This window comes from Durio zibethinus, chromosome 23 (genome assembly GCF_047325235.1).
Source record: "Durio zibethinus cultivar Kanyao isolate XHJ-2024 chromosome 23, ASM4732523v1, whole genome shotgun sequence".
NCBI classification, from domain to species: Eukaryota; Viridiplantae; Streptophyta; class Magnoliopsida; order Malvales; family Malvaceae; genus Durio; species Durio zibethinus.
The window spans coordinates 17,972,104-18,116,282 of NC_143184.1; the positions used below are offsets into that span (position 1 = coordinate 17,972,104).

At 29.9% G+C, this 144,179-nt stretch overlaps 4 protein-coding genes, 2 long non-coding RNA genes and 1 pseudogene across 10 annotated transcripts in view; 4 read left to right on the forward strand and 3 right to left on the reverse strand.

Moving 5' to 3' along the window:
* Nucleotides 1-254: 254 nt before the first annotated feature.
* LOC111313641 (uncharacterized) lies at nt 255-2,152 on the forward strand. Of its 2 annotated transcripts, XR_016332635.1 has the most exons (4): nt 255-853; nt 1,309-1,411; nt 1,517-1,601; nt 1,687-2,152. It is a non-coding gene; the product is annotated as an uncharacterized LOC111313641 (long non-coding RNA). The 2 variants fall into 2 exon arrangements; XR_002693022.2 differs by having other exon boundaries at nt 255-1,411.
* A 15,153-nt stretch (nt 2,153-17,305) lies between these two features.
* LOC111313235 (uncharacterized) lies at nt 17,306-23,917 on the reverse strand. Of its 2 annotated transcripts, XM_089752924.1 has the most exons (5): nt 23,319-23,917; nt 22,965-23,023; nt 21,927-22,070; nt 17,977-19,821; nt 17,306-17,900 (listed from the first exon to the last, which is right to left on the reverse strand). In XM_089752924.1, the coding sequence occupies exons 1-5, from the start codon at nt 23,870-23,872 to the stop codon at nt 17,545-17,547; spliced, it is 2,958 nt and encodes a 985-aa protein (XP_089609050.1). In that variant the 5' UTR covers nt 23,873-23,917; the 3' UTR covers nt 17,306-17,544. The 2 variants fall into 2 exon arrangements, with proteins under 2 accessions (XP_089609050.1, XP_089609049.1); XM_089752923.1 differs by lacking the exon at nt 22,965-23,023 and having other exon boundaries at nt 21,927-22,019; nt 23,185-23,917.
* Nucleotides 23,918-27,305: 3,388 nt separating this feature from the next.
* On the reverse strand, nt 27,306-29,261 carry LOC111313639 (uncharacterized). The gene is made up of 5 exons (XM_022914311.2): nt 28,955-29,261; nt 28,768-28,871; nt 28,499-28,670; nt 28,295-28,408; nt 27,306-28,200 (listed from the first exon to the last, which is right to left on the reverse strand). The coding sequence occupies exons 1-5, from the start codon at nt 29,138-29,140 to the stop codon at nt 27,925-27,927; spliced, it is 852 nt and encodes a 283-aa protein (XP_022770046.2). The 5' UTR covers nt 29,141-29,261; the 3' UTR covers nt 27,306-27,924.
* Nucleotides 29,262-40,057: 10,796 nt separating this feature from the next.
* Nucleotides 40,058-42,706, forward strand: LOC149512368 (uncharacterized). The gene is made up of 2 exons (XR_016332663.1): nt 40,058-40,711; nt 41,293-42,706. It is a non-coding gene; the product is annotated as an uncharacterized LOC149512368 (long non-coding RNA).
* A 4,695-nt stretch (nt 42,707-47,401) lies between these two features.
* LOC111313234 (uncharacterized) lies at nt 47,402-52,791 on the reverse strand. Of its 2 annotated transcripts, XM_089752786.1 has the most exons (7): nt 52,650-52,791; nt 52,426-52,577; nt 49,434-49,646; nt 49,236-49,339; nt 48,961-49,132; nt 48,746-48,868; nt 47,402-48,575 (listed from the first exon to the last, which is right to left on the reverse strand). In XM_089752786.1, exons 3-7 carry the CDS (start codon nt 49,617-49,619, stop codon nt 47,790-47,792), a joined length of 1,371 nt encoding a protein of 456 aa, XP_089608912.1. In that variant the 5' UTR covers nt 49,620-49,646; nt 52,426-52,577; nt 52,650-52,791; the 3' UTR covers nt 47,402-47,789. The 2 variants fall into 2 exon arrangements, with proteins under 2 accessions (XP_089608912.1, XP_089608913.1); XM_089752787.1 differs by lacking the exons at nt 52,426-52,577; nt 52,650-52,791 and having other exon boundaries at nt 49,434-49,700.
* Nucleotides 52,792-84,406: 31,615 nt separating this feature from the next.
* On the forward strand, nt 84,407-93,634 carry LOC111313233 (putative dolichyl pyrophosphate Man9GlcNAc2 alpha-1,3-glucosyltransferase; annotated as a pseudogene). The gene is made up of 6 exons (XR_016332512.1): nt 84,407-84,817; nt 84,912-85,098; nt 85,185-85,292; nt 91,811-91,972; nt 92,724-92,976; nt 93,065-93,634. The product of XR_016332512.1 is annotated as a putative dolichyl pyrophosphate Man9GlcNAc2 alpha-1,3-glucosyltransferase (transcript).
* Nucleotides 93,635-143,648: 50,014 nt separating this feature from the next.
* Nucleotides 143,649-144,179, forward strand: part of CYP735A2 (cytochrome P450, family 735, subfamily A, polypeptide 2) — a 3,329-nt gene continuing 2,798 nt past the window's right edge. The window contains exon 1 of the mRNA XM_022914308.2: nt 143,649-144,179. This exon is cut by the window's right edge and continues 141 nt beyond it. Coding sequence (XP_022770043.1) covers nt 144,035-144,179 — 145 coding nt within the window. The 5' untranslated portion in view covers nt 143,649-144,034.

Here is a 144,179-nt window from a genome sequence, read left to right on the forward strand (position 1 = left end):
GGTAATTTACTTGAAAATAAATAAATCAATAGATATATACATATTTATTTGAATTATTCCATAAATTTTTCTTTTTTTTTTCTTTTGAAATTTTACATGTTTCTATTGAAAAAGTTATAACTAACATATATCTATAAATATTATAAAAGCAATCCTTACCTCTATTTTATTATACACGTTTTTAAAGTCTTAAAAAAATTAAAGGTTAAATTTGGGTCATAAAAAATTATTTTACAACTGTTTGTCATCTTTGAAGTAATGTCTTGAGCTATTTGTTTAAAGGGTTTGAAAACCTTCAGTTTCAGGTTTTATCTCTTTTTCTCTCATTTTCTCCTCGACAGCATCTCTGCCCATTTTGTCAACTTCTTCCTTCTTCTGTTAGCGATGTTGCCACCTCTTTTTCCATTGTTATGGCTACTTTTACCAATGTTGCCATTCCCTTGACTCTTTTTTGCCAGTCATTGCTCGAAAAACCCATTTAAAAAACATATAGGAAAATACCTGAAAATCCCGATCAATCTATTTAGGGATTGAGGCCTTTAGTTGGATAGGGATATAACAATGCAAAAGAATCTGCGCTTTGTCTTTTACTTCTACCCAAAGCCTTCGACAAAGCAAAGCCACAGCAAAACGCAAAATAAGTTTGTTATACTACTTTATTTTGCACTCTTGTTTTTTAACTTTTTGGACTAAACCGTTCTTCAAATCTTCTTTCTCTTTCTCTCCCTTTGTTGGCTTTCATTATTGTCTCATTTCCCTGTCACCAACACTACTTTTCTTCTTCAAATACCAGATCTGATTACTTCTATAACTTGGGATTCCAGAAATGCTAGGACCAGTTTAACATTCTTATGTATGTGATATCCAAGTCTTTAGTTTTTTCCTATTCCTTTCTTACATTTTTTATTACTATTATCAATATCATATTAGTAATTGCTATTTGGTTTTCAAAAATAAACTTTAAAATCTAGTAAGCTGGCATTTAGGCTTTTTTTTTTTTTCTCTTTGCTAGCATTGATTTGCCAAGTTGGATTTTTATGTTGAAAAGTAAGTGGTTTAGACACCTTTCAATTTAAAAAGTTTATAAATCCTTCAATCCAAGGTGTTGAAATTTATATTTTCTGGGCTTTTCAAGGAATGCAGATAGTTAAGCTAAGTAATAAGGGTATTTATTGTGGAATCTAGCTTTAATCTCTGTATGGAAGTTGTACTACAAAATGGGCCAAAAAGGTGTCAAATTCATTCTTAAAATTAGGACATTTCCTTTTCAATTGTTAGAGTTGTGATTAACAAATTACTCTATTGTAGATTAGAACAATCTGTGAAAGAAATATCAAACTTTAATAGACCAAAAACTGTTCGCATCAATCCAGAAGAATATGGTGATCTGTCTTTTCTATCACTTTATAAGGTTAGCTTACTAGACCTTTGTGTCCTCAAGCTATTATTGGACATTTTTAAATCATTACTTTAGAATGTGTGATAATTCTTAGTAACTCATACAATTGTAAGATAGTGATTAAACCAGGGTAGAAGATCTATGCAAGATTGAAAGAAGGGCAAAAATGGAGTTAATAAGCTCTACCACAAGAGGTTTTGTTGTAAGTAAACCTTTTCCTTTTATCATGTCTATTTGCAAACATGTATTTCTTTGTGACTTTTGATTTTGTTACATCAATTTTACAGGTGTCATTTGGTTCTTTCATTGGATTTTTGCCTTAATGCAACCTAGCTGCTAAATGGAAGTTCTTAGCAAGCTCATGGTTGAGATAGAAAGGCTTAGAACCATCTGCTTATAAGTAAAATTTAGGATTCATTGAAGTTCTGATTTAGCTCCAACAATTTGAGGGAAAATATTTGTATGCTATCAACTAAACATTTGAGGGAAAATAACTCTTCTTGAGCTCTGGTTTAGCTCCAACATTCCTGGTATGATAGCTTTTGCATCAACTACATACAGTAGGCTAAAGTTGGTGAGGATTAAATAGAATAATTTACATCAAATGTATCTACTCATATTTTAATTTTGGTTGGAGAGTTTGTATTGATTTATTGATTATTAGTCATGCTTCATTAGTAAACATTTGTTTGAATGCTGTTCCTTTAACGCATGTCCATTTTTGTTGAAACTTGAGAAAACAATGAGCTCATATTCCTGCTAATATCCATTATATACATTCAATAATACCACATCTAATCTAATAATAATGTGTTGTTTTCTTCTTCCATGTTTGCCTTGATAGTTTGGATTGTAAATTCAAAAATAGCTTTATTTTTATTCTTTCTCCTCACTTGACAAATTACAAAACCACCATGACCCTTAAGTCTTCTTCCTAAGGGCCAGCTTAGATTTTTAGCTGCCAAAAAGCTTTCAATCTTTCAATGCCAGAATTTATTACCAACTTTTTAATAGAAGCCTCTGTTGATTCAAACTTTTGGATCAGTTGAACCCTCGAATTGCTGTTGAGGATAAATGAATTATTCACCTAATGGTTGTAATCTCTGTTGAAAAGCTGTGTAGCATAGAATAGGTTTGAAAAATAGGATGGAGAGAGAGAGAGAGAGAATTATGAATAACAGCACAATTATTATTTTGGGTAGGGAACCATATGATTCAAGTTACTATATTGCACAAGGAAATTTGAAAGTCAAAACATGTGGTGGTAATTGTGAAAATTTGACCTGCCTATGTTGTTTTGTTGATTTAGTTCTTTTGTTAGAGTGCTGCCAAAATATTTGAGATATTGAGATCTTATTTTTTTTCTTTCTAACACTACCTAATTATTTTTTATTGTTGCTTGGGCCAAATCCAACTCTAACTTTTGGATAAAAAAAGTATCTTCCAATCATCTAACATTTATGTATATTTTTTTTGAAAGAAAGAAATTTCTTTTCATTTACTCATAACTCATGTTTGCATGACATTAATAAAAATTAAAATGTATGAAATGGATTACTGCATACATTTTGTTGGTTGCCAATTGATGAAGAAAATTTTCCACCTTGGTCACTAGCGTGCTCATAAACCTACTGAATAATACCATACAATTTTTAACCCTTCATTGTAAGATTTTTTTATATTTAAAAAATTAAATATTTACTAAATATAATACCTAAGTTGGTGGAGCACCAAAATCATTTCTTGGAAATTGTTGTTGCACAAAATTCATAAGATGATCGAATTGATCATGTAACTGCTAAAATTTTGCACGCTCTTACTCCATTCTAGTATGTTCTTCATCAATTTTGGCACGCTCGTGTTCTCTTTCTACTTCCATTTGCTTAAAACATTATTGCATAGTTTGCAACTCCCTTTTCAATATTGAAATGTCTCGTGAAAATTGACTTGCTAAGAATGTAAATTGCTGAGAGCTATGTCCATAATAGGCAGATGGTGTTGGACCCAATCCAAGGCCTTGGACTTGTCCATGCCTTTCTTTTCCAGCAACTTCTATGAATATCCGATTTTTCATTTCTTGCATGTTGAGAGAACTATCAGATGCTACTTCAATCTCAACAACCATTTTTTCTTTTGCTTTCTCCTGTGAATTTGTCATATACAACTATCAAGTTTAATGATTAATTGATAATATGTTAAAAAGAGTAAACATTTACTTTCTATTAAAATAGATGATACAAATTACCACAATTTCTTATGTTTCGACATTCATGTAAGATTCATCTTTTTTTTGTGTTATACGAAAAAGTTTCATACGTCCAATTGTACTGCCCATCTCATTCTCCTATACAAAAACATATGTTATTTGATAGGATACATATCAATCGTAACTTATTCATGCATATCAAGCTTGTCAATCAAGTATTAAAATTTTGAATAATTTTAATCTCATGTATTTATATTTTGGCCTCGAACAACACTACAGTCTTAAACATATGCAAACAATAAAAGCATTTTGGGCTTTCACATATATCGATCATGGAAACTAAATTCAATTATTTTCTCCCAGTTTAATATCAAGGATTGAAGTCATTCAATATGTTGAAAGCCATCCAAAAGTTTAATTTGTTTATTTGCCTTTTATATGCAAAAATAGTCCCAAATAGACATAAACGACAATTTTTTCTCCCATATCAATCGTAAAAATCAAGTTCAATCAATCAGACAAGTTTAATATCAAGTATTCAAGCTATCCAAACTGTTAAAATACAACAATAACAACAAATTTGTATTTTTACCTAAACATATGTAAACAATAATTTTTTCATACATATCATTCATGTCAACTAAGTTCAAAACTTTCGATAAGTTTAATATCATGTATTGAAACTATCAAAACTATTAAAACAGAACAATAAATGTTAATTTACATATTTACCTTTTAATGACAGAAAAAGTTCATTCATTGGAATAAGTTTATTATCATAAACTTACTATTTCTTTTTGCTTTCTTGCAAAACTTTTTGATCCACTTGTGTGACTATATTTCTGTTGCTTCTGCCATCAATTCCAATCTGTTCTCTTTCCTATCATAAAAAATAATTGCGTATATGATAGAAATACAAATATTACTAACTTAAACTATAAAACACTTTCATCATTTCATTATACTATAAAAAGTTATAAACTAGTACCTCTCCTTTTCTTGAGAACCAAAATCTAACTAATTGTTCATATTGCCAATTAATCGCATTACGGGGTAGATTTTTCATCATTGCCTCTACAGTAGTATTTTGATCTAAATACTTATTCTTCAAACTATGCTTATAATCTTTCCATTTCTTTCCCAATGACTTAAGCACAAATGAAGTTGGTATTTCAAGTACAAATTTTAACTGTAAAAATACAATAAGAAAAGTTTGAATAAGTAAACAAAATGTAAAATAAAATTTTTTTTATATCTAATTAATTGTACTAATACCTCAATAAAGTTTAAAGTATCGGCTTTAACTTCTTCTGGAATTTTATGCCATGTTTCATAATGAATAAGCAATTTAATTCCATTACGGGCTATCATGCCTAGAAATTCAACCAACAGTTGAGCCTCTTCACCAATTGGTTGCCTATTAGAGTTTGCAGATATTACAATACGCTCTTTAAGAGGTAGTGCAAACAATTCCTTCAAAGTTGTCTGGCCTCTGATCTTTCGTTAACCATTATTATCAATTGCAATAAATAAAAAATAAATTTGTAAAATCATAATACTTTTATCATTATACTCGAATTTTAAAATTGGGGTATATCATATCTGCATTCAAATTTAAAGCATAATCAATTGATAGGATACTATCTAAACCTGAACTTCTCGTATTGCCAAATCCAATATCAGTTGAAGGGTTAGAAGTGACGAAGTTAGATCCGATAGTATATTCATTTCCCTCCAAAAGATTCAGTCCATAGCCAATATCTACAGGTGTTGTAGAGGATTTTGAACTAATATCTCTGATATGTTTTCCTTTAAACTTATTCTTTCGCATTGTAGTTTACCTACATCATAAAAATAAATATAGAAAAGATATTAGTTTAGAACATATATAAAGACATTAAGAAGTTAAGAAGTCAAAACCTACGATATATAAAGAACATATCGAGTTAATTAAATCAAAAGATAATGTATGATTTAGAATACAATAATTATACAATAGCGAATGTGACATTAATTACATACAATCATTTACTACATTATGTCTTAAACACTTGAATAACAAATTATAGATGCACCATTTCATAGTTCATAAATGTCTTTAATAACATCTTTGCAAACCCATTGAGCGTAGGTACTGGAGATATTTTCATCCAAGTTTTGTTCAGCAAAAGGATAACATTCAGTTTCATGTTCAACATCATCTCTGGTATCTAACCCCATATCAAATAAGTCTCTAGGTGTGTTTCGAATAACAACAAATCAATCCAATTCTTTGGGATCTTCAAAGTAAAATACTTATTTGACTTGAGATGAAAAAATATAAGGTTCATTAATGAGTTGTTGTCCAGTGTGAATTAATTGAGAAAAATTCACATGTAAATCCATACTGATCTTTTTTAATACCCCTTGCACTATTTATATTAGCCCAATCACACCGAAATAAGACAACTTTTCACTTGCCATAATAATCTAACTCAATGATGTCATTAATCATGCCATAATAGTCAATATTTCCCTCTAAAGGGTTTGTGTCCCTAGTACTAGTATAGCTAGTAGTTGGTGAAGTCACAACAACTCCTGAATTTTGTGTACTTCTAAATCTCTCACAGGATTTAGTGTGAAATCTAAATCCATTGATGATGAAACCTTTGTATCGTTTCACAATCCGATTTGGACCATGTGAAAGACACTTCACCTCTTCACTAACAAGCCTTCCACTCCAAACCTATAAAAGTAAAATAAATATATATACATTATTAATGTTAGTTATACCGTAAGCATTTTATGTAGATTTCTCATAATGAAAAGTATGGCATTACTTACAATTGCTCCTAACCATTCATGAAAATTTTTAGTGAATAACTTATCAAGCTCTCAAGGGTTTGATCATCGATAATGTGCAGGATCTCTCAAATTATTTTTATATTTACCATAAAGCATCATGATAAAGTATTAACAATAAAAAAATTAAATTATGCTTAATGTAATGAATAATTTCCTTGTTAAAAAACTTACGGGTGAAACAATTCAATTGAGTCATGATGAAAAAGAACATATCGATGTGTTTGTGCCTAAGATTTATCATCTAACTCTACAAATTTAGCTTTGCCTATTGGTTGTCCAAAGCTTTGAAAAAGATACTTGTAGGCAGAGTTTGTATGCTACATACCAACATTTCTTGATGGTATATTAAATCTCATTTCAACATCTTCCAAATAACAAGAACAAAATATCATACACTCTTCTGTTAAATATCCTTCAGTAATAGAACCTTCCGATAACGTTTGTTGCGACAATAAGACTTTAACCTGTTTAAAAACCTATAACATAAAACATTAGTTATATGTTATTTTAAGTAGAGTGGCTTGATCATAAATAAAAATGTAATCAATCTATTAACAAATAATAGCTTTCAATATGATACATCTATCGATAATAAATCAACCCACCAACTTTTGTTTCATATAGAAGGTGGATAACAAATGCATCATAATAATGAAGAAGTTTGGAGGAAAGATCTTCTCTAAATGGCATAAAATAATCATGGCTTGATCTTGAAGTTTGTCAAGCTCTTCCACATTCATACATTTCTGACATAGAGATTTAAATATGTTACTCAATTTAATTACCACAGAAGTGGCTTGCTTTGACATTGATGAACATAAAGCAATTGGAAGTAAGTCCTGCATCAAAATGTGATAATCATGTGACTTCAATGAAAAAAATTTTCACTCTTTCAGATTCACACATTTTGATATATTTGATGCATAGCCATTCGAAACTTTGACATTTTTCAAAACTTGCAAAACACATTTTTTTTAGCTTTAGAAATCCTAAAAAAAGTAACAGGCAATTGATATTTGCCATTAGGAAAAAACTTCAAATAAAGGTCTAGACGAATCCTCATATCAACTAGGTCAAGTCTTATTTTTAAGTCATCCTTGGATCTTTTATTCATATTGAAAATTGTCCTAATAAAATTTTCTCAAACATTCTTCTCTATATGCATCAAATCAAAGTTATGATGTAATAAATTATATTCCCAATAAGGCAACTAAAAAGAGTTTTTTTTTTTCACAACTCAGACTCATTGAGACCATCTGCTTCATCGTTCTCTTCATCACTTTGAACATAAAGATCACCAACTTCAGTATAAGTATCACCAACTTGTGTAATACAAGGCCAGACACCGTCAAATATGTCCCTTATTCTTTTCCTTAATGGAGTCATTTTTCTATAAGTGAAATTGATATCTTTTAACTTTGATAAAATATTAGACCCACTAATGGGTAAAGACGATCTCCTCAACTCTTCAGTTTCATAAACAGATATTTTTGGAATCTAAATCGATAATTATCATCTAACCATTGATGATGTCCCATATAATAAAACTTTCTACCATTAGGTAACCATGTCGAACATGTCTGTGCAGCACAACATGGACAAGCATAATGACCTTTTGTACTCTAACCAAATAAATTAGCATAAGTAAAAAAATCATTGATAATCCATAATAAAATAGCATGCATATTGAAGTTCTTTTATTTTTATCATCATAGGTCTTAACTCCTTCCCATAATTGCTTTAACTTTTTAATAAGATGTTGTAAGTAGATGCCTATATCATTATTTAAACTTTTTTCCTTGGGACTTATCATAGACAATATAAAAGACCGTTGCTTCATAGCAATCCATGGTGACAAATTGTAATGAATCAATAAAATTGGCCAAGTATTATAAGAAATACCCATCATTTTGAATGGGTTGAATCCATCAGATGCTAGTCTAAATATAACATTTTAAAGATCAGATGCAAAATTTGGAAATCTAGAATAAAATGATTTCTATGCCAAAAAAATCTGTAAGATGCATTAATGATCCATCATCCATCCATTTCTCATGATGCCACCTAATTGAATCTACAGTTTTGGATGACATGAAGAGTCATTAAAGTCTTGGTATTAATAAAAAATAGCGTAAAACCTTAACAGGCTTTTTTTTAACACATACATCGTCACCATCCTTATTCAATCTTTTATCGAAGTTTTTATCCACCTAACGAGAAGTACCACACAAATGACAAGATTCTTGATTTTTTCTATCCTTCCAATACAACATGCAATCATTGGGACTACTATGAATTTTCTCATATCCGATACCTAAATCATTGATCATCTTCTTTAATTCCTTACAAGATTCGAGGATTTTTGCAAAAAGAAACATTTTTTTCATAAACTCTAATAATAAAGTCAAAGAGTTTCCTATCCATTCACATAAGCATTTCAAGTGAAAAAGATGAATACAAAAAGATAACCTTGAATGTTTCGATCCCTCAAAAAGTTTTTCAATCATATCCTCAAGCAACCTATAAAACTTTGATGTTTCTCCTCTAAGTTGTTGGTCACGTACACCTATCCCGGGTTCACCAAATTCATGCATTTCAACATTGGACTGATTAAATCCTTCATTTTGGAGAGAAAGATTACGAAAATGTTGGTTATGAATATTAAAAGTATCTCGTAACATGCTTTCAATATCATCTACTATAAAAGGATCACGTTGGTGTTGGGGAGCCTTTGAAGTTGAAAAACCTCTAGTGAAAGACCTTTATGATACAGACTTTCCATGAAAATATCAATTAACATATCCCGAAAAAAATCCAATACAAATTAAATGTTCAAAAATAACTTGACACATTTGTCACTCGATATTAGCACACTTCACACATAGGCATAATATCATATTATCTTCACTTGTATTCTCAAATACAAAATTAAGAAAAATTTTCACTCCATTTATGTACTCTTGACTTAATCTTGACTTTTGCATCCAACTCTTATCCATTTAATACTTGCTACATTATCAGACTAAATGTATATAAATAATTTATATGAAAATGAACATGTACAATACTTAAGTTTACTTTGTTTTAAACAAAAGATAATAACAAGACCAGTACTTACACAAAACAAGAACTCATTATTGTGAAGTAATTTATCAGCTACTAGATATTATGAATGTTAAAACTCTACTACTAACGTAGATAGTACCTGAGAGTATTTGTAGTTGGGGTTCAAATAAGGTGAGTTTTGGAAAAAATTGTTTACACCAAAAAGAAAATCATGAATTGCAAAAGCTGAAGGAATAGTCAAATGAAGTAAAAGCTAAAGTAAATAAGTAATGAATAGTCAAAATAGGGTTATAAAAGACAATGCTTGAATACTAAAAACTGAAGGAAAGGAAAAGTAAATTGTACTTGGTCTGGAAAGAGAAATAGTATAATAATAAAAATGAAACTTGAAGTTGGTGATTGGATGCGCTAAATTTGAGAAGATTTTTATTGGACCGGATTATGGAAGGTGTTTACTAAGAAAAATGCCTACAATAATTCTCTCCTAAATATTTTTTGAATATATTATAGATGCCTTCAACAGAGTCATGGTAGAATTGTTTGAGATTATTAAAGGCGTTTACACTACAAAAACGTCTTCAGTAATTCCATCTAAATTTTTTGTGCATTTATTGAAGGTATTTTTTACGTAATACACCTTTAATAACTCTCTCATTTTTATCTTACAATATCAGTGAAGATGGTTTTCTACAAAAAAATAACTTCAATAATCTAATACTAAAAATTATTTAGAATTATTAAAGGTGTTTTCTGTTGAAAACGCCTTTAATATTACATAACTTAAATTTTAAGGGGTTATTGAAGGCTTTTATTCCAGAAAAATGCCTTGTCTAATTCGTTTTATTTTTTGAAGCAATTTATTGAAGGCATCTTCTAGTACAAAATGCCTTCAATATTTCACAGTTCAAATTTTAAAACAGATAGTGAAGGCGTTTATTGTAGAAAAATGCCTTTACTAAATGCTTTTATTTTATTTTAAATACAAACGCATTGAGTAATTTTCAATTAAAATTATTAGTATTATTAATGGCGTCTTCTAGTGAAAAATACCTTTAATAATCGAGAACTTAAAATTTTTTACAGTTAGTGAAGGTGTTTATTCTGAAAAATACCTTCACTAAGTATATTTCATTATGTACATAATTATTAAAGGTATTTTTTTTTATAACAAAAGCCTTCAATAAATTTATTTTAAAAATTTTAGGATTATTAAAGGCATCTTCTACTGAAAAATGCCTTCAATATACCACTACGATTATAGAAAACATTTATGCTAGAAAAATACCTTCAATAATTTTTCTCTAAAAATTTTGAGATTATTAAAGGTGTCTTCTACTGACAAATGCCTTCAATAATTTCTTTTAAATTATCTTCATAAATATTGAAGGCGTTTCTTGATAATAAATGCCTTAATAATTTTCTTTTAAAATTTGTTAGGTTTATTAAAATCATCTTTTACTGTAAAATACCTTCGATATACTGCAACACAAATTTTAACATAGTTATTGAAGGCGTATATTCAAGAAAAATACCTTTAATAATTCTTTTAAAATTTTATAGATAATTAGTGAAGGCATTTGCAGATAACAACCGCATTTAATAATTTACTTTAAAAAAATTTTGAGATTATTAAAGGCGTCTTCTACTAAAAAATACCTTCAATATACCACTACGTTATAGAAGGCATTTATTCCAGAAAAACATCTTTAATAATTCTTTTAAACTTAGTACATAATTACTTAAGGCATTTGTTAATAACAAACACCTTCAATAATTTTTCTCTAAAATATTTTAGAATTATTAAAGGCATCTTTTACTGACAAACACCTTCAATAATTCCTTTTAAATTATCTTCATAAATATTGAAGGTGTTTTTCGATAATAAACACCTTCAATAATTTCCTTCTAAAATTTGTTGGGATTATTAAATGCGTCTTCTACTGTAAAATACCTTCAATAAATCGTCACACAAATTTCAACACGGTTATTGAAGGTGTATATGTAAGAAAAATACCTTTAATAATTCTTTTAAAATTTTATAGATAATTAGTGAAGGCATTTGCAGATAACAACCGCCTTCAATAATTTTCTTTAAAAAATTTTTGGGATTATTAAAGGCGTCTTTTATTATAAAACGCCTTCAACAATTTATTATAAACTTTTGAAGTCCATAATTATTGAAGGTCTTTTCTACATAATGCGCCATCAATAATTCCATCTATCCTTATCACGGGGATATCAATAAAGGCGATTTTCTACTCGAAACGCCTTCAATAATTTTTAAGAATTATCAAAGGCATTTTTGAGGATAAATGTCTTTAATAATTTCGTTAGAAAATTATTTTTTGGATTACTAAAGGCATATTTTTATAAAAAATGCCATCAATAATCTCCAATAAAATTTTAAGGGGATTATCGAAGGCATTGTTTTCATAAAAACGCCTTTAATAATAATTTTTATATTCATTTTCCTGCCTTGAACATCGGAATCATAAACTGCTGTACACATAATGATTAAAAGTTGTGTTATTCAACCAAGCCAAACCTTTAAACACATTTCTATCAGACTATTGGTTTCTTTATCCCTATCGTCACTGTTAACCTTCAACAAATCAACAGTGTGCACCTTCTTTTTACCAGTAAGTTTTTTTTTTTAGTTTACTGTATTATTTATAATATTCGATAAAGATTTTTTTTCGGTTTCTTAATATTTACATATGCGTTTATATATTTTCATTAACTTCATCGTAAGCATAGTCGTCCAAGCACCTTTCATTGTATGTATGCTATTTCTATGCAGTACGCCTTAAATATTGTGGTTTGCTAAACCTTGTTATTTGATATTGTTTTGTCAAATGGTATTTTATGATATTGGGAGGCTGAATCATATGCTGAATGGTTTGCTGAACCTTGTTGTCTGATATTATTTTGCTGAATGGTTTTGTATGATATTAGGGGGCTAAATCATATGTTGAATGGTTTGCTAAATGACATTTCAGAGTGGTTTGCTGAAGGGTGTGTCTAAGCACATTACTGATTAGTGTGCTGAATGGTGTTTCTATGCGTAGTATGGTATTTGTTGTATTTAATTATGTACAGTGTTAAATTTAGACGATCATATTGTGTAATTCATATAATTATGATCAAGATTGTAGGTATTATGGACTCCGAACAACATTATTCTCCTTTAATGAACATGCACAAGACACACCTGTAGGCCAAAAAAAAAAAGAGAAGAGGCCTAACTAAACAAATTAAAATGAGAGATAAAAATTCATGTTGACTTCAATCGAAGTGGGTAGCCTGTGTCTGAAGAAGCTGCCAAGATGACTACTCATATTGGAGTCGTCGTCCATTGTAGGATTTCAATTACATACATCGATTGGCGATAAGTTCCTGATGATCTAAAGGATGAGATATGGCAATCGATTGTGGTATGTTTATTCAACTATTTCATAAAATTTGTTAAATGATCATTTAATTGAAATTCAATGTGTTCATACTAATTGTGTTAACTTATTTAGGAACGGTTTGACGTCCTAATTAACTGTAAAAAGATTGTGTTGCAATCTGCTGGGAAAGCATTCAGAAACTTTAAAAGCAGATTGACAACCCAATATATTTTACCACTAGCTGGTGAAGGTGATGTATTGGTTATTCCACCTACGGCATATGCATATGTCATAGTGTTGAAGATTTGAAAAATTTTGTTTAATATCGATATTCAGAAGATTTCTCAGTATGCAAACCTATTACCAAAAAAATTATTTATAAGTCTTTATGCAATATAGCTTTTGATCTTTATATGTGATTGACGTAATTTCTTTCTTTTGTAAAAAATCAAAGAATACCAACGGGACATCCGAGCCAAACAACAATATCACCATCGAATAGCGAGAAAAGGGATATGCAAATGTGAAGTATGAGCTTATATGTATTCGCACACTTATTTTATACTCATTAATGAATATTTATGAACATTCATTTCATACATTCTGATTCTTTAATTATAGTAATTTAATAAGAATTAATGAGTTTTGGCATAGAAGTTTTCATATGGGATGTCTGAAAACAAAGACATCTACGAAAAGATGGATCCTTTACAGATAAAGCAAGTGAGGAAATGGTAAAAAAAATTGTATGTATAACTACTTTTTTAATATAATGTATCATTAGCATTGTGGTTGTATGCATGAGTGTATACTAGCTTGTATAGATTTGTTGTTATAGCCCATCTTATTATTATTTTTCAGGATGATTATACTACCAAAGTCAAATCTGGTGAACTGGTAACCCAATATGGCGAAGATCTTTTGTCTTTAGCATTAGGCGCTAAAGAAAGGCCTAGTTGGGTTCATAGGTTGATAAATTTATCTTGCCATCAAAGTTTTTCGGTAATCAACAAAAAACTTCGTGAATGAGAAATGCATAATATAAAGCAATCATTGAGCAACAACAGCAATGAATTGAAAACCAAGAGCAACAGTAAAAACTTGCTGCTTTGGAGTCCATGTTGGCAACAATGCAGCATAACATGCCAGCAGGCAGGTCTGATAGTATTGTCCCTGTAGGAGAAGCTTCCATTATAAGTAAGGAAGCAAGCTCATCTTCTGCTACCACCCAAGAAGTATGATATTTTTTATAATTTCAATATTAATTTGTTTATTATATTGATTGATTTGGTTTTAATACTTATATTCCATTAAATATTGTAGTAGGATGTTCGGACTCACAGTATAACCCTTACTCAGGCTTTCATGGATGAGTTATCCAAATATTCGCTGAAGCATTTATCTGGAGAAAACTTCATAACCATTGAGTCTGAGGAAGGGTTATTTGATAAACCATCATTTTTTTTCATTCGTGTGAAAGAGATTAAAAAATTTTGTGAACTAAATGAATTATCAGCTGTTGATATAGTTGCTTATATGAGATTAGCTTATAAATACAAATATGCATATTCAATATGCAGTAATCTATATTAGGGTGTGATACTAACTAGTAGTGTTGATTGTTATCGCGCAGCTTCCTATATAGAGAGCTCAAAGGGAGATAGTTGACCACTAGCTTTAGATTCATTAACCCCAACTTCATTAGTGAGTAGAGTGGCACAATCATTTATCGTGCTAATCATGTAATCCAATGCATGAAAAGATCGGCTGATTATTATTTGCTCCCGTATAATGCACAGTAAGTTATATTCCAACCTTACCTAAATCAATCTGATGCGTAATTTGAGTATATCATTATTATTATTTTGTAGTCGTCATTGGGTGCTTATTGTGATTGACACCAAATCCTTAATGCCATACTTATTTAATTCGGTTAAACCAACGACGATGCCTAACCTGGATATTCAAACTTTTATAAAGAAGTATTACACTTTATTATATTATGTATCTTCTATTTCTTCATAAGTAACTTAATTTATGTATTAAGTAATTTTTTTCTTTTCAATTTAGGGTAATATCTGCATTCGATAAGAAAATAAAGAAACCAAAAAGGGTGTCATTACCGGTAAATGTGAAATATATTCTTTTATGCTGAGTTTATATAGATAAATGTTTCCTAAACCCACTCAATTTAATTTTCAAGTACATCGTCAACTCGGTAATACTGAATGTAAATATTATGTCCTTTGTTTTAGGCGGGAGATAGTGTTAGATGATTTTATGACCACACCATTCAAGGTTAGTATCAATTTCATAAACTTGTTATATTTTTTAAAAAATAAAAGGTACATTATGTTCTCATTTCTCAACATTTACTTCTGATAATTATTTTTTTTAATGGGAGAGTAAAAAAAGCTTCACGAAAGAAGAACTGGATGAAGTCCGTAAAGAATGGTGTAATTATGTATTATCATTTATCAATGTTGATAAACCTTCAGGTTAGACATTGTTGATTGAATGTAAATATATAAAGAAAAAATTGTTATAATGTTTTTAACATGCCATGTTGAATTGAAACTTTAAGTTTGTACATTAGGGTATTGGTTTAATATTATTGTTATACTTAATATGAATACACTATGTGTAGTTCATAAATTATTGAGTACGATTATTTCAAAAAAGTATATTAATATGGGAGCTTATTAGTTTTAATTTCACATGTGTGATCAATTTATTGAAAAACAACAATGTTCATTATGTAAATTTCAAAATGTAATTCGTAGTATCACATATATAAACCAAATGTTTTCTGGACATAAATATATAACTAACAGTAAACATTTTTTGGGCATAAACCTATAACTGACTTAACATATACAATCTCAAATATAATTTTTTGATGGGATTAATGAAGGCATTTTTAGCAAGAAAACACATTGAATCATCCCTAACAGAAAATTTTAAAGGCGTTTTTTTACCAAAATCACCTTCAATAATTCTTCCAAAAATTTATTGTGTGGAATATTAAAGGCGTTTTCGGCACAAAATGCCTTTAAGAATCTGTTTCAACTTTTTTGTTTGGATTATTAAAGGCATTTTAAAAAATCGCCTTCAATAATATCAACAAAAAATTAATCAAATTGATTATGAAGGGCATTTTCCTATGGGTAATACCTTGAATAATCCATAACAAAATGTTATTGAAGGCGTTTTTGGAAATAACTGCCTTCAATATTTCAATCATTTAAATTTATCGTCTGAAATATTAAAGGCGTTTTAAGCCAAACACCTTCAAGCATTCGTTTCAACTTTTGTTTATGGATTATTGAAGACGTTTTTCACAAAAACCACCTTTAATAATCACAACAAAAATTTATTGATTGGATTATAAAATGCGAGTTCGATCAAAAAGGCCTTTAAAAATCGGCTCTATATTTTTCCTATGGATTATTAAGAGCGTTTCTCTGCGAAAAACACGTTCAATATTCTCTGCAAAAATTTTTTAAGGTATTAGTGAAGGCGTTTTTGTCAAGAAAACACCTACAATAATCAATTACAAATAATCTCTGTAAAAACCTAAAAAAGGCTAAAGAGAGGGATTGAACCTACCACTTTATGGTTAACATCCGTACGATCAAAAAATTTTGATATGATATTTATTGAAGGCATTTTTTTTAACAAAAATGACTTCAATAAACCTGTGGAATTGTTTTATCCAACTATTGAAGGTGTTTCTTGTAAAAACGCCTTCAATAATCTCATATAATTTTTTATGAAGCAATTATTGAAGGCGTTGTCTGTCAAAAACACGCCTTCAGTAATTTCCTATCAATTTTTTTAACTAGATTATTCAAGGCATTTTCTACCAAAAACGTCTTTAGTATTCACTGAAAATTTTAAGGCATGATTATTCAAGGCTTTTTAGTCAAGAAACACCGCTAATATCAAGTCTTTAGTGGCGTTTATAAGTAACAACGCTGCTGTTTGAATATTTAATGGTGTTTTGATAATAAACGCTTTAAGTTTTATAAAAATACGAAAGCTAGCGGTGTTTGTAAGTGAAAGGCTGCTACCAAATTGCCATTAGTACGCTATTTTCTTGTAGTGTTTATACAATAAATTTCTAACCACAATTACATAAAAATGAAATTCAACGAGCTTTTCACATGCCTGTATTATGATCATAACTTCAATATTGAAAACCAGATACTTTGTGCATAGTTAACCAAAAAAGAAGAAATGATACACATTGAATTATATATGGAAGAAGTCAATCTGCCCATATGTAATAGGAATTCATAAACTTAGATGAGTAAAATACAAGCCAGAGTTGTCCATTCAAAAACTTAACATTGCAAAACAAGAGTCAAATTATTCAATGAAATTCAAAAACCTTGTTTTGTGAGATTCTACAGAAAATCTAGGATAGAAAAGTAATAGAGGTAACCATGATTATCAACGTAAAATTTGTATTATGTGGTTGTAGCCTTAAGTCTATAAAAAAAGTTTAACGCTTAAGGGAAAGTTGTCTTAGATGAAGTCAAATAACTTATACATTAGCATTTTCAACATTCTTCAACTATATCTATACATATATATATATATATATATTAATACCCATATATAAACCTTACATTTTAAGCTTGCCTAACATTGTTCAAAAACTTTGTTTTGATTTTTTGAAGAGCGGAAACAACATCCTTCATGTCTATTCGTTCTTCAGGCAACTCAACAACACAATCCAAAGCTAACTTCATAATAGATGATATGCAATTCGTCGTAGCCATAACATGTTCTTCTTCTGTCTGCAATAAGCTAGAATCCACAACATCAATTATATCATTAGATAGTGACTCTTTTACCCATAGGCTCAAGCTCATATTTCCAACAAAAAGTTCATTTGTGGGCTTCTTTCTTGTGAATGTTTCCATTAATAAAATACCATAACTGTAGACATCGCTTTTGATGGAAACAATTCCGGTTGATCCATATTCTGCATTTTAAGCGTAATTGAATTAATTCAACATATAAAAACAAAAACTTAACGAGAAACTAAAATTATACATTACCTGGTGCCATATATCCAATTGTAGCAAATGTCATGGTTTGTTTCACAGACTCTCCATCTCCCAACAATTTGGCAATGCCAAAATCTCCCACATGTGCTACCATGTCCTGATCTAGTAAGATATTGCTTGGTTTTAGATCACAGTGGATTACAGGGTTTGGATGTCCCAAATGGAGATACTCCAAAGCTGATGCAACATCGATCATTATGTTGATTCTTTGTAGGATATCTAGGAAATGATAGTGAGAATATAACCATTTCTCGAGACTTCCATTAGGCATGAATTCAAGCATTAAGGCTTTAAAATCAACACAAGAGCAATAACTAATGACCTTAACAAGATTGCGATGAAGTATATTTTGCATCACTTCACATTCAACATCAAAACTCTTAAATGCCCCTTCCAACTGCAAATTAAAAACTTTTATCGCAACATTCTTCCCATCAGAAAGTATTCCTTTGTATACCGTGCCAAAACTTCCAGAACCAAGCAAGTTGTCTTCACTGAAATTATTAGTAGCTTGAAGAAGTCTATTATACAAATTTGTACTCCGTACTTCAAGAGTTAAACCTTCATTAATTGAAATATTTGTACTTCCATTCCGGCATTGTTTAAAGATGATAATGAAGGTGACTATCACTATAATTGAAGCAATTATTGGCAAAACATACCTCAAAACATGGGTCGTTTTTGATAGTCGATGGGTGCTACTTTTGCAAGGAGGGACTTGTAATTTTGGTAAACCACAAAGTGCATAATTGTTGATGAATGATTCAGCTGTCAAGTTTTGGAAGCATCCTTCTGTAGGGATTTCTCCTTCCAATTTATTGAAAGCCACATTAAAGTATCTAAGATATGAAAGTCTTTCCAAAGACTTGGGAATGATTCCAGACAAATTATTATCAGACAAATCCAAAGTCACCAAACTTGTCAAGTCACCCAATGATTCTGGAATTGGACCTTGTAGTCTATTGCTAGATAAGGACAAAGTTTGTAGACCATTGAGACCTCCAATTGTAATTGGAATATCACTTGATAATAGATTCATTGACAAATTCAAATATGTTAGTACCATCAGATTTCCAATATCCAGTGAAAGTGAACCGCTAAGATAATTTGATGATAAGTCTACCCGCAAAAGATCTTTAAGACCCCAAAAGGTGGAGGGTATTGTAGAATGCAGTTTGTTGGAATACAAGTATAAACCTCTCAGAGAAGTCAAATCACCCAAACACGTGGGAATAGGTCCTTGAAGCATATTTCCATTCAATGCTAATTCACTTAATCTCTCCAATTGACAAATATTGTATGGGATAGAGCCCTGTAATTGATTATCATTAAGATACAAACCTTGGACATTTTGTAGCCCTCCTATTGTTGCTGGAATAGATCCACTCAGTTCATTTTGAGAAAGAGTTAAAACTATAATGTTGCTTAAGCGACCGATTTCCATAGGAATGCTACCTTTAATTTTGCAATCATGAACTTCAAATTCTTCAAGTGATGCAGAGAGATTCGAGATGGAAGCCGGAAGAATGCCATTCAAGGGATTTGATGATAGCTCTAAGAGTGTTAGATTCTTACAATTTGCCAATGAAGAAAGAAAGCTCCACTCATGGTTTGGAGGTTTGGTGGTCAAATGGTTTGACCAAAGGCGTAACTCCTCAAGGAAACTTAAATTGCCAAGTGCATCCGGAATAAAGCCAGAGAACGAGTTTAGATTCAAGCTTAGAATTCTAAGCTTTGAAGCATTGGAGATAGAGTCGGGAATATTTCCATTGAGATAATTACCCCATACGACAAGCGTCTCAAGATTTGAAACCAAGCTCATGGATGGTAATGTACCTTCAAAAAAAAAAAAAAAAAGGCAAATTTGAGTTACAAAAAAGAAAGGGATTGCCTTCCTTTTCAGTTTAACAGCATTCTGCAAATGAGCTTTGGCTTTTACATATGTTATGAGTAAGGAGAAACACAAACTCTTAACCACTGTAAGTCTCAGAACAATAATCTATACATATGTTATAAGTATATTGGGAGTAAGGAGAAACACAAACTCTTAACGACTGTAAGTCTGAAGACAATAATCTATACATATATAACCATGAAGTAAAAAACAAGTGAAATATGCATTTGGATATAACTAATTAAAGGAAAACAACATTTTAGATGAATTATATCAAATGTATAATTTTTTAGGTAACAAATACAAGATATATTTGTAAGTAAATCATTTTAGTGATTTCTCCACTTTAATTAAGTGTGATCTAATTTACATTAAAAAAAAAAAAAACTTTCAAGAAGCATAAAGCAACAAAAATAACAGCCAAATTCGGCCTTACATAATTAAAATTAAACTCATGCATTTATCTATTCTATGTAACTCTAATCTAAAACATTTCTTATTTTTTCTAGAAATGTGAACTACCGGGTTTGCTTTCCATGGTAAATTTGTGTGGTATGGTTAGAGATTACATAGGACTAAAATCTATATATTTTGCCTTGTTATAGTTGATGACTTGATGTGGAGGGTGCGTTTTTAAAACATTTGCAAAAGGGGTTTAAAATAATTGAGGGGTTTGCAAGTAAGGATGATTATGCTTGGTGGTCAACTTTGAAAGATATTTTACTGCTTTTGTAGTTACTCCAGCATGACTATTATGTATTGCTGGAAGCAGTTTTGTATTTGAAGGAGATCAGGGTGAAGGTTTTTATTCTGGCAAAGAAGTTTAATTGTTTTGGAGATGGAATAATGGGGTGATTTATTTAAAATTGTGATGCAGTTATGGATATACTTTTTCTGGCTTCTTACCAGTATAGAATTTTTATTAGCTTGGAGGACTTGAATGCTATCTATGGTGGCCTTGCAGTCCTTATCTGGGCATATTGGTTGGAAATTTATTTGTGTGGTGTGAGAATACTTGATGGTTAATGCATGAATGAATGAATTTAATTGTTTTGACACATCCTGAGATGTGTCATGGTATTTCAGGTTAATGGAGGAGAAAAATGCATGGAAAAGGGGTGTTGAATAAGGCTCCTTCTCAGTCACATCCTGAGAATATGTCTAATGTTTTTTGAGTTGTGAACTTTAAAAGTGTCCATGGAGCTGATTGGTTTAAGGGGATGTTGATGGATCATTGGGGATGGAGCAAACATTCTTTTATGAATTGAGAAGTGGATTGTAGAGAACAGCCCCTAAGAGTGGTCTTTCCTAGACTATTTTCATTGGCGGTGATGATGGTCTGCAAAGTGGCTGATGCTTTTAATCACAACTTAGGAGAATGGAATATCCTATTGAGAAGACAGCTTTTTGAATGGGAAGAAGAGCAATTGATGAATCTACAGGAAGTAATACATGAAGTCCCTTTGAAGGAAAACATGAAGGATGAGTTAATAGGGGAACCTGATATATAGAAGGGGTTTCTTCTGGTTCAAACAGCTCTTTAAAGTGGATAGATGACCTTGGATCAACAGGAGGATATTATCACTTTGCTCTCTAATTGCAGCTGATTAGTTCACAGAGTATAACAGAATGCGGCGTCATGGAGGCAACATTTGAAGGAATGAAAGCAGCAGCAACTTAAGAGAATCTGGGTATTCATGGAGTTTTTGTTTGAGAAGTATAAATAAGGTAGGTGAATTGTGTAGTTTATGTTGATCACAGCTGGCGTCAGGTTTTGTCTTTTTGTGAAATTTTATTTTCGATGGCTTGGCTTGCAGATGATGGTGTTTGCTGTTTGATATTGGCTAGTTTAGGAAATTGTGATTTTTTAGATTCCTTTTGTTTTCTCTAATTATATTCCGGATCTTGGTGAGACAAGGTTTATTCTCCTTTTTGCACCCCGAGTTATCTCTAACAAATCATTTGGCTTAGACCAAAAAAAAAAAAAAATCTAAAACATCTAAAACATTCTCCAAAGTCCAATGCTCTTGATTATTTGGAGCATTACCTGATAGACTATTGTTGTAGAGATAAAGTTCTTTGAGAGAAGAAATGTTGAAGATAGAAGCCGGAATTGAGCCATTGAGTCTCATATTGTTTGCTACAAAAATCTCCAAGACACGAAGATTACCGATTTCCAAAGGGATTTCACCTGCAATAGCAACACATGATGAGAGTCAAAATTACAAGACCTCTTCCACCAATCTAGCAACATTGCCATCGCCCCAATCATGTCTCTACTAGATTGCTTGTTAAGAAAACAGAGGCTATCGAAACCAGAATTTTACTTTTGGAGGGACCAAGAAAAAATCATATATGCTTAATCATAATTCGCAAATATAGAAATAATAAAGATTTGATAAAAAATAGTAAAATGTATTCAAAATTCAAATAAATAGTAATTAATTGCATAAAAAAAAGTATTAATTCTTTTTCTATTAAAAATATATATAAATTTGAAACATTGTAATTCCTATTGCATATGAAAGAACTAAACACAAATTGAAATCTAAAGAAAAGTTATCCTTAAAATTAATAAAACAAAAGTTGCAAAAAATTTTTTTAAAAACTAATTCAAAGGATGAAAAGAAAATAAAAGAAGGAAAATCTAATGAAAGTTGCATGTGTAATCAAAGAAAAATGAAAAAAAAAAAAAAAAAAACCATGATGCCAAAATGTCATGCATGCCTACTCACTAAAAATTACTGAAAGGCACATTACTACTTCTATCATGGGTTTGAAACCAAGCAAAACAACTTAAAAATAAAGATCAATTCTAATATATATATATATATATATATATATATATAACTTAAGATAGTATGGACTTCCAATAACTCATAAATATTGTGATTAATTTAATATTAATTCTTAAAGAAAATTGAAGCAGGTAAATTTGAGTCATGATAAGAATTAATATATATATATATATATATTTATATTTATATGAAAGCCTTGAAGCATGGATTTGAAATAAAAATTGGAAAATATTATGGAGAAGACTAAACCAAATATTTAAGCTGAAAAATTTACTGTAGAATCTTACCTTCCAAATTATTTTCACCCAAATATAGTCCTTTAAGTCTAGTTAAATTCCCAACACTTCTTGGAATGATCCCACTGAATCGATTTTTGTACAAAGTAAAAACTTGAAGCTCGCTGCATTCACCTATACTTGATGGAATAAAGCCAGAAATTCCAATCGTCGCAGTCAATATAAACTCCTCCAGCTCAGGGAGATGATAACACATCATCTGGTAAACTACCAGATAATGTATTATATGACAAAGAAATCGACTGCAACGAAGACAAGTTGAAGATGCTTGAAGGTACGGGGCCAAACAGTTGGTTGAATTGAACGAAAAATATCTTCAGCTTTTGAAGATCACCAATCTCATACGGAATGTTTCCATGGATCAAATTGCTACCCAAGTCCAAGGTCTCCAGGTTCGACATGTTGGCAAGAGTTTTAGGAATTGTACCTGTGAAGTTATTGTTACTGAGAACCAAGTATTCAACTTTATCTAAAGCTCCAAACCATAAAGGAATCTCCCCATTGAAAGTATTGTAACTCAAATCAATAAGTTTCAAGCGACGCAAATTGACCAATTCTTTGGGTAGATTGCCATGGAAATTGTTGCCGCTCAAGTTAAGTGAGACTAGGAAAGAGAGATTTCCTATGTTTGGATCGATAGTTCCATTAAGACCCATGTCTGAAAGATCCAAGACAGAGACTCTTCCATGGCGGACAGTGCATGAAACACCAATCCACTGGCAGACTGAGGTATTGGTGGACCAATTACTGGACAAGAAACTGTGAGGATCAAGGATATGGTCTTTGAAACTGAAAAGTGCAAACTGATCAGTGGTGAGATTACTCCCAATCACGGTCAAGCTAACCATTAAACATTGCAGTAGCAACACCGAAAGCAAACGGAAGCAGATGATATCCATTGACGCGGTATAATGTATATCAAGCAAAATGGTAAAAGGAAAGAAACTTAAATTGATGGAATGGTAGGATGATTAGAAAAAGAAGTTAAGCATTGTTTAAATAGGATTTCAACTTTTCATCAGAAAAAAATAAAAAAGGGATTTCAATTTTTACACGTAGAGGACCCATACGTTTGCTCATGGATGATGGATGACAACTCTATGCCCCGACTAATATTTATGGACGTTTTTTTTTTATATTTTGTCCGTTTCTCATTCTCTCATTTTGATGTGAAGTTTTTGTACTTCAAATTGTTTATGAAAGAAATTACGTAATTTAATTTCATTTATTACAAAATATAAAAAGAAAATTAGTACATAATAGTTCTGACGATAATATATCACTATGTTAATTTTATATAAATTAAAAATGTCTAATAAAAATAATGATATATATCAAATTCAACATAAACTTCAAATGATGTAAGACATAATGAAACAATTTCAACGTGATAAAACTTAAGTTTCAAATTTAAAATCAATTAATAAAAAGTGAATATATACGAGTTAATATAAAACAATAAAGAATTCAAAAGTTAACAGATATGTCATAATATAATTTTATAATCCCTTCATAAGTAAAACAAAAATAGAGAAGCTTATAACATGATAAACTCATAAAGAGGATAGTAAGTAAAAAAAAAAATAATACTTTAAATTTGATACTATGTTAAGTATTTAATATAAAATTAATTGTTAATAGATAAAAAAAATCCAACTTAAATATATAAAATTACAAAAAAATAAAAAACTAACAATATGAGATAACACCAATTAACAATAAATTTTAACTTTCTTAGTTGTAACATTAATATTCATATATAATTAGTCAAAGATTATTTATATACATGATACTAAAATTTTTAAAATTTACAAACAAAATTAAAAATTTGATACACGATCATTTAATATTTTATTTATTTATTTATCAATTATATATATTATAATAGAAACAGTGTCATGAGCTCTAGAAACTTGTGAAATATATAAATTTTATAGTTGGTTAAGCAAGATAGGGGGAGAGTGGGACAGGCACATACCAAAAGTCCAACCTGAGAAATAGAAGTAAGACTAAAATCAACCGGCCTTACCTGCTTTAGAAAAATAATAATTATCGGATTTTCGCATTATGCAATGCATCATCATATTGAATAGACCACCAAACGTCAGTCTTCCACCGGTAGCGGCCGAAAGAAAAATATATTAAAGGATAATTTTTTCTTTTTGACATGTGGCAAGTCCTTAACAGGCTTCCTTTTGAAATGTGTTTGGCGACTTGGTTTCCGGAAGAAGAGGAGGTATTAAGGTGGTCTGGGGTATCTTGGATGCGATCATTTTATATGCAATTAGTATGATGTCTTTGCTTCGCTATGCCTGTTTTGTTTTTGTTTTTTTTTTTATAAATTTTTTTAATAAATTATTAAACATAAAGAAATATAACAATTCAAGTATTAAAAAAATCCAAATAATTCGATTCAGCTATGTATCTAATTAATATTAATAATCTTGTCAAAATAGATGTTTTAAGACATAAGTTGTAAAAAGGTATTCATTTGGCATTAAGCATTTTTATTTTAAGACAAATGCAAGCCATATCTATTTAGGTTCTGCCAAAAATTAACCAAAAAAATTACATCATTACTAGCAACGTCTATTATACCTGTAGAACATCAAAGTAATAAATTAAAATAATCAGCTATAAAAGAAAATTCAACATAAACAACAAAAAATACAATCAATTTAATAAATATAAACCCTTAGTATTTTTTTAATAGATGATTCATAGAAGATTTTCCAACCCTAAACCTTATTAACCAAAACTCAAATAAATCCTATCGAAATAAACCAAAAACAATAACCCAAATATCTCAAATCCATCTTTTTTATCACTAAAATAGCTGCTACAAACATGATCCACTTGCTTACCCAAAACCCAACGAACCTAAAAAAGTTATACACATCACCGCTCTAATTGATAATTCTCTAATTTTATAGAATTATCATGGTGTTTTATGATTTATTTTTATACCCCTTGAGAGTTGTAGCAAGTCTTTTGCACATAAGAGGCTTATGGACTCCCTTTATTAATATGTTAGTTTTATAAAACTCAAAGTAGCCGAAAGGATCAGTGGTATCATCGTAAGTTTCAAGTGTAGGCATCTTGAACCCCTTTGGTAGTAGTGCTTGGTTGATGTTGGTAAATGGGGATGTTTTCAAGAACTTAAGCTCCTCATCAAAGGAGGAGACTTTGTTCTTAAGTTCCTTCTCCGTTGCCTCCATTCAAGCTCCTAAATCTTTGTTGGGTTGCAATTTCAAGGTGACCAATTTGGATTTTTGGGTGGTTTGTGTTCGGATGTTCATGGGATAATAGATTTTTGGGGTTTCATCCTCATCATGGATCAACGAGGCAGCACTAATATTGTAGGTTGGCACATTCTATGTTGGTGAGTTTCTTAGGGCTGTAGGGTTTGGTTCTTTCAAGGTCTTTGGAAGAGTTAGGTTCATGATTAGTTCTTTCAAGGATTGTAATTGTTGGGTGAGTGCTTCAAATTGTTCCATTGTTGGAGCTACTTGTGTAGGTTGATCAAAGTTTTATTGGCTCAGTTGGGTGTCAGTTCCAACTGTAGCGGCATTTTCTCTTTATTCAGTAACTTTCTTCCTAAGAGCCATGATTAACTCAACTAAATAAATAAAAGACCTTTACCTAGTGCACCAAAAATGTTGAGATCGAGCTGTCTGTCTTAATGAGGGTAAGAACATGAAATCACAAGGTTGAAAGTTGATTAGAAGCAAAGGCAGGAGGTTTCTTTGGCGTTTGTGTTCTAATGTTCAAGTTAGTGCTCGAGAAGAGAGAAAAGAAAAAAAATCTTAAAAAGAGAAAAGGAAAAATTGAATGAATCTACCTGATGTGTGAAGAGCTATTTATACTTATAGAGTGAGAATATCGGGTCTGAGTGACCCCAGCTTTGAGTAATAACTCTAAAATTGACATAACTTATCCGACTTGATAAGAAAGACAATAGTCTAATTAAGGGATGACAAGTCAATATTCTCATATACCTTTATGTGGGAAGTTGAGGTGGCTGAGCTAATATAAATCCTAAAATTTTAAAGTGACTCATATGTCAGTTCGATCCAAATGACAAAATTGCACTAAGTCATCCTCTAAAAATGAAGTCCATAATACCTTTATAGCATAAACCATCTGCATTAATAGGATATTCAATTGAAATATTTCAATTATGTAATATAAAAAAAACAAATAACGATTAATATCAATAAATTGGTAAAAAACAAATCACAGATAATTAAAAGAATAAGTGATTGACACAAAATACTACCTACTTCTTGTGAAATGAATAAATAATACTAATTTAACATAATTGTTTCATAGAGAAAAATTAAATCATTGCATGTGTTATCTATGATTGTTAAATTTTTTTAATATTTAAAAAAAAAAAAAAAAAAAACATTGTTCAGATCATTTATCCAAATCTTACTTTTTCTTTTTACTTTTGCTTATGAAGGTAAAAGGCATATAGGCATTTAAAAAAAGGCACAATAAGAACATAGATGCATCCGATTTCTTGGATGCTTATTTCATGTAATTAAATGAGAGCTCAAGTCATGGGATTTGGCCATAGTGTCTCCTCCTTTTCCTTCTCCCTATCAGCAATGTCAATAGATAATTCATCACCCAAATCTTTACTGTCTCAATAGGTCCAAAGACAGTTCCTTCTCAGCTGAAATGGATACATCAGAATCTGAACTCATCCGTAATTTCTGTTCGGTCTCTTCAATTTCATTCAGGTCAGGGTCATTGTTAGAATTTTCCCCATCTTCACCCTCTGATTCGGAACTAGATTGTCAAAAGGAAGGATCCTTTTCAAATCCTAATGCATTATTTGAATGCTCAATTCCCTTTGAAACTGCATGTCCCAGCAATGGAAAATTAACCAGGTATTATTGGATCAGGTATGGCTGGAGCCTCTCTTTTTATTACTCTAACGACTTTAATCATATGGATCAAAATCTTGAGGTTGAGTTCTAGAGAGTTCAACAGCTGCTCTTGCAGCTGCTGCTGCATAAGCTGCTGATTCAAAAGCCTCTTGAGCAGCTGCAGCTACATCTCTGTACTTTTTCCTTGCTTCTATTGACTCAGAGAAGTTTTCATTTAGGTTTATTTCTCTAGGCCAATCATAAGCAGTATCTTTATGCTCAGGATCATCCAATTTTGCAGATACACTAGCAACGGATTGATTCTGCTTCTCATTGACATCCAATTTCTCCTGCAGTCATCAAATATTGTCATTTCAGAATCAAAATTTTAACTTTTTGTTTGTTGGAGAAACTTTTTGTTTCTTTTGATTGCAAGTTTGTCACCTCTACAACCACTGCCTCCAAATGCAAGGTAATACCCCCCTCGGAGGCAATCTCCTTGAGCACTTTCAATTTGCTTTCCAAGCTTGGTTGTCGTGTTGAAAGCTTCTGTATTATCTGTCAGAACACGAAACCTGTAACTATAAGGACAAGTATATATTCTGATAAAGTTTTTTTAACTTCAGGCACTGATTGAACGATCCTTACCTTAGGATGTACACAGCAATTGTTCCGTAATTCAACAGCACGAGCAACAAATTCTTTCCCAAAAGTTGATGATAAAATCCCACGAATGTGAAGAAGCTCTGGGAATTCTGCACATCTTGATGATGCAAATATCAAGCTTGATGTTGCCTCCTTAAGCTCATCAGGACATTCCCTATTGCAGAAACAGGCACATTTAGTGCTTGAAAATATATCAATTAAGTGTTACAGCCCAAGAGCATTTACTATGAGCATGACAAAATTAACCTCACCTGTTCTTTTGAATGAGCATGACTCTCTCTATCAAGAGATGACAATAGCTTTCCATTATGGTGAATACATCCACCATATTCTGTTCTTTGATCACATGCTCTACCTGTTCAGAAATGCCCCATCAGATTGCCAAAGAAATTAAGAGAACAACCCAACAAAAGGGAAAGAAAGAGGTGAAAATTTTACCCGAAGAAGGGCTTGTTCTTGGTGACCAAGGTTGAGGAGTTCAATTACATCAGACCTGGCATGGGAATACTTGACTTGATGCTGGTTCTTCAGGATACCAGTCCTTGAGGTAGCAAGTTTAGCAAGAGTTCTGAACTTGGAGGTCTTGAAGTTTCTTCCAAGCAAAGCATCCAATTTTCTACCCATGTTTCTGCCCTTCCCTGCTTTCTGTTTCTTCCAAATATTCCTGAACAACCTCACAATAAGGAAGTTGGAAGCAGAAAATTTGCTTATAAATGAGAACTTGGTGGATTGCTATGATGTCTTGCAATAAATGTCGGCCAAGCAAGTATTGGACTTAGCATACAACTTTAATTTCAATTTCTATGTTTTGAATGAGCCAAACGAGTTTGGTCAATTTGTGGGGCTTCATTTTTTTTTTTCTTTTTTTTCTTTTCTCCAGAAAACTCCGGGAAGATTTGATAAGTTCTTCCCCATAGGTATGTGTAAAATAGTATTCTAGGAGCTGGAAATAATCAACATCGCAAGAAAGTACAACACGGAATATTCGTGACTTTTTCTAGTAAAAACTTTTTTACAATTTCCAACACCCAACTTGGCAAAATCGTCTCTGGTTGTAAAATCAATATTTATTTTTAACTTTGCTTGATTAGGATTTAGGAAGAGAAACTAGATTCGTGAGGACCGCACAAAACTTTTACTTCCAAATTTGTTCATTACAATATATTATTATATGTATAAAAAAATTATCTCATTTATAGTTAATGAAATTCAAAATTTTCATCAATGACAATTAAAAATTATGATGTAATTCATCATGACATTATTTTTAAAAAAATTAGTTTATATTAGTATAAAATTAAAAAATTTTATATTTTTTTAATCATAATAAATCTAAGAGATGAGAAAGATTAGTTAAAAAATTAATTTAATCTTATCAAATGAATCTATTGAAATCAATAGTTAAAAAATTATAAAATTAAAAAATTTTATACTGATATAAATTGATCATTACTCTATTTAAAATAAAATTTATATTTGATGTAATGATAGTTTGTAAATATTGTACACTGTCAATGAATCATGTTATGATACTTAATTAAAAAATTAATTTTAAAATCCTAACAACAAATATACTTAATCTAAAAAATATAATTAAAATTATTTTTTTTACAATATATCAAATATAAATCTATTAAAATAATATATAAATGTCTCATCCAAAATTATATATAGATGTCTCATCTATGGCTTGTGCCCTCGTTATATAAGTCTTTAGCATTACAATTTGATGTTTTCTATGGTTTGGACATTACATTTTGTTTTTCAAAAGGCAACAATCACAAACTTTAATAGCGTTTGCTATTATTTTTAAAATTAACGTGTTAATTTAATTATTACGATAATGAGATCACTCAAATAATTTGATCATTAGTGATTTTAGATTATGATATTTGATATAATATTATAAATCTTTGATTTTTAAAATCATTATGTTTGGTATTATGTGAAAAATAAGTCATATAATACAAAATATCTAAAATAATCTTGCAAAAATAAAAATATTTAATATTTATTAAATCAGTAATTTATAAAATAATTAAATGTTATTTTATAAAAAACTATAAAATATAAATTAATTTTGATAAAAATAATTTCTAAAAAATTATTAAATAAATTCATTATCTTTTTTCTAATCAATATAAATTTATAACATAAAACTTTTTAAGAATAAGTAATTAAAAAACTAATATTTTAAATTTTTTAGTAACCAACTTCTTGGGTAATGTTAACTATATTTTTCCTTTAAGTAAATTAGTCAAAAAATAATATTAAAAATACATTTCTCATGGTGATAAAATTTTTTTATTATTTTGGTTAAGAATCAAATCACTATCTAAAATAGTGATTTTATCACTTAAGTAATTTAAGATCACTATCACATAAGATTTTAAAATTGTTACCAAAATAATATAATTACTAAATGTAAATCACTATAATTTTTAAATGAATCATCTCATATCAAATACTCTTAAACACTGATACTGAACAAAAAGAATCTGACAAAGACCTTTATATCAGCTCAATTTCTTTCATTTTTTAAAAATTTGACATGCATGTTAAAAGCATAATTTCTATCAGTCAATTTTTTTTTTTAAATTAGAACAACAAAGGTAATGTAAAAAATTCCTTTAATATTTAATTGTAAACTTTTTTTTTTTCAAATATACCCACCTAATAAAGCAAGATAAAATCTCAACTAATAGCAGACAGATTTCACATTTTTAAACAGCCTCAGCTATAGTCTTCAAAAATGTTCCAAAATTTGTTTGTTCTCATGACTGATGCATTTATATTATATAAATTAAAAGGTGATTCTCATATAGAATATAAAAAAATAATAATAATTAAAGATTTTGTGGCATTAAAAGTTGAAAATTATTAAAGTTTAGATGCTTGATTTCAATCTTTAGTCTTTTAAAATGTCTCTGTTTGATTTGAATAGAACATAGAAAAAGTCCAAGCCCAGAAGAAATTGTAAGGGCCACAACTGTCCTTGGAGTTGGTAGGGTATAGAGACTGCAATGGCTGGTGGTCCTGTTCTCAGCGTCGACAACCCGTTCAGTCGGGAAGTGGCTGTCCCAATCCACATTGATTAAAATAATAAAAAAGTTCTTAAATTTTATAATTTTATTTAAATAAAATTTTAAAATTTTATTATATTTAAATAAATGTTTAAATTTTAATTTAACCAAAATAAAATGTTAATTTTTAATCTATATTTAAATAAATATTTAGGCTTTTAATTTATACTTAAGTAAATCTCTAATATAAATCATTATTTATTTAAAATAAAATTTTATTTAAATATAAATTAAAATATAAAATTTTATTTGAATAAAAATAAAAATAAAAATATTTATTTAAATACAATTAAAATATAAAAATTTATTTAAAAAAAAAACAAAATAGTTCAAAGGCGGTTTCAATATTTTAACTCTCGGCAATTGGTGAATCACTTTAACCGAACACAGTTGGACCGCTTAAACACTTGGTTGAATCGGATTGGATGTGTATTGAATCGATTTTGATCATTACTTTTAATGCTTCCGCTACATCGGGTTGATCAATTTTTTTAATATTTATTATTTTAATATAAAATAATAAAAAATTTTAAATACATGTGAAATATTATAAATTTGTAAAAATTTTAAAAATTTTAAAAATATTATTTAATATGTTAGATTATTTATATTTAAATAAAATTTTAAATTTTAATTTAAACCTAAATAAATTTTTAATTTTTAATTTATATTCAAATAAATATTTAAATTTTTAATTTATAATTAAATAAATCTTAATATAAATTATTTTTATTTAAAATAAAAACTTATTTAAATACAAATCTAAATAAAAAAACTTATTTATATGTAATTAAAATATAAATATTTATTTAGATATAATAAAAAATAAAAATTTATTTAAGAAAAATAGAATAATTCAAAGGTGTTTTTAATATTTTAGCCTTTGGCATTTGCTGAATCACGGACTGTCTTAATAAAATGTCTCCTTTCTCTAATCTATAATGAGATTGGACTAGGCCTTTACCACTTGCATTGTTGGATTATCTTCCACATGCATCATTTCTTAACATCACAATGATTAATTATGCATTGGATATTTTAAATTATAGTTAAATATTTGAATTGGTATTTAAAGTTTGAAAAATACAAAATTAAATATTCAAAAATTACTTCTATTAATTAAATTGAACACCCAACTAATTTGTTAAATTATGATGTGTCACATACATCATGTATCCATACAATGCAAAGTCACTTTTGCCACATTAAGATCAATGGGATCCACAGCAATCATGGGTTAAACGGAGGAAAACATTCAAGGTTGACAAGGCGGAAAGTGTAATTGACATGATTTTATAGACACTTGTCATGTTTTTATTGAATTTTTTCATAACATACATTGGGGAGGAGAGGAGAGAGCTTGCTTCAAATCAAGCCTTCTTGTTTCATCAAATACCTTAACAATTAGACCAAGGGCTTGTGAACTTTATTGATTATTTAGGATACATCGTATTTGGATTTATTGCATTTGGATGCTCAGATAGCATCGATGCGGTGTAAATACAAACATTTTTCCTATTGTTGTCTTTGTTATAATTTTATAATTAATTAATTAATTATAGTAAAACTTTATATATAAATTTATTATTTAAAAATGAATTTTACATAATTTTTTATAGACTTTATAAAATATTAAATTTTAATATTAATTAATTATATTATAATAATTATAATTGATATGCTCCTGACACAACTGATCAATTTTTTATCTCTAAATTGTATCATGATATTATTTAGATGATATTTTTTTGGTGAAATTAATCTGACCATTTTTTAGGTCAAGGACCGGACCTTGTAGGATGCAGTGGGAAATCGCAAGATTCAGTCGCAAACTTTTGGACCATAATGTCCTATTGTTCTTTTTTATTTCTTAAAACATTTAAAAATGATTATATGAATTTTGTTTTTAAATTTATATTTATTTATTTTATCATATGTTTTATTTAAATTTGTTATATGTTTATTTTGTTTAATATTAATTTATCTAAATATCATTGTAATTGTTATAAGTATTATTTTCAAATATTAAATACTTTGAAGTATTTTTATAATTTTAATATTTAAAATTCTAATTATTATTTTACTATAAAATAATATGCATAAAAATTTGGATTGAATAAAATTTTTAAAATTTTATTTTATATAAAAATAATTGAAGTAAATTCCAATTAATTATTTTCTCATAAATGTAAAAAAAAAACTAAAATTTTGATTATAAATAAATTTTAATCAAATGTCTTTAATATTTTTTTTATTATAATTCATATCATCGCCACCATTGTATTTGCATCTAAATGTAAATTTATACCATTTATGTTAATATCACTGCTATCAATATTCATTCTCACCATTACAATAATTAATCTCATTATCATCACTATTTTTATTTTCACCACCTGTCTAAATGGATCTAGAGTTAGTGTAATTTAATGAAGTAGAATTCAAATACCTAATTGCTATTTTGAAACTTTATACTAGATGTATTCATGGGCTAAGCCAAGTTTGACCGAGCTCATATTTGGTATTAATAGCTATATATTTGTCCAAACCCAACTCCGTTCGAAATTTTGGACCTCAAAATTTTCTCAAGCCAATCATAAGTTAAAAAAAATAAATCTCAAACCCACCCATTAAACCTAATTGATATAATAATAAATTAAAAATATGATTAAATTAAGTTTAATAAGATTATATTCAATTCACATATATATAAAAGTTAAAAATAAAAATTAAATTCAATAAAGTATATTTAATTTTAATTTTAATTATATATATATATATGAATTCATTTATATATAATTCACACACACACACACATATATATAATTTATATATATGTGTGTGTGTGTGAATTTGGACTAAGCAAAGCCGATCTCAAATTTTAAATCTTTTGTCCAAAACCTAACTTGAAATTTAAATGCATTTAAAAATTGTGCTCAAGTTTATTTAGTGGGTTTTAATTTTTTATCCAAACTCTTTTAAAACTTAAATAGGCCTTTGGGTTTCAACAGGTAATCTAGCTATTGAACAGGTTTGCTTTATATGTCAAATCAAAATATTAGTTCAATTAACCCAAAGTGTAATTTTAAGGTGAAAAAAAAAACTGTTACTTAGATTGATTATCCATGATGAACATATGTATGAATATGACACAATATGTCATGCTTGTAGTAAATTTATAATTAATTAATTTACCACTCATATAATGCACAGATTATCTTTATGTTATTTAAATGTGAATCAAAATATAAATTAATATTATTTAATCACTTACATGTTGAAGATATATGTAAAATATAAATAATAATTAGGATATCAAATCATAATAAAATAGTTTTTAATTAAAAATTAATAAAATTTAAACAATAAATAATATTAGAGGAAAAATTGAGAAAAAAAAAAGAAGAAATCAACTTGGATTTCAATTTGTCTTAATACCTTTTTAAATAAAAGGAGTGTTGTGATTTTGTAGAGAAGAAAGGGTAAAAGATTACAAACTTTTATATAAAATAATGATCAATGGGCCATTTATAAATACAATAAAAACAGTCATGTGAATTTAATTTGTTATACACCTTTTTTATGTTTTAAAAAAAATTAAAAGGTAAATTTTGGCCATAGAAAAATTGCTTTACAGGTTTTTGCTTGATTTGGAATAAAGCAGTTCACAAAAGCTTTTGGATTTTCAATTCATTGTTGAAAAAAGCAAGATCGAAGCTTTTGGACACAAAAACTTCCAAAAGCTTCTCAACAAGGAATTGTGAAAAAAAAAAAGAAAAAAATAGAGAAAGTAAGAGAAAATGATGAAAATGACGAAAAGGCGACGTATGAGGGAGGGAGAGAGATACGGTTAGGTTGTTGAGGTCAAGTATCTTCTCGTCAATTAATGTTTAAAAAGGAACTGAAAGAAAAGAACATGAAAGTGAAAAAGGTGAGAAAAATAATTTTTTTGCTTTGATTTTGTTTTATTTGGAAAATTGTTTTGATTTTTATATTTGGATTTTGAAAATGTTTCCAACTTGTTGATTTTAGATTTTTTTTAAAGCCATTATTTTTTTTTCTATTGCCAGTATTATCAAAAGTATTGTAGCAACAAAATTTGGGTTTTGAAATCGTTTATGTTAGCTCAAAGACTTGAATAAATTAAGAAGAAGGTAAATTGATTAATTATAAATTTTAACAATTTCAATGCCAATTAACACAATAATCACAAATATCAATTTCTAAGCTAATAAACACAAAATATAAGCATAATAATGATAGCTCAAAATGTAAAAAAGTGAAGTTGAAAAATCAAATATCAAGATTTATAGAGCTTTGATCCTTCCTCTAGGCACCTATATCATCTCTTTTAACCTTATTTGTCAAAAAGTTGAATCCATTATCAAAATGTTGAATGTTACAACCTAGCTTCTTCTAAAGCTTAATGCAATCAACATAACCTTTTAAGGGTTATCCTTCCTCTTAAGCTTACAAGATAACAAAGTCTCTAAGCAGTTAACCTCACATTTAAGCTAACAAGCTCAAAATACAAATGAAAGGGTTTTTGCAAACTTGATGACCTCTCTAAGGTTGAGTGTTTGCAATTCTTGAAATACAAATAAGTGTAAAGAAAGATATTAAAGAGAAAAATGGATATAAGATGAATTTTTTGCTCTTTCACACAACAATAAGCTCTTTATTGCTTGAAAAAATGGATGATGGAAGCAATAAATTTTCTTGCCTTTTTTAATTTGCAATTTGGTGAGAGACTTCATTTTATATGTAAAAAAGTGTCATTTAATGCTTGGAACCTTTGCAAATTGCAAGAAAAATGTGATCATTTAAGCTTGTCAGGGCCAAATTGATTGATCTTATAAATAGGGTGATTGATTGATTTTTAAAATTTTTAAACATGTTTCGCTTCAGTATAAAAAAAAAAAGATCAATTGGTTCGTTAAATACTTAACTCGATTGATCCTCTTTGATAAGGGATCAATTAGCTTTTAGTATTTTAAAACCTGGTAACATTCTATATAAAAAATGAATCGATCTACAGAGAAAGGGGATGATCAGGTATTTTAGGGGATCGATCTTGTCCTTTAAGGGATCAATCCCTTTTTTACTTTTTATGAAAAAATCATTTCTAAACAAAAGGAAAGAAAATTGTTTTTGTTTCAAACACATTTTTCACTTGACAAAAGGTTGGAAAACATTATATATAAGTTCAAAGCAAATTTATTTCAATTTAATCAAATATTTTGTTTTGTCATTTCAAAATAATCATCAACTAAAAGCTAATGATTTCTAACTTAGTTTTTTGATTTTTTTGTTTTTCTAGTTATTTCTTTGTTTTTTTTTTTTTGTTTCTATTACAGGTCAAAAGTATTGCAACAACAAAGCTTAAGGTTAGTTCTATTTTGGGTTTGATTTCTTAACAATAAAATATATTAAGAAATAGAGAGGGAATAAGCTCAGGTTGCAATATAATGGAAGCACAAAGGTTAAGGGAGGTAAAATTGACAACAAAAGAAGCAATAAGGGGGAAAAAGTAAAGGGGAAAAAAAAGTAGGGGAGAGGAGAGACATGATTTGGCTTTCATGCCATATCTTTAATATGGAATTAAGGTCATGTTTGGTACATATGATGATGAATAACATAGTATAATAATTATTTTATATTATGTTTGATTTGTATCTAATTAAAAAAGAATAGGATTATAAGGAGGATTATCATCCTCTTGGTGCAAGATGATTCAATCCTCTAAAAGTGGAGATGATTATTTATAATTTATGATACTAAACTTATATATCATATTATACCATTAAAAATTACATTAATAACTTAAATTGTATAAACTTTAAGAAATGATAATTTTGACCAATAAAAAAATTATCTTATCTTAATTCTTGCACACATCAAACATAAGATATGATGATATTATTTAATTTAATCATATTCATAATATCATTTTATCCTATCCTATCATAATCTTGTGTAACAAATATGATCTAAGTGGTATGTCTTGCTATTTTTTTTTATATTTATTTACAATGTCATTTTCTCTGAGATTTTACATTAAGTGGTGATAATCATCTATATTTTAATTTTATTTTTACTAGCAAATAAATGATGGATCAGAAATTATATAAAACCAATTACATCTTGACATTCTATTTATCTTTAGCTTTTTTGGCTTCGTATGTTCAATTATTCATTATTTATTTCTAGCATGTTCTATTTATATTTTCAAGTCCTAATAGTGATATTAATTTTAATTTTACTGAAATAATCATGTTTGTCTTAAAAGAATTAATGAATATGATGCATTGCTATAATTATTAACATTACATAATTCACTAAGTGCTTATAAAGATAACTTGTCTACAAGTAGATTTTGGGTATGCATGTTTCCTAACCAAATTTGATAATCCACACTCAATACCAACAACTATAACATTTAAGCAATTATGTTAGGGAAAAAAAATTGATTTCTCTATTTGTGTTGTTGAAAAAGGTGTTGAAATTGGTAAGTTTTTGTCATCTTCTAAGAAATTTTGTTCATTGAAATGTTGTTTTTCTTTAACGTACATGGTTCCCTAATATACTTTGGTTAATTATCTTGAGTTCACTCAGAGATATAAAACTATAGGATAGGTTACATGTGTAGTTTGAGTCTTGAAGTACAAGTTAAATCATTTGATCTATTGACTCTTGAAGGATAATCTAATAATATAACGAATAGATCATATATAAAAATAATGCAGAAGACTTACTTGATTTGTGAAAACACAATGAAAGCATTTTTGGAGAAATATTACGAAAGCAATGCTGACTTGATTCATTAGTCAAGGATAAATCATGCATTTGGAATTTGTCCATTATCTGCTGTATAATCCTTAAACACCGAAGCATAAGAATCCTCAAAAAGTTTCCTTCTTTATATTGGTCTCACTCTTTTCCTCTTTTATTCTCTATGTGATTCATCATATATTCTCACACATATGAGACTTTTCTCATACTTAGTTTAAATAAACATATTCATCCTTTTTGTTTCTCATCATAGTCGAATACCATGTCTTATTAAAAAAAAAGGAGAGCATGGCATATTCATGTCTCAAGAACATTGTTTTCATCATTTCTTCATATGGTCGATTACTATATTCTTAAAAGCAAAGAATAACAGTTTTTACTTATTATTTGAATACAAATATACAACTGCCTTGGGCATTTTTTATCAATTAGAAACAATAAATAGACTGTCATGCAATTTCTATATGTTTGGGCTCCCATTCATAGGCAGACCTTTCCAACATCTCTTATTCACACAAAATGGGTGGCACACTATTATGATTAAGAGAATGTTTTTTCTACTATTTGCAATGGGTTCATATAAAGAAATAAGCTGTGTGACCAACATACTTCAAAAGCCTAGTTACTATACGACTATTAAATGCATATAGCAGTTCAAAAATCACACATAGTCACTTATAGAATTGTTAGATATATATAGTAACTCTTAAGTATAAGTAAGTAAGTATGCAATACCCTAGATCCATTCAGTCACAATTCAAGTTCCTTACAATCTCTTTTTTATTATAAGATATGATATACTTGTGTATTCACAATTATATTCGATGTCTCAAACATAATCGATCGGCTTATGAATACAACCAAATGTGACACCAAAATAATATTTTTTTCTTCTAGAATCTCTCCATTTCAATTTAATTACTATCTAGATATGTCATATTATATAAGTCATAATGTATAGATTCGTAAACCTATCGCTAGATATAGATTTAAAGAGTTGCCACTAATATTTTTTATCTAGGTAAATTGATCACCTAATTGAATTTGTCCCATTTCAAAGAGAAGTTTTAAGCTTGACTTAGGTATCTTTAAATGATAAATTTCAATCTACGAAACTAAATTTAGGTTTAGGAGTATGATTATGTGTGAAGAGGTTATATCACTCTTAAAATGCATATCAGTCTGATTTCATATTATCCAAACCTTAAAATATTTTTATAATTTAACAAATAATTTAATTATTCAAAATTGGTTTTAAAGTTACTCCAATCATTTTGTAGTAATTTAAGATAATTTTCTTACCTCATCAATATTTTATGGAGACTCGTGTCCTACTTTAAAGAGATTCCATCATTAGAGTCATTAATGTATTTTTCATAAGTTAATTATTTTTTAAAACAATCAATAAAATCCTCCAATCGTTTGGTCAGATTTTATATTGATGCAATTCTCCCAATTATTTGGTAGAATTTTTATTTGAAAATTTTTTTATGAAAATTATTTTAAAAAAAGTTATTAAATTTTTCAATAATTTAATAAGATTTCACTAAAAATTTTAAATTCTCCAATCATTTGGTAGGATTAAAATTTTATTTATTGTGAAATTCTCTAATTATTTGGAAAGATTTATGGATTAATTTTCAAAAGATTTATTATTCTTATTTTTATGCATTTTTCAAGCATCCATAATCAAAATAAACAACAAACAATAATATACGATAAATACAATGCAAAAAAAAAATTATACAAATTATTGGACCAAGTCCAAGTTGAAATCCAAAACAAATTGAGCTTGTAACAGCCCAAACAAAATTCTGACCCAGGTTTGAGGTGAGAGTCCAGATGAATTGGGCTCGCAATTGGGCTTGAGTTTATTGAAGATGACACCTTGGCTGGGACAGTTGTTGCAATTGGATCGGACCACAAACAGTCGGGCTGGTAAAGGGCACTCGATTTGAATACCCAAAAAATCAAGCACTTAAGGCAAAAAATCTTCCATTTTTCTCCAACCATTTTCTCTCTTTACAAGACATGTTCTTTCTTCTTTCAATGAGTGTTATGAGCAACAAGAACAGCAAATGGAATTTTTAGATTTCGATTAAGCCCCATTGTGCAACCGCTGAACGCCACCTCCAGCTGTCGCAAGCCAACCACTGTTAAAGCTCAATATTCACTCGTAAGCTTGCCTTGGCCTCATCGTCTTGGATCTGAGGTCGATTTTTCGCAAATTGTCTGCTAATAGCCTAGATCCAAGGTTGAAGTTGTGGCCTTCCATCACCTTTTCAGCTCTTTTCCGCCGTTTGATCTTCCCCAACTTTCAGTATGTTGTTAACCTCACTATTTTCTTCCTCTTCATTATTCGGATCTCCTAGAAACTACAATGACCACCACAGACCACCACAGTTGCACCACCTCTGTTTTTGATTTTCCTTCTGGATTCTATGATTGTATGTATTCTTGTTGAATTCCTTGGGATTTTGCTTGTGACTGTCTAGTTTGGCTGTATTTTTTTTTTCAATTGGTATCTTCAGATCCTAGTTGGTTGTGCTTGGAAATTGGGTATGGGTTTTGGTTGGGAAATCAGTGTTGGCAACGTAACAAGAGATTATAGTTTTTTTCTGTTTTGCCCATTTCTTGGCTTTGGGTTTTCTTTTCGGTATTGTTGGGAATTTTGGGTTGTTAGGATTTGGTTTAGGTAAGAACTGATGTTGAATTGTTGGTGATAATGATTTGACGAGGGTAAGCTACTACTAGATAATTGGGGTAGTAGTGAAATGGTACATGTCTTGGATGCTGATTCTGAATGGCAATATGAGTGACTTAGTTATTTTCAAGCTAATATATTGGTCACTGTGGCTTGAATGGTGAGATGATAAAGCGGTTTTTTGGTGACTGGTATAGGTAGTGAATGGCAAAGAAGGCTGTAGACACCTTATTTAGTCGGACTAAGCCAGTAGAGCTCAAACTTGGTTCAAGCCCCCATTTGTTGAATTTTGGTTTTTTATTTTTATTTTTATTAATTTTTATTTTTTTTATTTTTTTATTAGTGTACATATATAATTCTTTTAAATTTTATATATTTATTTATTTTACTTTGTATTGTTCTTTTTTTTATTTTATTTTATTGTTATCTATTTTGCTTATCCTGTGATTTAAATGGAAAAGGCTATATCAGTATTTATCCTCATCAAAATTTGGGATCACTCGTTGGAATAATCTTTTCTTTTGTTTAAAACAAATCTAGATTGAGTTGGGACTCTGTTAATTTTTCAGTATAAATAGACTCATACAGAACATAAAAAACACAGAGCAAATACCACCCCACCAATAAAATCCTAGCAAGTCCCACATACCAAGTCTTCATACCCATTCCCTATTGTCACAATCCCAGCAAACTCCAACAATTCCGAGCCGCAAGTCCAAGAGGAACCAAATGCACAGTGGATACACCGCCAGCCCATTGCCAAATCCTCAACCGAACCTCATTTCAACCGTAATACCAAAAATTCAGTAAACAATCAAAGCATGGAAAATCACAATCAGCTCAAGATTCTCCACGATAATAGAGAATTCAAGCATCAAGGAATACAAGAAAAAATGAGAGCTCTGCAGTGGCTTTGAAGTCTCCATCTCAAGCTGGGATGGACTTTTTTCCCTAAAGTTTCAAACAAGACGGAATGGCCAAGGAGAGAAATTGCTTCCTCTCCTAGTCAGTGATTGGAAGGTGATGGTCATTGGCGGCTCGAGATCAATTTGTTGATTCTTGAGGTTTATATGCCGAGGGGGACATTGTGTGAAACGAAAGGAGCCAGGAAATCGGAAAGAAACTTCTACAGACTGAGGAAGGTGATTTTTGACAATCGGTGATAACCTACGGTGGCAAAAACGATAGAGGTCGGTGGTAATTGGAAAGCTTTGGTTGTTGATATTTGGAAATATGGGCTGTTGATCTTAGAGCCCTTAGGTTTCTTAAGAAAGAAGAGAACAAGAAGATAAGAAGAAACCTAGACAAAGAAAGTGACAATTTCTGTTTCGGGATAGGCTATTAGAGCTTAAAGACCGAAACAAAGTGGAGGAAATTGAGAATGCTGTAATAGTGCCATAGTGGTTTTTGATGAAACTAACAACAAAAAGCAAGATTCAAGGTTTTAAAAGTTTAAGGTTTAGAGTTAATGTCAGAGTTGATTATACTCATCAGTAAGTGGTACAGAGCCCATGAAAAATAGCTTTGTTGCATGGACCCATGTGATGCATGTTGATATTGCCATTAGTGAGGCACGTTCAGATCCTATGTTATTGGTTTGATTTTTTTTTATTCCTTCATTTTTAGTTCCATTTGTTTTATTTATATTTTGTTGCATCTTGTCATTTACTTGCTTTTATTTATTTAATTTATTTTATATAAAATTTACTTATTCGAATTATTTATTTATTTATTTTGTTAAAAATATTTTTTAAAATAAATTCATGAATCTTACCAAATAATTAGAAGATTTTCATAGCTTTAAAAAATTTTAAATTGAGAATTTTACCAAACAATTAAAAAAATTCATAATAATTTTTTAAAATAATAAATTAATTTATTTTTCATCCTACTAGGTAAGTGGTGGATTTCGATTTTGAATTATGAATTTTACTAAATCATTAGAGAATTTCATAATGAAATACTTGGAAAAAGAAAAAAAAAATTTTAATCCTACCAATTGATTAGAGGATTTTAATTTTGAATTATGAATTTCACCAAATAATTGAAGAAATTTATAATGAATTTTGAAAAAAAATAATTTTGTAATCTTATCAAATGATTGAAAGATTTAAATTTTTACGTTAAATTTTATCAAATTATTAGAAGATTTAATGACTCTTTTAAAAAAAAAAAAATTTTTTTAAAAAATTTTTGATATAAATTTTTACAAAACGATTAAAGGGTTTTATTGATTATTTTCAAAAATAATTTATTGAAAAAATACATTAATGAATTTAGCGACAAAGTTTCTTCAGAGTTGGATATGAGTTTTTATAAACTCTTAAAATGAAAAAATTGTCTTAAATTGCTATCAAGCTAATTGAGCAACTTTAAAATCAATTTTTAATAATTAATTACAAAAATATTTTAAGGTTTGGATAACACGAAATCAAATTGGTATTATTTTTTGATGGGCGTTGTGCGGTTTTATAATCTTTTTCATGCGTAATTTTACTTTCGGATATAGTTTTGATTTTGTAGACTATCATCTATCTTTTAAAGATGTCAAAGTCAAGTTTGAAATATTTTTTTAAAATGGGACAAAAAAAGTTAGGTGACTAATCGTATCTAAACAAAAAGATTGTTGGTCACTCTTTAAGTTTGTGTATAATGATAGATCAACGAATCTATACCTTATGACAAAGAGTGAGGGTGGTGGCTAAATCGATAACTATTTCTATTCTATTTCTTTTCTGATTGGCTATTGTGTTTCATGATTGTTTTTCTTTCTGATTTTTTATCTAATTTCTCTGGTTTTTTGTGTTTTTATATAAGGTCAAAATTTTTCAAGGACGAGGTACTAGGATTAGATTGAAATTTGAAATCCATGAATTATCTCAAAATTTTATCCTTAGTTTGTGAAATTGTCAAGACCCTAACCAATTTGAAATTTTAGTTTTCCCTTTTTTTTTTCTTGAAATAAACAAATAATTTAAAGAAAAGATAAATGAATCAACAATAAAGATAACAATTGACATTAAACTTAAAAAATGAATAAGATAAATATATATACAAATAAATGCACTAAAAGTAAAAAAAATGAAATATTAAAAAACAAATAAATAAAAATAAAAAATTTGACAACTAGGTTTGGAACAAGTCCGGGCCCAATTGACTTAGACCCCGAACTAAATGGGGTGCTTACAATATCGAATCAATATGATCATTGGCAATATTAAAAAATAGCTAACATTGAACTAAAACTTTAAGAAATAATCAAAAGTCTTTAGGGGTATTAAATATGAGATCTTTTGATCTCGAAGGCCTCAAACAACAAGAAACAAGGATTTATTCTTTTATTACCCTTGTTGGTTGAATAATGCACATAGACTATGAAACACATGCTATGGTCTTACTTTCATTTTCCCATGAAACGTATATCTTTATCATTAAATATTAATACCATACAAGTGATAGTTCAGATATTCCCTTTATCTAACTTGAATTTACAACTTTACTTGATTTCACATAATTAACTGGACTTTCACCTAGCATTTAAGACAAACAAAATGAACTATAAGGTTATTCACTTTTGGTCACAAATCTTAATATCAAGTGACCTCATTTTGATAATTTATCAAGGTGATTTTATTTTAAGCTTAGGCTCTCAATCCATAACTTAAAACTAATCTTATCTCTCTAGTGCCAAACCATTAAGGTGATTACTTATATAAGAAGGTGAATATCTGTCCAACATACCTTTCAAATTTTATCGTATATGTACATTTACATATAAATGTATGCATGCTTCATAAAATAAAGTACTAAACTTTAAAGGCATTAATCACATTCAATATAAGTCATCTCAAATGAGAAAAAACATAGATTGTTCACATAGAACATTTTAATCAGTACATCCTTATCTAGGTAACCCTAGAGATTTCATATGGCTATAAAACATATCTCTAGACATTGGCTTAGTTAATGGATCTACACTTATATCATGAGTAGAAATGTACTACTTGTTAACTTTCTTTTGTATAACTATGTCTTTCATGAAGTTATACTTAATATTTTTATGTTTGGTTTTTAGGATTTGTTTGTGAATGCGATTGCTACTTGACTATCGAAATTCATTAACATTTAGTTGGACCTATCTTTCCCAATTCTTAATGTTTAAAAAATCTCATAAGCTAAATAACCTCTTGCATTATCACTAAAAATGCTACAAATTTAGTTTTCATTATAGATAGTGCTATTTAAGTCTTTTTTTACTGATCCAAGATATAACCCAATAGTCAATAAGAAAACATAACCAAAAGTAGATTTTTTTCTTTAATTTAAATCTCCTCTCTAATTGTTGTACATATAGGCAATTAAATGCAAACCACTTTCTTGATAGCATAACAAATAACCAATAATGCCTTATGATACCTTAATATCCTTTTCATAACTTTCTAATGGGATTAATCTAGATTAGATTGATATCTGCTTATCATACTCACGATGTAGCAAATGTTCGGCTTTGTGTACCTTATAGCACTCATAAAACTTCCAATAACACTAGAGTAAAGAACCTTTATCATTTGTTCCTTTACCTTGTGAAGTCCCTGAACATATGTTTTGGCTCCGGCCTTCACTTTTTGCCATAGAAGTATCAATTGGCTTATAGTCTTGCATACTAAATCATTTAACAATTGTTTTAATAAATTACTCTTATGAAAGAGAACAATTTCTTGAAACGTTCTCACTTGATTCTTAAACAAAGTATGTAAGCTGCTTTTACACATCCTTCATTTCAAATTTGAAGACAATCAATTTTCACCGTTGTGAAATACTTTTTATCATTTCTAGCCAATAGTCTGTCATCCACATAAAGTGATAAGATTATAAGTTCGTCTATAACTTTTTTAACATATGCACAACGATCTTCATCAATTATGATAAATTATATAAAATTATTACTTGATGAATTCTAATATACCACTGCCTGAAAGATTCTTTAAGAACATAAAATGATCTTAATCATCTGCACACTTTTAGATGCACTCATCATAGTCTTTGGATGAGAAGTTGGAGTCCAATCCTTCTTTGAATAAGGATACATTAGATCTTAGGGGAACCTCACAAAGTTTGATGGAAATGCTACTAAACTAGATGCCGTGCTGGTGCATATGTTCCACGTATATTATTTATAGATGATAATTATTGGTAACTCTCTAACATCTAGATAAAGTACCAAAAATTATTTCCCTTAGAATGTTATTTTAGTTTTATTTTCAAATCCATATTTTTTGAATAACATTTTCCATAAAAAATATTTTTATGCAAAAAAAAAAATGATGATGTTACAATTAACAAATAAATGGTAATAATTAAAAGATATAAGCATGTGAAATGAATGCAAACAATAATCTAATGTAAAGATATGCAAATGGATGTTATGCATGATGTTGAGATTGAATTTTGAAATTGGGTTCTTAAATATAAAAAGCCCACCCGAACTCTCTAATCTCTAGACAAAGTCTAGTACAACTATTTTATATTTAAAATCTTGCTTTTATTTTTTCTTTGTTTGATCTTATTATTTTTTTGATAAAGAAATCATATGAAAAACTTAATAAAATAAAATTTTCTAAATACCCTATCCTCTAGACGACATTTAGCATATGAGATTTTCATACGAATCCTTCGAATTTTGGGATGGCTTCGGGTGTGGACATGGGTAAAGGTTTTTTTGGGTTTTAACTTCTTGGAGATGGATAATTTGGGATTTGGGGTTTGACTTATGGCTTAGGGTTTGGATCAAATTTAGGGTTAAAGGTTAAGTTTAAGATTTAGGGTTTGAGATTAAGAGTTTAGGGTTCATCTCATGTATTATTATAAAGAGAAATTTTAAAAATTTTCTTATATATCGAAAAAATAAGTTATCTTAGTAAGGGTCCATATCAACAAATTTTATTTAATAACCATGCATACTGTAATATATGTATATATGTATATTGTAATATATATGTATATATTATATGACTTTGAGTAGATATGATAATTTTTATATTTGAATCGTATGTATTTTATGTCAAACACATATATTATAAAAATTATTATATTACATTTCGTGTCAAGTATAGCAAACAAGAAACACAATTTTTTTGGGTGGCGTTTGGGCAACGCCATGTACTTTGACATTAAATTCAAGGGTAAGAATCATCAGGCTAAGCTTAAAATTGACATGCATTGTCTTAATCATCAGGCTAGCCTGTACTTAGCTTTGCTTCAATATCTTATTCTCCCTATTCTCACAAGTCTCATCATCTATGAAAAATTTTGTATTATTGCTTCAAACAATATGAAATCAATAATATAGATTCCCCAGAACAATCCAGATTTCATAGCAATATTCATTAATTATTCTTACGAAAATCAAAACTGCAAACAGAACAAATCAAACACCATAAATATGCAGGGTATCTGTTTAGCACCAATTCACAGAATGACCTTTCTCTTAGTATCACTATCTCTCCTTTCAAAAAAAGCCAGACAACCAGAAAAAACAAGAAGAAAACAACAGCACAATAAAAATACAAAAAACTAACCCCAACATATCCCAAACATTCTGCCAAACAAAAATGGAAATTAAGCCTGCAGGATGCCCTGAAGCCATAGAAATCAAGAGATATTGCCCTTAGAGTGAAGTTATATTTGTTGTTTTTCACATGCTTCTCATCCTATAAGATCGTCTAGTCCTTACTGAATGAGGTTTCCTGCCAAAGCTTGGACGATTTGGACCAGATTTCTCTGAAAAGTCCTTATTGTATGTATTTACCATGTTCGATTTTCCTTCTAATGTATGTTTTACCTTATCTGCTTGAGCTTTTTGCAGGCTAGAAGAATTCTTTTCTAAACTCAACTTCTCTTGGCACTTCAATGACGCAGTAAAGTTGCCATTGCTTGATTCTAAACTCAAACCATGTAGTAACTTCTCTAATTCTGTTATCTTGTATCTCTCTTCAGATTCTTTGTGATGGCTGTTATTCTTGTTATCAGATATTTCTCCACCTCCTTGTTTAGAGCTCAGAATCCCTCTAGCATTCATTTGGTACGGATCATGTCCAGTATTACCTTTCTTATTTTCCTTCCAAGTTGCACTGCCATCAGTCTTACGTCTAAATTTTGATGATTCGTCAACATCGGATACATTAGTTTCTTGAGTGGAAGAGCTTGGAAAATTAGGATCATTCTGATGAGGTCGTGCTAGTTGCACAGCAGCTCTTGCAGCTTCTGCTGCATCAGCTGCAAATTTATATGCTGCTTCAGCTGCACTCTCTGCATCTCTATACTTTTTCCTAGCATTCTTTCTTTCAGATGATTTTCCATACAGCTTCAGCTTAAAAGCCAAATTTTGGTTGGCATCTTCAAGCTTGGCATTCTCTAAGTTAGCCGATATTTGGGGCTTGCCCTCATGTTGCCTTTGCTGTTTATCTGCATCAATTTTCTTCTGCAATTATCAGAGATAGAAGTTTAAAACTATACTTAATTTACTTAAAAAAAAATTTCATCATTCACACCATTCCAAATAACAGTTTAACCCTTTCCATGTACAAGTAAAATCATACATCAATAGTGATGATGCTTGCTAACACTATCAATTATGTGATATTTTCTTACATCAGAGATACAAGAAGATCCTCCCTCAAACAGATTGCTGATATCATGCATAGGAGCAACTTCCTTCAGCATTTTCAGTTTGCTACCCAAGCTTGGTCTTCGAGTGGATAGTTTCTTTACGATCTAGAAAAGCCAAAAATATATCAATCATGGTGAAAGAAAGGCTGCTTCTGATAAAAATTTGCAACACTGAAAACTGTGGTTTCCTACCTTACCTTAGGATTTACTCCACAGTTGTTGCGAAGTTCGACAGCACAAGTATCAAGTTCCTTCCCATATCTTGATGTGAATAGCCCACGAATCTTTTGTAGCTCTGGCAATTCTCCACACCTTGGAGCTGCAAAGATCAGACTTGATATGGCTTCCTTGAGCTCATCAGGACATTGTCTGAATAAGAAAACAGGCAAATGTAACGAAATATAAGAAAGTTCAAGAAATTTTTAAAATCTAGCACAGGAAAAACTGAAAAAGGCAAGACAATGTAACGAACTTGTTATTCTTAAGGATAACAATCCTCTCCATCAGTAGATTGAAGTAGTTTTCAATCATAACATAGGCATCCAACATGTTTTGCTCCCTGATGACATGTTCAACCTGACAAGACACCAAGATAAACTCAGTACAAAATAAAGAAACAGACTATATGACAAAAAGATAATGATGATGAGGGGTTTTGATATGAAATTACACGAAGTAGAGCTCGTTCTTTCTGGCTAAGGTTGAGAAGCTGAACAACGTCAGACCTTGCTTGTTGACATCGAACTCGATGCTGCTTCTCAAGGAATGCTATCCTTGAGATTGCAAGATTAACATAAGTTCTGAATTTGGAAGCCTTAAAGTTTCTTCCCAGCAAAGCGTCAAGTTTCTTTCCCATAATTGTTTTCCCAGCCTGCAATGCAAGCTAACAACGTTGGGGGTTATATATTTGGAAATTCATTTACCATAAATTAATTTAGATTATGACTGGTCTTTACAGAGCTTTATCATCATTGAAACTGTCATTTGCTTTTGTAAATGCGACTTTGCACAATTATAGAAAATGACTTCATAACCTGAAAAGTAGAGTAGTGCATAAGCAGAGCTTTAAATTACTCAAAAATGTAGTCAACTACTTTTTCTTCTTCAATGCAAATGGTGTTTTGTTACAACTCTTCAAAAATGATGTCATTTTACTGGCGAAACAAACCACTTTAGTTATGAAGAAGCTGCTAGTCATTGAAATGGAACAGTTTCTTCTTGATGCAACCATGCAAATTCGGAGGCTAAGGTCCGTGAGTATTCAAGTCCATGTCCATTTCAATCATCACCAGCACAGCTTGGGGTATTGGGAATCTATAAGATTATCAATCTTCTAATTAAGGCTTTGACATTTGCTTTCAGGGCTTTAATTAGTGGGGGTGGAGTGGCATAATTAACTTATCAATTACCAATTATTTGCCTTGTTTACAAAAATTGCACTTTATATCACCCGAAATATGTGATGATTACTCTTCAGCAGGAGAACATAAAATTTGAAATTCCAAAGAAACGGAAACAATTAAAACAGAAGAAACAGTGCCCACAATTTCTTTCTTGGAGCTGCTTTGAATATGAAGATTGTCTGCTTGAACAAGCAAAGCCATGCTATAAAGAACCAGAAAGATCCTTTTCAACGCCTTTAATTAATAGGGAAAAGGAAATTAGATCATTTTATTTAATGCAGACATCAATCCAAGTTACATTCCCACTCAAATTTTACAATGACTTTAGTGAAAAATCCCCATAATATCAACATTCAGCTTTTTTCCTTTTTTTTTTTTTTAACATAAGAGTGTAAGATGCTACTTTCAACCTTAAGGTCCTAGGCTTTTCCACCCCTAAAATGTCTTCTTACATAAAATTAATAACCACTGATGGTGGTGGATCATCAAACACATGATCTATAACTCGACTATAAGTTCAACTAGCCATAAAATTAGCACAGAAGTTAGCCTCGTAAAAATATACTAAAATATTCTACAATAACAATATCTACTAAGAAATTGTTGACATTGATAAATAACATAATAATAGGGATCATTTGCACGAATAATTCCTATGATCTTCTTCATTGTAAAAAACGAGTCAGATTCAATAATCAATCTTCAAAGTTCTCTCTCCCAAGCTAAAAGTAAGTTTCATCTTAATAACATACAACTCAGCTTGGAGATAAAAAAGTAAAAATAAAAAGAGGATTTACTTCCAGAGAGCTAATTAGACAAGTATGTATTATATCGATCTATGTCAATTAATTTGTAGGGTAGATACTCGTACAAATTAATCATATGTCAGAAACAAAATTTGAACTGGTGACGCAAAGATTTTCAATCCTTTGCTCTACCAAGTAAGCTATCCTGGCCATTACCGATGCATTACGCTCATAATACTAGAGATTTGGGTATTAATTAAAACTAAAAAAAAATAAAAAAGTATTAAATTAAAGTCTCAAACGGACAAAGAGTGAAAGTGCTCCGAGGTAGAATCCTGAAGCCAACAAGTCCACAACAAACCTGAATCCTTTTAGTCCCTAAGTAGGTGCAAAGTTGATTCAACTTGGTTCCCACATCTTGACAACTAGCCGAGTTGGATAATCCCCAAGCCACATAGGCCTTCATTGTAAGTAACCTGTTGTGCATTACTAACCAAATAAAGTGTATAGCTCAAGGCGGCACACCCAACTTTCAAATTTTTAACCAATTAACATTGGTCTTAGTTCACCTAACATCTAATTATATGTCCAAGATACAGAAAACAAATCATTCGAAGCAGCAGACCACACCAATCGATCTTCCTTATCATGAGTCAATTTAAATAAAGACAACTATTATTTAATCATCTCATGTATAATGCTAACTCGATCCCGATCCCAATCACCACTCGTGCTCACATAATCACTAACACAATGCATGTCATCAATATCAAAAGGATCTCGGTTGCATCTTACCTTCAGGGTCCGGCTACCCAACCACTTGTCACACCAGAAGGAAGTTTGGTTTTCATTAAACACAGGTTGCCCATATCCTTGAACTCCTAAATCTTTGCCCCATAGAATGCTTCTTCAAGTATGTAAAGAATTAGGTTTTTTCGAGGCCTTGAGAAAAGGAACACCTTTAAGATATTTAGCCCTTAATACCCTATCCCATAAACCATTGTTCCTTTCAGCAAGTCACTATCCAAGTTTAGCAAATGATGCATTATTCATGTCCTTGGTCTTTTGAATACCCAAACCTCCTCCCCAGGTTGACAAATATGTCCCATTTAACTAGTGCCATTTTTTCTTTATACCTTTAGATCCTACTCACAAGAAATTCCTATTCAAAGCATCAATCTCTTTTGCTACAAATACAGGCAGTTTTGCCATCTGCATGGTATAGTTGGCAATAGTATTGGTGACAAACTAAAACAACACCACTCTATCAGCCAAGGACAACTATTTTTCCATCCACGAACTTAGTCTATTCTTCACCTTTTCCACTAAGCTTTTGTATGTCTACTGAGAAACCCTGGATGAATGGATCAAAACTCCAACAAAAGTAACAAAATCATAACAATGTTGCATCCTAGTAATAACCGTAAACTCATCTATTTGAATCTTTAAAACATTGGCCAAAGTAAAAAAAGAAAGAAAGAAAACTTTGATTTTCCAAAGTTCACCTGCTTACCTGAAAAAGAGCAAAACCGATTCAAACTGTCCACAATAACAGTGCACTCTTCAAACGACGCATCCCCAAAAAGAACCAAGTTGTCCACAAAGAAGACATGTGAAATTAGAGGTCCACCTTATGATATACAAACCGATTTCCATCTTTTGTCCCTAATCGTAGTGTCAATAATATTAGAAATTACTGTAAGTATAATACGAAGAGATAAGGAGATAGTGGATCACCTTGACGCAAACCTTTAGTTGGCTTGAAGTAAGAGGTAAGTTCAGTATTCCAAAGAATGCTCATCTCAGTAGATATAACACAGTACATGATCAGTGAGATAAGGGATGATGGCAAGCCCAAATTTACTAACTCCCATCGAAGGAAGTCTACGATCATAAGCTTTGTCGAGATCAATTTTCGTCATACTACTACTAGCCTTTCATTTTTTCTTTCCAAAGGAATGCACTGCCTCCTGAAGAACCACAATAATGTTTGTACTCCATTGCCTAAGAACAAAGCTACACTGGGTAGGAAAAAATAATGTCCTCCAAAATGGATTGCAAATGACATAATAATTTTAGAGAATAATTTCACGGAAATATTGCATAAACTTATAGGCCTAAAGTTTGCAACCATTTCTAGTGGCTCAAATTAGGAATAAGTACTAATAAGACCTTGTTACAGAGGTATCAAAAGTCCTTGTCAATAAGGCTTGCTTTATAAAGTTACAAACCGAAGTCCATACAACATCTCAGTTTACCTGAGAAAAATCCGTCTAATAACCATCTAGACCAGGAGCTTTAAAAGCAGACATGGAAAAAGAGGTTATATGAACCTCCTCCTCTTTTGCTACTTATGCAAGAATGCCAACTTGACAGGCAATAAATTGAATCTTGGCTCCTAGGCAAAGTTCTTCCATAAAGCCAACTGAAGATTCAGACTTTTATAAAGAATTCCGTGACATTTTTTCAAACTTTTCTCATCCAAACACCAAACCCATTCTCTTATTTCAAAGATAGAATACAATTTCTATTTCTTCGTATTACAATTGTTGTGTGAAAGAATTTAGTGTTTTGATCACTATGTTAGAAATTTCTATCAGTGGACTACTATTAATTGATGATTTTGATTTAATAAAATTGGCTGATGAATTTAGTTCCAATACAAGATAAGCATGAGAGCCTAATTAATTTAATGTGATCACCAAAGTATGGGTTTTGCACATCTATTGGGTCAGTGTGGTATGGTGGTTAAGTAGACCTTTGGTTCAATAAACCTTTGATGGGTAGATTCGTAGGGATATTTAATCAATAAGGCTAAGGTCCCCTCTTCATTTCTTATATATGGCAATTACCCATTTGAGAAATTGCTAACAAGAGAAAAGAGTGAAGTGGAAGACCATAGCCATTTCAGGGATTGTTTTGCTTTTGCGAATTCATGATGACTATCCAAACATGTATGTCTAATCTCTTTAATCAATGTATAATATTCTAATTTTTACATAATGATCTTGGGTTACTGCTTACATTTAGTGCACGATTGTGTGAAATTAGGACCCTAATTTTATATTAATTTAATTATTTTTTGTTGGATTGCTTATTTGGGATGAATAAGTTGTTGCCAGAATTTTTTAATTTCGATCATTATTTTCTGAAATTAGTTGAGAGCTTTTGTTCCTCTTAGAAAGATGATTAAAAGTATATAAAGATCGTTGTCTAATTCCTTGTATGGAGAGAGAAATCAAGATTCAAAGTTTTCGATTACAACTTTGATCAAAATTCTTGTTTTATTTATAACATCAACATGTTATGTGTTTAATTTGAAATTGATCCTTGGCTAATGTTTCTAACATATTATAAACTTGAATCAAAGAGTTTAATTTCATAAAATATTGGTGTAAGATGATCAAATATAAAGAGAACAAAAACAGATTGAATAAAGGTTTGTAGAATGCAAAATTTTTCTCAATTGATCATGTTTTGTTGTTTTTTGATGCATTTTTTGGGTTTGATAGAAAATCATTTTTAATTAAATTTTGGACATTTCAATTTGTTGAAAAATCCATGAAAAATGCATCCAAATTGGAGAAAACCACCAATAGACCCAAACGGGTCAAAACAATTGGTCCAATTAGGTCAACCCAACCGGAGGAAGAAGAAGACCTCCATGATGCCTATAAAGCCTATGAGCAAAAGGTGGCACATGCGATGTGTGTAGGCTCATATAGTGGCCATTTTTGCTCCAATTTTTTCTAACATGCTCAAAATATTATTTTTGATTTTTCTATGATTTTTTTTAGAATTTTTAAGTTGCATGAAATATTTATTATTTGATATTCATGCCTTGTTCAATAATTACTACACATTATGCATGTGATTTTATTTTTTTTATTTTATGATAAAATATTTTGACATGCTAGAAGTCTAATAGCACTAGGTACTTTCCCTAGTTAGGTCTTAATATTTATGTACTTTTAGGTTGAATTTTATGTGCATAATTTATTAGTAATTAAAAATAGTTTTAATTTAAGTTTAAATGCAATATACTTTGTTTATAGGACCTAATGCATATATTTAGGTTTAGCATCTTAGCTGAAATGGTCTATTGCATACATTAAGGTTGAGTATGCAAACTAAGGATTTTGGATAATTAATGAAAATTTCCAGTTTGAAAATTTTTTTCGTTAATTAATATAGGTGCTTGGCTGCCAAAGTGGCTTACTTATTGAAGTTAATGAAATATTTTATCATTTTAAGGTTACGGGATGGTTATTGAATTGTTTTATGCATTTACCTGCCCAAAGGGGGTTAACATGTAGGGTAATTTATTTTGGAACATAAAATGTCATGGTTAAGGATTTATCGGTCTAGAAAATCTATCTCGTTAAAAGGGATAGGTTTTTTGAAAACTAGAAAATTTTTATATTAGCTTTATGTGGAAAGTTCCTAATTGTATGTTGTATTCTCTACCCAAATAGGAGTTTGTGATGGTGCACTTGGACCTTTAAGTAATTGTTAGCACATCATGAATTGTGGCTATACAACTTATGATATTGCCCGTTAACTAATGTTGCATTTTGTCTTAAATAGTGACTTTTATTGTTAATAACAATTGAGCTTCTATTGAAGTACTTCATGGGTTTAATTATAAGAAAATGAAGATCCAAACTTTACTTTGGTTATGAGCAAGATAGACATAACCTTACATTTTCCAAAGCGTATTGATCTTACTGAGGAAAGTACTACTGAACAAAAAGAATTTTTGCAAATGGGAAAAGATGAATCATATGTGTCTATATGTCATTAAGAGGTCTGTTTTTGAACATTTTTTGAGTGGTTTGGATAATACTAAAATTACTAGGGATCTCAATAATGTTGTAGGCAATAGAAATAAAAATTTAGTAAGTCTAAGGCTGGAAACCTTATGAGTGAGCTTACAAGTATGAGATATGACAGTGCAATGGGTGTTAGAGATTTCATTATGAGAATGGTCCACATTCAAACCAAATTGACTACCAACGAAATTATCCTCCCTAACAAATTCATTTTTCACCGTGCCTTTGATTCATTACCTATTCAATTCACCCAAATAAAAATTGCAAATAATGCTATGAATGAGGTTTGGAATGTTAATGATCTTATCTTAAAATGTGTTTCTGAGAAAGAAAAACTTTAGAAAGAAAAGAGTGAGAGTACCTATCTTACTACTTACTTTAAACCTAATTATTAAAAAAGTTATAGGAAACCTAGGAGATCATTATTCTTTCAAAATCAACTACCTTACTAAATCATCTAGATAACCACAACTTCAATTTTTACACACAAATTTAATTCATTGCTAAGTACACAACATTGTACCACAGTTGGCAATGTTCTCCATAAATATAAAATTCGAAGGAATCTAATAGTATGTTTCAATTAGAAACTATAACCACAAATTAATCACTTTAGCCATAAAAAAAAATCAATACAACCCAAATAGGAATTTAATGATCAAACTTCAAATTAACTATATAAACATCTAACTCACATGATCAAACCTTAAATACTTTTTCAGTAAAAATGTAGAATCAAATCAAGTGAGTATCCCTATTTACGCATATTAAACTATTTACCACAATTATCACATTTTGGACTAAATCTATCAAGACAAATTCTCAAACATTATAACACATAAATAATTACTTTAAAATTTCAAAACATCATTTCATTCAAGCTCTAATATTCTATACTTTTAATTCCAACAATATACACAAACATTCTCATCTTAATTCATGATTAAGATACACTTAATATTCATCAAATAACTTCAAAATCTCATTAAGTACAAGGTCTTTTCTTAAAAGCATAAGATTTCTAATGATCAAATCATTCTCTTAAATAATCCTTTAAGTATAAAATATGTCTCATTATAAGTCAGATTGAAAATCTCTTCAACTTATAAAATTGCACTATATCAAAGTAATTACACTTTCTCTTAACTATATGATCCAAAAGCAATATGTAAATGTCAACCAAAATAATTACACCTAAAATTCATTGAATCATTGATTCCTCAAAATTCATTGAAACTTTAACTATTCCAAAATTCATCCAGTCATTTACTTATACTCACCACTATAGTCTATGGATCAAAGTTATGTCTTTGAAAAATCATCACATTATCTAAAGATCATCATTTAAATTTTTAAAAATCTTCACATAGTATTTGGATCATAATCATGCTCGTATAATAACTCTTTCAATATAAGGATTGTACACTACATTCTTAGAAAATCATCGTTAATTTAATTATCATAATCTAACTTCTTAAAAATCTCCAATGATAATAATTGTAGTTCTTAGAAAATCCTCAAAATCATAATATAAGCTATTTAACATCTCACATAGTTTAAAGATCATAACCTGAACTTTTAAAAAATCTTCAAAAAACATAACTTAAGCTTTTAAAGAAAATATCATCACAATCTACAAATTATAACCTAACTCTTAAAAATTCTCCAAAGATCGTAACTTAAGCTCTGATACCACTTTATGTTATGCCCTGAGACCAAGATGCAACATGGCCATATTACCTTGAAGTAAAACCCTAAAGTAATACGAAGCTTTTTTTTTAACTATTCTAAAATTCTTTAATAAAATAATCTATCAAGTAAAATCTATATCTTTAATCCAAATAATGATACATCTCTACATATCCAAATACAAACTATATAAAATACAAAACCATTAATAATATCTCATTGGCCAACATTGTCTTTGACGACTAAGTAATTTTTTCTATTTTGATCTTTTAGCTTCTCACAAGACTAACCAAACTTATCATTTACTCATCTATAAAGAAAAAGTAAAAAGGGAATGAGCAAACCATAGCTTTACAAGTATAGGCTCACACACCTTATCGGATTAAGCATAGTTTTCATACGTATTATATAAATCATTTCAAAACATTCATCAACTCATAATGTCAAAAATAATTCAAAAATCAGCATTCTATCAAGCATTTATAGATCATAAATCAATATCAAACATATCACCAAATCATGGATCAATTTGTAAAAATCATCACAAAATACTAGTTCATCGTTATCATTTATTTATCGTTAGTTACGGTCACTATTATAACTCGTGACATTGGCTGTATCAATAATTTCATCCTCATGATCATTGTTAACTATTATAACCTGTTAGCCAGGGCCTTATGTCACGGGTTTCGACCTAAGACTGAGAATTTGTACAGTCTTAGGCTTGAAATTACCTCATTCTAGCCTAAGTTAGCCTAAAATACAAGTGTGCAAGCACTAGAATAATGGGAAGGATAGAATACGCAAGTTTGAGAAAACAAGAGAACAACAAAATTACTGAAATATGCATTATATTTTACTAAAGCAAAAGTGTCTGATGATGTATAAAGGAGGGTGGGACGACCCTCTATTTATAGTTGAAGCCCTTAATTACACTTATGGCTAAACCCAAGAATCATGGATTACAATAACTCTTAAGAATTAAGGATTTACATAGAATACACATTAATACATGATTTTACTTCTTGATTTTTAGGGTCAACCAAATCTTACTGATCTTAGGTGCTTCTAGAAGATCCTAGCATACATTTTCTCTCTTGGGCCTTTCTAGATATGTCTTGTAGGCCTAGACCTGGCTGTGTGGGTAGGCTTGCATGCTATGCAGGCGGTCTGGACTCTTTTTCAAGGCCTAGTACGTAAACCCTCACCAATGCTCTTGGTGCGAGAGCCTTAACCTCTGGTGCTTGAGTCTGTGCGCTTGATGTGCCTGTCCAGGGCATGACATTCTCCCTTACTTGATTGTGCAATGACCTCGTTGCATCCTCTGTATAGTACTACTTGATCTGATCTTGAAATTGCCATAAGTCTTTGGCTAGCTTTTAGCTTGCCTCACTGTCTAAAAATCCCTTTCAGCGCACCAAGTACTCTTGTTTTGGTTGGTAGTTCTTTTACCTCACTTCTCGATCAATAATAGTGCTATGGACCTCTCTCTCATAAGAGGCCCACGTTTCTAATGGCATACATTTTGACTCCCCCGTCTTGGATCTCCCTCATTCTTATGGAATGGCTTGAGCATGCTAACATAGAACACTGAGTGTACCTTCAGCTTATATGTCATATCCAACTTGTAGGTAATCTTGGCCACCCTCTTGACTATTCGAAAAGGTTCATCATGCCTTTGGACTAGGCATTTATGCAGCCTCTTATGGCGCATAATGGGATGTAGCTTCACCAATACCAAGTCTTCTACTTGGAATTGCATGTCCTTCCTATTCTGGTCTACCCATTTCTTTGACCTCTTTATCATTTTGTGAAGACAAACTCTGGCCAAGTTAGCTTGCTCCTGCCAAGCCTCGGTAAACTTGTATATTGCTAGACTCTAGTTCATTGCTTCACTTTTCTACAAGTTATAGGAAAATTGGATGATATCAACAGCTTTGGCCAATCCTTTTACGTGGCACTCATATAGTGCTTGAGGTAGACCTTCAATAGTTCATTCACATGTATAGTCTACCCGTCGGTCTGCGGATACATATTGGTGGAAAAGTTTAAGTTTGACCTTAATAGCTTGAACAATTCAGTCCAGAACTTGCTCGTAAAATGCTTGTCCCGATCATTAATAATGGTTCTCGACACTCCTTAGTACTTAACCACATTTTTTAGGAACAATCAGGCTGTTTCCTTGGTTAGGCACTCTTTGGTTGCTATAATGAAAATCTCATACTTGGAAAACCTATCCACCACTACCATGATATTTTTGAACCCCTCTACCTTGGGTAAACTAACTATAAAGTCTAGAGTGATGCTCTTCTATGTTCGCTCTAGCACTGATAATGGCTATAAGAGATCGTTTGATTTCTTGAGCTGCACTTTATCCTGTTGGCACACAAGACAAGTCGTCACATAGGCCTCTACATTTTCCCTTATGTGTGACTAGTAGTATCGATCCTCTAGCAAAGCTAAGGTACGATTCACCTTACGGTGTCTAACCTAACTTGAATCATGATATTTATGCATGACTTCTTTGTAGAGCTTCCTATGTTATGACACAAATAACCTACTACCCTTGGTGTACAACAAGCCATCTTGCAACCAAAATCGTTTATTCTTATGTTGCTAAGCGTATTTCATGAGAACCATGGCTGTAAGATCATATGCGAGCCCTTCCTTAATGCATGACACCAAAAACCCTTCTAGTTGGCTAATGGTAGTAAGGTTTACCTTTCTACTTAGGGTGTTAGCTACCATGTTCATCCACCCTGGCTTATACTTCAACCTGAAATCAAATTTTGTAAAAAAATCTTGCCATCTCACTTGTTTAGGGGATAACTTCTTCTGTGACTGAAAGTAGCTGGTCACCACATTGTTCATCTTGACCACGAACCTCGACTTTAACAAGTAATGGCACTAAATGCACAATCAGTGCACCACTGCTATCATTTTTTTCTTAGATCGTGTACTTGCGCTCAGTCTCGTTGAGCTTTTTACTTTCAAACATGACTGAATGACCCTCCTGCATCAACATGCCTTCCATTACATAGTCTGATGCATCCGTATGCACCTCATATGCTTGGCATAGTCTGTCAAGGCCAAGACTGGCTCTTTGGTCATAGCTTACTTTAATCGATCAAAGGCTTCCTGATACCTTATGCTCCGCTCTCATGTTTTTCTCTTATTGAGCAAGTCAATCAATGGCATGGTTATAGCTGAGTGACTTTTGATGAAATGCCTATAGTAGTTGACCAACCCAAGGAATAACCTTAATTCAGTGACTTTGGCTAGCGGTTCCCACTCTAGAATGGTGTGTACTTTACTTTCATCCATATAAATCCTACCATTTTTCACTATATGGCCTAAGAACAGGATCTTTTGCTAGGTAAATGAACACTTTTCGCTCTTGACATATAGCTTGTGCACCTACAACACCTTGAAAATTTGTTTCAAGTGGTCTACATGCTCTCTCAATGTCTGGCTATAGATCACAATGTCATCAAGATAAACCATAACAAAACGATTAAAGAACAATTGAAGTACCTTGTTCATTGAGTGTACACAATGTTACTAGGGCATTAGTGAGTTCAAATAGCATTATCAAGAACTTATACGAGCCATACCAAGTGACACATGCTATCTTGGGCTTATCTCTCTCTGTGATCCTAACTTGGTAGTAGTCTAACCTCAAATCTAGTTTGGTGAACCACCTTACACTCTTAAGTTGATCGAACAAATCCATAATGAGTGGGATATGATATTTGTTCTTAATGGTCAGCTTGTTTAAAGCTCGATAATCTATACACAATCATAACAACCCATCATGCTTGCGTTGGAATAGAATTAAGGCACCATATAATACCTTAGATAGCTTAACAAAGCCAGCATCAATCAACTCCTTGAGCTACTTTTTTAACTCCTTCAACTTTGGTGGGGACATTTGGTAAGGGGCTTTAGCTGGTAGCTTGACCTTGAGCACTAGTTCTATCTTATGGTCCACTTTTCTATTAGGTGGTAGCTTGCTAGGTGGCTTTGTGAGCATCACATCATTAAAGGACTCTTGCACCTTTAGCACCTCTAAAGGGGTGTCGATCTCTTTTTTTCTTGGTTTTTATACTTTAAGGCTACCAAAAAGATGTCTTTATTCCTACTCACTGTCTTGGCAAATTGAACGGTTAACGCCACCTTAGACCTAATCCCAAACCCATGCTTCAATGGTATAAAGCATTGGTATTGTGCATCCAAAATGCATATATAATTGACAAAAGACATAAAGAGGGCATTAATCCGAATAAGAAAATCTAATCCAATCACAAACTCATAGTCATCCAAGGGTATTACTTCAATGGTTTTCTTACCCTTTAGTTTGCAAGCTGTAATTCCACTCCCCACACTACTTCAATGGTTGAAATTTTTTTAGAGTTCATCATCTTACTTATACCAATCCATTTCTGTACTTTTAGTCTGAGCTTCTAGGCTCTATCACTTGAAATAAACAAATGTAAGGCACCTGTGTCCACCAATGCATTCACTATTTGGCTTGTAACTATTAGATCCGTAAACATTAAGCCTTTTGGCTTATGGCTCCTCTTACTTTGGATAGTATTGAGCACTAATGACCTAAACTTTGCTATCTTTGCTTTTGGTTCCTCATCAGACTCTTTGTCTACAATAGCTAGCTTAACCTTCTATGGGTAGTTATGTGTTATGTGGCTTTTTCCACATAGGTAGCATGAAATCGGCTTACAATCTCCATTTGGCTTCCACTTTTCTGTTGGTGGCTTTCTTTCGTCATCTTTGTCTGAATGGTCTTGGTCCCCATCTTTGGACTATCAATCATAGTATTTTCCCTTGGACTGTCTCTCTCAATCTCTCTTATCTTTACCTTTTCTTTTAGGCTTGAAAGACTTAAACTTATTCTATGGTTTGAACTCTACCAAGGATTCAGTAGTAGTTATAGCTTTAGCCAAGTCATGAATTTCCCTCTGTTATAGCTCATACTTTACCCATAACTTTAGCCCATCCATGAAAGTAAATAGACTATGTGTTTCACTCAGATTCGAGATCTAAAGCATCAGTTCAAAGAATTTTTAGATATATTCCCTTATGTCCCCTTGCTGGCAAAGCCTACGTAACTTTGCTTGTACTTCATCATTGGCATTCTCTAGGTAAAACTCTTTTTGAAACTTTGCCTTAGTTTCAATCATGGTGACTCGGTGCCTCACATCATCACACCTGCATCTCTACCTTAATAAGGCCATATCAAGAAGATATATAGAAGTAGTGCTTACCTTGGTAGCATCGTCTTGCATACCTATGGCTTAAAAGTACTACTACATCCCTTATAGGTAGTTGTCTACTTCTTTAATCATCCTAGTCTTCTTGAACTCTTTAGACTTGAGGATTTCCATATGGGTCTTAAACGCTCTAGCGAATATGCGATTCTTAATTACAGTCTTGCAAGTAGTGAGATCATTCTCGAGCTTCTCTATCTTTTTACGTATGGCCTCCATCCCACTACGCATGGTCTCCACTTGGGCTTCTAAGGCTTCGTTCTTTTGGGTGATCACATCCAAGCCTTCATTGAGAGTAGCTTAGAACTCACCCTTGAGCTTCTCTTTCATGAAGTCTAGCATTTCAACATGAGTCTCTATATCATCAAGCTTTTTATGAGAAAATACTTATTTACAGTTGGTTGTAATCTTGTAATCTGTATATTTATATTTGTATCTCTAGAATTAACTATTTGTATCCCTAGAATTAAAGAAGATTTAGTTTCCTAGTTTAACCCCTAATTAGTTGTATATAAATCTAAGATTCTTGTATAATTCAAGATAAGCAGTTTTTCAACATACATTCAGTTTTCACACTGATTTATTTCTTAATTTTTCCACATGGTATCAGAGTTTTAGGCTCTTCTTGAGAAAAAAAATTTTCAGCCTTTATCACTGACTTTTTTTATGCCTTCATTGTGGAATCTTGTTTAGGCCTTCATTGTCGAACCTTTTCAAAGAAAGATATCACTATCACCTAATTTGAAAAAATATTAATTGAAAAAATCACTGGAGTACTACAGATGTCCAGAAATAAGGAGAGTTCAACAAGGAAGAGATTGAAAAGTTTAGAAACTTATTGAAAATCCTTGAGAAGCCTACTATGATATGTTCTTTGGGTAAAGTTTCTAGTTCAGGTAAAGCTTTCGGTTCTCATAGATTAAATGTCTCGGTTAAGCCTATTACGAGTTCTTGGGTCATTGACTTAGGAGCCACAGACCACATGACATATTCCCTACAAAAGTTTAGTACATATAACCTGTGTCCTAGTAATAAGAAAATTGTTGTTGCTGATGGTTCACTTACCACAGTGGCAGGATTAGGAGATGTTCAAGTTAATCCCTCATTTATTCTAAAAAATATTTTTCATGTTCCTGGATTGTTTACTAATCTAATATCTATACAAAAACTTACCAGAGATATGAATTGCAAAGTAACTTTTTATCCCTCTTATTGTGAATTTCAGGACCAGAGTTCAGAAAAGATGATTGGACTTGCTAAGGAGAAGGATTGACTATACTATCTTGAGACATCAAATAACACAAGTAGTATAAAAAATAGTTTACCTTTGTCATTTCTTTCTGAAAAATCTTTCAATAAAGACAAAATCTGGCTTTATCATTTTTGTCTTGGACATCTTTCTTTTGGAACTTTAAGAAACATGTTTCCTTCTTTGTTCAAAGAATTAAATGTTGAAGATTTTCATTGTGATATTTATGAATTTGCAAAACATAGACGTGTGTCTTTTCCAATCAGTAACAAAAGAAGTTTTACTCCCTTTTACTTGATTCATAGTGACATTTGGGGTTCCTCTACAATTCTTAATATTTTTAGTTCGAGATAGTTTGTTTCATTCATAGATGATTATACTAAGGTCTCTTGAGTTTTTTTACTTAAATCCAAATCAGATGTGAATAGTATATTTTTAAGCTTCCAAAACATGATCCAAAATCAATTTGAAGTAAGAATAAAGAGATTTAGGTCTGATAATGCAAGAGACTACTTCAACCAGAGTCTATCCACCTATTTCTAAAAAGGGAGATTATCTATGAGTCATCTTGTGTTAATACTCCACAGCAAAGTGAAGTGACAGAGAGAAAAAATAATCATTTACTAGCCACAACCTGAGCTTTTTTTTTTCAAGTAAATGTACCTAAATCTTATTGGGGGGAAGCTGTTCTCACTGCCACACACATTATAAATAGGTTACCTTTAAGAGTTTTGGGATTTAAAACTCCTATAAAACTACTTTCACAATTTTATCCCAATCTCAATACCACAAACAATCTCACACCTAGGATATTTGGTTGTACATCATTTGTTTATGTTCACAGTCATAACAGGGGAAAGTTAGATCTAATAGCGATTAAGTGTATTTTTATAGGGTATTCTTCAACTCAAAAAAGATATAAGTGCTATCATCTTCCTACCAAAAAATTTTATATGTCTGTAGATGTCATTTTTGAAGAAAATAAATCATTTTTTACTCAACCTTATTTTCAAAGAGAGACTTCATTCATGGAAGATAAGGATAAAGACTTCTTTTTGCTTGATTTGCCCACTTCTTCAACATTTACACCCATTAATTCTTCTAAGTCGAAATTTGTTTCTGTTGAGCCCAAGTCAAACACTGAATTTGAGTCTGAACCTATTCCAAATATGGAAGATGTGATAAAGGATAATATTGTTCTTGATTCTATGAAGGAATTACAGGTGTACCCAAGAAGAAAAGTTTCAGATCCTGAACCAGTGCTAGTCTAAGAACCTGATCCTAACTCTGAAAATGAGGTAACTATAGTTTTTTACTCCGTTTCTCAAAATGAGCATGAATCTCCTAAAACTATAACTAGTGATTATGATTTGTCTATTGCCATTAGAAAAAGAATCAGAGAATACACCAAGCATCTACTATACCCAATATCTAATTTTATGTCATTTGAAAAATTCTCACCATCCCACAAAAATTTTCTTGTGAGCCTAAACACTATTTTTATTCCAACTACATTATTCGAGGCATTATCCAGTGAGAAATGGAGGCAAGCCATGAAAATAAAAATGGAGGCCTTAGAGAAAAATCAGACATGAGAACTGGTAAAGTTGCCTAAAGGAAAAAATCCAATGGGGTGTAAATAGGTTTTCAGTGTAAAATATAAGGCATATGGTACTGTTGAAAGGTATAAAGCCAGGTTAGTGGCTTAGGGCTACACTCAAACCTATGGAGTGGATTACCAGAAAACCTTTGCTCCAGTTACCAAGATGAATACAGTTAAGATTTTGTTATCATTGGTTACAAATTACAATTGGCAGCTTCAACAATTTGATGTAAAGAATGCTTTTTTACATGGTGATTTGGAAGAAGAAATATATATGAAGGTTCCACTGGGATTTGGAGGTCATCTAGAAGCAAACAAAGTATGCAAGCTAAAAAAGGCTTTATATGGCCTTAAACAGTCTCCTAGAGCTTGGTTCGAAAGATTTGCCAAAGTGATGCTAGCAATGGGATATAAACAGAGTCAAGAAGATCACATATTATTTATCAAGCACTCTGATTCAGAGAGAGTCACAGTTTTATTAGTGTATGTTGATGATATAATTGTAACTAGAGATGATGAAAAAGAGAAAGAATCTCTAAAACAGTGTTTCACTAGAGAATTTGAGATAAAAAAGCTAGGAAGATTGAAGTACTTCTTAGGAATTGAAGTAGCTCACTCACGGTATGGTATTTTTATCTCACAATAGAAATATGTGATGAATTTTCTGAAGGAAACTAGGAAGCTTGCATGTAAACCTACAAATACCCCTATAGATCCTAATCATAAAATTGGAGAAGCTAATGAAGATGTTGCTGTAAATAGAGAGATGTACTAAAGATTAGTTGGAAGACTCATTTATCTTTCACATATTAGACCTGATATAGCATATGTTGTGAGTGTGGTAAGTCAATTTATGCATAGTCCTAAAGAAGTGCACCTACAGGCTGTCTACCGTATATTGCACTATTTAAAGGCCAATCTTGGGAAAGGTATCTTATTCAAAAGAAATTTAAGATTAGTTCTAGAAGTATATACAGATACTGATTATGCAGGTTTTGTAATTGATAGAAGATTCACCTCAGGTTACTGCGCTTTCTTAGGTGGTAATCTTGTGACTTGGAGGAGTAAAAAATAGAATGTGATGGCAAGATCAAGTGCTGAAGCAGAGTTCAGAGCAATGGCTCAAGAAATTTATGAATTACTATGGTTAAAGATTATCCTAAAAGACTTGAAGATCAAGTGGGATGGACTAATGAGACTCTGCTGTGATAACAAGTCTGCAATAAACATTGCACACAATCCTGTGCAATATGACAGAACAAAACACATTGAAGTAGACTGACATTTCATAAAGGAAAAACTAGACAATGGGTTGATTTGTACACCTTATGTATCAACCAATGGTCAACTTATAGATGTGTTGACTAAAGATCTCAGCAGTGCAACATTTTAAGAAATTATTTTCAAGCTAAGAATGAAAAACACCTATTCACCAGCTTGAGGGAGAATGTGGAAAAACACTTATTTACAGCTGGTTGTAATCTTGTAATCTGTATATTTATATTTGTATCTCTAGAATTAAGTATTTGTATCCCTAAAATTAAGAAAGATTTAGTTTCCTAGTTTAACCTCTAATTAGTTGTATATAAACATAAGATTATTGTATAATTCAAGATAAGCAGTTTTTCAACATACATTCAATTTTCACACTGATTTATTTCTTAGTTTTTTTACACTTTTATTTCATATCACCCATGGTCACCTCTATCTTGGATAACCTCTCATCCATGGTAAACCAGATATCTTTCAAACTAGCCTTCTTGCTCATTTCTCGACCTTGCTTTTAAGCCTTTGGTTGTTGGCTAGTAATATCGTTTTGGGATGCCATCTCTTCGACTACGATCGAACCTGTACACACATAAACAAGTAGAATCGAACTAGAGGTTAAGGCTCGTTCACCAAGAGCATTGACGGGAGTTTGTGCACTAAGCCTTGGAAAGGAGTCCAAACCTCTCACATAGCATGCAGGCTTGCTTGAACAGCCAAGTCCAGGCTCGCAAGACACTCATACCACATTTAGAAAGGTCCAATAGAAAAAGTGTGTGCCAAGATCTTCTAGAAGAGTATAAGATCAGCAAGAGCCTTTAGCAAGATCTGGTTGACCCTAAAAATTAGGAAGTAAAATCTTGTATTAATTTGTATTTTGTGTAAATCCTTAATTCTTAAGAGTTATTGTAATCCCATAATTCTAGGGTTTAGCCATAAGTGTAGCTGGAGGCCTAAACTATAAATAGAGGGTCGTTCCACCCTCTTTTGTACATTATTAGACACTTTTGCTTGAGTAAAATATAGTGCATATTCCTACAATTCTCTTATTCTCTTATTTTTTTAAACTTGCACATTCTGTCTTTTCCATTGTTCTAGTTCTCGTACGATTATGTTTTTGGCTGACTTAGGCTAGAATGAGGTAATTCTAAGCCTAAAGTCATACGGATTCTGAGTTTTAGGTCGAAGGCCATGACAGCTTTGAGAGTGCTAGTAATGTGCCACCGATGATGGTGGGCCCTCGTTGAAGTGGGAAAAGATGTCACAGTCTTGAAGTGAAGCCAAAAATCCCATATCGATTGAGTACTAGAGTTGGTCTTATGATATAAGGGTTCACACCGCCTCCTATTTGTGAGGCACTTTTTGTAGGATAAAACCATGAGGCCAAGGGGGCCAGAGTGGATAATACCTCACAAGGGTATGAACCATGATCGTTAGGCTTATCTGGGACATCGAATGAGTGCATGCTCGGGTCTTGGAGTTGCACGAGCCCAGAGCTTAAGTCTCGACATGTGACACTTATGCTAACTATTATAACCCATTAGTAAGGTCTTATGATCATGTCTATGCTAACTACTATTACCCATTAGCCAAGGCCATAGAACTAGTTTTGGTGTCAATGATCCCATTTTCTAGGGATGTTAAAACATAACTATCATAAAATTATTCTTTAAACATAAATCATTTTCTCATTTCATTCATAAACATGATCCATCATTTATATAAAGAAAAGTAAAATAATCATATAATTGATCCTATTTTTATACATAAAAAATAATGAAATAAAACATTCATTCATTTAGAAACATATATATACATATATTAAAAAATAAGTAAAGTGTATGAGATTCTACTTACCTTTTTCTGGTTCCACCATTTAGTTTTTTTCCCTAAATAATTAATGACATTTAAGGATTTAGCTTGATTGTAACCTCCAATTTTGAATCTTTAACTTGACTTTTATACTCTCTAACCCTAAGAAAAATGAGGAAGAAAAACTCTTATTTTCTTTCTATTTCACGATAACTAGATTTTTCTCTAGTAAAACACTTAGTCACTTTTTTCTTTAGTAATTAACCTCATAATTAACTTAATGGGCTTTAGTAATAGTCTAGCACAATTATCATTTAGGCTGGGGTATTACAAGATAGTGGTCAGACTAAAAAGGTATGAGGTCCTAATATAAGGCCTAGTTAGAGAAAAAGAATAAACAATAAGGTAATTCACTAGCTTTTGTTTGTTTTGAATCCTACTTTGTTAATGCCCCACCAAATTCGTTGGAGCTTGATAGTGGTGCAACTATTCATGTTGTTGTTACCTTGCAAAGATTCAAAAAAAAAAAAAAGAAGCCAAGTGAGAAAGAAGCCAAACTTAAAGTGAGAAACAATGTTGAAATAGACGTTAGTCATTTAGAAACAATGGGTTTAAATTTAGATTTTAGTTTTGAACTTATTTTGTAAAATTTTTTTTATGTATCTTCATTTATGAGGAATTTGATTTTATTTTCTGTTTTGAATAAACGTGGTTACTACTTTGGCATTGAAAATGGAAAAATTGACTTGTTTTTAAATTCAAATGTTGTTGGTGAATTTAAACTTATTGATAATTTATACAAATTGTGTTTGGCCTTCAATAATAATATAGTTGCAATAATGTTGAAAAGATAGTGTCTAAAAGATCTTTGATTAAAGAAAACTATTCCCTATTGTGACATAAACGGTTGGGTCCCATTTCTAATGAAAAAAATACAAAGATTGATAAAATATGGTACTTTACCATCTTTTGATTTTAAAAAGTTAAACATTTGTGTTGATTGCACAAGGGGTAAACTAACTAGGACTAAAAAGAAAAGGCTAACTTGTAGTTCTAACTTTGTGAAAATTATACACATTAATATTAATAGACCTATTATATCTATTTTGTGTGGTAATAAATATTTTGTTACTTTTATTGATGACTATTCTTGTTGTGGGTATCTTTACCTACTTGATGAAAAATCTAATACTTTTGATAAATTCAAAATTTTTAAGACTGAAGTAGAGAAACAATTAGGAAAAATCATCAAAGTTGTTAGTCTAACCATGGTAATTAGTATTATGGCAGACATGGTGAAACTGGGCAGCACAAGGAACCGTTTGCCAAATACTTGCAAGAGTGTGGGATTGTTACCCAATATATTATGCTTGGTAGTCCAAAACAAAATAGTGTGGCCAAAAGGCAGAATCACACCCTTAAAGATATGATGAGTAGGACTAATCTTCCTAAATCTCTTTGGGGTAAAGTTATTAAAACTGATTTGTACATACTTAATAGGATACCAAGTAAATCTGTTAGTAAAACACCTTTTGAATTATGGATTAGTACGAAACCTAGCTTGAATTGATTTTGAGCTTAAAGATATCCTACAAAAGTTAGAATCTATAACTTTTCTGAAAGAAAGACAAAACCTAGGAGTACTTATTGCCTTTTCAAAAGGTACCTAAACCATTCTAGAGATATAAGTTTTATTGTCCTATAAGTGGAACTAAGATTGTAAAGTCACATGTGGCAAAGTGTTTTGAGTTAGATGTTGCTGATAAGGGTATGGCAGAGGCTATGAATAATAATGAATCTATAAGACATGTCTCCATTCTTTTACCTAAAACACAATACCATATTTTGTTAGTGGCCATAAAGAGAGAATATTAAGGGCAACTAGATACAAGCCCTCCTTCTACTCATCTTACTCCTATTGATGTACTATAAGTTTAAGAAAATGAGATTAAAATACCTCTAAAGAGATTTACCATACAAAGAAGATCTGTCATTTCTAATGATTATGTAATTTATCTTGGAGAAAGTGATTATAATATTAATCATGTTGTTGATCCTATGACTTTTGGTAAAGTTATTAAGAGTTTGTAGTTTGATGTATGGATGGATACAATGAAAGATAAGATGAATTCTATGTCTCAAAATAGTGTCTAAAAGCTTATTGAACTACCAAATAGGTGTAAACCTATTGATTGTAAATTGGTGTATAAAATCAAGAAAAATTTTAAGGAAAAAATTAGGAGGTTCAAAGCAAGATTGGTAACAAAAGGATTTATTCAAAAAGAAGGAATGAATTATAATGAAAGCTTTTCACTAGTGTCTTTCAAAGATTCTTTTAGGATTATTATGACCTTGGTATCATACTTTGACTTGAAGCTTCATCATATAGATGTAAAGACGGCTTTTCTTAATGGTAATCTCAGTGAAGAGATTTATATGGTACAGGCTAAGAGATTTCAAGAATCTGGAAATTAGCATTTCATATGTCGACTTAAAAAGTTAATTTATGGCTTTAAGCAAGCTTCTAGACAGTGGTATCTAAAATTTGATGAGATAGTTACTTCCATAGGTTTTGAGAAAAATAAAGTTGATCGGTGCATATACATTAAAATCAATAAGAGTAAGTATATCTTTTTTGTTTTATATGTGAATGATATCGTACTAGCTAGTAATGATGTTGGTTTGTTACATAAAACTAAGCAGTTATTGTCTAAGATTTTTGACATGAAAGATCTTAGGGATGCCTCCTTTGTTTTGGGGATTGAAATTCAAAGAAATAGGTCTCAAAATCTATTGGGACTATTGTAAAAATCTTACATTAATCATGTACTTAGTAGATTTAACATGCAAAATTGTAAGGATATGGATACATTCATTGTGAAAGGTAATAAACTTAATTTTAGGCAATGCCTAAAAAATGATTTGGAGAAAGAATCTATGAAGAACATACCAAAATGATTTAGAGAAAAAATCTATGAAGAACATACCATGTTTTAGTGTAGTTAGGAGTTGCATGTATACACAGGTTTGCATTAAGCCAGACATTGCTTTTGGAATAGGACTTTTTAAGAGATATCTTTCTAATCTTGAAATAGATCATTGAGTTACTGCTAAAAAGTTGATGAGGTAATTGCCAAAAATCAAAAACCATATGTTGGTCTATGGAAAGTTAGACAATCTTGAGATAGGTAGGTATACAGATTCTAACTTCATTAGTTGTCAAGATGAAATGAAATCCACTTCAAGATATATTTTTATGTTGGCTGAAAGAGTTGTCTTGGAAAAGTGTGAAGCAAACACTCTTAGTATCTTTTACCGTGCAAGCTAAGTTTGTAGCATGTTATGGAGTTGTTACATAAGCAATTTGGCTTAAAAATTTTATTTCAGGTCTTCGCATTGTTAATTTCATATTTAAACCATTGAAAATTTATTGTGACAATAAGTTTGCTAAGTTGTTTTCTAAGAATAACAAGAGCACTAGCGGGTCTAAACATTTGAGATAAAATATCTTAAAGTTTGGGATTTTATGAAAAATGTGAAATTATTGTCAAACACATTGAGACTGACAACATGATTGCTGATCATTTGACTAAGGGGTTAAGACTTATAATGTTTAGTAAACATGTTGAGAGCCTGAATATTCTAGGGCCTTTTAATGTAGTTAATTAGTAGGAGTATATAATTTTTGTTTCATGCTCACACATCATGATTTGTCTTTATATCAGACCATTTTTCTTGTGTTTGAAATATCTATGTGATATTTCATTCCATGCTTGAATGATGATTATCACTGGTTAATATTTTATGTTGTTATTTATCATATTAGAACATGTACAATTGAAAAATTAAAGTTTGTTATATGCATTGTAAAGTCTTAAGACTTTGTATCTGTCTTAAGTATAACTTTTGGGTATGTCTCATAAATGATACCAGCAAGTGATCTCGAGGGTATTAAGGAGACATATAGGCACATCTGGATGCCATGGAGATTTATCAGTAAGTTTAGAGAAATTGGCGAGAGGATTGATAATGAAAATGACACATTGAGATCACATTTAGGTGTTATTTTCTTGCAACATAGCCACACTGAGATCTATTGTCGGTAGAATCTTTGGTACTTATAACCGTGGATTGGTCTTAAGTCAATAAAGGGCATAAAGGCTACCATGATTCGGTATTAGATGGTTTTATTAGATAGGGTCATTAAGATGTTGTCTCAATGGCTAAATTATTTTTTGTTTTAATTATGGCTACACCAAAGTAAAGTTAATCAGCCTGGAGTCTTGTTTTTTAAATAGTATTTTCATACAACTAAACAACCCAATTAATATTGTCCAAATGGGAGATGTTAGAATTTTTCATAAGTAAGCTATTATTAATTAACAATTTTGATTTAATAAAACTGGCTGATGGATTTAATCCTAATACGAGATAAGCATGAGAGCCTAATTAATTTAATGTAATCACCTAAGTGTGGGCTTTTTACATCTATTGGGTCAGTGTGGTGTGACTGTTGTGTAGGCTTTTGGCCCGATAAACCTTTGATCTTACTAGGGTTATTTAATTAATAAGGATAATATCCCCTATTCACTTCTTATATACGGTAACTACCAATTTGAGAATCCACCAATAAAAGATAAGAGTAAAGAAGAAGACCATAGCCATTTCAGGGATTGTTTTGCTCCCGCCAATTCATGATGACTACCTAAATAAGTATGCCTAATCTCTTCAATTAATGTATGGTGTTCTAATTTTCATAAAATGATATCGGGTTAGTGCTTACACACCACATTTAACCTATTACGATATCAACTTTTGGAACCAAAGTAATTCTTATTGCAATAGAATTTGATTACAATTCCTGGTAATCTCCTCTTTAAGTTCAAACAAAAAAAAAGGTTTAGGCCCAATATCTAATTTTTTTTAGACACTCATCAATCTAGCTAGCAAAATTTTCTTCTTTTTAAAAATATTCCCAAAATTATTAGAGTTCCAATCCTTCACTAGACTTGTAAAATACGCAAGATTGGCACTTAGAATTTCATCCCCCTTCTAATTATCATTAATCAAACCCCAAAAAGATTCATCGGTTAACCATATAGCTTAAAAAAGGAAAGGTCTAGTAGCTTTATTAACCTTAAACATATCGTGTAGTCATAAAAGAACCAAGAAGTGATTATTATAGATAATAGGAAAATTCCTCATAACAGCTTCAATAAATGCATGTCTCCAACTCGCATTATACAACACTTGATCAAGTCGCTTCTTAATAAAATCTTCTTTCATATGGTGATTTGATTAAGTGAAAAAAAAAACTAGTTGTATCCAAATCTATCAGATTATGCAAAGATAACACTTCATGAAATCTATCCATTCTACTAAAATGTTTTGGAATCCTACCATATTTTTCACTATCAGCAATAACCCGATTCATCAAACTCTGATAAATAGTCCCAAAACTGGTTGCGAGTGCCATAATGTATAAGTCCGTAAACTTGATCACTAGCTATAAACATAAAAGTCATCATTAATATTTTTTTTATTTAGGTTTGATTGGTCATCTAATCAATCTATCCTTTTAAAGATATCCTAAGCTTGATTAAGGCTTTTAAAAAAATGGTTTGCTTATTAGAATTAAATTCAAAAATTTAGTTACATGTGAGGAAGGTTTAGTACTATCACAATGTCTATCCTAGGATAATACTAGTTAATTCTAAATTATCTTAAAATTATCTTGGTTAAAATGGTTTTTATTTAAGTTTTATCATTTAAATATTAGAAACAATTTTAGGTCTTCTTCAGCATTTTGGGAAATTCCTAAAAATCTTTCTCACTTTGAAATATTCAAAGAACCCATTTGTTCACTTGAAAAGGTTTCATTGTTAGATTTGTCAAATATTTAATCATTTATTTAATCTTCTTTTATTCTAATTTTTATTTTAATTTCTTTATTTATTGAAAATATATCTAATTTTTTTACTATTCTGGAAATAGATAAAAATGTTTTCTCACATAAAAATTTGTTAACAAATCAAACATTCTTAATTTCATAGAATTTCATTATCGGGTTTATCTTATTCTCATTTCAAAAGCATTTTTATTATTCCTAAAATCTATCATTTCTATTATTATTTTTACTATGTTTGAAAATATATGTCAATTATTGTTATTAAATTTTTATTTAATTTTATTATCATTCTAGTAAAATTTAGAAATAAATTTCTTAAAATTTTTTAGAAAATCAATCATTTTTTACTTTTTAGAATTGCACAGGATAACCTTCACCCATTTTCAAAAACTATATTTTATTTTTTTATTATTGATTTGAAAATAAATGCAAATTATTTTTATTAAAAATTTCATCTAAATTTTTCACAAATTTGAAGAATTTAAAAGAAAATTCTTTTTTAAAAATTTCTAAAGAAACCAATCATTATTGACTTTTTGAATTTCATTATTAGAATAATTTTTATTTATTTTCAAAATTCATTAAAAATTACATAATGTGAGTAATATTTTAAAAATAAAATGTTAAATCTACAAATTTTTTTTCGTCAAATTATAATTATCATTTTTTACACTTTTATTACCAAACATTTATTCATAAAAAGCATAATGCGGTAAAAATGAAATAATAAATAAATAAAGAAAAGGAAAAAATTAAATACCAAAAGTTGGGTCAACTCATAATGACCTAGACTTAACGCCGGGCTTGGTCTAATTCAAGAATGGTATTGGGTTGCATGTTGGGCTAGATCTCCTCAAAAGTTAAATTTTTGGGCCCAATCTCAAGCCTGTCAACAAGAAGTAAATATGGGATGTTGGGTTAGGAAGCTGGTCAGTCTACTTCATAGTACATGTGCGAACTTCAGTTACTGAAACAACGTAGTTTAACTTGAGTTTAAAAGGTTGAATCTCAATTTTTTGCTTATTTTTCACCTCTACTTCTCTTTTTTCCCAAGCATACTCTTCCCTCATCTCTTTAAAATTCCTAAAAAATTGATCAATAAAGCCCTTAATTCTAGAAACCAATAGAACCCTAATCCTAGAAATTGGCATAGGCTGCGAAAAACCTATTCCCATGTAGTGTGATGATGATGAAGGATTATAAGATTAAATAAATTATATATTAAAAGGCTTTTGAAGAAAGCAAATGATCAAAATGAATTTGATCTTAAAGTATAAGATAATGAAAAAAAATTTTAAAGTATACAGTTTGAATTTTTATTTGAGTTTTAGTGCATATATTAATTATCATATCTCCCTAAATTGCATAACTTTTAATATCATTTCGAAAAAATTTTATTTCTTGAAAACAAAAAAAAAAAAAGTGAATAGAATGGATTAACAAAGGATTATAAATGAAAATGATGAAATCAAATAAAGATATATAATAAATTAAGAAAATAAACAGAAGTAAATCTAATTTTATCTTACATCCAATAAACTTAAAAAAATAAGTATATAAATTTGCAATTGTTAAATCTCTTTTTTAATGTGCCCTTTAATTAGGTTGCAATTGACAACATCTTTTTAATGTTTCCTTTAATTATACTGAATATCATATTTAGATTTTTTTTTTCTCTATGTTATTCTTGATAAGTCAAGAATCAACTATTTAATACTTTTTAAACAAATTATTTTTTTTTAATTTTTAGTTATCATGTTTTTGTTATCTTTATATTAAATAAAAATTGGATAATGAAAATGAAAAAAAGAATATATAACTTTTTTTTCTATTACTATTACTATTACTGTTACTATTACTATTTTGTTATTTTTAATAGTTGATTTTTTTAATTAACATTTATATCAATTCATAATTATTTTAACTTTGACAAATCAACTTAAGGTTTTGTTGTAAACTAACTATTATATGTATTACATGTATATATATATATATATATATATCTTACAAATATAAATTAAATAATATTAAATAAATAGATAAAACTAATTTGTATATTGTACCGTTACAAACTAGTAACAATAATAAAAAAAAATACAATAAGATAATTATAAAAACTTTGGACCTTTAGTTTGGATTTAAGGTCCAAATTAAACCAAATTAACCAACATGTAATAGCTTAAAACAAACTCCACCTAAATTTAGATGAGACAATTTAAAACCCAATCGACAATCAAAATTTTTATTAATGGATAAAAAAGTAATTTAAAAATTTATAAGATCTCAAATTAAATTGGGCATTTATAGTTAATTCTTTAATGCATTTTTTGTGAAATGAAAATTGTGAAAAGACATAAACACATATTATGTTCGAGTTCTATTTAGAACAAAAGTTTAGAGATTTAAAATTAAAAATACTAAAAGTCAAAGATTCGCAATTGAAATTCAAAAATTTGTAATTTGATCCAAAGATTCATGATTTGAGATTAAAAAATTCACAAATAAATTCCAAGATTCGCAAATAATTTTAAAGATTCAACTATAAAACTTCAAAGATTTGTAACTGTAAAAATTCTTAAATAATTTCAAATATTCACAAATGAAATTTCAAAGTTTTGTAATTATAAAGATCCGTAAATAAAATTCAAAGACTCGCAAATAAATTCAAAAGTTCTCAAAATTAATTAAAAGTTCATAAATAAATTTAAAGATTAGCAAGTAAGTTCATAGACTCGTTTAAAAAAAAAAATCAAAGATTCACAAGAGTTTCAAAAAAATTATTCTAAATTCGTAAAAGTTCAAAAGTTTGCAAGAATCTAAGGTTTTACAAGAGTTGGAAGATTCAAAAAAGTTTAAAGATTTACAAAAATTTAAAGATTCATAAAAGTCTAATATTCACAAAAGAGTTTCAAGATTAGCAAAAGAGTTCCAAAGATTCATAAAAAAGTTCTAGATTCATAAAAGAATTCCAAAATTTGCAAAAGATATAAGATTTGCAAAAAGGTTTCAAAGTTCACAAAAGAATTCCAAAATTCGCAAAAGAAATCAAAGATTCGATAAAAGTTTCAAAATAATTATAAAATTCACAAGAGTTGAAAGGTTTGTAAGAGTCTAAAGATTTATAAAATATTTAAAGATTCATAAGAGTTCAGAGATTCATAAAAGTGGAACTTGAATTTAAAAAGATTCAGTTGTCTTGCACTAAATAATCCTCGACAATGGTATCAAAAACCTGATTGTTGCTTTTAAGCTTGTAAGTGCACAAATTGCTATTAAGTAATATAGTGATGAGTGAGCATCATTCTCATGAGGATTATGTGAGGGATGCTTACAACCAAGTACCAAAATTAATCTTTTTTACCTTATATATTAGATAATGTGAAAATGATTAGTTGAAGAAAGCAAAATAGCTTAACAGAAATATGATTTGAAGGTTGATTAAAGTGCTTCATAAGATGATCACTGCTAGCACTTGAGCTGGTCGAATAAAAAAAGAACAAGGAAAGCAAGTTTGCAAAAATGTAAAAGAAAGTGAAGGTAAACAAATCACAAGTTGATTAAAGCTTTAAGAAAGTAAAAGATAAAGCTTAACTTGGAAATGAACTTAAACCTTAAAATGCATGAAAAGTAAAATAGAGAGCTTTAAAAGAACTTGAAAATAACTTGTATTAAAAAAGGATAATGCCCTATTTGATGCCCTGAACTATTGTCATTTGTTGTGTTAGCTTTATAGGTTATATGGTGATCCAAGAGGGGGGTGAATTGGATTTTTTCAAAGTCTTCCCAAACAAATGATTTTAATATAGTTAAATGGAAATTAAAACAATAAGCACTTTTGATGAAAATATAATGCAAACAATAACAATTAATGAATCTAAAATCAAATATAAACAACAATAAATTGTAAGGAGATAGGGATAGAGAAATCAAACACAATGATTTATAAATGTTCGATCATTCTCCATAAGGCACCTACGTCCTCTCTTTTTGGTTGTCCACCCCAAGGCTTCAATCCATTATTCTTGAATTGAAAATACAACCTATCTTTTTCTTTATAAGGCTTAAGATAGAAAACCTCTACCCTTTGTAGTATTTTACCCAATCTCACTACAAAGCTCTCAAGAGAATACCTCACCTCTTGTATATCAAAGATAATTTTGTAAATAATAGAACAACCTCTCTAAGGCCAAGTGTTTGCTAAGTTTAAGTACAAGAAAATGATGAATGAACAACAAATAAAAATTAGATACAATAAATACAAAGATATAGACTTTGAAGCTCTAAAAACTCTTGATTTTTTGAGAGAATGAAAATGTGGCTTATTAGCTCTTGCTCTCTTGATTCATCAATCTTCTTGGTGTGTTGGAGTGCCCAATTTATAGAGAAATTGAAGAGGTAGCTGTTGGAAGTGTTCGAGAGAAGAAAATAGCCGTTGAAAGCACCAAAAAGTAGTCGTTAGAATGTTTCCACCCAAAACCGATCGATCCCTTCCATGAGGGGATCGATTGGTTCATGTTTTAAGCCAATTTTTCTTTGAAAATCACGACCCAATAGATCCCTTCCATGAGGGGATTAATCCTGTCAGTGGCTAGGTGGTTATCTCTTGTTCTGCACTCTACTCACTAATTTGATCATATCTTGAGTTATACAAATCCAAATCACAAACCGTTTAAAGATTTAGAAACTAGACTTAAAGCGCTTTCTATCCATTTAAAGTTCATCACCTAATTCAATGTGTATGAATTATAGTGAATTTTCAAAGTTACACCTTGTGCAGTTTTTCTGACAACTGCAGAGTATCTAGTAAAAATTCAAAATCTTTTCTTAAAAAATTTAGATTTTGATTTTGTTTAATCCATTAGAAAGTAGACTCAAAGAGCTTTTCAACCATATAAAATTCAAATATTAAGACTTTGTGAATTAATACAAAAAAATAAACAAGTTCAGTGTTAGAAACTTTGTTCTTGTAAAATAGCTTTCTTAAGTTAATCTATTTCTCCAAACCAATATTATCAAAATTATATTAAGTCCAAAATGAATAAGTTCACTTTAAAAACAACAATTGGACTTTCATTTAAGCTCAAATAAATAATCTTTAAAGATAGATTTGGTTTGAAAAATATGACACTAAGAAAGGTTTATTAAACTTTGAAAATCATATTATTTATTTAGTATCAAAATATAAAACTTAAGAATATGTATTAAATAAATCCTTTTTCAAAATCTTGATCAAGTTTATTTAGCTTTAATGTTTTGTCATTTCAAAATAATGATCAATTCAAGGCTAACATGTTGGATTTGATACCTAAAGAAAAAAAATTTCTAATCAAGTACCTAAACTACATTTTCATGTCTTAATTTTAACCCAACCGTTAATATCATTAATCTTAAATGCTAACGTGGCATGAACATCCAATAAAATATTGACATATGTAAAAAACGTTTAGTCAGTGCTGCATCATTAATGCCACTTCAGCATTACAAGAAATTTTTTAAAAAAATCTAAAAAAATTCAAAAAGGTTTTTTAAAAAAAATCTATAAAACACAAGTTTTTTTTTTTTATCAATTCATTTAAAACATTTTCTATAAAAAAAAAACCTTTAAACACTCTCAACTACCAAGAACACCGACTATTCCCAAACTCAAAAATCAGTGGCTCACTATTGTGTTGACCACTGGCTACCATCCACCTTCGTCGACTGCCAATTGCCAGTATCGATTTAAGCCTAGATTTCACCTGTTGATTTCTTTCAACCTCTTATTTCACGTTTCGGCTTTAGTTTTTTCAAAAACAACCCTTAGAAGCCTAGATCTAACCTCAAAATTCAGTCAAAATTTTTTTTTCACCAGTTCTAGCTTCTTTGATGGCCCCCATCTTTTATTATATCGTTTCTCTCCTCAAAGCTCTCATACTCTCCAAAGATGTAGCCTAAAAACCATCCCAAACACCCAAACCTGAAACTCAATTTTAGTGTTAATTTTTTTTGTTCGACTGTTATTTTATGGTTCCCTTTTTAAGGATGTGATTTTTTTTTTTTTTTGGTGTATGGAATGTGTTATGACTCATTTTGTTATATGTTAAGAACTCAAGATTGTCGGTTATAGGTCACAAATTTTTTTAAAACTAAAGGGAAAAGCTAAAAAGGTACTGGAGATCGACATTGGCGTAGGCCCTAATCTTAAACACTATATGCTAAGAATAGTTTTTTTTAAGTCCAAGTTTTTGCTGTGGATCCTAACAAAAAGATAGAGAAGTATGCTTAGGCAACAGCAGCAGTTGGTTTGCCATCGAAAAATTTTCAATTCATAGAAGCTGTATGTATTGTTCCATGTTTGACTTGTTCCTAAAATTTATTTTATGATGATTGCTATATTTGTTGCCTAGGAAAACAAAAATCCTTTCTCCATCGCCTTTTTATAATACCAGATTTTGGATCATTATTCTATTGAAAAAGAATTTCAAGTTTTTTTTTTTACTTTTTTCACAATTATTATGCTTTTTTGTTTTAAAAAAATTGTTCTTTTTTTGAATTTGGGGACTATTGCATTTATCCAAGTTACAGAGGTTGTTCCATTAAATGATGCTTATGTTGATGTAGTTGTTGGAATACTTGTATTTTGTTCTGTTAAAGATGTTAATATGGCACTTAAAGGTAATTTAGTACTTCAGGTTTTATCTTCATCTAAGCTTTGTCAGTGTGAATTTCTCTAGCAAGTATTCAATGCAAAATATTTCCTTAGCTTATTTTTATCAGGAATTCTATAGAAAATTTTGGAGTTTTTTAGAACTTCTTTAGATTTTTTTGAAAACTTTCTTTTAATGTTGACGTGGTATTGATGATGTGACGTTGACTAGACTTTTTTGACACGTATCAACATTTTATTGGATATTCATGTCACGTCAATAGTTAGGGTTAATGGTATTAACGACTAAGGCAAATTAACATACACAAATATAGTTTAGGTACTTGATTAGAATTTTTTTGTTTAAGTATCAAATCCAATAAATTACAATAGTTTAGAGGTCAAATGGGACAATATCCCTATTTAAAAAAGGTAAGCTTGAAAACAAAGGTTTTGACTAGTTCATCACCCTAGTCAAACTTAACTAAGAGATATTCAAGAAAACTTAGCTAAATTTGGAACTAGAAGAAAAAAAAGGAATGAAAAAAAATGGGATACTCTTCAAGTGAGCTTAAGGTGTCTATTTATAGTAGAAGGTCATGGAAAGAGAGGATGAACCCACATAGTTTTGTTCTAGCTAAAATACATTTAAATTCAAAAGTGTTTTAGTTTAGCTAAGAGTGAACCACTGACTAGGAGAAATGGATATCTATGTGGCGATTGCATATCTTTGTTCTTAAATGTGATTAGTTTATTTTGGCCAAACTTGCTTGTTTGTCCATACCATGTCACTTGCATTTGAATTGTTAGTAGAGATAAAGAGGGGATTCAGCCATTTTGAATTTGTTTCCCAATCTTAGTTGATTTGTTTCACTTGAGTTCAAACTTTTTTCAAAATTTAAAAGACACTTCATGCACCAATCTTTTTGTCTTAACCAAATACTCATGCATGGTTTTGGGGATTCTTGGTTCGGCCTTGCATGTGGGCTTGGATCACTCTAATACTTGTCACTTTTACATGGGTTTTTGAATTTTGATTTGCATGCATGATTGAATGCTTGTCCATTACCTTTGCATGGATTCTTCACTTCATTCAAATCATTCAAAACATGCAAGCTCTTAAGCTTTTTTGGTCTAAATTTAGCTAGAATGTTCGATTTCTTCATGCATACCTATAAAACAAGAATTTAAGCATATTAGGGACAAAATATTATGAATTTAATAGAGATCACTAAAAATTTCAAAATTTTAAGGCAAAAATTAACCTAAAAAAACTCTAATTTCTACAATCATTAGTTGCTTCTCTAGTTGCACTAGATTTTATCATTTAGCATATGTAGTTCCAAATTGATCCAAAATTACTTTGATTCAAGCACCTTTGCCTCCTTCTCTTTATTTTACTAAAGTTTAACTATACATAAAAATTTTAACTAATTAGGAATATAATATACATTCATGCATATACATTAAAAAAATTGTTTTTTTCCTTTATCTCTCAAGATTTGAATAATATCATGAATATTAACATGTTAATATCTTCTTAAAAGTTTAACAACCATCAAAATAATTAATGATTACATTTTTAATTCTAGATAAATTTGGTTGTATAATGAACCATCATATATATATTTATTATATTTACTTTAATAATAGAACTTTTCATAATAAAACATTTATGAGTATATTTAATAATAAATTTTTAGAAGTTTATAATAAATTAAATAAAAATTTATTAATTATTTGATTAAATCTTCTGTTCACATAATCTCATATTTATATAATATATATATGTTTTGATTAAACTCTAATTACTGAAACTTAAAAAATTTATAATTCATTATATTATTAGAATCATCTATATTTGTATTTGGGGTGAGAGTATTTGCAAGTGTAATTAGAAACCGGTAAAACCGGCTTGGAGCACAGGGGAAGGGCCCGCGAAGGAGCTTTCCGCTGAATGATCCAAAAGACAGATTTTCAACAGAGAGATCTGAGCAAAGCAGCGAGTTGGGAAGAGACTCAGTCGAGTCGGTTGTGGAGGTGAGTCAATTAACCTCCGATTTAAGCCCTTCTTTCTCTGCAAAATTTCTATTTCTTTTGAAGCCAAATTGAAAGGGCAGAAAAAACGTAATCGATCAGGTGCTTCTCGAACCTTTATTCCGATTCTGCTTCGGGTACCTCAGCTTTGTCTTCCTTTTCTCTTTTTTTGCTTGAATTGTGTTTTTTTTTTCCTTGTTTGGTTGCTTAGAAAGTGAAGGAACATAAATGGAAGAGAAAGGAAGATGAATGAATATTTTTGGTTTTATTTTTGAAAAAATAAATGTGAAAATTAATTTAGTTTAAAGTAGTCAAATTTTTAATATTCAAACCAAAACGAGGGAAATTTTTGAAGAAATTCATGTTGAGGAACTCAAATTTGCAACATCATTTTTCTTTGGCATTTTTTGATGCAACCTGTTATGGTTAAAAGAGTTAATGGCTCTTTAGCTTATCCAAAAAAAAAAAAAAAAGAGTTAATGGCTCTCTAGCTTATCCAAAATAAATAAATAAATAAATAAATAAAAGAGTTAATGGCTTGTGTAATCATGCTATATTTTCTGTTAGATGTACCCTCAAGGTTAGATCTTGATTTGGAACAAATAAAAAGTTTGATCCTAAAACAGCTCGTGTAATCATACTACATTTTCTGTTAGATATATCCTCAAGGTTAGATCTTGAGAACAAATAAAAGTTTGATCCTGAAACGAGTAAAATGCTAAAGCTTTGAACCCATAGCTAAGCTCAATTGTTTATGCCTCTACCTTTAAGAGGTGACATCCAACAGGTTTAGGATTCAAATCCCGGCACTTGCAATTGCTTCTCCTATTCCGAGCCTCTAAGCTCATACCAAAAAAAAATGCCAAAGCTTTAATCATGATTTAAGCCATTAGCTTCCCTTTTTCTCTATTCAAATCCAACAACATTAGTACATTACCTCTCTCTTTCTCTCTGTGATTCAAGGCCTCATTCATCCCAGGTCAGCCCTACCTCTCTTCCTTTATTCTCTTATTTTATTTTTTATTTCTTTCCTGCTTGGCACAAGTTAATTGATTAGTTGGTTACTTGACTTTATGGGATTTTAACATTGTTATTTGTAACAGTAATTATACTTTTTTGTTGGTTGTTATGGATCTACTTAAATTCTTACTAACTAAATGAACTTTGCAACATGGTGAGAAAGAATGACCAAAAAAGAGATATGGAAAAGGTGAAAAAAGTGGAAGAAAAGGTAAATCTCGAGAATGATGACAGTGAAGATGATGATCCTTGGTGGTGATTGAAGCAAAAAGGGATCAAAGCTTTGTTTTTTCTATATCCATATTTGCGTTATTGGTACGTGTAGCAATTGGTCTTCATCCATATTCTGGTGCCAATACTCCCCCGAAGTTTGGGGATTATAAGGCACAAAGGCCTTGGATGGAGATTACTCTTAATCTTCCTGTGAAGGACTGGTATCGGAACAGCAGTGTTAACAATTTTTCTTATTGGGGCCTTGATTACTGCTTACCAGAGTTACATTCATGGGCTTTTCCTTAAAACCATTGATACTGACTCTGTCGTACTTTTTACTTCCCGAGGTCATGAGTCCTATCTTGGGTGGGTATTCTTTTGGCCTTTTCATTGTTTTTTCTTTTTATGTTTCTTAATTTAGTTGCAGGTCTCTGATTGTTGTTTTTGGGTGCATATGTAGGAAATTGCTAATGATATGGACAGTTTTATCTTCTGATTTGCTGATATTCTTCCCAGCAGTTCTTTATTTTGTGTTAGCGTATCATGCGATGTGGTTTGGCATTGGCGGCATAAGCGATGTAGCCTGGCACATTGCAATGATTCTACTAAACCCATGCCTGATCCTAATTGACCATGGTCATTTTCAGGTTTTGCTACCCCTTTTTTCCTCTCTATTTCTACTAAATAAGGAAAGATGATATTGGTTCCTAATATTTGTTTGGTTCTGTTGCAGTTCAATTGTATCAGCTTGGGTCTTACTACAGCTGCTGTTGCTGCAGGACTCTCTCAGAAGGATCTTGTGGCTTCTGTCCTATATTGTCTTGCTCTCAACCATAAGCAGGTGTGTTCTGGTTGAGGTTTTGTTTTATATACTGTTTTGCAAATTTTTAATTTTTCAGTTACCCAGAGAATTTACGTACTGTTGATCAAATTTGTGGTTTCTTGCATTCATGGACGGTTGATTGTCCTTCTCTTTAAAGCTCCTAGTCATATCTTGACAGCAACAACTTTAATGTCATAAAATTTCAAATATTTGATAAATGCTAATAATTGGGAAAGGAATGAATTTGAATGGCATATTTGTATGAGTAAATAATTTATGTAATATGTAAGGTACCATTGAAGATAACTTTTCTAGTAGGTATCAATTTCATGAATGACATATGAATATACTTTTGTAGAAATCACTGCTACAAGAAGTAGTGTGACATTTTCTTTGATTTGATAATTTGGACAATAATGGGAATGGGAATCCTTATGAGACAAAAATGCAAATGCAAAATAATGGAAAATGTAGCTATGATCCTTTTGCTGGACAAGACAAGGTTTTAGTATATCTTTTTGTGGTAATCTAATCTTCATTATTACTTGATTAGTTGACTTTGTCTATTTTAGTTAAGTCTCTTTTTTTTAGAACAAGAAGTGATTTGGGTAATTACACCAAATCCATCAAATATGTTCCTATTATGCGTAGGGAGTAAATTACTCCTTTGATTTGCTGTTCTAATGCATGAAAATTTTTGGTTTTAAGGTTGAGAACATTCAATCTTTAGCCTATATATTTTCATGCAATTCTAGCATTGTAATAAGGAAAAATATAGAAGAATAAAATAGTGTTATTCTAGAGATTTCTTCATGGTATCGAGCACGATCTAAACTTTTGAAAATTTTCATTCGAAGTCTAGCATGGCCGGCGGAAGGGAGAGCCCAGCGTCGAAGGTTACCTCTAACCCTGGAGCTAACGTTTTTCAATCATTGTAGAACATTACCACCCCTATTTAAACAGGTTCTTTAGCACAAAAAGGTAATTTTCTAAGTGCCTTGAGTGTAAAACTAGAAAAATCAAATTCATGTATTGTGGATTCAAGAGCTTCAAACCATATGATTGGGGATATATCTATATTTATTAAATATAACCCATGTCATGAAAACTTCACAATTCGAATTGCTGATGGGTCACTTTCAAAAGTAGTCGGTACATGTTCTATTATTATTTCCAAAGACATAACATTGGATTCTGTTCTGTTTGTCTTAAATCTAAGTTGCAATCTATTATCTATAAGAAAACTTACAAGAGACCTTAAGTGTGTTACTAAATTTCTTTCAAATATGTGTGAATTTCAGGATTTGGACTTGGAAAAAATAGTTGGCAATGCTAAAAGGTGTGTAGGATTCTATATCCTAAAAGCTAATGATTTTAAAAGACAATATCAGAAGACCTCTTGTGTAGTTTCATCCTCCAGTAATAATAAAGATAGTACTCTCATGTTGTGGCATTATTGGTTAGGTCATCCAAATTTTTTATACCTCATAAGGTTGTTTCCCTTTTTATTCAATAAAAATCTTAACAACTTTCAGAATGAAGTCTGTCAATTATCCAAACATACCTGTACCACATATCTTAATCAGCCTTACAAATTATTCCATCATTTTTCAATGACATACAGTGACATTTGGGGTCCCTCCAGAGTAAATAACATTATTGGCTTTAGATGATTTGTCATATTTATTGATGATCACACGAGGGTTACTTGGGTATTCCTTATGAAGGAAAAATCAAAAGTGGGCCAGCTATTCCAAAACTTCAACAATATTATCCAAACTCAATACAAAACCAAAATCCAAGTGTTGAGAACTGACAATGAGAGAGAATACTACAATTCAATCCTTGGATCAAATACAATGAGGCATGGTATAATTCATCAAAGCTCGTGTCAATACTCCTCAGCAGAATGGCGTGGCTGAAAGAAATAATCTACATTTGTTGGAAGTTGCAAGATCCCTCATGATGGTTGGCCATGTACCTAAGCATTTTTAGGGTAAGGTTGTTCTTATCGTTACATATCTTATAAAGAGAATGCCTTCTCGAGTCATGAAATTTCAAAGCCCTTGCCAATACCTTTTCGGTTCCTATCCTTACCTTCGAATCATCTTGTCTATTCCCATTAAAGTGTTTGGATGCACAACATTTGTTTTTACTAGCCAACAAAACCAAAGTAAATTAGATCCCAAATCCATCGAATGCATATTTCTCGGATGCTTCTTGAATAAAAAAGGATACAAGCGTTACTCATCAGTAACAAAGAAATTCTACCATTCCATGAATGTTACCTTTTTTGAAAATCAATCTTACTTTCCCAAAACTGCTATTCAGGGGGAGAATCCAATTGCACGGGAATATCAGCTTTGGGAAGATCCTATTACCGAACCACCAGACACTTCTCAAACTCCCTTTCAGATCCAAAACATCCAACCAGATCCTCTAACTCCCTTTGGATGTCCAAAACATCCAACCAAATCCGCCAACTCCTTTTCAAGTCCAAAACATTCAATTAGATTCTCCAAGCCTGAAGTCCGCACAAGGGAAAATAAACAAAGAATTGATTGTCTATTCAAAAAGACATAAAACTCAGAAGCATCTAAGAGAATGTACACCTTCAAAGCAAAACCAAGAATTTGAATCGAACCAATACAGGTAACTCTTATTGAATTTGATTCAATTGAATCTTTTTATAATCTTAATCAACCGATTGCTTTAAGGAAATGTGTGAGATCATGTGCTTAACACCCAATCTGTAATGTGGTTTCTTATGAGGGTTTATCACCCAATTATCGAGCTTTTGTTACCACACTAAAAAATATGTAGATTCTCAATAAAATTCATGAAGCATTCATGCAACCAAATTGGAAAATGACTGTTTTGGAAGAAATCGAGCCTTAGAAATGAACAAAACATGGAAGATTTTAGAACTACCCAAAGGGAAAAATCCAGTTGGGTGTAAATGGATTTTTACTGTCAAGCACAATGCAGATGGAAGTATTAACAGATTCAAAGTTTGCCTTGTTGCAAAAGGATTTACTCAATCTTACGGTGTTGACTATGAGGAGAGATTTGCACTGGTTGCTAAACTTAATTCAATCCGTGTTATTATCATTGGCAGCAAATCTAGATTGGCCATTCCACCAACTAGATGTCAAAAATGCATTTCTTAATGGCAACCTAGAAGAAGTAATTTATATGGAAATCCCTCCAAAATTAAAAAACCAGGATAATTCTAGCAAAGTATGTAAATTGCAAGAGTCTTTATATGGTTTCAAACAATCCCTACGTGTATGGTTTGATAGACTAACAAAAGTTGTAAAGAAGTATGGTTTTTCCCAATGCCAGATCGATCACACCATGTTTGTCAAACATTCACTTGAAGGAAACATAGCCATTCTTATTATTTATGTGGATGACATTATTCGTAGTGGAGACTATGTGGAAGAAATTAGCAACAAAAGAACCTCCTAGCCAAAGAATTTAAAATCAAAGATCTGGGACGCCTCAAATATTTTCTTGGCATAGAGGTAGCTCGCTCAAGGATTGGCATCTCTGTTTCACAGCGTAAGTATGTCCTAGCCTTACTAAAGGAAATTGGAATGTTTGGATGCAAACCTGCTGGCACTCCTATGGACACAATGAATAAAGTAGGAATGGAGGAAAGAAGTCCACCAATAGATAAGGGCAGATAACAAAGATTTGTTGGGAAACTCATCTACCTCTCTCATACAAGACTAGATATTGGTTTTTCGGTTAGCATGGTAAGCAGATTCATGAACAACCCAACCAAGGAACACTTGAGGGTTGTGTATTGAATCTTACAGTACCTAAACAAGAGTACTGGCAAAAGGTTATTTTTTAAGAAGACATCACGCCAAAATGTTAAAATTTACACTAATGCTGATTGGGCTAAATCTGTTACTGACCAAAGATCAACTACTAGTTATTGTACCTATGTGTGGGGAAATTTGGTTACTTGGTGAAGCAAATAGCAATCTGTGGTGGTTGGAATTAGTGTGGAAGTTGAGTTTAAAGCTATGTCTCATAGCATATGTGAGGGAATTTGGTTGAAAAGGTTGCTAGGGGAGTTGAAGGTTTCTGCAGAAGAATTCATAAAGACGTTTTGCAACAACAAAGATGCCATAAGTATAGCAAAGAATCCTGTTCATCATGGTAAGACTAAACATGTGGAGATTGATCGTCACTTCATCAAAGAGAAGATAGAGGAAGGAATTGTTAGATTAGTTTATACTCCCTGATGCCTCCAAACTATAGACATACTCGCTAAAACAACCTCTCAAAAAAACTTTGAGAATCTAAAAGTGTCATGATTGACATCTACTACCCAACTTGAGGGAGAGTGTGGAAATCTACTCTTCATTATTACTTGATTAGTTGACTTTGTTTATTTTAGTTAAGTCTCTTATTTTTAGAATAAGGAATGATTTGGGTAATTATACCAAATCCATTAAATATTTTCTTATTATGTGTAAAGGATAAATTACTCCTTTGATTAGTTGTTTTAATGCATGAAAATCTTGGGTTTTAAGGTTGAGAACATTCAGTCTTTAGCCTATATATTTTTATGCAATTCTAGCATTGTAATAAGGAAAAATATAAAAGAATAAAATAGCTTTATTCTAGAGATTTCTTCACTTTTAATTTTTAATCACTGATTCCCATATTACATGGAAATTTTCAATGTGTTAAGAACTTGCATTAAATTTGACCAAGTATGGCCATTTGTACAAAATACCCTTTTTTTTATTAGCATATTTTTATTGTAGGACACAACGAAGCTGTTAGATGTTTGAGAGATTATTATTAGAAACTATTCACAAGTTGTTTGCACATTCTATCTTGTCATGCGGACAAATTTTATTTTTCATTCTTGATGATATACATCCAGCTATATTCCTGCAACCTTGGATTATAGATTTATGGAATGAAACTTTGGTGATGACCATTATGTTTTAGTTCCGATGATGAAGAAGGTTGTGTTAGGTTTCCAGTTGTAATATTAGTAGTTTTTCTTGTTATGGGCTGAGACTCAAGCTCTAGGCTTGTGCGGCTCTAGGACCCGAGCATGAACTCATCCGGCGTTCTAGATCAACCTAACTGTCATGGTTTACACCCTTGTGAGGTATTGTCTGTTTCGGCCCCCTTGGCCTCATGGTTTTGTCTTACAAAAGACATCTCACAAGTTGAAGGTGGTGTGAACCCTTATATCCCAAGACCAACTCTAGTGTACAGTCGATGTGGGATTCAAGGCTCTTTTCTAGAACCATGACATCCTCCCCCACTCCAATGAAGGCTCACCATACTCGGTGGCACATCGATAGTACCCTTAGAACTGGCTCTGATAGCACTTGTTAGGGTCTGAGAGTTAGGCTCCAGACTCGCACAGCTTCAAGACATAGGGATGGCCTTTTCCGTGTTCCAGATTAGCCTAACTGTCAAGGTTCACACCAACCTCTGAGGTATTGTCCGCTTCGGCCTCCTTTTGGACCACTTGTCACGGGCCGACACTCAAGCTCTAGGCTCATGCGGCTCTAGGACCTGGGCATGGACTCATCCGGCGTCCCAAATTAGCCTAACTGTCTTGGTTCACACTAACTTGTGACGTATTGTCCGCTTCAGCTTCCCCTTGGCTTCACGGTTTTATACCACAAAAGGCGTCTCACAAGAAGAAGGTGGTGTGAATTATATGCCATGACCAATTCTAGTACATAGCCGATGTGGGATTTATGGTTTTTCCCCAAGACCGTGACATCCTCTCCCACTCCAACGGTGGCTCATCGTCCTCGGTGGCACATCGTTAGTACCCCCAGAACGGGCTCTGATACCAACTGTCACGGGCTGAGAGTCAAGCTCTAGGCTTACGTGGCTCCAAGACGCGGGGATGGACCCTTCCGCATCTCAGATCAGCCTAACACAAGGAATGGTGCATGGACAGGACTGCAGGGCTTGGCCGCCCAATACATTGCAAAACAAAAGGGCATAGCAAGTGTGTGAAGAAAGGCTAACAAAATAACAACTGAATCTTAAAAACCCAGCAAGCTTAACTAATATTCAAATTTGAATCATGGATGACCTAATCCTTTTCAAGAATATGATCTGGTTATATGGCTTTCATTTGATTTTTCTTACACTTTGCTTGGTAGGAAGCATAGAAAGTGGTATGGATAAAAAAACTTTTAATTTAATGGATATATTTTATAACCACTTTACTACTTGTTAGCTTAACAATTAGATTCAACATTTTTCCTTCATACCAAGCAAAGCCTTGTTGAAACTCTTTAGATACACTAGCACGAGGGCTATATTTCAGTTAAGAAGCAAACAGAGGATATGCTAATAAATGAAAAATATTGCTGAGATATTCAACTGTATCAATTAAATTAACATGAAAAATCAATATCTCCACTTACAGTTTATTTGTTATTTACGCTCTATAAGATGTTGGTGTTTATTTATTGATTTATTCTGGATTAAATTTTTAATATGGATCACCCTATGGATTTTATGTTTTACAGATGAATGCATATTTTGCAGCTGCTTTTTTTAGCTATCCATTAGGTAAATGCCTGAGGAATAAGAATCCACTGCTTGAGGTGTCAAAGCTGGGATTTATGGTTATAGGAATGTTTGCCATTGTCTGATGGCCATATCTTCATTCAAAAGCTGCTGCTTTGGGTGTAAGTGGCAGAATGAAATTCTTCTCTCTTTTTCTTCTCTTTTCTCCCCAAATTTCATTACCACCTAATTAACTTTCTGTTCTTTTATGACTTGCTCTTATTAATTTTAATAGCATAGTTCTCTTGCCAGTTTTTCTTTTTATTGTATATTTGTCTAATATATGTAGAATACATGGTTGTCCCTATTGAATAGATGTCCCTATTTTAATTACCTTTTCAGAACTATTTACTATTGAATACACATGTATTTATGGGATTTATTTGGATTGGCAACTCTCTCCGTTATTGTTATTTATTTTTTGGTCAAATGAGTGGCCAGATGCTTTTCTCAATATATAATCATATTGCATCTAATGGGTGTAGAACAAGCATTCTAGTTGAGATTGGAACTCAAGGGGAAAAACAGTTCTTGAGATTCATCCTTCGAAGTATCCCATATTGTAATAATCTTGTGCTGGAGAGTATAATTTTCTGAGAGGACTGAATGAATCTCATGGATCATTCCCATCAGGGTGGATAGAAAAAGTTCTAACCCCCATTATTTTTTGTTACATTCCATTTATTAGAAGTGACACATCATATTTATTTTATGGAATTGAATACTGAGTTACTACACCTGTGCTGCTGCCAATAAGTAGCTTCAATCTTGCTTAAAAGAAAATTTTCGTATTGGTTGTTAAAAAAAGAATAAGGTATTCTAGACATTTAAGAATGATATTGCAATTTCCTGTAATATTGCTGCCTGTTGCAGGTTCTATCTCATCTTGCTCCATTTGACAGGGGGATATACGAGGATTATGTTGCTAATTTTTGGTGCGCTAGTTCAGTTCTTGTGAAATGGAAAAAATTATATACTACACAATCATTGAGAATTTTTAGCCTTGCTGCTACTCTTTTAACTTGTTTACCCTCAATGGTTCAGCAAGTGCTTGCTCGAAGCAGTAAGGGCTTTCTTTATGGGTTGCTGAATGGTTCTTTCTCATTCTACTTACTCTCATTTCAAGGTATGTATTTCCTTTCAATTTTTCATCCGGCTAGCACTTTTTCTCCCTAACAGTTCTCAGCATCGTTACTTGTCATTGAAATATGCAGTGCATGAGAAGTCTATTCTGCTTCCGCTTCTGCCTATTACCCTGCTAGCTCTGGAAGAGCCTTGTTCTTTGTTATGGTTAATGCATTTTGCCATGTTCTCTATGTTTCCTCTTTTACATCGTGACAAACTGGTTCTAGCATATATGGCTCTTTATGCTCTCTTTATCCTTCTCTATTTTGCACCTGGTGGGCCAGGTGGAAGATGCAATGGCAGCAAAACTCTTGATCATAGCCAAAAGACCAAGAGAGGCACGGAATTCATTTCTTCCATTGCTTTCCACCCACTTGCAATGACCTTTCTCTGTTTGTGCTCTCTTATTCTGCATGTTATTTACGTAACTATGCGTCCTCCAAATAAGTATCCTTTCCTTTTTGAAGCAGTGATTATGCTTCTCTGCATCTCTCAGTTTGTTTTATTTACTCTTTACTTCAATTCAAAGCAATGGATGTTGCGGAAACATATTGAATCAAAAGATAAACAAAAGAAGCTTATTTGATTGTTCATGAATATTAACTTTATGAGAATTACTTCAGCTTTTTATTGAAATGTGGCAGCAGACTCATTTGTAAATACTTGCTTGGTGATCATGTGTATGTTTTTTGATTAATGCGTTTTGAATATGTTAGAACTTATGCTCAGCTTTATATATATATATATATATATATATATACAAATGAAGTAGCAGCATGGGAATAAAGAAAGGGATTGCAAGTATTAAGATTTAAATTTCAGATTTATTGAATGTCATTTTTTAAAAATGATTGTATGAATCACTTAAATTAAAGTTTAAATTCACTTAGCTTGTTTTTTTTTTATCTAACTTGTGTTAGCCAACGATCAGATTCTCCAACAATCCAGGTTCATTAATTTCCTTCCTTTAGTTTGTTGAAGGTTAGATGTAAGAAAAAAAAATGTAAGAAAGTTAGTAAGATTATATTGGGTAGACATTCTTGCGATTAGAGAAGATCGAGAAAATTTGTGTATGTTTGAGTAAAATAGAGTAGAATTAGAAAGTTCAAATATTAATTATTGATTGTGAGACTGATTTGATAGAAAACTTATCCATCAATAGCTTGAAAAAAAAGGTAAAAACGGGTTCAAATTGGGAACTTCATGCACAAAGCACCGGCATTATAGAATTACTCAATCTCTGAAGAAAGTCACTGAGATCTTTAAGCTTAGCATCTTCTATCATAAGATTTTTATTTTTCTTTTCTGCCAGGCTTCACACTTGCTTAATAAAGCAATGCATTTGGACCATGACAACTGTTGTTTTTACTCTTTTAGTTAAACCTAGAAAAGGAATAGGTTCTATTCCCTGACCCCACAACCAAAACCTATGCCTAAATAAAACTTGACAAACATGGATTCATCTTTATTTAGAAAAAGGAAATAATAGCATTCAATTCCAAAAAAATATTACATTAATATGTGGTTCCGTTTTCCCATCTATTCTAGGGCTACCGATTTGTATTGGTAGGTCAAAATTACATTGTGAGTATATAAAAACCAAACTTTAAATTGTCAAAAATTTTGTTTAGTTGCTTACTAAACAAAAATTTTCATGTCACAAAGTAATTGACATGATTATATAAATTATAAAAACTGGTGTCATGTTTTCTGTTGTGTTTAAAATTGTGAGTTTAATAAATCTTATCTCTGAGTTTAACTGACCATGTACCTCTTTAGACAAGAAAAGCATTTATTATAACATTGAATTTTGAAACATGAAAGAAGATAGGTATAAAAAATTAACAATGCATGTTGGTTCAAGTGGTAACGGAGTTTTTCATTGTTTCATTTTTTTTTTGTTATCTCAATTTTGAATTTGTTGAAAGATATGAAAAAATAATTGTTCATGAATTTATTAGATCCTACATAAATAAATTTGCTTAAATATGTCTAAAAAGAGATATATTAAGCAAAATTTAAAAATATTTGCCTCTAAAAAAAAGGTCGTTATAAAAAGTTTAACCAAGGAATAAAAAAAAAAATGTAGATTGTCATGTATGTTTTCTAATCAGTAGCCCAATAGCAACCGTGTCCGTACAAGCATTTACACTTTGAAAAAGATTTACATCCCCTAGCTTATGTTCTTGCATTCCATTTCGAAGGGCCAGACTACCTCAAACCAGGGCATCAAAGAACATGCTCGTTTTGCTTTCATTAAAAAAGGCCAAAAGCATATGTCCATTTCCTCCCCTTTTCGCGTCCTTTTTGACTGATTTGTCAAAAAGAATAAAATGCGCAACAAATATAAACCACCCCCCCTTCTTTAATCATTACTAGATTATTACGATTCTTTCTTCTTCTTTGGCTCATCACTTTCCGTCATCCCTCACATTTTCAATCTTGCAGTTATTTTTTTCTCCCCGGAATCTTGCAGTTATTCTATCTTCCTTTAATAAAAATATTTGTAACTTTTTTGACAATTTTTTTAAAATACTGTTAGATAAATTTTACGCACCGACTTGCCAATCCCTGCCACCATATCAGTAAAATATATAATTTAATTTAATTTTTGTTTTTTTTTTTATTTGAAGGAACAAATCCAAAGATGATTCGCTTAAGATTCTTACCAACTGATTCTAACTACCCCTTTATCAGAGTTAGAAAGTGTAGATTAATGTGGATTCTTTGATCCACTTGAGTCTTCAAACTACGATGTGCTTGCTTTCGGCATTTGCTTTTGGAAATTTATGTTCATATTTACCATGTGCATGAGCCATGCAAAACTCAAATGCTATTATTATTATTATTATTATTAAATAATTGTGAATTTGCTCAGTCCAAAACAGGTCAAATAAAAAAATATTTTTAAAGTTCACTACTTTTTTACACGTCATCTCATCGTGATTGTCAACTTACTTTCATAGTGTCATTTTTCCACTATTAATGAATGCAAAAGTTTATATTTGTTTGTCTCTCTCTATATATCAATGTATATTTGTGCGTAGGTTAAAGGTTGGATAGTGGGAGTAGGATAAATTTTAATTTGACCCAATTGAAAAAGAAATTAAGGATCAATGTAATAAAATCGACAAAATTTAGGAGTTCAATATATAGCTATCGTTAGTGAAAAAACTATTAGGAGTTCAGCTTGCTGTTAGTGAAAAAAACGAGGTAACAAATTAATGAATACCAAAAAGAAAATTTTTTTTATATACTAGCTTTTTTTTCTACTAAAACTAACTTGATTTTGCAATAATGAGTAAATGTATAGAAAAAACTTTTTTTAATAATGAAAATAGTTAAGAATCTATTATGTAATTAAATTAGATATATTTTAGAGTCTCTTGATTTAGTTCGATTGCTGGTGACCAATTGCATTAACCCCATGATTGGAAATCGAGGGGAAAAAAATATAGGTCATAAAATTAAAATATACATTAAATAGTTTATTAATATAATTTTAGATTGAAATATTTATAATCAAATTTTCTGAACATCACCACCACTATTGTTTTTTAAAAAATATATTTTTATTATAAATTTTAATTTTATTACTACAATAATTAATTTCATAATTACAATTGTTATTTTTCAATTTTACTAAAGTTAAACTCACCGTGCATTTAAATTAACCTTAAGTTGATGAGGTAATTCAAAATATGCTTTGTTTAACAAACATGCATCTTTGGTACTATTATGAGCGTCGATGACTTTTCTCTTGCAAATGGTATATATTTGGCCCATACAAAAGTTTATATGTGTCTATGGTTTGAGATAGTTTCAAAAGAGCATTTATTTTACTGACAAAAATGTTTGATAGTAAAATAAAATATAGAATCTTATTTCCTCTTGTCAAATTAAAAAACCAGGTGCAATTATTTATAACTTCTGCATATGCATGTGCAAGGAATTACGACAAGAATGCATGGGGAAAGTAATGATATCATAGTTTAATGTCAAAACACAGGAACACTGCATGAAATGTCATTTATTGATATTCATGTATCTCCTATCCCCATAAAAGAAAATAGTAAACAAATATTTATACATCTTCTTTTGTCTCACAAGTTGCACAATAATCAAACTTAAGTTGTAGTAAAAAAACCCACAAAACCTTGAATGAAAACTCTCTTTTTAAGTATTTTAATAAACAAACATAAAACTTAATTTTTAAATTTATGATTTTTTATAAATATTTTAAATTTATCTATTTTATTAATCATTAATAATTCTATATAATTAATAGATCTAATAATTTTGTATTTATATAATGTAAAACATTGATAATTTATATATTCGTATAATATTTTATATAAAATTTAATTGTTACAAATTATGTCGATACAAAAAATATAATATATATTTTTTATTTTTATTAAATATGTATATAATTTTTATTAAAATTTTAATTCGTATTATTTTTGTGTTTTTTTTTATATTATATTATCTTTTCGTGTAAATTAACAAGCCTAATCGCTAGTAATCAGACTGTCTAACGTTGGATACTTCAACGTTTCTCTGAAATCATAGGGTCGCTATTATTATTACTAGATACAAGTTCATACTTGGTTGCGAGAATATAGTAAAATGTACTAAACATATATAAACGTTTTGGCATTGAATAATGAAGATGAGAAAATAATTTTTTTAATTTAAATAATAAAAAAGTGTTTATTTCCTTCTTTAATTTCTAATGCAAAAAAAAAAAAAAAAACAGTAAAAACATAAAGATATTAATATAGTCAAATTCAACCCTATTCATATAAGTTTATATTTTAATTAACTCTCCAATCATTAATTATAACTAGTAGTCTAAAATTTACGGTTCAAATTCTCAAATGGAATCTTTGTTATTATTATTATTTTGTTATTATTAAATAAGATTCTCTCATTTTAAAGCTTTCGTTGACTTTGTGATTAGAAAGAGAAAAGGGGTCAATGGCTTTACGAAGTCAAAAGCATCTCTTCCTCCTTTTGACAAATTGACCCCCTTAAACTCTAGACAAGTGGTCTTTTCGAGAAATCGATAGCCAACTTAATGTTTACCGTACAATATTTCTCAAATATAATCCAACAAAAATTATTGTATATATTATCTTGAGGTACCTTTGGCTGCATTCTCATATACATGCTATTTGATTTTATTACAGTGATCATGAAAAGCATTGTTTGAGATCTACAAAGTCCGGTTCACTTAGTAAGATATGTTGATGATGTTATAATAAAACATTGCTCATAAACATTTGAACTTTTTTATAATGTAGAAATTATAGTTGTCTAGGGTCGTATGCATGTTGAGAATATGTTTGAATTTGAAATTATTTATATAAAATAAAAATAGGTGACTATCAATTTGGTTACTTCATGGTAAATTCTACTTTTGTTTAAATTAAAAATATTAAACTTACATTTCATTTAGTTGTTTCTTTTAAATAATATTAAATATTAAAATTATCATTTTTTTTTGTTAAACAAGAACAAGATAAAAAGACTTGAAAAACAAGAATTTAAAGAGAAAATGGATTATTAATTGGTAAGTTAGATGTTAGAAAATTTGAGAAAATAAAAATAATAAGAAAGAAGAAATATGGCTTTGAGGCGAGAAAAATACTATCTTAAAGGTAATTATGCTTATAAGATACAACAAAGCCTTAAAAAGCTCTCTAAATCAGAAGTAATAAAATTGGTTAGGCAAAAATATTTATTTATAATAAATGAACAGCCACCAATCAAACAGATTCAAAAAGTCATAACATTTTATATAATCATATTTTTATTGTTTAAACAAACTTTATTTAAACAATCATGTTTTTCTGTTCAGATATATTTATTCGGACCATCATGTTTTTCTCTATTCAAACATGTTTATTTAGAATTAGTAATATTTTGAAATAAAAAATAAAAAAATTTAAAAATTAAATCGATCTATTTAGTAAACAAACCCAAGTACTCAAGTGCCTATCTTTGACTTTCAAAATTATTTGACCCACTAGAAAAACTCCTAGCAAGTCCAAATGACTTGGCCTACTCCAACACTTAGCTCAATTACTTAAATAACATAAGTAATCTCTTTTAAACTATATATAAATGATCTTTCTACTCAATGTGAGATATATCATATTCTAAACTACCAAAAATCCTCCGCTAGTTTGGAATATTGGTGCTTAATATTTAACCTTTCAGACAAATAAATGTTATGAATACAAAAAAATATCTTTCGATTTAAACTTTCAATTAGGGTATATACCTTAGAATTGTAACAAAGTTGATGGTGTCTACAAATTAAACCTCAACTCTTAGTGTTAAAATTGAAGATATAACTCATATAATACTTATTTAATATTCTATCAGAGGTGTATAACCGTTTTAGTACTATTATGACCATGTGCTTATCCTTATTCATTAACATTTACAAGAATGTTTCTAATTTTCTTGTTGAAGTGACTATTTTTATGTTTATATGGGTGGAATTTCTTGTTTATGTCTTATAGACATTTAATTATAAACTCCATTAAGAGTTCAATCTCATTCTCCATTTACGTAAAGGCTTACACTAGTATTTCAAATATTTAGAATGGCTTGACTAGTGTTTATAGACACATAATAATAACTTGTTGTTACCTATTAAACTTTACAATTAGAGATTACTAATTCAAAGTTAGGTTCCCATTATTAGTGTCTAAAAGGAATTTTAAACGCATTCCACTTGTGGTGTTTCTTACCAAATTTCTAGGTAGCACTTTGGTAAGAAGATCTGCTAAGTTGTTAGCAGATTTAACATATATTATGGTAATCATCCTATTTTTTTTTTTATCAATTTTCTTATATAATCATGTCTTGGACTAATATGTCTAGATTTTTCATTATAAATTTCACTATAAGCTCTAGACATAGTATCTTTACTATCAATATAAGAAAATGGCTATCATTGGTCATGGCCACAACTCTATATCTATTAATAACTTTTTTAGCTATTCAGCTTCCTTGCTTGCTGTAGCTAAAGATATAAATTTAGATTCCATAATTGAATGCGAAATACAAGTTTATTTCTTGGATGCCTAACTAATTGTACCACCTCTAAGAGTAAACATCCATCATGAAGTAGATTTTATTATCACTTATACTAGTGATCCAACTTGTATTTGAATATCCTTCCAAAATAACTGGATATCCGAAATAAAATAAGTCAAAATCTTTAGTTCTTTTAAGATAACCTAGAACTCTTCTTATGCTTTCTAATGACTTATACTAGGCTTACTTGTATATCTTGATAACTTGTAAATAGTAAAAGCTATATCTAGCCTAGTATAATCCATAGCATACATAACACTTCCAATAGCACTAGCATATACAAGTTGTGCAATTACATAACCTTGATTTTCTGTTAATTTTATACTTGTATCATATGGAGTATTGGTTTCTTTTATATTAAGATACTTAAACTTATTAAGTAGTTTCTCAATATAATGACTTTGATTAAGTACAAAACCCTTGTTATATCTTTTAACTTTGATTCCCAAAAAGGTATCAATTTTATTTAAATCTTTCATTTTGAAATTAGAAATTAGATACCTTTTTGTTTCATTTATGCCAATCATATTAGTACTAAAAATTAACATATCATCCATATAGAGACATATTATAACTGTATACTCTTTAGTAAATTTTGAGTAAATGCACTTATCTACTCAATTATGTTTAAAACCATTAGCTACTATGGTTAAATCAAACTTTTCATGCCATTGTTTAGGACTTGCTTTAGCCTATTAAGTGACTTAATTAATTTATAAACTTTATTCTCATTACTGAGAAGAATAAAACCTTCTGGTTGTTCCATGTATACTTTTTCTTTTAAGTCACCATTTAAAAATGTTGTCTTAACATCCATTTGATGCATATATAATTTAGAAATGAAAGCCATAGCTATAAGAACTTTGGTGGATGTTATTCTAGCTACTAAAGCATATGTATCAAAATAATCTATGCCTTCAATTTGTTTAAAACCTTTTGCAACTAATCTTGCTTGAAATGTTTATACAGAACCATTTATACTATATTTATTTCTAAACACCCATTTACATCCTATAGGTTTAGAACCTGGAGGTAAATCTACCTAGACCCATGTATTATTGGACATGATTGAGTCCATTTCATCATTAATAGCCTTTTTCCAAAAAGCAACATCTTTTGAAGTTATGGTTTTATTAAATGTTTTAGGGTCTTCATCTACATTTAGTAGAATTAGTGTTTTATTAAGCACTTTAGTTCTATTTCCTTCTACTAGGAATACTATAGAATCTAAAAAAACAAAATCAAATGGCAAAAGATTCTCTTTTTTAGTTATTTTGCTCCTTTTAAGCTCAACAGAATCATTACTTTTTTTTTTATTTATGGTCATAAGAATCATTTCAATTTGTTTCTCTATATCAATTTCAGTATCACATATAAACTTATTTTCAATAAATTCTACATGAATAGATTCAACAATAACATTAGTATTTAAATTAAGAAGTCTGTATGCTTTTGAATTCTGTGTATAACTAACAAAAATAATTTTAATACCTTTAGATCCGAATTTTGATTTATGAGGATTAGGTATTTTATAAAAGGTAATACACCTCCACACTTTAAAATAATCAAAATTTGGTTTTTTACCATGATTCCAAAGTTCACATGGTGTCTTCAAGAATTTCTTTGAAAGAATTCTATTATGTATATCGCATACTATTAAAAGTGCTTATCCCTAAAGTTTAGAGGTAATTTAGCATTTAACAACATACTATTTACCATATCAACTAATATTCTATTTTTTTTCGGCTAAACCATTTTGTTGAGGTCGTAAAAGGTTGTCTTTTGATGAATAATTCCATTATCTTCACAAAAAAGAGAAGATGAATCTAGAAAATATTCACCACCCCTATCAGTTCAAAGAATTTTGATTTTCTTCTCCTTTTGATTTTCAACAACTGATTTATATTCTTTGAATTTATCAAAAGCTTCATCTTTTGTTCTCATTAGATAAACAAAAGTATAACAAGAACTATCATCTATAAACGTTATAAAATATTTTTTTCCTCCCCTTGTTAATAAATCATGTAACTCACAAATATTAGAATGTACGAGTTCTAACAATTTTGTATTTCTTTTAGATTTAGGAAAAGATTTCTTAGTCATTTTTTCTTTGACATAGATTTCACATTTAATGTCATGATTTTTTGGGATGATATATAACCATGCTTAGTTATATGATTCATATATTGATAATTTAAATGCCCTAATCTAGCATGCCATAAAGAAGAAGAATGCTCAACAATATAAGTAGAAACATTATTCATTTCCTTAATATTTAGTTTAAATATACCATCATCGGAATATCTTTTTTCAATGAATACACTATTTTTGGGCACTATAACTTTATCATACTCTAGTACAATCTTAAAGCCTTTTTTACATAATAGATTTGCATATACAAGGTTTTTTCTAATCTCAGGAACATGAAAAAACATTAAGTAAAGTTAGTTTCTATCTTGAGGTAAATTTCAATTCAACTGTTCCTTTTCTAATCACTTTGGTAGGAACATGATTTTTCATAAGGATGTTTTTTGGTCTCTTGCATTCTTCATAAGTCTTGAACTACTTTTTGTTGTTGCAAACATGAATTCTTGCACCAGAATTTAGCCACCAATCAAATGACTTATTTGTAGTAGCCATATGAACTTCGATGATCATTCTAATTCACATGTTGGTCACAATTGCAACAAGTTTATTGCTTTTTTACTTAACTAGATTTGTCTTGTTTTTAGAAGTAGAACCAATCTTAATTATAGCATTTTTAAATATGTAATCTTTAATCAAATGTCTTTTTTTTTTTTTCCATAATGGAAACAGATTTTATTCTTGTTAAATTTGGATTTCTTAAATCCATTCTTCTTGACTTTAGATTGTTTTGAAAATTACCAAAAGACTTGTGAGTTTTTCTAGAATTTTGTTCCCTTACATAGTTCATATTGGAACCTCTAAGAAAAAGTGCATATCTTGCATGATTTTTTACTTGGATCTGTATGTGAGTTTGAAATTCTTCAATAGTGAAAGTATCTATTAAATGCAAAACTTTCTTCCTATATCCATTCCAGCAAGGAAGAAGTTTTGATAAAATAGTTCCAACTTGAAGTGAATCAGAAACCTTAATTTCTAGCTCATTTAACTTAAAAACTAGAATTTGCAACTCGTGCACTTGGCCTATGATTGGTTTGTCATCAATTATTGAAAATTCAAAGTATTTCAAGGCTAGAAACTTATCAGTACCTTTCTTTTCGTTCATTTATTTGTGTTCAAGAGCAATCCATATCTTTTTTGGTGTTTTCATATTTCTATATAGGTCGTATAGACAATTAGATAATGAATTCAAAATAGAACCTAGACAGACTAGTTCATTTTCTTCACGTTTGTTTCTTGTTACCTTAAAGCATCAAAATCTTTAAGAGTTCATTTTGGAATTGGTTCCAAATTTGGATCAAGTACATAAAACATCTTCAATACAGTCAATAGAAAAACCATTGTCTTTCCACCTAGTGTAGTTTGATCTTTTAAAACAATCAAGTTTGAGTACATCTTGATTTTAAAAATGACCTTCATGCTTTATACCAATTCCATAGTGGTAGTTTGAACAACAGTAGATGTAGTATCTATAATTGCCTTTAAATTGTTAGAAAATTTAAGAAAATAGAAATAATAAGAAAGAAAAAATATTATGGCTTTAAGATGTGAAGAACACTATATTTAAAGGCAATTATGCTTATAGGATATAACAAAGCCTTAAAAAACTCTCTAAATCAAAACAGTAAAATTGGTCGGATAGAAAGATCTATTTATAATAAATGAATAGTCACCAATCAAGCCAATTCAAAAAGTCATGACATTTTGTATAGTCATATTTTTTTGTTTAAATAAACTTTATTTAAATAGTCATGTTTTCTTATTTAGATATGTTTATTTGAACCATTATGTTTTCCTTTGTTCAAACATGATTATTCAGAATTAGTAATATTATGAAATAAAAAATTAAAAGATTTAAAAATTAAATCTATTTACTAAACAAGCCCAAGAGCTCTAAGTGCCCAAGTGCCTATCTTTGACTTTTAAAATTGTCTGACCCAGTAAAAAACTCTTAGCAAGCCCGAATGACTTGATCCACTCTAACATTTAACTCAATTACTTAAATAACATAAGTAATCTATTTTAAACTACATATAAATAATCTTTCTACTCAATGTGGGATACACCACATTCCAAACTACCAACATTAGAGTCTGATAAATAGTGAGAGTCTCAATAGGGTTAAATATGAAAAAATATATAAAAGAGTTATATGATTTTATCCCCATACAACTAGAGGAGATTGAAAAGGTTCTTATGGACATATCTATTTGAATGTTTTAGTTTGATAATACTCCATATAACTAGAAGAGAATGAAAGGGTCTATGAGTATGATGATTGTTATGTTTGTGAATGTATTAAATGAGAATAAGAGAGTCCGCATACGTATGAGTTTATTTGACTTAAGGTTAACTTATTTGAGATTGAGGGTTGACTATTTATGTGTTTATGATTATTTGCAACTAGTAGATCTTTACTTTCATCTGTGGATGTAAGTTGATCTACTTTAAATTATTGTCTTTTTTGTGAATGATTAATAGTTTGATTATGCTTCCACTTGCTTGAATGCTAAACTGATTGATTAAGGACTTTTTGACCTAATAATTGGTATTACAAAGCCAAGTTCAAGGTTTAAGACATAAGAAGAGACAAGCCTAAATGAGCTTGATTTTATGAAAGAGTTTGAGTTCTTATGTTGACGATCGATTTGTGTGAAGCGTAAAGATGCACAAAAAAAAATTGTTACGAGATTTTTATTACATATGGAGTCAAGCATTTCTAGTATGAAGAACATGATTTGATGGAATTTAAGACAAGGTGAAAAGTATTGAGAATATTGACTCAAGCCCCAACAGATGGTATTTGTTTGAAAGTTTTTCGATTAATTAGATATTACTTGATAAATAAAAATACTTGGAAGACAAGAATTTTAAGAGAGTAAAATGTATTAATAAAAAATAAATAAAACTTTTAAAATTTTTAAAAATGAAATAGAACTGTCATTTTTTTCTTATTTTAAAATTCAACTTAAAGTCAAAAGCAAAAATGGTAATATATTTTTCTTTGTAATAATTATAAAAATTTTATTTTTTATCTAATAAATACATTTTGGTAAGTTAGTAAAGAGTAATAATTCTAGGTCAATTATCCTAATTTGTTTCCTTTCTTTATTGTATTAAATTTTATTTCCCGATGTTTGCATATTTGATAAAAATATAAAATTAAATCTTATTAAAAATAAATTTAGAAATTATTTTTAATAAAAATAGGTAGAAATGAAACATTCTCAAATAATTTCAACTCTTATGTGGTTAATATTTATTTTCTCAAAAAATATATAAAAATTTGTATATAGTAAAAGACTTAATTAATAAATGTCAAGCTATAATTTTAAATTTAATGTGTAAGGAAATTATACTCATTTGCTAAGTGATTTTGATTATATTACTTTTAATAAAATATTTTCTCAAAAGATAATAATAGTAAATAAGTTAGATGCGTTAGGTTAGCATAATTTTAGAAAGTTCCAAATTTTACTAGTTATACTAGTAATAATTTACTAAGAGTACTTTATTATATTATTAATTATTATTTACTTATATTTAGTCAAATATTAAAATATCACTTTGGTATATTTCTTTTCTTTATTTTTTTAAAAAAATTATTGCTTTATTTTTAATAAAATTTAATTTTATATTTTTATTAAAAGTTATAAATATAGGAGAAATAAATTTTAATTTTATATTTTATCAAAATTTATAAAATATAGGGGAAACAAAATTTGATAAAATAAGAATAAAGAAAGAAAATAAAATTTCGATGGATCCAAAATTATTATTCTTTGTTATCATACCAAAATGCACTTATTAGAAATCGAATAAAATTTTATAATTATTATGAAGGAAAATAAATTACTATTTTTTACATTAATTTTAAGTTGAATTTTTAAAATCAAGGGAAAAAAATATAATTTTGTTTAATTATTAAAAATCTTATTTATTTTTTAATAAATACATTTTAATATGATAGTAAAGAGTAATAATTTTGAATCTATTACTTTAAATTTTTATTCTATCTTATTTTTATGCAAGAGGACCATAACATTATTTTAAAAGATTTGACACAATCATGAAATAATTTGCAGGCTAAGAATCAAAATAGAATGAAATGTTTGGGACTACAAATGTACTTTACCCCTCAAAAGATAAACAGGTTAAGACTAAATTGGCGTGTCATTTCCAAATTTAGATTCAAATTATAGGTGAAAAAAAAAATTAATGAAGATTCAGGAGAAGCTGGTTCAAATTGATAGAGATTTTATGTTCAAAATGTCATAACGTATTCTATATTAAGTAAAAATAACAATTAATCAAAATCCCAAGTTGCTAATTCCTTTGATAGAATAAACGTTAATTTTGAAATGCAAGCTTTGAAACTGACAATTAAAAACCAGTAGTACTAAATTGACAAAATGGTCTGAACTCTATCTGAATATTGCAACAATAGTTTCTTTCGAAGAATGCTGCATTTCTAAAAAGAAAAATTGAATGGAAATTACAAAAGCTAATGGAGAGGAATAAAACATTGAAATGGTTTTTCAAAACGGAAAAAAGACAACGTAGTTGGATGATTGAAATTAGGGAGCAAATATATATCCTTTCTACATCTAAAAATGGAAAAACAGGTTGGAAACCAAATCGCCAAATATTGGTTGCAAATGGACTGTCACTAGTAGGATTCATTTTGATTTGAGTTAGGTAAAGGAATGGAAAGATTAATTTTGTTTGAGACCCTCTAGTAGAATAGACGTCTAATTACAATCAAATTTATAGGCGGCAGTTGGGTGGGTGGATAGGTTAGGTCTTGGATTGGTTGCAGCACTTCCAATTGAAATTTTTTTGATTATTTTAGGTTTAGGTCTTTGAGTTTGGAACTTGAATTATTCGAGTTTGAATTATCAAAATTTGATAATTTTAGTTGACTTAATTCAAATTTGATTTATTGATTTTTTTTATCAAATAAAATTGAATTGGGTTCAGATTTGAGAGGATTGAACAAATTTTCTAGTTTGATTAACTTTGCTCGCTCTAATCAAATATTATATAAACAAACTTAGATTTGGTTTAACAGTTGTTATCCTTTTCAAGAGGATTTAGTTTCAAAGTTCATATCTCTACTTTCACAAATGATCATTTAGGTAAAATTATTCAACCTTTCTTTGCATCATCCCTTAGTTTGATTATATTGACAAAATTGAAAAAAGTTATGAATATAATTATCAAACACATATCTATATTATTAGAATTTGAAACCCTAATTTAAACATCTATTAGATAAAATAATGTATACAAGGTTATAAGAAAAAGCAAATTGTGGATACTTGAATATCTTGATAACTAAAGCACTTTTTGTAGCCTCTTTAATGTGTAGTTGAGTAGAACGATTATGACTTTCAATTAGGAATGAAATAATTTTAAGGCATCCTGCAATTTTCATTTTTCTTAATGCTTATTTCGCTCCCAATAGTTATAGTATGCAAAAAAGATGAACTGAAATGCTTCCAAAATACAATAAAGCCTTGTCTGTTCTTACTTTGCTCTAGTAAAACAAACCATTTAATACCTTGGTAAGAACGAAAATGCCTTGTCTTCAATAAGATTTTCTGTAGCAAATAATACTAAAGAAACCTGCCTTTGAATGAGAAAGGAATGGGAGAATGGAAGAGAGTTTTTTGAATTGTTATGTTGTATAAATGAACGCAGATCAATCTTTATTTATAAAGATTGAATCTTAAGATTCTGATCTTTGATTGTATTGTTTCAATTAAAGCTAATTTCATTTTGATTAAAATATGTCTTTATGAAAGATTACATACATATTTGTCCATTTGAATAATCAAAATTTTCATACAAAGATAAACCATTTTTCACTTTTTTGAAAATTATAGCTTTTCATACAGAACAGTCGACTTCACCTACAAGGTAGCCGACTGCCTTTTGGTATTTTTGATTTCTAGAAAACTTTCTGAAGCATGGTAGTCAACTTTTTTCATCTTATAGAATATATTCAACGTGTAACCAGTTGACTACTTTATATAGTAGTACTGCTTCTTATAAGGCAGTGGACTCCATTCTATTAGCAATGGACTACTATAATCTCAAACTATTTTCTAGAAGACTAACAATCAATAGAAGTCAATTGCATTAGGATTTGGAATAGATTCCAATAATTCCAGCTTATAGTAGTCGCCTGTTATACGCTAGCAATTGACTTATATTTTATATAAAAACTTTGTTTAGCTTTTGTTTGAAAGTAGTTGACCCTTTGCCCTTGGCAGTCGACTACTTTTCTTGAAAGTTTAAGGTAGTCAACTCATTTGAGTATAATAATTGACTGCTTATATGTAAAGCCTTCTTAACTAGATTCTATTTAGTTGAGAATCAAGTTATTGATCTTGAAACCAAACCTTAAAAGTTATTTTATAACTTAACATGATTTCTTTTTTATTAAGTTATTGCTTAATCATATTTTCATATTTTAAAAATATTTTCAACAAAATCTCGAAATTGAGTCCTGGTATATATAATGTGGTGCTTATGGTAAAACAAATATATAATTAAATTATCCACAAAAAATACTAAATATATGCTCACTAAGAATTCAATTTTATTTTTTTACTATTCTTACACAAAAAGGACATTTGATAAGAGTATAAAATGCTTGTAAAGTGAGGTTTTAAATTTCCACCAATCCTTTTTAAAATACATTTGTATAGGGGCCTATGAGCTTTCCTAAACCTTCAAAATGACATTGGACAATACATCCTTATTACTTTCATCATTAGAAACTCATACAATACTTATTCAACATTTTGCTATAATTAATTGGGGATGACAATGAACCTAGACTTAACTTACCTTGCTAATGCCATTCTTTTCAAGAGGTGATAACAAATAGGTTTGAAATTTAAATCTCAATACTTATAATCCCTTTCTCTATATAACCCTAATCACGAATTTTTTTATAACAAAAATTTAGGGATGGCAAAGGGGAAAGATGAGGAGGGGGAATACCTCGTCTATTCCATGCTGCCTTTACTTTGGATGCAAAATTCCTCTCCCCACCCTCATTCCAAGGATGTTCCACACCCCGTTACGTTGACATTATTTTTTAATAAATATCATTTTAATTGAATTATCAACATAAAAATTAGTAGCTACAAAATTTAGAAAAAAAGAATTATACGATTCAATTTACACAACAATTTTTAATTATCATAATTTTAAATTAAAAAATTCAAATGATAGGTAAAATAAATTTACAACTGAACAAAAGAAGTTTGGATTTCTCAAATTTAATCAAAACATTTGAATATTAGGAATGAGTCAAACATTAGTCAAATTTATTTATCTTTTACGAGGAAAAAAGATATAATTAGCTATAAGGATTGCAAGGTTAAACCGAGTGAGAGTGTAACAACACAACATAGACTACTAGTTCTAGAGATCTTTCACCTACGAAGGAATTAGCAACAAAAAGTCATAACATTTATTTATAATAAATAAATAAATATTTATTTATAATAAATGAACAGTCACCAATCAAACCAATTCAAAAAGTCATAACATTTTATATAATCATATTTTTATTGTTTAAACAAACTTTATTTAAACAATCATGTTTTTCTGTTCAGATATATTTATTCGGACCATCATGTTTTTCTCTATTCAAACATGTTTATTTAGAATTAATAATATTTCGAAATAAAAAATAAAAAAATTTAAAAATTAAATCGCTCTATTTACTAAACAAGCCCAAGTGCTCAAGTGCTTCTCTTTGACTTTCAAAATTATTTGACCCACTAGAAAAACTCTTAGCAAGTTTAAATGACTTGGCCTACTCCAACACTTAGCTCAATTACTTAAATAACATAAGTAATCTCTTTTAAACTATATATAAATGATCTTTCTACTCAATGTGAGATATATCATATTCTAAACTACTAAAAATCCTCCACTAGTTTGGAATATTGGTGCTTAATATTTAACCTTTTAGACAAATAAATATTATGAATACAAGAAGATATCTTTCGATTTAAACTTTCAATTAGGGTATATACCTTAGAATTGTAACGAAGTTGATGGTGTCTACAAATTAAACCTCAACTCCTAGTGTTAAAATTGAAGATATAACTCATATAATACTTATTTAATATTCTATCAGAGGTGTATAACCGCTTTAGTACTATTATAACCATGTGCTTATCCTTATTCATAAACATTTACAAGAATGTTTCTAATTTTCTTGTTGAAGCGGCACTATTTTTATGGTTATATGGGAGGAATTTCTTGTTTATGTCTTATAGACATTTAATTATAAACTCCATTAAGAGTTCAATCTCATTCTCCATTTACGTAATGGCTTACACTAGTATTTCAAATATTTAGAATGGGTTGACTAGTGTTTATAGACACATAATAATAACTTGTTGTTACCTATTAAACTTTACAATTAGAGATTACTAATTCAAAGTTAGGTTCCCATTATTAGTGTCTAAAAGGAATTTTAAACCCATTCCACTTGTGGTGTTTCTTACCAAATTTCTAGGTAGCACTTTGGTAAGCAAATCTGCTAAGTTGTTAGCAAATTTAACATACATTATGGTAATCACCCTATTTTGTTTTTTTATCAATTCTCTTATATAATTATGTCTTGGACTAATATGTCTAGATTTTTCATTATAAATTTCACTATAAGCTCTAGACATAGTATCTTTACTATACAGTAGAAGAAAATGGCTGTCATTGGTCATGGCCACAACTTTATATCCATTAATAAATTTTTTAGCCATTCAACTTCCTTGCTTGCTGCAGCTAAAGATATAAATTCAAATTCCATAATTGAATGTGAAATACAAGTTTATTTCTTGGATGCCTAACTAATTGTCCCACCTCTAAGAGTAAACATCCATCTTGAAGTGGATTTTATTGTCACTTATACTAGTGATCCAACTTGTACCTGAATATCCTTCCAAAATAACTGGATATCCAAAATAAAATAAGTCAAAATCTTTAGTTCTTTTAAGATAACCTAGAACTCTTCTTATGCTTTCTAATGACTTATACTAGGCTTACTTGTATATCTTGATAACTTGCAAACAGTAAAAGCTATATCTGGCCTAGTGTAATCCATAGCATACATAACACTTCCAATAGCACTAGCATATACAAGTTGTGCAATTACATAACCTTGATTTTATGTTAATTTTATACTTATATCATATGGAGTATTGGTTTTTTTTTTTTATATTAAGATACTTAAACTTATTAAATAGTTTCTCAATATAATGACTTTGATTAAGTACAAAACCCTTGTTATATCTTTTAACTTTAATTCCCAAAATGGTATCAATTTTATTTAAATCTTTCATTTTGAAATTAAAAATTAGATACCTTTTTGTTTCATTTATGCCAATCATATTAGTACTAAAAATTAACATATCATCCATATAGAGACATATTATAACTGTATACTCTTTAGTAAATTTTGAGTAAATGCACTTATCTACTCCATTATGTTTAAAACCATTAGCTACTATGGTTAAATCAAACTTTTCATGCCATTATTTAGGAGTTTGCTTTAGCCTATTAAGTGACTTAATTAATTTATAAACTTTATTCTTATTACTGAGAAGAATAAAACCTTCTGGTTGTTCCATGTATACTTCTTTTAAGTCACCATTTAAAAAGGTTGTCTTAACATCCATTTGATGCATATGTAATTTAGAAATGGAAGCCAAAGCTGTAAGAACTCTAGTGGATGTTATTCTAGCTACTAAAGCATATGTATCAAAATAATCTATGCCTTCATTTTGTTTAAAACCTTTTGCAACTAATCTTGCTTGAAAGGTTTATATAGAACCATCTACACTATATTTCTTTCTAAACACCCATTTACATTCTATAGGTTTAGAACCTGGAGGTAAATCTACCTAGACCCATGTATTATTGGACATGATTGAGTCCATTTCATCATTAATAGCCTCTTTCCAAAAAGCAACATCTTTTGAAGTTATGGTTTTAGTAAATGTTTTAGGGTCTTTATCTACATTTAGTAGAATTAGTGTTTTATTAAGCACTTTAGTTCTATTTCTTTCTACTAGGAATACTATAGAATCTAGAGAAACAAAATCAAATGGCAAAAGATTCTCTTTTTTAGTTATTTTACTCTTTTTAAGTTCAACAGAATCATTACTTTTTTTTTTTTTATTTATGGTCATAGGAATCATTTTAATTTGTTTCTCCATATCAATTTTAGTATCACATATAAACTTATTTTCAACAAATTCTACATGAATAGATTTAACAATAACATTAGTATTTAAATTAAGAAGTCTGTATGTTTTTGAATTTTGTGCATAACTAACAAAAATAATTTTAATACCTTTAGATATAAATTTTGATTTATGAGGATTAGGTATTTTATAAAAGGTAATGCACCCCCACACTTTGAAATAATCAAAATTTGGTTTTCTACGATGATTCCAAAGTTGACATGGTGTCTTCAAGAATTTCTTTGAAAGAATTCTATTATGTATATCGCATACCATTAAAAGTGCTTATCCCTAAAGTTTAGAGGTAATTTAGCATTTAACAACATAATTTTTACCATATCAACTAAGGTTCTATTTTTTTTTCGACTAAACCATTTGTTGAGGTGCGTAAAAGGTTATCTTTTGATGAATAATTCCATTATCTTCACAAAAAAGAGAAGATGAATCTAGAGAATATTCACCACCCCTATTAGTTCAAAGAATTTTGATTTTCGACAACTGATTTATATTCTTTGAATTTATCAAAAGCTTCATCTTTTGTTCTCATTAGATAAACAAAAGTATAACAAGAACTATCATCTATAAATGTTATAAAATATCTTTTTCCTCCACTTGTTAATAAATCATTTAACTCACAAATATAAGAATGTATGAGTTCTAACAATTTTGTATTTCTTTTAGATTTAGGAAAAGATTTCTTAGTCATTTTTGCTTTGACACAGATTTCACATTTAATGTCATGATTTTCTGGGATGATATATAACCATGCTTAGTCATATGATTCATATATTGATAATTTAAATGTCCTAATCTAGCATGCCATAAAGAAAAAGAATGCTCAACAATATAAGTAGAAACATTATTTCCTTAATATTTAGTTTAAATGCACCATCATTGGAATATCCTTTTTCAATGAATACACTATTTTTGGACACTATAACTTTATCATACTCTAGTACAATCTTAAAGCCTTTCTTACATAATAGATTTGCATATACAAGGTTTTTTCTAATCTTAGGAACATGAAAAAAATTAAGTAAAGTTAGTTTCTATCTTGAGGTAAATTTCAAGTCAACCGTTCCTTTTCTAATCACTTTGGTAGGAACATGATTTTTCATAAGGATGTTTTCTGGTCTCTTGCATTCTTCATAAGTCTTGAACTACTTTTGTTGTTGCAAACATGAATTCTTGCACCAGAATTTAGCCACCAATCAAATGACTTATTTGTAGTAGCCATTTGAACTTCGATGATCATTCTAATTCACATATTGGTCACAATTGCAACAAGTTTATTAATTTTTTGCTCAACTAGATTTGTCTTGTTTTTGGAAGTAGAACCAATCTTAATTATAGCATTTTTAAATCTGTAATCTTTAATCAAATGTCCTTTTTTTTCCATAATGGAAATAGTTTTATTCTTGTTAAATTTGGATTTCTTAAATCCATTCTTCTTGACTTTAAGATTGTTTTAAAAATTACCAAAAGACTTGTGAGTTTTTCTAGAATTTTGTTCCCTCACATGGTTCACATTGGAACCTCTAAGAAAAAGTGCATATCTTGCATGATTTTTTTGCTTCGATCGGTATGTGAGTTTGAAATTCTTCAATAGTGAAAGTATCTATTAAATGCAAAACTTTTTTCCTATATCCATTCCAACAAGGAAGAAGCTTTGATAAAATAGTTCCAACTTGAAGTGAATTAGAAACCTTAATTTCTAGCTCATTTAACTTAAAAACTAGAATTTGTAACTCGTGCACTTGGCCTATGATTGGTTTGTCATCAATTATTGAAAATTCAAAGTATTTCAAGGCTAGAAACTTATCAGTACCTTTCTTTTTGTTCATGTATTTGTGTTTAAGAGCAGTCCATAACTTTTTAGGTCATATAGACAATTAGATAATGAATTCAAAATATAACCTCGACAGACTAGTTCATTTTCTTCATGTTTGTTTATTGTTACCTTAAAGCATCAAAATCTTTAGGAGTTTATTTTGAAATTGGTTCCAAATTTGGATCAAGTATATAAAACATCTTCAATGCAGTCAATAGAAAAACCATTTTTTTCTTTTCACCTAGTGTAGTTTGATCCTTTAAAATAATCAAGTTTTAGTACATCTTAATTTTAAAAATGACCTTCACGCTTTATTCCAATTCCATAATGGTAGTTTGAACAACAGTAGATGTAGTATCTATAATTGCTTTAAATTGTTAGAAAATTTAAGAAAATAGAAATAATAAGAAAGAAAAAATATTATGGCTTTAAGATGTGAGGAAGACTATATTAGAGGCAATTATGCCTATAAGATATAACAAAGCCTTAAAAAACTCTCTAAATCAAAATAGTAAAATTGGTCAGAGAGAAATATCTATTTATAATAAATGAATAGTCACCAATCAAGCCAATTCAAAAAGTCATGACATTTTGTATAGTCATGTTTTTTTGTTTAAATAAACTTTATTTAAACAGTCATGTTTTCTTATTTAGATATGTTTATTTGAACCATTATGTTTTCCTCTGTTCAAACATGATTATTCAAAAATAGTAATATTATGAAATAAAAAAGTAAAAGCTTTAAAAATTAAATCTATTTACTAAACAAGCCCAAGAGCTCTAAGTGCCCAAATGCCTATATTTGACTTTTAAAATTGTCTGACCCACTAAAAAACTCTTAGCAAACCCAAATGACTTAACCCACTCTAGCATTTAGCTCAATTACTTAAATAACATAAATAATCTCTTTTAAACTACATATAAATAATCTTTCTACTCAATGTGGGATACACCATATTCCAAACTACCAACGTTAGAAGTCTGATAAATAGTGAGAGTCTCAATAGGGTTAAATATTAAAAAATATATAAAAGAGTTGTATGATTTTATCCCCATACAACTAAAGGAGATTGAAAAGGTTCTTATGGGTATATCTGTTTGAATGTTTTAGGTTGATAATACTCCATATAACTAGAAGAGAATGAAAGGGTCTATGAGTATGATGATTGTTATGTTTGTGAATGTATTGAATGAGAATAAGAGAGTCCGCATACGTATGAGTTTATTTGACTTAAGGTTGACTTATTTGAGATTGAGGGTTGACTATTTATGTGTTTATGATTATTTACAACTAGTAGATCTTTACTCTCATCTGTGGATGTAAGCTGATCTACATTAAATTTTTATCTCTTATGTGAATGATTAATAGTTTGATTATGCTTCCACTTGCTTGAATGCTAAATTGATTGATTAAGGACTTTTTGACCTAATAATTGGTATTACAAAGCCAAGTTCAAGGTTTAAGACATAAGAAGAGACAAGCCTAAATGAGCTTGATTCTATGAAAGAGTTTGAGTTCTTATGTTGACGATGGATTTGTGTGAAGCGCAAAGATGGACAAAAAAAATTGTTACGAGATTTTTATTGCATGTGGAGTCAAGCATTTCTTGTATGAAGAACATGATTTGATGGAATTTAAGACAAGGTGAAAAGTATTGAGAATATTGACTTAAACCCTAACAGATGGTATTTGTTTGAAAGTTTTTCGATTAATTAGATATTACTTGATAAATAAAAATACTTGGAAGATAAGAATTTTAAGAGAGTAAAATGTATTAATAAAAAATAAATAAAACTTTTAAAATTTTTAAAAATGAAATAGAACTGTCATTTTTTTCTTATTTTAAAATTCAACTTAAAGTCAAAAGCAAAAATGGTAATATATTTTTCTTTGTAATAATTATAAAAATTTTATTTTTTATCTAATAAATACATTTTGGTATGTTAGTAAAGAGTAATAATTCGAGGTCAATTATCCTAATTTGTTTCCTTTCCTTATTTTATTAAATTTTAATTCCCAATGTTTACAAATTTGATAAAAATATAAAATTAAATCTTTTTAAAAATAAATTTAGAAATTATTTTTAATAAAAATAGGTAGAAATGAAATATTCTCAAATAATTTCAACTCTTATGTGGTTAATATTTATTTTCTCAAAAAATATATAAAAATTTGTATATAGTAAAAGACTTAATTAATAAATGTCAAGCTATAATTTTAAATTTAATGTGCAAGGAAATTATACTCATTTGCTAAGTGATTTTGATTATATTACTTTTAATAAAATATTTTCTCAAAAGATCATAATAGTAAATAAGTTAGTTGCGTTAGGTTAGCATAATTTTAGAAAGTTCCAAATTTTACTAGTTATACTAGTAATAATTTACTAAGAGTACTTTATTATATTATTAATTATTATTTACTTATATTTAGTCAAATATTAAAATATCACTTTGGTATATTTGTTTTCTTTATTTTTTTAAAAAATTTATTGATTTATTTTTAATAAAATTTAATTTTATATTTTTTTTACTAGTTCTAGAGATCTTTCACCTACAGAGGTAAAAAAAAAGATACATCAGAGTCATAAACGATATATTAAGTAGTGGAACTTGGAAAGGAACAAAATGTTAGCTTTTATGGATAGGCTGGTAAAAGAGGTTGATTGGAAACCTAATGGGGATGTAGAAGTAATGTGAAAAAAAATTTCTACCACAATTCAAAGGGTTGCTAAAGAGACATTTGTTGAATCTAGGGGTTGTGCACCATTAGGAATGGAATCTTGGTGGTGAAATGAAGATGTGAAAATGGCAATTAAAGCTAAGTGGGAGTGTTATCGGAATTTAAGGAATAATAAGGACTAGGTAAGTTACCTGAAGTATAAGACAACAAAATAGAAAGCTGAAAAGGTTATTCGAGATTAAAAAACTAAGATCCATGAGGACTTATATAAGAAACTAGAGATAAGGGATAGAGAAAAAAGTTGTTCAAAATTACTAACATGAGGGATAAAAAAAGTAAAGATCTTAATGGTGTAAGATACATCAAATGTGGTGACGAAAGAGGTTTAATGGAGGATAAAGAGGCTGAGAAATATTGGAGAGATTTTTTGATAATCTTTCTAATGGCAATTTTAAGTATGATATAAGTGAGCTTAACATACCTTTTAAGAATCTAAATTATGTGCTTAAATGTAATATTAAAAGGAATGAGGTTAGAAAGGCTTTGAAAAAGATGAAAGTAAAGATGGTTGTAGGACCAAATGGAATCCCAATTGAAGCTTAGAAATGCTTGGGTGAATAGGGACAATATGGTTGACGGATCCTTTCAACAAAATTTGGTGTACTTAAAATATGCTAAAAGAATGGAGGAAGAGTACTCTAATACCTTTATATAAGAATAAAGGTGATATACAAAATTAGTTAAACTATCAAGGAATAAAACTTTTGAATTATGCTATGAAACTTTGGGAGAGTGTAATCGAATATAGGTTGTAACATGAGTCATTATTTTTTAAAATTAATTTAGGTTTGTGCTAAAACGCTCCATAACAGAGGCATTTCACCTATTGAGGCTTTTGTTGGAAGAATTTCAAGCGAGAAAGAAAGATCCACATATGATATTATCAATTTAGAGAAAGCATATGATAGAGTTTCTCGAAAGATGCTTTGATGGGCCTTAACGAAGAAATTAGTTTTTTTAAAGTACATTAACATAGTTAAAGATATTTATGAAGGAGTTGTAACGAATATGAAGATGTTTGAGGCTTGACTGATATCTTTCCTATTACCTTAGGATTGCATCAAGGCTTAATACTAAGTCTATTTCTTTTTGCATTTGTTATAGACGAGCTCACTAGACATATACAATATAATGTGCCATGGCATATATTATTTGTGAATGATATAGTCTTAATTGTTAAAACTAGTGATGATTTTAATGCTAAATTAGAATTATGAAGGCATATGCTAGAGCCTCGAGGCTTTATATTAAGTATTTCTAAAACTGAATATATGAAATGTGAGTTTAGTAGTTATAGTGAGGCAAGTGCTAATGTGGTTAATTTGGATGGTGAGGTAGTATGAAAGAGTAGTCATTTTCAATATTTAGGATCAATTATTTAAAGGATGTTAAGATAGAAAAGGATGTAAGTCATAGGATTCAAGCAGGATGAGTGAGGTGGTGAAGTGCGTTAGTGTTGTGTAATCGCAACATGCTTTTTAAATAAAAGGTGAAGTTGTACAAAATAACTATAAGGCCTGCATTGTTATATGAAGCTAAGTGTTGCACCTTTAAGAAACAATTTAAGAAGAAAATGAGTGTAGTTAAGATAAGGATACTTAGATAGATGTGTGGTAAGGCTAGAAGAGATAAAATCAGAAATGAAGACATTTGAGAAAAATTAGGGTAATCAAATTAAGGAAAAGATGAGAGGGCCATTTGAGATGATTTGGAGATGTGAAACATAACCCTATTTAAGAACCAGTTAGGATAAATAAGCTTTTGGATTTAGGAGAGATCAAATCTTCTAGAGGTAAACAACAAAATACTTGGATGCAAGTAATAAGAGATGATACGAGGGTTAAGAAAATAGATGAAAATGTTATTTTTTATAAAAATGAGAAAGGCAAGAAAATTTAAAACTATGATCTAACATGATTTTTTTTTTTTTTTAGCCTTTCATATAGCTGATCGTAAAGTTATAAAATGAATGAAATGCTGAATCCTAAAGTCAAACATAATTAACCTCAAAAACTAAAACCTAAAAAATTAAAACAGTAAATTCCAAACATAAACCTCAAAGCAAAAACTTGTGGATTTTTTAATAAAACAGAATAAAAAAGGAAAACATCAAAATAGAGGGAAGGCATGTGTACTTCCTCCATTTTTTCACTTTTTCCCACTTTTGTATTTCCTAGCCAACCTAAAATTCAGTTAAAAAGTGGTAGTATAATGCTTCCACTTTACAACCCCTTCCACTTTACAACCCATTGGTTTGGCTTTCAATCTCCATTCTCACTAACATTCAGCCCTTTTTAGGATTTTTCTACCTAAATCTCAACGTCTTCACTTTTGGTATTGAATCAACCTTAACCCTTAAATCTCCTCAATTGGAGATTAAAAAATGAAGAAAAACAACAATAATCAAGGGAGGCAAAATCTAGAGAATAATATAAAACAAAATCCCTAAACCCTACTCTACTTTTACTAGCTTAGCCAACACTCCTCAATATTACAAACCAAAAACCCATTCCTAATTACCAACAGCTCCCACCATCATTTATAGTCCAACACAAACTTTAAAGCTTTTTATCCATAACAAAAATCCTATTTTTTCATCCACTTAAAAAATAAAATGATAGCCTAAAAAAGAAAAAAATAGCATAAAACATTTTTACACTAAAATCATAAAAAAAATCAACAACCATATCCCCAAAAAATGAACCAAAACAAATGCACACAGAAGAAGCTAAGAAAATTCACAAAAGAGATACAAAGCTAATTTTTTTCTCATAAGGTTTTAATCTTAGGTAGTTTTAAGGGTTTTGAGACTCCAAATTTAGTGGGATGGAATAGCAAAGAAAGAGGAAAAATATATTAAGAGTTATTTAAAACAGTAAAAGTTAAATTTTTTTTAGTATGGAAAATAAAGGGTTTCAAATTGTATATCTAGGCTTTTCCTATTTGCTTTTTGGGAAATCTTATCAAAGAATGTGAAAGAAGAGACTAAAAGAACTTTTTATGGTTTTTGGAGGAATTTTGAAGTCGATGGATTACCACTGTCAATTGATTACTGAAAACTAGGTTAACATGTAGCTGTAATGGGTTTTTAGAGAAAAGAAAAAGAATTGAGAAGCTAGAGAAAAAGGAAGAAAAAACAAAGATTTTTCTTTTATAGTTGCTTTAAGCTAAGCATTTATGAGGGAAAAAGAGGAAAAAAAAAGGAAAAAAAAAAGAAAGAAAAAAAGAGAAAAGAAAAAGGAAAATGAGCATAAAAACATAAAAAAGAGAAAAAAAAGGAAAAAACAAATAAGGAAGAATAAAAATGAAAAAAAAAAAAAGTAACTCAACTCGAAACCACGAGCTTATACAATCTTAAGCCATCTAACTTCCTTTTTTGGGGCCTCAATCTAAGGGTTAAGAGTGATATAATTATTTTACTTATTATAATTTTTATTTATATACTTATTCATTTTTAATTCATGTCAAAATATCTTTTAAAAATACGATTACTTTGAAAATATAATAATTATGAAAATAATTAAATTATGGATGAGTGTGTTGTTAAAATATTTTTTTTGTGAAATATTAAAATGGAATGATTATTTGATTAAGAAATAACAAAAAAGATATGTCCTTAAGTAAAATAATTTTTGAGACCATATCTAGATGTTAGAATGAACTTTAACAATTATTTTTATGAAGGAATATTATCTTCAATTGAAAAAATTAGTGTGAGAATTCTCAATTGGAGGAATCTTTCTCTATTTTTTTTTCAAAATTTTGCTTTATTCTTACGTAAAAGAAAATTTTCACTTGTATTATTTTTTTCTCGTTTACATCATTTTACATTTGTTGCATCTTCATTTATATTATTTTCTTTTTAAATGTTGAAGTTTTTAGCAAAACAAGTGGAGTTCAAAAGCTCCACGAGCGGTTTTGTTGTTAATTTTAATATTTAGATTAGGATTGAAATTGAGCTATTTAAGCAAAAGAAGGTACATATATATCATTGAATCAAATTCTTGAAGATAATTCAGTTTTAAATATTTATCAAATATGCACTAGATCTATTTATTTTAAGTTCATAATATACTTAATTCCTTTTTATAGTTAAACAATATATAACAAGTCTCAACTAAAGTGGTTAAAAAACCATTAGTGAAATTCTTAAAAATTAGGAACATGATAACAATTTGAAATATATATTTTTGAAAATTTTAATAGATTTTTTTTATCTAACCAACTTATATGCATATTGAACATATGCATGAAACATGGACAAAGAAAAATACTAATAATCCTTATGTCTTTGAGATAATTAGCTACCATAATTAGAGCAAATTAAGAAAAAAAATGCCAAAAGGATTCTCTAAAAGTTTTTTTTGTCAAAAGAGATTTTTGGAAAAAATTTAAAGTTAATAGATAGTGGCAGATGGCGAAAGATGGTGGTCAATGATCAAAAATTGGGTTAAGGTAGGTTATTGATAGATTTTTCATGGAGAATGAAGAGATTAAAAAGCTAGAGATAGAGGAAAAAGAAGAGGAATTCTTTCTTTTTATAGTTGCACCAAATGGTGCATTTATAAGGGAAAAAGAGGAAGAAAGAAAAGAAAAAAGAGAAAGAGTAGCGGAATGAAATAAGAAAAAAGAAAAAAAGTAGCAAAATGAAATAAGAGAAAAAAGAGAAAAAAAAAAAACAACCAGACTTGATCCAAACTAAGAGCCCATTAATCTCAAAACTTTTAACTTTTTTTTTTGTGTCGCAACCTAAGGACCAAGTGTGGTATAACTCTTTTAATTTTTTAGCTTTTTATTTATATACTTTTTTATTTTAATTCATAAAAATTTTGAGTGCTTTGAAAAATAATATTTATGAAAAATAAATAAATTATGGACAATTATTATGGGTGATATCGTATTTGATTGATTTAGATTTTTTTATCTGATTCGATCTATGTGGGTTTTTTATTTTGCAATCCTTATCTAATCCGCATAAGTAAAATATTTAGATGTAAATGATCTAGATGAATTCATATCGGTTCATATCAATTATTCAAATTTTTTGTTTTAAGTAATTCGATTTGAATAAGTTATTTTGACTTTTGGCTTTAAGTAATTTTTGGGCTTTCCTTCAACTTTTAATTTGGTATATAATTGAAAAAAAAACAATTTTAGAAATAATACATATAATAATTATTTAATGGACAATTGCAAATTTTGCTTCACTAAGAAATTCATTTGGTTTTGAGGAAGCATGTACTGCTCCATTATCCATGACCTTAGGCCTATTATTCAAAGAAGAAGAATTGGCACCTTGCTTAGAGTGGTTTATACCTACAAAATAAATAGATTTTAGAATATAAACATTGTCAATCCTAAACATACAAACAAAAAAATCTTCCTTTTCTCTCTTTTAGTATTCTTTATACTTTGATTTGTGACTTTGATGTGTTTACATTAGTTTTGTGAGTGATGATTTCATTTTTTTGGTTTAAACGAACAAAAAAAACATAGTCCCATATAACAAAAATATAAAACCTTTAAAACAAATAAATTAATCCATTTATCAAGGTATCTTTCAATAGTCAAATATCAAAAGTTAAACATCTCATATCCCAAACCTTTATCAATAGCAAAAATTAGACTTACATAGAAAATTTATGGTGTTCCGTTAAGGAGGAAGGTTAGATGCAAGACAAATGAAGCCAACAGTTACTAAATAACTAACTTGAGCAATATGAATGATTAGAAAGTTTAAAAGTTAAAAGAAATTATAGAGGAAAAAATGAGAAAGAAGCCAATGGTGATAAAAGGATTCTAAACTAAAAAAGTTGGAATGAGAGAAAGAAACGAGAAAGAAAGAAATAGTAAGATTAAAAAATAGTTTAAAAAGTTGTATTTATGTGACTTGCTTTTAATTGTACTAAAAGTCTTTTGACTCAAAATATAGTTGGATTCCAATATTTGAATAAAGGTGTGAGTCGGTTCGACTAATGTCAGATATGCACTTTCAATATTTGAAACCGAACTAAATAGTTTGGATTATTTCAAAAATAAAATTGAATCCAAATTATTTTAAGTTAATATCCGATTTTAACCGAATTGAATACCTCAGATCGATTTAATTTTTTTTTGAACTTTTTGCTCAGCCCTAACAATTATACTGTTTTTCAAATATTTTTATTAAGAAATATAAAAAACACATGATTTTTTGATTAAGAAATAAAATAAGATAATGTCCCTTAGTAAAATAAAACCTTGGGACCTTACCTAGATGTTAAAAGGAACCCAACAATTATCATTATAAAGGAATATTATTTTCCATGTGAAGGATTATTGTGAGAATTCTCAATAAGAGAATTTTTTTTTTTAATTTTAACTAGATGTTGAAGAATTTAGAAAAATTTTCCAACTCTAATTTATTTTTCATTTATTCTTAAATAAAGAATTTTTTCTTTTGTATTATATAATTTTTATTTGCATCATTTTATGTTTGTTGTGTCAAGTGCATTTTATTTCTTTTATTTGATAAAACAATGAAAGGATTATGTTGATTTTCAAAAGGAGATTGTTTTAGAAATAAGATAAAAATAATATTTTTAAGTAAAATAATTTTTGTGGCCTTTTGAAAAGAATTTCAAAAATTATTCTGAAAAAGAAGTATTATATTATATTTGAAAAATTATTTTGAGAATTTTTTTATAGAAGCAATAGTTTTCATTCATTCTTTACAAAGGCTCATTACATAAAAGTTATGGAAGAGAGTACATCCATACCCTTTGTACTCGATAAGAAAAAGACATTTTTACAAGACTGTGAGCATTAGCAATTTTATTAATATGGTGAAAAGCACAAGTCTGCAAACCAAAAGCTAGTACCTTGATGTCATGGGTTACATTATTTCTTGCAAAAAATGAATTTCCTAGATCATGTATCTCTTCTATAGTTGGAAGGTAGTCACTTTCTACCATAACTTTCTCTACTCCTTAGTCAATAGCTATCTACAAACCCCATTTAATTCATTGCACTTCAACCATTAAAGCACTATTTACCTTTGTTCCCTCATAACAAACTAAGAAATAGATATTTCTATTAGAGTCCCTAAAAATTACCCCCATCCCTACCTCATTCTTTTGGGCCAAATAAGAGGCATCCATGTTAAACTTAAACATACCTTGTTCAGGAGGCAACCAGTCCACCTATTGGTTATGCTGTTATGAGGATAGGTGCTATGGTTCCCATGCACATCTTTCACTTAACATGTAGCATGTTACTCAAAGCATCTTTATCTCTACTTTTTTATCTGGCTATCTCGAAATAGTAAACCTATTCAATTACCTTGAACTTTCTTCTTGAAAGCCACAAGCTAGTGTAGGCTTGCTTGCCTCTATCACCCGTAAGCTCGTGAGGCTTAACACCCAATCATTACGATGGAACGTGTTGCTGACTGTTCTTATTTACTAGTAACTAAACAACTGAAACCTACCAATCTCTAGTGACTAACCAAAACCATTCACGAGCCTCCTTATCTTAAAAAAAAAAAAAGATATAAATTAAACTATGCGTAAACGTAAACCAATGAAGAAAGGCAAAGGTTTGAGGATGATTTCAATAGCATCGTAGCATTTTATATGGCATTTTGCTACTTGCCCACATCCAAGTATAGATGTTGATAGCAGAGTCAAAAGTAACATCTAGCACCCTCACTAGATTACTCTAACTCATCATATCATATTGGTCTACTAACTTGAATATGTTATTGAAGCTAGTATGGCTAATGTGTCAGCAAACCCTATCTTTATCTATGATGCAATAAGCCATCTTGATAGAGTAATAGTAACGGAAAAACAAGTTTAAAAGTCGACAAAGTGTCTTATCGGATGAAAGTGCACCTAGTATTTCATGTCATAGCAACTTGAAGCCCTCCATCCAGAATATAGAAAAGAAGTAGAAAATGGAGCATGAAAGAGGAGACCAACCATGAGCAAACCCATAGGAAATGCAATTGAAGAGCTTGGAAATGAAATATCTCATTGTCTATTGAATGGATTCCCTAGTTTGAAATATTCTTGAGATAAGCTAATCGAACTTGACTAAAAAAAAAAGAGAGTAATGGTACCGTAAGATGACAAACCTTTTGGTGTAGAGACTTATTTCTGTTCATCCATAAAAGCCATACATAGTACATAGCCAAATGTAAGGGCTCCTGACCCTAAAGTGTCAACGCATCTTACAACTTGGGTTGAGACTAAGAAAAACTTAACCAAAAATAAGATGGGCCTATCTTTGGTCCAAATCCACTAAACAAATAAAGTGGGCTAGAATAGAAAGATTGCATTCACAGTAGCTAAAAAAGAAGAGCATGAAGATGGATGGGATTATGGTCAGATTCATTATTATGTAATCTATAGATTATTATATTCATATGCAAATCCCATGATTTTAGGTATAATTCTAGCAATTCAATTTGTAAAGTTCTCATGCTTAGAGGGATGTTCCTAGCCTATTTATTTTCTATTATTCTTTAGTAAAAGGCAGAATAGAGTTTTTTTTATCCTTAAGCAATCTTTTAGATTGTTTTTCAAGTTTTGTATCTCTTAGGTGGATTTCCTAGAGTAGTGAACTTCTATTGTTTTGTATCCTTGATTAAAATTCTTAGAGTAGTGTTTCTGTATCCCTTAGTGTCTAGTCTTAGTGGTAAACTTCTATCCCTTTTAATCCAATAATCATATTTTACCATTATTCAAATTTTGTGAGTTGTCTTCTTTGTGAATTTTTTTATTTGTTATTAATCTCCAACATCTCAACCATTAATTCCCAGCATTAAATTGGTATCAAAGCTATAGCAGGTCATCATCATCAAACACCAATGAAGAGGTTAAAGCCAATACTGACATTATAGTAATTACCACAGTTAACTTAAGGGATGCCTTCATAGAGAAGATACGGTAATAGATCTTTCAACTACAATAATAGTTATATATATAATAAGAGAAATAAGAGATAAAGAGGCAAGGAACAAGAAATGAAGAAGATGAAGGAGGAACCAATCCATACCATGGAAACAACAGTGATTCTAATGATTGCACCCCACTTCACTCATAATAAGTCAGAGACTATCTAAGTAGAAACCAACTTCAACATAGCATATTCAATTCAAAGATAGAGATTCTTGAGTTCATAGGAAAAATGCAACCGAAAAAGTTCTTAGATTGGCTACACATAGTAGAGTGCATCTTCGAATACCATGATGCCCTTAAACATCACAAGGTAAAGCTAATGGCCATCAAACTTAGAAAGCATGCATCATTTTGCTAAAAAAATTTAAAGAAGCAAAAGAAAAGAAAATAGAGGAAAAAATTACAACTTGGAAGAAGATGAAAAGAGAGTTGAAGAGGAAATATCTCTTAGACAACTTTTATCAAGAAGTCTTCCTTAGGCTCCATAACTTGAAGCAAAGAGATTTTTCAATGGATGAGTATATAGCTGAACTTGACCATCTCATGTTGAAATGCAAATTAGTGAAAAAAAGAAGCAGACTATTGCACCATATCTTGGAAGGTTGAAGATTGAGATAGCTAATGTGGTATAGCTACAACCCTATTGGACTTTCAATGATGTATGCAAGCTTGCCCTTAAGATAGAGAGATAACAAAAAGAAGCCCGTAGTTGTAAATAAGATTTGGGTCTTGAGAAGACTATATCAATAAAGGTGGTTCATCTAAGATTATTTTCCTTCTAAGCCTATTCCAAACTAACCTTAAAAAAAAGATGGAACCTCAACAAGCAAGCCTCGATCTAGTACACAAACCAAAAGGTATTTTAAATGTCAAAGGCTTAGACACATTACCTCAGAATGCCTAAACAAGAAGATTATGGCTTTAGTAGAGGAAGATTTAGAAGAAAATGAAGAGAAGCTGATTAAAGAGAATCAAAACCTTGAAGAGGAGAAAGAGGTAACCGATGGCGATTGTGGAGCATTCTTAGTCATACAATGTAGCTTGAGTACCGCACCTACTAAGGAAAAAGATTGGTTGCATAAAAACATGTTCCACACTTGGTGTGTTACCTATGAGAAGGTATGTGATGCTATAATTGATAATGAAAGTTTTAAAAACATTATTTCTATTTTTATGATACAAAAATTCGATCTCAAAGCAACGGATCACCCCCAACCTTATAAGCTATCTTGACTACAAAAAAAGAATGAAATCAAGGTTAGCAAAAGGTGTTTGGTTCTTTTTCCCATAGAAAAGTAATACAAAAATGAAGTGTGATGTGATGTAGCTCTAATGGATATTTGCCAGTTATTGCTCAGAAGACCTTGGCATTATGATAGGAGGGTTATTTATGATGGTTACTGTAACACTTACACATTTATGAAAGATGAATGCAAAATCATCCTAGGCCCTACCAAGCCCATAGTGATGTCAAAACTAACCAAAAAAAAAGAAAACAACTTATTTATGAAGGCCAATTATAGAAAGAAAATTAAGATCGGTGGTACTATATATGCATTAATGTTGATTAAGAAGAATGAAGATAGTGAGGAGCCCATTGTAGTGAACAACCATTATTGACAGAATTTCAAGATGTTGTTCAAGAAGAGTTACTAGACTAATGAAAGATATTCAACACTACATAGACCTTATCTTATGAGCTATTCTACTTAATAAAGCAGCCTATAGGATGAGTCTTAAAGAGCATACGAAGTTGCAATGCCAAGTTAATGAATTGGAGAAAAAAAGAATAGTGCGTGAAAGCATGAGCCCTTGAGCAATCCCAGCCTTTTTGGTGCCTAAGAAGGATGGATCATGGTGCATGTGTTTAGATAATATGGTGGTCAACAAAATCACAATTGACTGGATAGTAGGTCGATCAACAAAATCACAATTGACTATCACTTTCTTATTTTGCCCTTAAATGACTTGCTAGACCAACTACATGGAGTAACTAATTTCTCTAATATAAACCTACGCAGTAGTTATCATCAAATCAGAATGAGGCCTAGAGATGAGTGAAAATAGCCTTTAAGACAAGGGATGGTCTCTATGAATGGATGGTAATGCTTTTTGGTTTATCAAATGCTCCTAGTACTTTCATGAGATTTATGAATCATATCCTTAAACCTTATATTGGCAGATATGTAGTAGTATATTTTAATGATATTCTAGTGTATAGCAAAGATGAGGACTAACACTTAAATCATCTATACCAACTATTTTGTATATTGAGGGAACAAAAACTTTATGCTAACCTAAAAAAGTGTAGTTTCTTTACTTTCAGCCTTGTGTTTCTAGTGTTTATGGTGTCAAAAGAAGGAATTAAGATGGATTCTAGCAAGGTTGAGGCAATTTTAAAAAATCCAACACTAGCATCTTTGTATGATATCCATAGCTTCCATGGTCTTGCATCTTTTTATATGCATTTCATTAGGAGTTTTAGCTTTATTGTGACTCCTATCATCAAATGTTTGAAGAATAAAACTTTCAAATGGACCAAAAAAGCCTAACACAGCTTTGGGCTCATCAAGACCAAGATCACTAAAGCTCTCATCTTGTTCCTATTAGATTTTAATCAAGTGTTCGAGTTGAAATGTGATGCATCCAATTATGAAATATGCTGTTTTAAGTTAAAAAGGAAAGCCTATAGCATTTTTCAATGAGAAGCTTAATGAAGCCAAGAGAAATATGACAAGGAGTTCTATGCCATGTATAAAGCTTTATTTCATTAGAGTTAGTATTTTCTTGCTAAGCCATTTTTCTTATACACAAACCATAAGGCCTTGAAGTTTATCAATGGCCAGCAAAAGCTTAACTGAAGGCATGCAACTTGGGTGGAGTTTTTTCAAGCCTACAACTTCATTATCAAATACAAATTAGGAACTCAAAATGTGGTGGTAGATATTTTGAGTCGAAAACACTCCTTATTAGGGACTATGGCTATTGAAGTTATTGGATTTGATGTGATCAAAAGGCTTGATGAGGCAAACCTTTACTTTGGTCGAATTTAAAAAGAATGCAAGTAAGGACTACACAATCAATTTTTATTGCATGATGGATATCTCTTCAAGACTAACAACCTTTGCAATCCCTCATGTTCCTTGAGACAAGCCTTAATTAATGAGGCTCATAATGGTGCACTAGGTGGATGCTTTAGAAGGGATAAAACACTTGCTTTTTTGCAGGACAAGTTTTATTGGTCGGGAATTGAGAGGCATGTGAGGAAACACCTTAAATGATGTAGAGTATGCTACATTGCCAAGAGTCATGGTCAAAACACTGGATTGTATATTCCACTGCCCATGCCTAATGCTCCTTGGAAGGATGTTAGTTTGGACTTTGTAGTTGGACTGCCTAGAACTCAAAAGAACAAAGACTCTATCATGGTGGTTGTGGATCATTTTTCCAAGATGGCCCATTTCATTCTTTGCACCAAAACTATATATACTTATTATGTTTTTGATATGTATTTCAAGGAAATTGTGAAGCTATATGAAGTTCCTAGATCCATGGTGTCTGATTAGGATTCCAAGTTTCTTAGTCATTTTTGACACACCGTTTGGAGGAAGTTTGACACCAATCTCAAGTAAAGTTCTTCTCATCATTCTCAAACAGATGGTCAAATGAAAGTAACCAATCACAGCTTGGGTAACCTTCTAAGAAGTTATATGAGAAAAAATATCAAGTAATGGGATCTTGTTTTACTTTAAGTAGAGTTTGCCTATAACAGCTCACTAAGTCAAACCACTAGTTGCAGCCCTTTTGAGGTAGTGTATGGTAAGAATCCAATCAACCCTTTAGATTTGGTTCTTTTCTCTACTAATCAACAATTTAGTAGAGATGTAGAAGAAATGGCTAAGGGTATCAAGTGATTGTATAAACATGTGAGAGCTAAGATTTTACAACAAAATAAAAAGTATAAAAAGGCAACAAACAAGCATCGAAAACATGTGGAGTTCAAAGAAGGTGATTTGGTATGGATTAACTTACGGAAAAAAAGATTTCCTCCATGGAAGTTTGTTAGCTTTATAGGTTAGATGATGATCCAAGAGGGGGGTGAATTGGATTTCTCCAAATTCTTCTCAAACAAATGATTTCAATATAGTTGAATGGAAATTAAAACAATAAGCACTTTTGATGAAGATATAATGCAAACAATAACAATTAATGAATCTAAAATCAAATATAAACAACAATAAATTGTAAGGAGATAGGGATAGAGAAATTAAACACAATGATTTATAGAGGTTCGGTCCTTCTCCACAAGGCACCTATGTCCTCTCTTCTTGGTTGTTCACACCAAGGTTTCAATCCATTATTCTTGAATTAAAAATACAACCTATCTTTTTCTTTCTAAGGCTTAAGATAGAAACCTCTACCCTTTGTAGTATTTTTTTTTCAATCTCACTACAAAGCTCTCCAGAGGATACCTCACCTCTTATTCTCTTCCACCCTTGTTTATCAAAGATAATTTTGCAAACAATAGAACAACCTCTCTAAGGCTAAGTGTTTGCTAAGTTTAAGTACAAAAAAATGATGAATGAACAACAAATAAAAATTGGATACAATAAATACAAAGATATGGACTTTGAAGTTCTTAAAACTCTTGATTCTTTGAGAGAATGAAAATGTGACTTGTTGGCCCTTGCTCTCTTAATTCATCAATCTTCTTGGTGTGTTGGAGTGCCCAATTTATAGAAAAATTGAAGAGGTAGCCGTTGGAAGTGTTTGGGAGAAGAAAATAGCCATTAGAAGCACCAAAAAGTAGCCGTTGGAGTGTTTCCACCCATAATCAATCGATCCTTTGCTTGATGGGATCGATTGGTTCATGTTTTTAACCATTTTTCACTTGAAAATCATGATCCGATCGATCCCTTCTATGAGGGGATCAATCCTGTCAGTGGTTGAGTGGTAGTTTCATGTTTTGCACTCTACTTACTAATTTAATAATAACTTGAGTTATACAAATCCAAATCATAAATTGTTTGAAGATTTAGAAACTAGACTTAAAGGGCTTTCTATCCATATAAATTCATCACCTAATTTACTATGTATGAATTATAGTGAACTTTCAAAATTACACCTTGTGCAATTTTTTTGACAACTACAAAGTGTCTAGTAAAAATTCAAAATCTTTTCTTAGAAAATTTGGATTTTCATTTTGTTTGATCCATTAGAAAGTAGACTCAAAGATCTTTCCAGCCAAATAAAATTCAAATATTAAAACTTTGTGAATTAATACAAAAAAATAAAACAAGTTCAATGTTGGAAAACTTTGTTTTTGTAAAACAGCTTTCTTAAGTTAATCTATTTCTCAAAATCAATATTATTAAAATTGTATTAAGCCCAAAATGAATAAGTTCACTTTAAAAAAAACAATTGGACTTTCATTTAAGCTCAAATAAATAATCTTTAAAGATAGATTTGGTTTGAGAAATATGAAAACAAAGAAAGGTTTGTTTAAGCTTTGAAAATCATAGTATTTATTTAGTACCAAAATATAAAACTTAAGAACATGTACTAAATAAATCTTTTTCAAAATCTTGATCAAGTTTATTTAGCTTTAATGTTTTTTCATTTCAAAATAAGAATCAATTCAAGGCTAACAAAGTTTAGCAAATTACGACATAAAGCATATGGTTTCTTTAGAATTCTCCAATGCATTGGGAGAATGCTTACAAGATAGAGCTTTTTGTCACTTATGGAGTATCTTTCACCTTTAATGTTGTTGAGTTGTCACCTTACTATAACAAGAAGACAAATTCAGACTTGAAGACAAGTCTTTTCCAACTAGAGGAGATTGACCCCAGAGTATCAACATATTTTACAACTTAGGCTGAAACTAAGAATGACTTATCCAAAAATAAGATGAGCCTATCTGTAGCCCAAATCCATTAAACAAATAAGATGGGCTGGAATAAGGAGATTATGTTCACAATAGTTGGAAAAAAAGAGCATGAAGATGATGGGATTGTAGTTAGATTTATTATCATGTAATCTATAGATTATCATGTTCACGTGCAAATCTCATGATTTTAGGCATGATTCTAGCAATTTAATTTGTGAAGTTACCATGTTTGGAAGGATGTTCCTAGCTTATTTATTTTCTATTATTCTTTGGTAGAAAGCAAAATAGAGTTTTCTTTATCCTTAAGCCATCTTTTAGATTGTTTTTAAGTTTTATATCTCTTAAGTAGATTTCCTAGAATAGTAAACTTCTATTATTTTATATCCCTTATTAGAATTCTTAGGGTGGTGTTTCTATATCCCTTAGTGTCTAGTTTTGGTGGTGAACTTCTATCCCTTTTAATCCAATAATCATATTATGCCATTATTAAAATTCTTGTGAGTTGTTTTTTCTGTGAATTTTTCTATTTGCTATTAATCACCAACATCTTAAAAATTAATTCCTAGCATCACCCCCATTTGGTCTGCTAGGTGCAAGAAACTATAACCAACATCTATAGACATACCAGATGAGGGTTATAACCACTGAAAAGATCAATCTTAGTCTAGATATGCATGCTTATGTAGCATTTGAAAAGAACACGTGGCCATGACTCCCCAATAGTCTAATAAATTGGATATTCACTCCCCACTTGCATTCCCCTTCAATGAGTTTATCTTTTGTTAGGAGATATCCATGAATCAACCTCCAAAAGCAATAGTTCACCATCGGTGCCACTTTCACTGTCTAAATAAGCTTTTTTACTGTTTGAGTCTCTTTGTCTAACTTTTCCCTTACTTTATAGTAAGCTAACTTTATTGTGAGTTATCCTAGCATGGATTCATTCCAAATAAAAGTATCCTTTTGATCGAATCTACTCAATGGAATATTAACAATTTTGGCCATGTCATCCCTTGAAAACATGTCCTCAGTGAGTTTATTTCTCAATATTTTTGTTTTTGGATCAATTAAGAGAGCCACTCTCATTAGAGCCAGCGTTTTATCCCTTAGTTTTTCAACCATATACCCTGGGTGTTTGTCCACCCATCTATCTCTCCAAATATCCATACTTGTACCATCTTCAATCCTCCATCATGACCTTTTAAGCAATACTTTTCTTCCTTCTAGTAGAGTGGTTCGCAAGTAGGAGGGTGTCACACCATGATTTGCTGTTAAAAGTGATTCATTTGGGAAGTATCTAGCTTTGATAACCTTAAAGCTTAATGAATCCTCATTCTGAATTAGTCTCCACACTTGCTTGGCCAATAAAGGTAGATTACAAGCTTTGAAATCCCTCAACTTGAGGCCACCATCTAACTTGGATAAGCACAATGAGTCCCACTTACACCAGTGGTTCTTTCTTTTGCCATCCTTATCCCCACCAATAGCCTGCCATTAAAAAAGTCAGCTTATTTAAAAAATTGCATGGAAGTCTAAAATAAGACATAAGGTATGTTAAAATTGTTTGTACAATCGATTGTATGAGTATTGCTCATCTAGCTTGGAAAAAGAGTTTACAACTCCACCCTTGGATCTTTGCCCACACTCGATTCTTTATGGGTCTAAGCATAGTTGTTTTAGCCCTACCACTCAACATAGGAATCCCTAGACACATGCCATTTTCCAGTAACTTATGGGTGCCAAGAATGTCCATAAGCTTCGCCTTACAATTAGATTTAATGTTTACACTAAAAACACTATTAATTTATCAACATTAACCAATTGACTAGATGTAACTTCATAGTCATGTAAAATTTGCATCAAACTTGACCTCTCCTCTTCTTTTGCATTTATGAAAAATAAGTTATCATTTATAAATAGTAAGTGGGAAATCCATGGGTTATGTCATATGATTGCCACTTCCTTAAACCTACCTTTCAGCTCTACTTTTTGAAGATGACATAATAGCCCTTCAAGACACATGATAAAGAGATAAGGCAAGAGAGGATCACCCTGTCTAATTCCGTAAGAAGGAAAAACCTACCACATTGTTGACTGCTAATCAAAATCAAATATATCACCGTATGCAAATATGTCATAATTTAGGTTATCAATCATTCTGAGAATCCCAATCTTCTCATCAAGGTCTTTAAGTAGTTCCATTCAACTTTGTCATAAGCCTTACTTATGTCCAATTTGACTTCCATATAGCCATCCTTCCCCTTTCATTTATTTCTTACATGATGTAATGTTTCAAATTCTACCATAGCATTATCAAATATAGAACGACCAAACATGAAAGCACTATGAGTCCTACCAATTATCCTTGGCAGAATCCTTTTCAACCTATTTACTAGCATATTTAAAATAATTTTATATAGAACATTGCACAAACTGATCAGTTTAAAATCCTTGGCTGAACTTGGAGACTTAATTTTTAGAATCAGTGCCAGGTTTGTGTGGTTTGTTTCTTATAGAGTTGATATAGCATTAAGATTATGTAAAATAATTAGTATGGTATCCTTCCCAATGACATGCTAGTATCTTTGAAAAAACAAAGTGTTCATTTCATCCAGCCTCAGAGCTCTCCCTAGATTCATTTAATCCAAAGCCTTTTTTGTTTCAAATTCCTTAAAAGCCTTATCCAAGCTTTTATTCATTTCTATAGTCACCCTCTTGTCCACTACCCCATAGTAGCTCTCAATGTTCTCTGTGTTTGTGGATGTATACAGCTTTTCAAAATATTGTAAGAATACATTTATCATGTCCTTCCTATGATAATTGCATTATTTTGTAGTTGCCTCATCGCCATGCTGTGAAAGAATCTTGTATTCATGTCACCTTCCTTAAGCCACAGCTTTTTCACCCTTTTACACCACATCAACTCTTCTTGGTAAATCAAAATTAAGACTATTTTTATTAAGCCTAGCATTTAACATGTGATTAGTTAGTATTGCTCTTTGAATGGATATTGTGGGGTGCTATTGCCTTCTCTACCTATAATCATACTCTTGAACCCAAACAATATTTTCGTAGATCAAAATTATGTTTCGATAAATCAATTATAATTTTAAGATTTTATTAAAAGAATAAATTTTCTTAAATGGTCAATCAAACCTAAATAAAAATATTGGTATTGACTTTTTTTTTTTTTTTGAAATCTCTAAGTAGTCAAATCCTCAACAAAAATCATTATAACAACATTAATCTTATGTTCTTTTCATTTAATTATTTATTATTTTCATTTTAACTTTCATCAATTTAAAATAATTGTGAGATCATATCTACTATAGATGATTAATAAAAATCTACAAAACATTTAATTTTGAATAGCATATCAAATAATTTTTGTATTACAATTTAACATTTTAAAATTTTAAAACTAAAATTCAGTACTTATTTTTAAGCCTTAAGAATTTCACAAATGAATTTAACTACTTGGACGCAATGGATAAATTATAAAATTGTTACATTTATGTAATTACTAAATATGTTAACTTGATAACTCAATTTTTGATTTTTTTTTAGTTTAAGATTGAAGAATATAAGTTCATATGTCCACAGTATTATACTTAAATAAATACATGGCTAGAATACTTTTACTCATAATGGAAAAAACTACTATGGATTTTTAAACTCCATTATTAATGTAGAAGATATATAATTCCACCTAACTTGCATAAAAAATACAATCTCTATGCCTTTATTAAAATCTTTCATTTAAGTTTGAAATATTTCATTTAACCTCAATTTTAATACAAATTTAATGAAAAAAATACACATCTATTTTATTCTATACATAAAGGTTAGAGTTCTTAAAAAAATGTTGGAATTCAAATACTTGACTACCTTATTCATGTTATTTTTCATATTAAGATGAGGGATTAGAATTGAACTCTTTGACAAAAGAAGTATTCATAAATCATTAGATCAAATATTTGAAGATCAATTAATTTTAAATATTTATCAAATGTCAAATGAATTGATTTATGTTAAGTTCATAGTATAATTTTTTTTTTTTTATATTTATACAATTATACCAAGTCTCAACTAAAATTGATAGAGAACTATTAGCAAAATTTTAAAATAATTCAAAAAAAATGATAAAATTTTGAAATATTTTATTTTGAAAATTTAAGAATTGTTTTTATCTAACCAACTCAAATGTACATTGAACATGTGCATAAAGCATATACAAGGCAACTAATAATCTTTATGTCACTATAGGGGAATAGGTCTTTAAGGGCCTTTTTTTTTTTTTCATATTTAGTGGTGTTTATAAATGCCATTATACGATTTGCAGCATTTGTCAAAAACGTCGCTAAAAGTGCTGGCTATAACCACGTTAGGGAAAATAACGGCGTTTTAGGAAAAATGCCACTAACTTGTGATGTTTGTAATTTAACGACATTTTTCTTCCAAAAACACTGTTAAATTTCCTAATTTGGTGGTATTTGTATCCAAAAACGCCGTTAATTTAGCCGCATTTGTATTTGGAAATGCCACAATTTATAAGCGTTTGAGTCAAAAAAATGCCACTAAATTTAGTGGTATTTTTAAGCACAAATGCCGTTAAATTCATCCTTTAGTGGTATTTGTGTCGAGAAATGCCACTAAATTCATCATTTAGGGGCATTTGTGTCGAGAAACATTACTAAATTTAGCAGCTTTTTTTTTTTTTTACTTAAATGGTGCTAAATTCATCTTTAGTGGCATTTATATCGGAAAATGCCACTAATTTAGTGGTGTTTTTTGACTCAAACGCTACTAAATGAGGGAATTTACTTTTTTTTCCAATATTTACTACTATAATTAAATAAAAAATAGATAAGTATTTTTAAAAGCATAAAAGACAAATTTAAATTCATAAACTGAACATTATAAATATTTAAATATCTAAATACATAATTTGTTATAGTATACATGTAATACAAAGTTTAATACATTAACATTCAAATTGTTTCGATATATTAACTAAAAGTTTAAAATGTATGAAATTGATAACCACTTAGATTTAAAGCACTGCCATTCAATGAAGCATTTTTTTCCACCACAATCACTAGCTTGCTCAAGAACCTACTAAAAAAAATAAAACAAGATTTTACACTTAATAACAAGTTATTTCTAATATTAAAAATTATAAATAGTTACTAAATATAATATTTAAGTTAATGGATCACCTAGATTGTTCCCTGAAAATTATTGTTTTACAAAATTCATAAAAGTGTTGAATCGATCATGCAATTGCTTATGCTCCTTATCCATTTTAGCACACTCCTAAGCTCTTTCTGCTTTCATTGGCTGCACACATTGTTGCATAGTTTGCAACCCCTTCTCAATATTGAGATTTCTCGAGAAGATTAACTTGTTGAGAATGTAAATTGCTAGGAGCTATTTTCATAGTAGCTAGATGGTGTTGAACCTAATCCAAGGCCTCGGATCAGTCCATGTCTTTCTTTTTCAATAACTTTTGTGAAAATTTGATCTTCCAATTCTTGCATGTTGACAAAATAATTAAATGCTGCTTCAATCTCAATGGTCATTTTCTCTTTTGCTTTCTCCTGCAAATTAATCAAATAAAGCTATCAAGTTTAATAATTAATTCATAATATATTTGAAATAGTAAATATATACTTTCTATATAAAATCAATCCAAAAAATTACCACAATTTTTTATGTTTTGACATTGAGGTAAGATTCTTTTTTTTTTTTGTAGGTTAATCGAAAAAGTTTCACACGTTCAATTTTTTCACCCAACTCAATCTCCTACATAAAAAACACTATTTTTGTTAAATGCACATCAACCATAACTTATTTATGCATACCAAGTGTGGCAATAATGATTGGACACACTTAATATCACGTTATATGAGCTATCTAAACTATTAAAATAGAACAATAATTGTACATTTGCATTTTTGCCTTTTAACATTACAAAAAGTCCTAAACAGACATAAATCGTAAATTATTCATACATATCAAATCGTGAAACCAAATTCAATCATTTGAACAAGTTTTATATCATGTATTCAAGCTATCTAAATTGTTAAAATATAAATATAACTATAAAATTATATTTTTGCCTTTAGTGGTACAATAAAGTCCTAAAAGACATAAATGATACCGTTTTCACACATAACAATTGTGGAAACCAAGTTCAATCATTTAGATAGGTTTAATATCATGTATTGAAGCTATCTAAATTGTAAAAATATAAATATAACTACAAAATTACATTTTTACACTTTAATGGCATAACAAAGTCCTAAAAAGACATAAATGGTAACATTTTCACACATATCAATCGTGAAAACTAAGTTCAATCATTCAGACAAGTTTAATATCATGTATTGAAGTTATCTAAACTATTAAAATAGAATAATAAACACAAATTTATATTTTGGCCTTTTAAAGGCACAAAAAGTGTAAACAGACATAAATGACAATTTTTTCACATATATCAATCATGAAAACCAAGATCAATCATTCAAAAAAGTTTAATATCATGTATTTAAACTATCTAAACTATTAAAACATAAATATAACTGCAAACTGACATTTTTACTTTTTAACAGCATAACAAAGTCCTAAAAAGACATAAACGATAATTTTTTCGTAGTTATCAATAGTGGAAACCAAGTTCAATTATCCGGATAAGTTTAATATTATGTATTGAAACTATCTAAACTGTTAAAATAGAATAATAAACGCAAAATTGCATTTTGGTCTTTTAATAGCACAAAAATCCTAAATAGGTATAAACGATAACTTTTTCACACATTTCAACCGTGCAAACTAAGTTCAATCATTCAAATAAGTTTAATATTATTTATTAATGCTATCTAAACTGTTAAAACAAGATAATAAAAGCAAATTTACATTTTGACCTTTTAACGGCATAAAAAGTGCTAAATAGACTTAAATAATAACTTTTTCACACATCAATTGTGGAAACCAAGTTCAATCATTTGGACAAGTTTAATATCATATATTTAAGCTATTTAAACTGTTAAAATATAAATATAATTGTAAAATTAAATTTTTGCCCTTTAATGGCATAACAAAGTCTTAAAAAGATATAAACAGTAACTTTTTCACACATATAAACTGTGAAAACTAAGTTCAATCATCTAGGCAAATTTAATATGATGTGTTAAAGCTATCCAAATTGTTAAAAAAAAAAAAAATTGTATATTTACGTTTTTGCTCTTTAATGACACAAAAAGTGCTAAACGGATATAAACAACTTTTTTATTTGATGCTTTACTTACCTTTTCTTTTTACTTTCTTACAAAGCTTTTTGATCCACTCGTGTGGCTATATTTTTGTTGCTTTCTACTAGCAATCCCAATTTTTTTTCTTTCTTGTCATAAAAAATAATTTCGTATATAGTAGAAATATAAATATTACTAATCAAAAACATAAAACACCTTTTTTATTAAAAATAATATTAAAATATATAAATTAGTGCCTTTCTTTTCCTTGAGAACCAACATCTAACCAACTGCTCATATTACCAACTAATCACACCACAGGGTAGAGTATCTATTATGGCCTTTCTAGTACTATTTTGATCAAAGTATTTTTTCTTCAAATTATGCTTATAGTTTTTCTAGTGCTTTTCTAATGACTTAAGCACAAATGAAGTAGATAGCTCAAGCAAAAATCTTGACGGTAATAATACAAAAAGAAAAGTTACAATTTATAGACTAACTTTAAAATAACTAATATTTCTAATATTAATTAATTATACTAATATCTCAACAAAATTTAAAGCTTCGGCTTTAACTTTTGCTAGAACTTTATGCCATGTTTTATAATGAATAGGCAATTTCATGCCATTACGGGTAATCATTCCTAAAAATCCAACTAGTAATTGATACTATTCACCAATTGGTTGCCTATCAGAGTTTGTAAATACTATAATATGCTTGTTCGGAGGTACTATCCATAATTCCTTCAAAGTTGTCCTAGCTCTAGTCTTCTATTGACCATTGTTATCAACTACAAAAAATAAAAAAGTTAATTAGTAAATTACCAATACTTTAATGATTATAATCAAAATCTAAATACGGAGTTTATGAGAACTGCATTAAAATTAAAAGCAAAATCAATTGGTGGGATATTATGTAAACTTGAAGCTCCCGTATTACTAGATCCAATATCAATTGAAGGATTAGAAGTGCCTAAGTTAGAATCGACAGTAGACACATTTCCTTTCAAAGGATTTAGTCCATGGCCAACATCAATAGGTATCATAAACGGTTCTATACTAATATCTCTGATATGTACTCCCTTCAATCTATTTCTCGGCATTGTAACTTAGTTGCATTATAAAAGAATATCAGTTAAAAATTGAAAACTTCAAACATTGTATATATAACTAACTATATATAAACAACATATCTAAAGAACACATATAAAAATTGAGAAGTTAAGAAATCATAACCAATGATATATAAAGAACTTATCGATTTAATTAAATTAAAAGATAATGTATAATTTACAACACAATAAATATACAAAAGTGAATGTCATAAATTACATAAAAGCATTTATTACATTATGTTTTGAACATTCTAATTGCAAAATATAGATGATCCATTATGGTTCATAAATGTCTTCATCAACATTTTTGTGGACCCACTGAGTAGAGGTACTAGAGATATTTTCATCCAAGTTTTTATCAACAAAAGAAAAACATTCAATTTCATATTCAACATCATCTCTGGTATCTAAGCCCATATCAAACAAGTCCCTAGTTGTGTTATAAAGAACAACAAACCAACCCGATTCTTTGGGGTCTTTAAAATAAAAATTTTGTTTAACTTGAAAGGAAAAAAATAAGGTTTAACGATAAGTTGTTGTCCAATATGAATTAATTGAGAAAAATTCACGATTGTCAATTAAAATTGATATTTCTTAATACCTTTTGCACTATTCATATTAGCCCAATCAAACCAAAGTAAGATAACCTTCTCTTGCCATAATAATCCAACTCAATGATGTCATTAATCATGCCATAGTTGTCAATATTTTCCTCCAAAGGGTTTGTGTCCCTAGCACTAAAATAGCTAGTAGTTGATGAAGTAATAACAACTTCTGAATTTTGTGTTATTCTAAATCTCTCACGAGATTTGGTGTGAAATCTAAATCCATTGATGATGAACCCTTTATATTATTTCACAATCCTATTCAGACCTTGTGAAAGATACTTTACTTATTAATTAACAAGCCTTCCACTCCAAACCTATAAATGTGGAATAAAATATATGTTATTAATTTTATTTATACTGCAAGCATTTTGTGTATAATTGTCAAAATGGGAAGTATGGTATTAATTACAATTTTTCCTAACTATTCATGAAATTTTTTGGTGAACAATTTATCAAGCTCTCGAATGTTTGATCATCAATAATGTGCACGAGTTCTCAAATTGTTTCTATACTCACTACGTGTATCAAATTAAAGTATTAACAATAAGAAGTAAAGTTTATAAATTATGCTTAATAGAATAAATGATTTCCTCTCACAAATAACTTATATGCGAAATGATTCAATTGAGTCATGATGAAAAAAACATATCAATGTGCTTGTGCCCAAGGTTTATCATCTAACTCCATCATTTCAGCTTTACCTATTGGTTGTCCAAAACTTTCAAAAAGATAAGTGTAGGTAAAGTTAATATACTGCATACTAAGATTTTTTGATGGTATATTAAATCTAGTTTTAGCATCTTCCAAATACCTAGTGCAAAATGCCATACATTTCTCTGCTAAATATCCTTCAGTAATAGAACCTTTCGGATAACATTTGTTGTGACAATAAAGACTTTAACCTTCTTAAAAACCTAAGGCATAAAACATTTATCATATACCTTTTTAATTAGAATGGTATCATAAACATTAACAAATTATTAACAAATAATACCTTTCAATATGATACATCCATCAATAATAAAATAGTCTATCGACTTTTGCTTCATATGGAAGGTGGATAACCAAATATATCATAATAGTGAAGAATATAGAGGAAAAAACTTCTCTAAATAGCATAAAGTGATCGTGACTTGATCTTGAAGTTTGTCAAGTTCTTTCACATTCAGAACTTTCTCACAAAAAGCTTAAAATATGTTTCTTAAGTAAATTACAATTGAAGTGACTTGCTTTGATATTGATGAACATAAAACAATGAGAATTAAGTCTTACATCAAGATGTGGTAATTATGTGACTTCAATGAGGAAAGTTTTCATTCCTTCAAATTTACACATCTTGATATATTTAACGCATAGCCATCCAGGACTTTCACATTTTCAACACATTGTAAAACACATCTTTCTTACATTTAGACATCCCAAAACAAGCAAGAGGCAATCGGGATTTGCCATTAAGAAGCAACTTTGGATAAAAGTCAGAGTGAATCCCCATGTTAACTAGGTCAAGTTGACTCTTGAAGTTATTCTTTGATCTTTTATTCACATTGAGTATTGTCTCGATAAAAATTTTGCAAACATGCTTCTCTATGTGCATCACATCAAGGTTATGATGTAATAAATAATATTTCCAATAAGGCAAGTCAAAAAAGATACTTTTTTTCCATAACTTAGACTCATTGGGGTCATCTTCTTCATCTTCCTCTTCATCACTTTAAATATTAACATTACAAACTTGAGTATCAACATCAGCGAATAACATCATTGCCCATTCCCTCAATTAGGTTGAGCCAAGAAATAGCTATTCATCATAGTTCTTGGGGGGTTATGTTAATGGCGAGTTATGACTTAAAAGGCTAAGTCGACTTGGGTGTAAGAGGGAAAGTTAAGGACCCAAATGGAGAATGAAGGGGTAGGGGTGAAAGGAAGTGAAGGTTTGGTGGTGATGGGTGGCAACTGTTAAAAGCTGGTAAGGGAAGACTCTGGGGAAGGTTTGTTCGGTTAGGAAAAGACAGTCAGTGTAAACTAAGTGGCATGATGATTGTGGAGAGGAGATCCATGAAAAACAAAAAGACCAATGCCATAAATGGAGAGGAAATTCATCGAAAAATAAAAGGAATTTGGCTGAAAATGAAAGGAATCGACCAAAAAAATGTAGAACATGGTAGGAGAAACAAAGGAAAATGGCAAAAAAAGAGGTTTGTGAATTTTGGGGAATTTTTAATGGCATTTTCTTTTTAAAAATGCCACTAAATACCTTATTTAGCAACATTTTCTTTTAAAAATCGATTAAAATACACTTAAAGTAGAGAGTTTTATGTTACTAAAGATAATTTAATGGCATTTACTACAAATACGCCGCTAAATCTATAAACATACTAAAAATTAGCAACATTTGTTAAAAAAAGACTACTAAAAATTTTAGCGTACCGTGCTTTCCTTTTTAAAAAATTATATTTTTATATTTAATAAATTTTTATAATTATATGGCAGCATTTTATAGAAAAAAAAAAAGCCACAAAATGAAGGCTTTTAAGTGATTTTTTTAACATAAATGCTGCTATATAGATAATTAGCAGCGTCGCTAGATTTAAAATAAGAAAGGATTTTTACAAAAAAAACTGTCACAAAATATTCTTTTTCCTGTAACGTGTCTTAGAGTTAATTAGCTGCCATAATTAGAGCAAATCATGGAAAAAAAAAAAAAAAAGGAAAACCCCCAAAAGAAATTGCAATAAAAGTTTCCTTGTATTAATTCCACGAGGAATTACCACAGGAGTAAAACTTTCGCAAGTATCATCACTCCTCCTGCATACATTTCCCATCTAACTTACCAATTCAAGAATTTTAATTGAATATTTCACTGTAGTAATTTGCCCTTTTATGCTCCTTTTTTCATTAGTGCTTAAACAATGTGCTACCTGCAATTCCTTGGACCCAGAAAGCCCAACTTTACTTTATTATTATTTTTCATTTGTTTTTTTCATTCCTCTATAAATCTGCTTCATCGATAACAAGCATCAGTGAACATAGCAAAAAAAAAATCCTTTTCATTCCTTTCAGTACTCTCTCTCTTTTCTCTCTCGACACTGATTTGATATTAAAAAAGCTATATAATTTTTAATTCTTGAGTACCAGATATCACCACCATGGCTACTCTGGTGGTGTGTCTGATGATCCTTTTGGTTCTGTTCATTTCCTTGGTGTTTAAGGTTGTGTTTGACACTGTCTTATGTTACCTGCTGATTCCCAGACGTATCAGGAAAATCATGGAGAAGCAAGGTGTGCGTGGCC

Excerpts from the sequence above, each read along its gene's own strand:
- LOC111313639 (XM_022914311.2), bottom strand. The coding sequence starts at position 29,140 with ATGGGTAGAAAATTGGATGCTTTGCTTGGAAGAAACTTCAAGACCTCC. Across the intron at positions 28,872-28,954 it reads AAGAACAAGCCCTTCTTCGG|GTAGAGCATGTGATCAAAGA; the intron begins GTAAAATTTTCA and ends ATTTCTGAACAG. Across the intron at positions 28,409-28,498 it reads ATTGCTGTGTACATCCTAAG|ATAATACAGAAGCTTTCAAC; the intron begins GTAAGGATCGTT and ends GTGTTCTGACAG.
- LOC111313234 (XM_089752786.1), bottom strand. The coding sequence starts at position 49,619 with ATGGGAAAGAAACTTGACGCTTTGCTGGGAAGAAACTTTAAGGCTTCC. Across the intron at positions 49,340-49,433 it reads AAGAACGAGCTCTACTTCGT|GTTGAACATGTCATCAGGGA; the intron begins GTAATTTCATAT and ends GTGTCTTGTCAG. Across the intron at positions 48,576-48,745 it reads GATCTTCTTGTATCTCTGAT|AAGAAAATTGATGCAGATAA; the intron begins GTAAGAAAATAT and ends TGATAATTGCAG.
- LOC111313235 (XM_089752923.1), bottom strand. The coding sequence starts at position 23,872 with ATGGATATCATCTGCTTCCGTTTGCTTTCGGTGTTGCTACTGCAATGT. Across the intron at positions 19,822-21,926 it reads CTACAACAATAGTCTATCAG|GTACATTACCATCCATGAGC; the intron begins GTAATGCTCCAA and ends TTTTTTTTGAAG. Across the intron at positions 17,901-17,976 it reads AATTGGATATATGGCACCAG|AATATGGATCAACCGGAATT; the intron begins GTAATGTATAAT and ends CTTAAAATGCAG.